The following is a 144,179-nucleotide window of genomic DNA, read 5'->3' as shown; positions in this document are numbered from 1 at the left end:
CTTGCCCTGAGTTGAACAACTAGCAAGTGAACCCAACTCTTCCTGACTCCAGGCCCAGGGCACTGTGCCACCAAGCTGCCAGTTTATTAGATCTCTAACAGGCCACATTCTAGACCTAGAATGTCTTGCTTCCAATTTCAGAGCTTGCCCCACAGGACAATGATGCCCTAGGCATGGGCTGGTAACAGCAGCAGAGAAGGCTGGGCCTCTGCTCCTAGATCTGATACTTCCAATCCAAGATGCATTTATTAAAGGCCAAGTGCTAGACACTCATACCAGAGAAAACCAAAACAGCTGATCCCTCTGTAGATCATGCTGAAAATCTTAGATAGCATCCAGGCTGGGGCACCCCCATCTATCCCACAGAATTTCCCTAGAGACTTTCCCCCCACCAACCCTCTATACTGCACCCAAAGTCCCTCAACTCCCAAATTCTCCCCAGTAGAAAGTACTTTACTTCAAGGCAGAGACTGTATCCCCTGGCACCTAGCACAGTGCCTGAGATATAGTATGTGGTCGATAAATGCTTGATGAAATGAATCCCCTTGTGTGTTCTCTTTAGTGGCCAGAATGGTAGACAAGCCCTCTGGCTCCCATATTACTTTACCCCTGTTATCACACCCACATCCCACACTCAAATCCAGCTGGATTCCCAATTTCTTCTCTTTCTAGCTATCCAAAACCCTGCTCACACTGGGAATTATTCCAGTAAGAATGGGTAGAAGCTAGGTCAGGGGCAGGAAGGTCAGTTACACTCAGTCTCATTACTTAAACAAGCTTGATTCAGATAAAAATCACTCTGTAGGCTGCTGGCATACTGTCGAATTTCCCTGTTACTTCCAGAACAGCCAGGTATACAAGGTCCTTTAGCCTTGACCCTCACCGGTGCCCATCTTCACCTGTAGATTCCAGGTTGCCATTAATACACTCTTGCTGTTGATGCTGATGTGTTTTTTTAATTCTGCCCTGGATTCCAGAACTGTAACCACAGCAGGACAAGGAAGCTTTTCCCTAGGGCGCTGATTATAGAGGGTGCATTTCAATGCAGGGCTGACCTCTTCACTCTATCTTACCCCTCCAAGACTGGGAAGCAGCCTCCCCAAAACTGGCCTCATGCTTATGTCTCTCCAGTGTCTGTGTCTTCCCCGGAATGCAAATGACAGTGTCCAACCTCGCACTCCAACTAAGAGTACCCTGCCAGGTGCTGTCCGAAGGTAGGTACAGAAATGCCTAGTTATAAATGACCCTGTTCCACCCCAGTCTTTTTCTCTACTCAGTTACTCTAAATCCTATCAAGTTTCTCTTCTCCAAATCCTTTCTCTTGGTCTGGGGACAATCTGCTTGCTAAGCAATTGCTTCCTGCTGTCCAGGAACATCATCGGCACTTACTTAATAAATGCTTTTAAACATTGACATGCATAAGTGTAAGCAATTAATAATTAACCAAGCTCACTGAGGATGGTGGTGACCAGGCACCTTCCCCTCTCCCCACTCACTATGCTTTTTCCTTATTAGCTGAGGCAACCCTCTGTTTGCCTCAATTTCCGTATCTGCAATATGGGGATAATAATAGCACCCACCTCAGAGGGTTTTGTGTGGACCAAATGAGCTAATTGAACATCTCTTAGTATGGGGCCCGGAGCATTGTAAGGACTATATAAACATTTGCCTTTTTTTTTTCTCCTGGGACCCACGCTATTGGCCATTTTTGTTCTTGACTCATCTTTGCTAAGGTATTAGCTGACAATTAAAGTATTGACTATGGATTGTTGAGAGTTAGGGATTGCTTTTAGGAACTGGTCCCCTAATTGCTTTATTTGCATGCTGTCTGTATTAGATTTTAAGTTCCTTGAGGGCAGGGACTGTCTTTTGGCTCTTTTTGTATCTCCAGGGCTCAGCACTCCACTTGGCCCTGAATAGGAGCTTAATGAATGTTTACTGAATTGAATGTTATGCCAAATTTAGAGCTTATCCTCCTCCTGATATTAGGGGAGAATATGCCCTGGAGGTATCTGGGGAAATGCTTTTAATTTGTTCTCCTTAACTCTTCTAAGTAATCTCTTTGTAAAAGCTATTGATAGGAAGGGGTTAAATGGAACGTGGGAACTAATTACAAGCCCCTAAGGAGGTGGGGGTTAGGAGGTGGGCAGCAGCTGGGGTTAGAGCCTCCAAGGTAAAGGAATCCCCCATTATTTGCAATTTACAATCTTGCAGTCACCTGGAGCCAGGAGAGTTCACATAGCTTGTTCTAGGGTCACACCAGTGTGTGTGACCCAGGGGATAATGTTGCCTTCCTGCAGTACACCTAGTAGGTACTCGGTCAACACTTACTAATAAAAGCAAGAAGATGGGGCCTGCTTCAACCCCAGCTTGTTTCCCTGGCACTGCCTTCTGTCTCTTCTGTGGGCTTTTTCTTTTCTTTTCTTCTTCTACTATGGAATCTACCCTTTCTTCAGATAGGAAAACTTGGCTCCAGCCACGTTCCCACGTTCAGATCTCCAGCGGTTTCCCAGGTCACGAAAGAGGAGGCAGCTTTCCAGGCAAAGCCTCTGAGTCCTGAGCCCCAGGCCGAGTTTTCTCAGTTTCTGCTAACACCATCTCTGGTTGCTGCTGGCTTAGGCAGCAGCCCACATCTTTCCCTGGAAATCTCTGGGCTGGGATTGGAGGATGTTAGTTCAGAGTTAGGTTTTGGGGGCTCTCCAGCAGCACCCAGATCCAGCCCCTGCTGTCATGGGGGTGGCAGTGGGGAGGGGGGTTTTGGAATGCATACCACACTTCAAGTGATAACAGCTTCTTGCTGGGGTGTTAAGAGTCTGACGTGGAAAGAATGACCTTGTTTTACGTGGCTCCTTTTTCCCTCTAGCCTGCTAGTTTTTTTCCAGGACAGGAAGTCTTTTGCTTATTCTCTCCCTTCCTCCCACTTTGGGATGCGGGAAGGATGGGGAGGAATGCAAAGAGGGAAAGCTTGTGTTTCCAGGTATGAGCAGAGCTTTGGAGAGGGGGGTGGAGGGAGGAAGAGAGAAGGGAAGGGCCAATGGGAATATTTCCCTGATCCTAATAGAAATGGCAAGAGATGGTGCCAGCTCTGTCCCTGATTGGTCCAGGTACCCCAAGCAAATTACTCAATCTCCTCTTGATAGAAGGCTCACTCCACATGCCACCTCCTTCAGGAAGTCTTTCTTGATTTCTCCCAGCTTTTATTATTCACCCAAGAAACCATTTTGTATATAAAATATATTAATACATGAACATAATATGTGCATATATGTTTGTGTGTATGTATTGATCTGAAAGTTGGCTAAAGGAGGCAGTCTAGATGATATACATTTATATCATTTATTCCCTTAAAGCTAGCATATACGTGCTGCACAGAGCCAAAACATAAGTTCTGACTGTCTGATACAAGAATGACAAAGTTTGTATTTTAGGACAGTCCCAGGATGTCTGGGTTCCTCAGACTGATGGTCTCCATATGCTTTTAGAAATGGAAGTTTCTTAGGTGAATAAGTTGTAAATACAAATTGACAAGACAATTGACAAACAGTGTCAGTTGGAAATTACGATTCCAGGATACCTGAACCTCCCCCACCCAGCACACACCTCTAGGAAAGATAAGAGAAGTCCCACTCTAAAGCCTTATCTGGTCTTTGAAGTTGCTGGCACTGGAAAGGGCATTTTTAGCGCAAAGCAAAACAGTCTGATTGATTAATTCAGGCTTTGGTTCTTATTGGGGTTCAAATATTGTCAGCATATATACATACACACACAAAAATACAGATCTATGTAATTTGGCCCCTAGACCCCTCCTATTTCCTCTTATCTTGGAAGCTGAGCAGGATCAGGCTTGTCCCCTGGGATTCCTTGGGAAATGCTGTTCTCTAAGCTTTAGCTTTCAGAGGCAAACTGACATAGAGTCTGGATAGCCATCCTGAAAGTCAGTAAGAACCATATTCAAGTCCTGTCTGTTGAATACTGTGTCACCTTAGGCAAGCACAAAGCCTATGAATATTCTAGACAATTTTCTAAGGCTATAAACTGCACAGACAGCACAACGTGCATTTGTAGAGTCAATTCCCTATACTGATGATATCATATGTCTTGTCCTACTATCCCTCCCTATTTGATTTGAATATATTATATACATTTTTTAAAAATTATATTTATCTCTGTACAAGTATCTCTCAGAGTGGTAGTGTGGTCCAGTGGATAGAGAACTAGTCTCTGATCCAGGAAGACCAGAGTTGGAGACCAGTCTCTGACACATACTGGTTGTGTAAACCCGGGGAAGCCACAAAACCTCTCACTTCTCCAAGTAACTCTCTCTAAGTTATAAATTGCTGAGAAAAATGCCAACCTTCATTACTAGAGTTTTCTGAGGGCTACCTATACCAGTGAAATAACAGATTCCATCCCCTATTCCTTATCTGCGTGCATATATCCTTCAGTAGACTATAAGCACCTGCCTTCCTTTTGTCTTTGTATACAAAGGACCGAGTAAGGCACCTGGCATGTAGTAGATATTCTTAAAAAACCTCTGTTCGATTGATCTCAGGGTCTCCATTCTCAATGGCCATTTGTTATGGTAAAAAAGAACATGGGGTTTGGAATCAGAAGAATTGAATTAGACTGTCTGAGACTCAAGTTTCCTTACTTATAAAATGAGCATAAACTAACACCAGTAGGAAGAATTAAATAAAGGTCGTGTGGAAGCCCTGGGAGAGACCTCTGACTTTGAGACACTACCCCAGGGTTGGGGGTGTGGAGGGAGGATAGAAATCCTTGTGACATTGGCCTCTTCATGGAGAATGAGACAATGCTGAGGTAAGACAGACTGGGGAGAGACCTCGCCTGGCCAGAAAGAAAGAGCCTACCGCCTGTAGCTGCCCATCTTAACTGACTATTCTTACTAATTAGGCGCTAAACTCAGGTGTTCTTACTTTAGTGGACACCCTCTAAATTCCTAAGAGCAAAGTTTTCACCTAGTTAAGGCTCTGTTGACAAAGCAGTTGATCGAAGGAAATCTTACAGGTGAAAGTGCTTTGTTACCATAAGCTATTATCTTTGCTGTGCTTGTGGGAGTTTCAGTTGTTCCTGAGAGTCCATTTGGGGTTTTCTTGGCAAAGATACTGGAGTGGTTTGCCATTTTCTTCTCCAGCGCATTTTAAAGATGAGGAAACTGAGTCAAACAGGATTAAGTGACTTCCCCAGGGTCATCCAGCTAGTAAGTGTCTGAGGTCAGATTTGAACTCGTGAAGATGAGTCTTCCTGACTCCAGGCCCAGTGTGTCCGTGTGTCCCTGTCCTACCTTACTACCCACAGAAAGAGAAGACTGTACTTGAAACTGGAGGTCTCTGTTATGCTCTCTCTCTCTCTCTTTTTTTTTAAGGGGTGAAGGTAAGGCAATTGGGGTTAAGTGACTTGCCCAAGATCACATGGCTAGTAAGTGTTAAGTGTCTGAGGTTGGATTTGAACTCAAGTCCTCCTGACTCCAGGGCTGGTGCTCTATTCACTGTGCCACCTAGCCACCCCCCTCTTATTCTCTCTTTCACAAGGACCTCCTTGCCTTCCTCTTCTGCGTTGTTATTTTTATGTTTTTTTTTAAAATAAAATACTTTACTTCTTTAAGACTTAAAAATCTATTTCATTAATGCCGAGGGTGTGTTCCTACTTGTGTAGATCAAAAGTTTGGATGGTTTTCATGAATTTCCATGAATAAAAATAAAATTATAATAAAAATTAAATGATGAAGCCAGCCTGTCTGGAGACAAGCCTCTCCAAAAGTGAGTAAGGCCATACCTCAGACTGAAGCCTGGCTAGACCCGTATTTGAAGACTTTCCCTCCTTGGTAAGACCCCATAGGGCTTATTCTCTCTCAGTCTATCAACCAACCTCACTTCCAGCTATGTTGAGGCATGAGGGAGGATTTTAGTGAAGAATTATCTTTATCTATCTTGAGAAATGAGCTTTCTCAAATTTGTCCATAGATCAGGTTGAGATGCTACCATTTCTGAGCCTTACTGATCTAAGGCTTCAAACAGTGGATGGAGAAATGCATGCTCTGGCCAACTAGGAAGCTGAAAGAAGTAGGGGCCTCTCCCTCGAGCTTAGGGATCTGGTTACTTCCATGCAAATATTCAAAAAAGAGGGGCGGCCAGGTGGCTCAGCGAGTAAGAGCACCGGCTCCAGTGTCGGGATGACCTGGATCAAATCCGGGCTCAGATACTCAGCACCACACCCAGAAATAACTGGCCGTGTAACCTTGAGCAAGTTACTTAACCCCGATTGCTTTAAAAAAAAAATGTTCAAAAAAGAATACATGAGTCTCCTCACCTCCAATCTCTCTGTTCAGCTGTCAAAGTACTCTTCCTAATGCACAGGTCTGACCATGTCACCCTTTATTCAATAAATTCCAGGGGCTCCCTCTTCTCTCAAGGAATAAATATACAATTTTCTGTCTGACTTTCAAAGTCTTTATAACCCAGCACTCTCCTGCCTTCACAATCATCTCACACCTTACACCCCGCTACATACTCTAAAATCCAGTAAAAATCCACTACATTCTTTTGTTTTGTTTTGTTTTGGTTTTGGAGGGGGGAAGGTAGGGCAATTGGGGCTAAGTGACTTGCCCAAGGTCACACGGCTAGTTTTTGCGTTGTGTCTGAGGTCAAATTTGAACTCAGGTCCTCCTGACTCCAAGGCCGGTGCTCTATTCACTACGACACCTAGCCGTGCCCACTAAATTCTTTCTATTCCTCCCACACAATATTCCACCTCCTGAGTCCATGCATTTTTGATGGCTATATCCCATGCCCTTCTGATTGTATTCTCTCCCAGGAGGGCAGGAGGAGCCAGAGAGCCCAGCACAGTCTTCTCCCCATTTCCCACCAACCATACTTGGAATGGATTTCTGCAGCACGCCCACTCTCTTCATGCCCTCTCCCCTCCTCTCCTACTTCTCAGCTTCCTTTTGTTTCATGTCCTCCCCTATTAGATTGCAAACTCCTCGAGGGCAAGGACTGTCTTTATTTTTATTTCTATTAGTAACCTCAGTGTTTATCACAATGCTTATTGACTATTGAATTCTCTTCCTCCTCATTTCCGCAAGTTAAAATCCTAGCTAAACTCCCACCTACTAGAGACTTTTTGCAATCCTTCTTAACTCTAGAGCCTTTCCTCTGGGGATTGTCTCCAATTTATCCTGTATACATTCTGCCTGTATACTGTCCCCCATTATACTATGAGCTCTGAGAGCAGGCACTGTCTTTTGTCTTTCTTTGTAATCCCTAGTGTTTAGCATAATGCCCCAAACATAGCAGGTACTCAATAAATGCTTATTGATGACCGAGATGAAGCTTCCGGGAACAAAGGGGGAAAAAAGTAGGAAAGATGAGTTTGGTTGGAGGTGAGGAGGAGAAACCGGCTTCAGTTTCCAGTCTTGCTCTCCATGTTCAGAGTAGGATTTCAATTCAATCACCAAAGACCAAATCAAATGTCAGGTTTGGGGCCTTCTCATTAAATCTTCCCTTATCCAGGAAAAGCTTCACTTTGCTTTGGTCTCCAGTGTGTTCCCATTCAAATCAATACAGTTTCTGAACACTATTTGGTCTTATAAGAGATCAGCTTGGCTGCCTCCTTCGTCCTCACACCAGATTTCTTTTTGATACATTTTTTTTCAAACATTCACTTCTTTCTTATCAAAAATGAATATTGATCACTAGATAGGCTAAAAAGTAATCATTTAAAAATTCTGTGCCTCTTGGTAGCTTGAACAGCCATTGCCATGTGGAGCCTTTCAGACTTGGCCCTAGGCGATCCACAGGCACCCTCCTTGCTTGCTGCTTGGAGGGACTGATCGACCCAGATTTCCCCAGGTCCTTTCGGTGCTTGTTTGGACTGGCAAAGAAGGGCTTGAGTATCTGTGTGCCATTCCTGCCCTCTGCTGGTCTCCACAGAAGGAAAAAAAGCAAGTATCTGAGAAATTCCCCTGGAGATTTTGTGAAAGGAAACTGACACTCAGCTCGGTAAATATTTGTTGAATGAACTGAACAGTGAGTGCTCAGAGCTGGATTTTCATGATCTAAAAGGGATGTGAAGACAGGGATGACTGTAGGAAAATGAGTAGAGGTAACAGTACCCATCTTCCCTTTCAGGGACCCTTCCCTGCCTCCTTCCTTCTCTCACCATCCTGAGTTCCATTCTCTCAAGGGCCTTGATCTCAGCCAGTGATCCTCCAATCTAAGTTATGTTAGTTAAGCCATAGGATAGATCAGCTATCCTCCAATCTAAGCTAAGATGTTAGTTAGCTTTTGCTGCTGCTGTTGCTAGAAAATGGTGAGAAGAACGAGATGATTAAAAGCACAGGTTACATAGGCTTTACCAGGTTTCATTTAGATGATCTCATTTGGTTTTCCTACCAGTCCTAGGAAGCAGGAAGGAAAAGTATTATCCTCCTTTGACAGAAGCCTATCTTAGAAAATAGTCATTCTTCATTTTCAAAGAGGCCCAGTGACATCACCGCCAATGTTATAACAAGAGTATGAACTGGATTTAAGTGAGGCAGACTGGCACAGTCATCAGCCTCACTCTCTCTTCCAGAGTCATCCAAGTCCAGGGGCAAGGCAAGAGTCAAGATGACTGGTGATACAGTGGATGACCTTGGCATCGTCCATGTCTGACCAAGCTCTGAGCTCTCCCCAGGGCCTGCTAGCAGACTTCATGGCCTTTGGAACAAACTGTTTTAGACTGCCCATTCTGCTGAGGGAAGTCTTCACCTGCTTGGGACTGACCTCCCCAAACTTTCCAACAGGTTTGAGACCTGTCAGCTACCCTCAACCTGAGTTAGCCCATCTCCCAGGATGGTTTTACCAGGGTATAGCTGCTTCATGTGCTATATAGCTTCCTAGAGTGACAGGCAAGAGTTGAGTAAAGGTAGACACCAAAGGTGGATAAAAAGCCCCGAATAGGGCTTGGCAAGCCTTCACACCAGAGGTGCAAGTTCAGAGTGCCAGGCCAGAGTCAGGAAGACTCATCTCTCTGAGTTCAAATCCAGGCTCAGACATTTACTAGCTGTGTGACCCTGATCAGGACACTTAACTTCTATTTGCCTCAGCTTCCTCCTCTGCAAAATGAGCTGGAGAAGGAAATGGCAACCCCCTCCAGTATCTTTGCCAAGAAAACCCCAAATGTGGCCCTGAAGAGCTGGATGTGACTTAACAACAACAACAACAGTTCAGCTAGTCAATTTTTTTAAAACACTGAGGCTCAAGGACAAGTGGTCTCTTGATTGACAAGTGGCAGCCCAGGGAGTTAAAATCAGGTGGTCTTCTTTTATTAAAAAAAAAAAATTATACATCAAAACAAATAGCTATACTTGCTTACTAACTATTTATACTTAAATTTATTATTACAGTGGAAAGATTACTGACTCATATCAATAGCACCTGTCATCAGGATTGTTGTGAAGTGGAAATAAAATAATGTACTAAAGTAGCTTGCAAGCTATAGATGCTGGCGGTTGTTATTATTAATAGTAAAATGAGACCCCTTGAAGGTCCCTTCCAGCTCCACATTTATGATGCCATTACCCCAGCTTTCAGGGCATGAGGTATCATAGTATTTTCTCAGGTCTTCTAGTTCCTTGACAAGATTCTTTGCACATACATTTTCAATCACATGTTACCAAAGGAAGAAACAACATGGCTTAGGGCAGGGGTGGGGAACCCCTCACTTTCATTCACCTCACATACCCAGTCAGCTGCTGAACCTCAGCATTTCCATCTCCACAGTATTCTTTGTATATGCCCCCCTCTCTCCACAAAGCTAACCCTCCAATTTAGTGCCTCATCACCGCTTGCTGAACTAATGCAATAGCCTCCAAATTAATCTCCTGTAGACAAGTCTCTCCCCCTTCCAACCCATCCTTTATATAGATGCCAAAGTAATTTTCCTAAAGTACAGATCTGACCATGTCACACCCCCAGCCTCCATCCCTCTCCAGTCAATAGGTTCCAATGGCTCCCTTTGGAGTCAAATATAAAGCTCTTTACAGGCTGACTCCTTTCCACCTTTCTAATCTTACACATTCTTCCCCTCCCCTCTCTGGTCCAGACTAGTCTAACTGCTATTCGTCATGCTGGATGTGCCAGTGCTTCAGCACTGACTGTCCCCCAAGCCTGGAGTGTGCTCGCTCTCTCTCTCTCTCTCTCTCTCTCTCTCTCTCTCTCTCTCTCTCTCTCTCTCTCTCTCTCTCTCTTTCTCTTCTTTCTCTGTCTCTCTGTCTCTTTCTCCCCCCCTCTCTCTTCCCTCCACCACTTGGAATCCCTGGCTTCCTACAAAGTTTAGCTCTAATTTTTCTTTCTACTCTATACCTTTCTGGTACCCCCAACTACTAGTGACTTCCCCTCTGAGGGTACCCTATATTTATTCAGTATGTATCCTGTATACAAATACCTGTGTCCACTTGTCCTTCAGCAAAATAAAAGCTTCATGATGTCGTATTTTCACGTTTATTTTTTTCCTTTTGGTATCCCTAGTGCTTAAACACAGTGTCTGGCCCAGAATAAGGCCTAAGAAATGCTTGTCACTTGTTCTGCTGTGTGGCCTTGGCTAGGTGACTTTATTTCTCTGGTCCTCAGTTTCCTCATCTGTAAAATGGAGGGGTTGGACTCTATTAACAATCTCCTTCACAAAGTTTTCCCTGCCCCTCTCCTCCTAATTACTAGGACTCCCCCTTCCCCACCAAAAATGCTATTCATTTTGTATATAGTATTGTAATCGTATGCCAGTTAACAAGGGCTCATGGGGGCATCGGGCTGACTTCTGGAAGTGTCTGATTACCTGGAATGGAAGAGTTCCTCCTTTCCACTTGAAAGCATCTGCAGGTATTTCACGACTTTCCCATCCAAGTCTGGTGGAGAAATGGATTTTTGATTGACTGATGAGCAAATCGAAGGCACTTCTCTGGTCACAAAGCCTGCTTCACATCTCAATGATAAGGAAAGTGAGCTTTTCTAATAACTCACTCTAATCCTTCGGGAGGCTCTATTTCTCAGGGGTTTTAGTGGGAAACTCAAAGTTTTGGAATCTTTATTTCCTCTTCCCTGGCAAGTATCCATAGCCAGGAGGTAAAATCCTGAAACACCAGGACAAAATAAAGGAAAGGGGGGAGAACACAGCAAGACTTGTTTCATTCCCAGATTCCTGACTATTTTCTTCTCACACTGTCTCTTCTTTGTAATTTCCTGGGCTCTTTCTATATTAACCCTCCCACTTCAATTTTTCTTCAGACTCCTTAGGCACCCTCTGGACTCAGGAGTGGTGCTGAGGACCAAATACTTGCAAGGACAAGAAGCAAGGCCTCTTCCTATTCTTTGTATCTCTCACTTGTCTTGCACAGGGCCTCTTCACATATAGTAGGCACTAAATATATGCCCAATTCAGGGGACAAGCAAATAGGCCATTTTTTTCTGGGATGTAGGAGAATAAGGTGTGATAAACCTGGAAAGAGAGGCTGTGAACAGATTATGGTCATTAAATCCCAAACTGAGTCGTTTTTATTTTGTCCTAGAAGACGGGTTCTTGGGGACTTTGTTTTTAAAGATATTTTGATAACTATATTTCAGCATAATTTTTCCTTCATAATCTTAGGTATTTAATTTTATACATCTAAAAACATTATTCTGTTTTGCCCAATTACATGCCAATAAATCTGATCATCTAAGCGAAATTGATGAATATTTCAAAAAATAACCACTATTATTCCAAGAAGGGACCCACAGATTCCCAAAGGGGTCCATGGGACACAAAAAAGTTAAGAATAACTGGCCCAGAGGCAAAAGAGAATCACTGCAGCCTTTTAAGCAGGAGAGTGACAAGGTTAGACAAATACTTTAGGAAGATTATACGAGAAACAGAGTTGGGATGGCTTTAAGAGAGATAGACTTGGGGGCTAGTGCCCAAATAGGAGGTGGTCACAATAGTCCAAGAAAAAGATGATGTAGTCCTGACTCTGAGTGTTTGATGGAGAGAAACGGACAGATGGGAAAGATGCAATGGAAACAGACCTGACAAGACTTCACAATTGATGAGATAAAGGAAGAGGAAGAAAAGCGGGAGCTGATTCTTGGGTCAGGAATCTGGGTGGATGGGAGGGTTGTGGGGCCCTTAGTGGAAACAGGGAGACTTGGAAGAGGGGTAAGTGTAGACTGGATGGGAGTCAGCTCCATTTTGACCATGTGGCATTTGAGTTACCCATCAGACCATATTCTATTGAAATCTGAACCAGAAACATAGGCTTTAGAGCTGGAAGGAACCTTAGAGACCCATCTAATTGAATTTTCTCATTTGCTAATTGGGTAAACTAAGGCCCAGCAGGGTGAAGTGACTCACCCATTGTTACTAGGCAGTAACTACTTCTGTGATCAAGTCTTTCCTGAGTACCTACTGGCCACCAGAAAGGAGTCTATAAAAAGACAAGTTCCAGATGCTATGAGCTCCCTTTCTATTTATGCCCCAGGTATAATAGAGCTATCCTTAGGTTTCAAACCCTCCAAGGACCAGAAAAATAGTTCTATCTTCCACATGGCTCCAGAAAGAACAAACTATAATTTATCTTCCTCCCTTGACAGTGGCCTAGATGCTTCCTCTCCAGGCAAAAATAATTTCTCATCATAATTATACTTGGCATTTATGTAACATTTTACTGTCACTAATTAGTTAAATCCACACTACACCCTAGTAAGGCAGGAAAGCATCCAAGAATGATCAGTTCTGTTCTATAAAGTAGCAGAGTTACAAAAGGATGAAGGACACAGCTGCAGGTCATCAGTGGGGTCCTGGATCTGGCACCTACTGTTTGTGTGACCTGGCTGTTGAACTTCTCTGGATTTAGAGAATTTCCCACTTGTCAATGGGTCTGAAGTCAGAAAGACTCATCTTCTTAAGTTCAAATCTGGCCTCAAATACTTACTAGCTGTGTGACCCTGGATAAGTCACTTAACCCTGTTTCCCTCAGTTTCCTCATTTGTAAAATGATGTGGAAAAGTAAATGGCAATCCATTCTAATATCTTTGCTAAGAAAAAGATTTGTTCTGTGAAGTTTGGATTCAGTCAAAGGACTGCACTTGAGGACCTAGCGGCCACATGTGGCCTTGAGGTCACAGGTTCCCCATCCCTGCCCAAGAATAAGTTATTTCATGGTACAGTGGAAAAGATCACTGGCTCAGTGATCAGAGAGCCTGTGTTCAAATTCCTTCAGTGATCTTTACTGCCTGTATGCTTGCCAAGTCACTTAACTACTGTAAAGTAAGGAGGTTTTAACTAGATGGCCTCTGAAGTCCCTTCTTGGACATTTTTGGGTTTGTTTCCTCTCCTATAAAATGAGGGAATTAGACAAGATGTTCTATGAGGTTTTTTTTTTAATAATTCTGATTCTAGGATCCTATGGTGGTTGAATGGTACCGCTAACAGAAAAAAAGAAAGCTGGGAAAATAAACTGGTTTTGGGGAAAAAATAGTAAACTCAGTTTCAGGCATAAAAGCAGGTTACTTTATTACAAAATGCTTTACATACTGTACACATTATTTCATGTAATGCTACCCACAAGATCTCCAAGGTAGTGCAGGTAAAATTACAGATGAGGGAACTGAAGCAAAGGGACTTCAAGGACCCTGTCCCAGACTTTCTGACTCACAGTTCGAAGTGCTTTTTCTGCTATGACAATGGACTTGCTGAGTTGGAGGCGACAGTGGGCTATTCAAGTGGAGATGTCCTGGAGGCAGCTGGATATGTTCCTCCCCAGGCAAAAATAATTTCTCTTCATCATTTTACTTGGCATTTATGTAAGATTTTATTGTCACTAATTAGGCAAGTCCACACTGTACCCCAGTGAGGCATGCAAACACCCAAGAATTACCTGGATTCTAGAGAACTGAAAGGTTAGGGTGTATGGGAATCATTTGCATAAAAGAAAAGCTGGAAAAAGTATGGTGGTGTCAGAGAAACCAAGTCAAGAACAAGTGGGCTGAATGAAGGGGGGAGGTCAAATATGACAATGACCAAAGCTGCTGAACTTGGCAAGAAGTTAATATTGAATCTCATTAGAACAAAATAAATTACAAGCTAGGTAATCACCAAATTTGCAAACTTTAAAGCCAACACTTACTAGTATTTAAATTCTATGACACTGTTCAATAAGTGGCACCGGTCTTCCAAGATTTACTGTTCCAGACAACCTCTCTAGCTTGGTTAATGCTCCTCAGCTAATCTTCACAGACCCCAGAAATGAGAAAACTTAAAAACCAGCATTTATTAGCACTTAAATTATATGACACCTCTTTAAGCTCATTTAATCAGTAGCCTCATTCTTCAAAGATTTACTATTGCAGAAGACCTCTCTAGCTTAGTTAATGTTAGCGAGCTTATCTTATCATTCCCCAGAGTTTATACTTCAGGCTCAATTATAGAGCACACATCACTATGGGATTCTATGACTACTCTATTAAAAGACAGAACCATTCACAATGTTGTCTGTTCATATGGCATGCTGTGATTGTCCCTTCTATTAAAAGATGGAACCACTGACAATGCTTCCATCTGTGAATAGAGGAGTGAGGCCACTGCAGACCTTCCCACTTGGCTTAACTATACCTTTCTAATGGGGATGGTTCCTTCTTGTGGAACCTAGTACTTGTGGCTCCATTGTTTGATCTTGAATACTGGGCCAAGGGGACATCAAGGGATCAGAGTATTATTTTTTTTGGCAAACTAAATTTCCCCTTCATGCTGCTGCCAACATTGGCAATAGCCTGTGGTGATAAAAAGTGTTCACAGAGAAGGAGTCTCAGATTCTATTGAATTCTGCCTTTCCTTCAAGAAATAATTCAACTTCTACCCTTCCATGACTAGACCAACCCAGGACCCCTTCCTTTTTAAAAATTCCTATAATACAAAAAAAAAATATCCTATAATACTTATTCTCCTATAGCTCTCATTTACCTATATCACATGGTGCATTATAGTGTTAGGTGTTATGTATGTATACATATGCACATACATATATATAGGCACACACATATATACACATGTATGTTTATATACATGTATGATATATGCATATATACTATATGTATATATATAGATAGATGGATGGATGGATAGATGGATGGATGGACAGAGACAGACAGGTAGATAGATAGATAGATAGATAGATAGATAGATAGATAGATAGATAGATAGATAGATTATAAGGCTTGCCTTCCCATTTAGTCTGTAAGACAATTGAACATGGAAACTGTCTCTGATTTCTTTGTTTTCCTTTTTACCGTGTTTTCCCGATAATAAGACCTATCCCGAAAATAAGCCCTCCCCTTACTGTGTAAGATTCCTCTAAAATAAGCCCTCCCCCGAAAATAAGCCCTATCGAGATTGCTACTGTAGTGAAGGTGATCCCCTGCGCTACACACTACATTACGGTACCCTCTGTATGCACCGTCCCCCCCCCCCCCGGGGTGAAACGCATGCTGCGCTCTGAGCAGCATCCAATCAGAACTGCAGCAGTGAGCGTGTCATCCTGTTCTTCCCCAGTGATTTGCTTATTGAATAAAGGTACATTTTTTTGTTCACATTTACCTGTTTATTAAAATCGCTGTCAATGTTCATTAAAATAAGCCCTCCCCTGAAAATAAGCCCTCTGGTGTTTTTCTGTCCAAAAAATTAATAAGACAGTATCTTATTATCGGGGAAACATGGTAGTTTGGTATCCTATTAAGCAAGTACTATACTTGGATCAGGCTTTAAAATGAATAACCCAGCAAGTAGAAGTAAAGGTTTGGAGTTTGTACTATGGATTTAAGAAAGGAGGCAACTGGTGACTCCATGGATCAAGCATGGAACCTGAAGTCTGGAAGACCTGAGTTCAGATTTACACTCATACATTTAATAGCTGTGTGACCCTCAGAATTTAACCCCTATTTGCCTTAATCCAGTAGAGAAGGAAATGGCAAGCCACTCCAAGTGGCCTTTGCCAAGAAAATCGCTCAGTCAATATTGGCATGATATGGGCAACAGGATCATGAAGAATCAGATTTGATTGAACGACAGACAACAATGGATTAAAGAAGAACTCTAAATTAAATTAATAATAATAGCTAACATTTATATGGCACTTACTTCATGCCCAATAAGCTGAAACTGACCTCTAATCTTCCTGACTCCTTTCTCCACAAGGCCACCAAGCTTCCAGATATATAATTGAATTGCTAATTCAATTCCAATCAGGAATTTTCTTTTAGTGCAAAGGGCCAAGAAAAACAATCTTTGGATCAATCAGGTTACATTCTGGGAGTGGAGAGCAGAATATAAATGGTAATTGTTTCAGTCCTGTCTGACTCTTCATGGCCCCATTTGGGGTTTTCTTGGCAGAGATACTAGAATGGTTTGCCATGCCTTTCTCCAGATCATTTTACAAATGAGGACACTGAGGCAAACAGGGTTACCCAGCTAGTAAGTATCCAAGGCTGATTTTGAAGATGAGTCTTCCTGATTCCAGGCCTAGAGCTCTATGCTCTGCATCACAAACAGATAAGCAAATAAAAATGAACAAGAGGAATGAACAAACAGTAATAATTTAGGGCATCAGGAAGGTTGAATGTAGGAAGTTTTACCTGAGCTGAGACTTGAAGGGAGCCGAGGATCCTACTAGGCCTAATTGAGGAGGGTGGGAGTTTCAGGCATTGGGAGACTGGCTCTGAAAAGACCTGGAAGCTGGAATTCACTTGCTAGGTTCAGGGAACAGCAGTTAGGCACAATTGGTTGGATTGGTGTGTATCAGGAGGTATGTGAAAGATAACAGAAAACAGGGACCAAGGTTAAACTGTGGAGAGCTGCATATGCGCAGCTGAGGTGTTTGGTTCCTAGAGGAAAAATCCTGGGGAGATCCTAGAGGTTTGGGAACTGGGCAGTATCATGGTAAGGCATTGGGGTGGGGGGAGATTATTTTGGCAGCATTGCTTAAGAGTGAAGTTGACGAGGGTCCTTAATTTTTATTTGGGAGTCTGTATGTCTTTTAACCCTTGATGCAAGTAGATGTTACAAAGCTTGTGATCAGAGTCTCTGTATTTGTACAATGCCAGGATTTCCTTTTGTTGACCCATCAGAGACTCAACTTTGCTTCACTAGAACAAGTTCCATTGGGTAGGTGGGAGACAGAGAAAGAAAGAAGGGAAATGTCTTCAAAGAGAGGCTAAGCCCCAGTCTTGTCGTTGAAGGAGAGCATTCCCTTCTCAGTCTTGCAGGGTGCATTCATGAAGAAGGCTTTTGGGATTAAGGAAGCAGGTGGCAGGCAACTAATTAGTGCTTGTCTCCTTGCTCTCTAGGACATTGATGTAGGGAGGCAGGGTCTGGGGCTCTCTTGCCCTGATGAGCCCTGTTTAGAAAACAGGTGATGGTTGAGAATTTCAGTGTTTGTCTTTGGTACTCTTCCTTTTCTGAGGTCTTCATCCCCCAGCTCCCTTATGCCACCCTATTACTGCCCAGGGCTTGACCTAACCCAAGCTCATCTTCCCAAAGTGTCCCATCAGGAAACCAACTCCTCCAGGGTTCTTTGATCTCAGGCATGAGTAGATATTTCAAGTCATGAAAACTTTAAAATAGAAAGAATTGTAAATATGGAAAGAATTTCAGGTGATTTGGGGACAGAGGACTCTTCCTCTCACCATGCCAGAGAAGCTTAGTTGCCTGAGTTTCCCAAGGATCATGAGGCTTTGTGAATGTTCCATGGGCCCTGGGAGGGTCCTCACAAGTTTCCTCCCTTGCCTTCCATATTGCCCATTCTGGAAGGTAGAAGGCCTACCTTTTGCTGACCTTCTGCTGCTCCCTCCCAAGGCCTTGAGCCCACCTGGTTCCACTGTTCATTCAGGCAAGGCAGGGACTCTACTGATTTTGGCTTCAGTTTCTCTTCTCCAAAGCTTAGCCTTACCCTGGATGAGGTCCATCTAATGAATAGGCTGCATTTTTTTTGAGAACTAGGCCATTACAGCTGATGCCTTTTCCAAGACTGAACTTAATGAAAAACTAACTGTAAATTCACTTCTCTTTAGCTTTCAAAAGTCTGTCACTCGCACGTAATGTTTTTATGTTACTTTAGTATTTTAATCATAAAAACTGTTAGATAATTAATATTACATTCCTGTCCTCTCCAAGGTTAATCCTACCTGCACCTTTGATTTTATTCTTTCCTCTTTTCTACAGGATTTTGCTTTCACAAAAATCCCTCTCATACACCTTCAATCTCTTCTTTTCTTCTTGCTTCTTCCCAATTATTCACAGACATGCTTAGGTCTTCACATTTCTAAACAAGCTCCCTTTGACCTTGCTACCCTATCAGTCCCTCCCTCTCCTCCCCTACATTGCTAAAAATTGCTAAAAGTTGCTTACTTCTTATGGCTGAACTTCCTTTCTATGATCAGCTCCTTCCAAGGGGATGTTTTCCCCACCCACTCTACTGAAACTACCTTCTCAAAGGCCACCAATGACCTCATAATCACCAAAAACTTTGGAAGGAGGGCAAATTCTTTTCTTTCTTAATTGTCCACAGCTTTTGACCCTATTGACCAGTTTTTTAATGGACATATTTTCCCTTAACTTCAGAAATATACACTCCTCTGCTTCTCCCTCTCTGTAATTATTCCTTCCTTAGTTCTTCCTACTTTTGCAGACCCCTTAGAAACAGTGCCTCTGGGACGGTTAGGTGGCACAGTGAATAGGGCACCAGCTGTGGAGTCAGGACCTAAGTTCAAATCCAGCCTCAGACACTTAACACTTTTACTAGCCATGGTGACCTTGGGCAGGTCACATAAACCCAAATTCTTCCTTCCCCCCTCCAAAAAAAAAAAAACAAGTAAAAAAAAGGAAACAGTGCCTCAAAGTTCCGTCTATGACCAGCTTTATCTTCTCTCTTTAATCTCTCCCTTGGCAATTAAAAAAAAAAGATTATTTATTTGATATCCCTGAGGCCATCAGGTGACTGGCTACAATTAAGGAATACAGATAATGGCCTCTTAGCAAAGATTTCCCTTGCATCTCTAGGAGGGAACACCTGTACCAACTACTTTTGCTCACCTGTATTGGCTGCCAAGGCATTTGTTTTTATCAACCTTTATTAATTCACCTGTTGAGTCAGAGGAACTTAACGAGTAGAGGTATGAATTCCAAATGGAATTCACTGCCCAGAATCACATCCATAGTCCCTTAGTCAACAAGCAATTATTCAGTACTTCCTATTTGATAGGCACTAAGCTAAACACCGGGGGCACACAGAAAGGCAAGAGAAACTTCCTGCTCTCAAGAAGTTTATGGTCTAATGGGTGAGATGACATGCAAGCAATTATATACATATAAGCCAGATACAGAAGAAACTGGAGATTATGAATGGAGGGAAGGCATTAAGGAGGATCAGAAATGGCTCTTGTAGAAGGTGATAGTTGAGCTGGGACTTGAAGGAAGCTGGGGAAGCCAGGGGTGGACACGAGGGTAATGGCACAGTTTTTGCCCTCTGCCCTGGGACTTCGAACTAAAATAAAAGGGGTCCCAGTTACCCTGTCAGAATAAGAAAAGCATTAATGGGTCAAAACCCTTTTCCCAGGAGGAGTTTAAATATCAGTTGGCCTCCAATTCCGCAGGAGTCTTTCCTTTTCTCTACCAGCTTGTCAGCACCTCAGATCCAGGGTCCTCACTCCTTTCCCCCAATAACAGGTACTGTTAGACCCAGTGTAGCAGCAAGCACCCCAAGCGTCCTCAGGGTTTGCTGCCGACACAGGTTCTTAGATCTGGTTTGTTAAAGGAAAGCAACTCAAAATGGGTTAGCAAGCTTACTTTAATCAGTCAAACATATATCGTTTACCTCGTTCAGGGGAAAAAGGTTAGCACCCTGAACTTCAAAGTATACAGGCAGAATTATCAAGACAGAAACAGATCAAATAGACAGCTTTCCAAACTGTCCAACCATTACATCCATACCAAATCAACATCTGGGTTTCAACATCTGGGTTTTTCAAAGCCGGGGTGCTCTGGATAATGGCTTCCCAGAATCCAGATCAAATCACAGAACACTTCTCAAAGTGAGCCCCAAAACAAAGCCTCACATCAGGGCTTATATAGCCTTCTCCTGGCTCAGAGAATGTAACAACCTTTTGGACCCACTGGCCAATCAAAAAGTATCTACTGAAAAACAAGCCTCCTACCCCAGGCTCCAGGTGCACTTTAGCCTAGGGGCAGGGAAGATCTTTAAATTTGCATATCCATTACACCCAGATAAGACCCTATAAAAACCCATCAGATTCCACTGGGATGTGGGCAGAGGGCATAGAATTAGGTGTCAAGTTCCACTTGGGGTACAATGAATCTGTTTCTATCATTCTCCTTGAAATAGTCCTTTGTTTTTGTGAGTATCTGCTCTCATTGTAGCTGGCTCATTTCACTCTCTTGTGAACTGCATGTTTTCTTGTTCTGGACTCTGGTATTGCCTAAAGCGTCTTGAGTCTGAATAACAACCTAAAAACTAAGAGTTCCTGAGCTCTTATTTTCTAGGGAGGAGATCTTTCCCTTTCAATCTACATGCTTATAATATGAAACATTCCTTCATGATTTCTATAACTTCTAAAATTTAAGGCAAAATTCTTAAAAGGGAACCCTTTATTATGTTAATAGTCTATGGGACAGTCTAAACCATTTCTATTTCTTCCCTGCATGAATATTGTACTCCATCCATTTATCATATTAAATTTCATTCTCTCACATTTCATTTGCTATGTCAAGGTTTCTGTTCCTTCTGCAGAATCTAACAGTTGAAAGGGACCTTAGAAAGTCTCAGGTAATTTTATTTGCTTGCTTTAATTTTGGATCCTTAATCTCTAAGGGGTCAGTTCTTGGAAACAACCATCATCTCCAGAAGGCAAATCTCACTATAAACACACTGTCATTTAGACAAGCAAATATTAAATGCTCATAAATGTTCATGCATAGATTATATAAGGAATTTATGATGACATGTTTCTAATAAGAAGCAATCCATTTTAATACAGTTCTTTCTTCGATATCTTTATTTTGTTTTGTTTTATCTCTTTAGGAAGTTTTTCCTTTTTAGGAAGTTTGGAACCAAAATGTGCATCTCTGAAGCTTTTGCTAATCTAACCCTTCTTCCACATGACAGTCATACAAATAGAACTATTATGTTTTCCATTCTTCCAACCTCCATAAGTCTTCCCTTCTCCAGGCTAAACATCTGCTCCTCCTTCAAATGATCCTTGTACAATTTCTTCCAATCCTCAAACCATTTTAGTTAGCTTTCTCTATATACATTTCAAGTTTTCAATATCTTCCCTAAAACACAGTGCCCAGAACTGTGTGAACACAACCTCAGTAGTGACAAGATGGAGTGAAGGCTGGTGATAATAAAGTGGAGAAAGTGCTGGATTTGGAGTCAGATAGTCCTGAGTTCTAATCCTGCCTCAGATACTTTGTAGTGGTAGAACTCTGAGCAAGTTCCTTAACCTTTCTCACCTTCAGTTTCCTCCTGTGTAAAATTCACATAGTAATAGCACCTACCTCACAGGGCTGTTATGAGGATCCAATGAGATGATATTAGTCAGGTGTGTTCTAAACATCAAAGTGCTATATACAATCAGGTTCCAGTTCATGCAAATAAGCAATTCTCCAAAGTGGTTGCATTATTTGAATTTGTACTATCTGAAATTATAATTGTATATAAAATATGGTCAGGGTGGCTAGGTGGCTGTATGGGTTATGGGATTTAAAGATCTCCCATGCCCCATGGACGTGCTGACATAGCAGAGCAAGAAAAAAAAAAAAAAGCCGAGCTAACGGTCCTGTGGTTGGCAGTTGGTGGCAGTTGCCTTTTTTTTTTTGAGTTAAGACTCCTGCTGAGGACTGCCAGAGGCCAGAGCTGCTGGGAGCGTGCTTCCAGGATGCTGGGTGGTTGCTGTGAGTGGGGAGAGGAGGACCTTTGCCTGAGGTAGCCTGTTCTGTTTTAAAGGCTTGAAAATGTGGGTGCTTTCTACTTTATCTACCTGTGCCAATGTCATAACTACTCTGATGGCTTTCACTTTCTGGTTTTGGGACTCAGTCTTTTGGTATCTTAATAAATTTTCTAGTTTATTTCCCCAAATGGCAAACCTGACGTATTTTGTGATGGATAATTATATCAGCATATTTGTAATCTCTATAGGCATTGTGAATATGGCATTGCTGATACAGTGGCACAGTGAAAAGAGCACCAGCCCTGGAGTCAGAAGGACCTGAGTTCAAATCTGCCTGAAGACACTTAACACTTAGTAGCTGTGTGACCTTGGGCAAGTCACTTAACCCCAATTACCCTGCCTTTCCCCTCCAAAAAAGCAACATATATATATATATATGAATATATATATATGTTATAAGGAGAGACTAACTTTGACAGACTTAACTCTTCTCAGTAATGCAAAGATTTAAGACAATTCCAAAAGACTCATGATGGAAAATGCTATACATATCCAGAGAAAGAACTATAGAGTCGGGGCGGCCAGGTAGCACAGCAAGTAAGAGCACCGGCTCCAGTGTTGAGAAGACCTGGAGATCGAATCCCGGGCTCAGACACTTAGCACCCACCCAGAAACACCTGGCTGTGTAACCTTGAGCAAGTTACTTAACCCCAATTGCTTAGGGGCGGCCAGGTGGCTCAGCGAGTAAGAGCACCGGCTCCAGTGTTGGGACGACCTGGAGATCGAATCCTAGACTCGGATACTCAGCACCACACCCAGAAATAACTGGCCGTGTAACCTTGAGCAAGCTACTTAACCCCAATTGCTTATATATAAAAAAAAAAGAACTATAGAGTCTAGACACTTAACACAAAAACTAGTGGTGTGACCTTGGGCAAGTCACTTAACCCCAAATGCCCTCCAAAAAGCAAAAAAAAAATTTTTTTTTTTAATTAAAAAAAATATGGCCATTGGTTTCAGGTCAATGCAAAATGGAATGAAAAAACTTCAGAATAAATTTTGATCTGTTAATTAGCATAACATGCAACAAATGATAAGAAAATGCTATCCTGATTCATTTATTACAAAATAATGATTTATGGAGAGCAAAAATTTTAAGAACCCTGAATATCTTACCTAAAGATAAACCTACACTGCGGATATAACCTTGTTATTGACATTTAAACTATTTTAGCATCAAAGACTGAACTGTCTTCTTTTTCCTTAAATCTTCATAACATCCACTGGGAGGAACAGAGAGCTTTATCTATATCTCAGAAAATTTCCATGTTCACATTCTCACACAATGTTTTCAAGGTAATATTGTTTCTTTGAAATATTTTTTCAATAGCTGGTCTAAAATAACTTGTTTATCAGTTTTCAAAAACAGCTCTAGTCACCCATGGTTTCCTTTTTGACCATCAAAGAACTGGAAGCAATTGATGGTTGTAGGCTCTGAGTTCCAGGGATTTTGAGACTAATAAACAAGCACTGATTTAATTGGGAGGTACATTGCCTCCCAATAACAGTATTAGGCAATGTTTAGGCATTTTAAATCCAGGTTGAGTTTTCTTTTTCTTAGAAACGTAAGTTTTGGAAGGCCTCTTTTTCTAGAACAAGCCTGTTTCAGCTACATTAAAAACCTTTTGATCGGTGTATCCACCTTCAATTATTTTCTTCAAAATAGCTGCTGTGTCCTCATCTGCACTGGCTGCCTCTGGTAATTTTAACATTATGCAACCGGACTCAATTTTTTAGAAGAATCAAAAATGCTTGCAATAAAGTTTATTCACTGCTTCCTTCACTTCAGGTTTTTGGGGTTTTTTTGTATTGCCCTAAGTAAACTTGAGGGTTTTGTCTCAACAACCACTCTGCTACTACTATGTGCTTTGGACTGGATCCTTCAGTCCCAGCAGTTGCTGAGAGAAAGCCTCCCTTTTCTCACTGTCTCACTTCTACTCTTTGTTGTCATGACATATTACACATAAATTTGTACATACATGTATAAATACACATACATACATACATATATACATATCTATATGCATATACACACATACACAAAGTAACATTTTTTAACATCCTGAATGTAGATTCAGGCATTTTGACTCGTTGCCCTAGTTTCACTGTGACCATGTTCACATCATTCAATTACATCAAATGCTTTTGTTTTTGTGCTACCGGTTTTTCCACCTGAAGCATTCTTCCTTGTGTCTATTTGGCAAGAGATTCACAGGTGAGGACAGGCCGTGTAGAACAACATGACTTCTCCTTCCTCTAGCCTGCACACCATCACATTCACTGATATTTGGCTCATTTTAAATGTGACCTAGTATCATTTTTAAAATCACATTAAGAAAATCTCAAATCATTTGAACTTGCATTAATCGTGGCCTAGCTATAAATACCCAGCTACAATAAGTATTCCGGATGTGGTCTGTCCTGACATGGACAAAATTCTTTTCAACTCTAAACCTACGATCTGAAGTAATTTTACCTTGTTATGCTTCAGTTTCCTCATCTGCAAAATAAGGGGGTTGGTCTAGATGGCCTCCTTCCTCTAAGTATATGTGCTTCTAGGTAGCACAAGAAGTTTTTAGAAAATGTTTTGCTAAGTGTACTGTGTCAACAGCATCCTTTTACCAATCTAGGTAGTTTTTCAGGGGGCAGGGGAGCAGATTTTTTATGTCATTTGCACAGGGAACTCCTCGTGTGGAAACTATCTCCCAAGATATTACAACAATGCCACGACCAATCATGACTTCCCAGAACCAGTTGTGAAGAATTTCTCCTGACTCTTAGTGGCCAGGTGATGGATAGACTAGGGATGTGAAGCATAACATTTTCAGGTACGGTCACTATGTTGACTTGTATAATCTTCTACAAGAGAGGGTTCTGTGAAGAGGGGAGGCAAAAAGTATGTGGAAAATAACAATTGTGTGTGTATGTGTACACCCATACCATCAATAAAATATTTTTAAAAGGAATACCTTTCCAACACTGTAAATAGGTAACTCACCTGTGAGTGCTTGTATCTGTAAGAGAGGTAGAACTTTAGCCTTGGTTGTCCAGACTCCTAGACAAGCTTTCCCTTTATGACCTACATACTATGATGCTTCTTCATAGTCTAGTTATCTTATTAAAAAAAAGAGAAATTAGCTTAGTCTACTCTGCTAGCTTTTAGTGATCATTGATTCCTTTCCTAATAACACTTTCCAGAATTTTGCCATGAATTAAAGTCAAGCCCACTGGTGTGACTAAAGCAGGAGTATCTTAGAAGTTATTTTTTGACCTGTACTTATTTCCTGGTTAAACTTAAGAGAGACACCAACCCCAGGGAAAAGGTGATCATTCTTCTTAGGCATGTAGTAAATAATAAGAAAGACCCTCAGCCTACTGCTGTCATCCCTCAATGTGATCCCTTTGGCTGCCTGATTATGTCTAAGAGGTGACAATGGACTCTTTTCCTGTGACGCAACATTATAACACAGACCACAAATAAATAGGTGGCCTTATAAAATATGCTCCAGTAGATCTGTGTTTTCACTGATATATTTCCTCCAGTACTGCAGACTGGAATCCATCCATGCCTGTCTGTCAAAAAATAAACATACCAGCTCTTAAATAACTTATTTGTTACTTTAGAGGCTGAATATATGCCTAGGAATAAAAGCATACTTTCTTTTTTAGCGAACAAAATATATACAATGTCAAGAGACTATTCAGTTTATGGAGTGAGATGAGGTATAAAATTTAATCTACTGCTATAGGTGGAAAAAGGTTTTTTTTCAAATCCCTGTATGAACTTCTTCTACATCTGTTGGGAAATCAAATGGCATACAGCTTCCTAGATAAATTTCACACTTCAATCATAACTGTCTTTATGTATATTGAAGATATTGTAATAATTTTTAAAATGTAGGAGTCTGGTGAGAAGGGAACTCACAGGGATTGGAAGCATGCTTTTTTATTATTACATATTTGTTATGTTCCATATGCATACTATTAAGAAAATTTTTATATTGCTTTCTATTGAAGTCAGAACTGAAGAACTGCCAGGAATAGTAGATCTAGAAGGAACCACAAAAGTTCAAACTGTTCATTTTCTAGTTGAGGAAAACTAAGGCACAGGGAAGTTAAGGGACTTGTGTGAGGTCATCTAAACGGTAAGCATCAGTCATTGGGCATTTATTAAGCACCTACTGTGTGCTAGGCACTATGGATACAAAGAGGCTCTCCAGGTACAAAGATTGCCTCAAGGAGTTCTTAGTCTAATTTGGGAGACAGCATGTAAACAACTTCGGTACAGACCTGATATAGCCAGGATAAACTGAAGTTAATCCCCGGAGGGAAGGCCTTCGAATTAAGGGGGATCAGGAAGGTTTTTGCAGAAGGGGATTTTAGCTGAGACTGGAAGGAAGCCAGGTAGGTAAGAGTCAGAGACAAGAAGGGGGAGAGTTCCAAGCATGAGGGGGATGGGGAGGTGGACGAGGAAAACGAGGTGAAGAAGGCCTGGAAGCCAGGGCTGCACCACTGTAGCTTCTTTCTTCATATGAGAGCATTTTCAGCCTACATGGTGGCAACTTTTTGCCAACACATGGCCTAGTATTTCCAGGAGTTTCTGCTGGGAGGTTGTGGTGCTGCTAGATTCAAGCTCCCAACTTTGGCCTTATAAAGGGACGTGTCAACTCTGTCTCTGTGTCTCAGAAAGTGTGTGTTTGTTTATATGTATGTATGTATGTATGTACATTGGATAGGTGGATAAAGAGCTGGGCCTGGAGTTGGGAAGACCTGAGTCCAAATAAGGCCTCAGATATTTATTTACTAGCTGTGTGACATTGAGCAAGTCACTTCACTTCTTTTTGCCTCAGTTTCCTCATTTGTAAAATGGGGATGATAATAGTACCACACCTACTTCCCAAGGCTGTTGTTAGGATCAAATGAGATGATATTTATAAAGCATTTAGCACAGTGCTTGGCACATAAAAGATACTTTACAAATGTCAGTTATTATATGTATATATACATATATATTATATATATAAATACACATATGTATGCACATATATACATATGTAGTATGGTGATTTTTTCATTCTATAGACATGAACTGAACATACTGATTTTTTACTTATATAGTAACTATACACAGATGCCCAGCAACATGATATCATATTTTGCTGGGTATCAGGTCCTCCACATATGTTTGCTGAAGGAAGGAATAAACATAAATGAAGTACAGCACATGTTTGATTTTATTCTTGGGGGCTGGTGTTACTTCATGCCCAGGCACGTGCTAAAAAAATCAAGACCACATATTTCACGAGGAGGAGAAACAGCTCATCTCGCCTCCTCTACTGAGAATGAGTTGACTTTCATCATTCTGTCTTGTTTTAAATGACGTATCTTGCACTATACTTTCTGCCCACTCTTTGCATTGGGCAGATACACCCTTGTTCCAAAAGTTTCAAGAACCTGGGAGCATGTGAAACCCTACTCTCTTCCCTTTGCCGTCTCGCCTTCCACCATTCCCCCTTTAAATGCTCTCCCCTCCAGCCTGGAGGATACTTAGAGAATACCTGCTTCCTTCTGAACACACCCCACCCTTCTTACTCCAGGGTTTTTATTCTCTTCAGCTGCCTCTGCTTAGCTTTAGAATGTTCTTTTCTTTTTTAAATTTTAAAATTTTTTTGAAGGGGAGAAGGCAAGTGAATCGCCCAAAGTCATACAGCTAGTGTTAAGTGTCTGAGGTCAAATTTGAACTCAGGTCCTCCTGACTTCAGGGCTGGTGCTCTATTCACTGCACCACCTACTGGACCCAGAATGTTTTTTTTTTACTCTTTCCTCCCATCCCAACTTCCTCCTCACTTTGTTTCTGCCTGTTGAAATTTTACCTATCCATAGTATCTAGCATTTTGCCTGCCATATAGTAGTTGTTTAATAAATGGTTATAAAAAGGAACTAAATTGAACTCTTCAAGGTCCATATAAGTCAGTCAATAAAAATTCATTAAGCATCTCTTATGTTCCAGGCACTGTGCTGAGTGTAAGGCATACAAAGAAAGCGATAGACAAGCCTTGTCAAGGAGCTCACATCTAATAAGGGAGACAAAATGCAAACATTATGTACAAACATGCTGTGTGTGTGTACACAACATATACATACACAGAGATATACATATATTTCCCAATTTGTCATATATATGTGTATTGTGTGTGTGTATGTATACATATATATACATATATATATATATGATAACTTGGAAACAATCAACAGAATGAACGAGTACAGGCTTAATGTAGAAGGTGAGATTTTGTCAAATACCAACTCCTTCATCCATTCAACAATAAGCATATATTGAGCGCCTATTATATACAAGGACGCCAGAAGTTCTGAAAAGACTGCTATGATTTAAAGGAATTTGAAGATCTTTTTGAGATCTGGAATTCTATGAGTTTATGAAAATTTTCCTTTATCCTCTGAGCTATAAGTAATTGCCCCCTACTGTGTCTGTAAACTCCCATAAGAAGTTGCATAAGAAATGGCTGGGACAAAGTAGGTATTTAATAAATGTTTGTTAAATGGATGGATATTACTTAAATGTATCTGTGATTTTATCAGTTTGGAAGTTTTGTGATTCAGGTTGCACCCCATTCATATCTCCCCATCCTGTGAGACTCCTATGTTCTCCCAAAAGTTTGCTACACAGAGGCCTTCCTCAATTTTCCCCAACATCACAATGGTACCAGTGTGACGCTCTATTTGGCCACCTGTCATGTCTTCTTGCCATATGACTAGCCCATCTCCTTTGGACATGTATAATTCCTTGATTTTGCTTCCATTCTGCTTTGGATGGAGTTTCTTACTGATTAAATGTGCAGTCTACTCACACCTACTATATACGTCTTCTTCACCTTGTGTGATGCTCATCTTTAATTAGTTAGAGATAATGGTATTCCAGGAATCACTATTATACAACAACATTGGTTAAATGTTAGTATTGAAAAGATGGGACTTTGCTTTAAAGGGAAACTTGGGGACCAGAAAAGCAGCTTTGCAATTTCCTAAACTTAATCCAGTCTACTCTCCTCCTTTTTCACCCTGGGACTAAGCCTACTGTCCATCTGTACTGTCTGTCCCAGATAAATATATTGTTGGATGTGGTCCATAGGGTATCCATCCAAATGCATGTTGAGGTCTGGCCAAAAGATATTCTTCATCCACTTGATATTTCCTGGGTGGGTGGACAAGACAACCTCCAGAGATTTCTTCCAGGAGGCTTTGTAAGGTCCTAGCGCCTGATGCAATAGCATGATGTCATCCACAAACAAGAAGGCCTGGAGGGCCTTACCATCCTCCTAAACCTGTGCTGGGTCTCTTCCATTACAGTGGTCAATAACTTGGTGAGCTTATAGCTCCCTGTTTTATGCTTTGCCTAATATTTTTGTTAATAGGGTCATTGAGTAAGGTTATTTCTGCTAAATCTTTTAAGCAATCTTGAATATTTTAATACATGTGTATGCAAGGTGATCTGTTTTACCAAGTCAAATACTTTTTTTCATGATCAACAACAATAAGCACAATTTTTAGCATCTCATACTGACTGAAAGTTATAAAGAATATAAGATGCCACAGTGCTTATTGTCCCTTCAGAACCAGATCCCCTCCACTATGAATCTTCTCCAGATGTACTTGATCCAGTCTAAGTTGTTCCCCCCATCCCCATCTTTATTCTCAGGGCCCTTTTTAGTTCCTCTGTGAATACCTAGAGGACCATGACATAGCTGGTATCACAGAAGATGGAGATCAAGGCTGGGAGTCAAGAAGACCAGAGTTTAAATCTGGTCTTAGACCCTGACTAGCTGTGAGACTCTGGGCAAGTCATTTAACCTCTGCCTGTCTCAGTTTCCTCATCTGTAGAATGGGGATAATAATAGTACTTATCTCACAGGATCAAATGAGATAATATTTGTAAAGTGCTTGGTACAGTGCCTGAAACATAGTAGGTACTTAATATTTATTGCCTTCCCTCCCCCCACCATGATGTTCCACTATTTTTTGATGGAGAAAACAATCTGATAAAATGGTTTTAAAAAATCTTTTCTATTTTTCTTTCCGTTTTAGTTCTTCCATTTTCATCCCTGAATGTCCTTGAGATGACTTTGCTCAGTGGGATATCTTACAGGGTTTTAAAAACCTGGCTTCACCTTCCACTGCTTCTCTCTGTATTGTAAGAGAACTGAACTCATAAGCATCCATCAATCCTCTTCTTAAGATTTTACAGACAAGTTTATATGACCTTGGGTTCTGGAAATCTATACCAGTGTAGTACAATGTCTGGCAGATTGTATCATGCTGGAAAGACTTCAAATCTAGTCCAAGCCTGTTTTATGAGGATTAAACTAGTTAATTATGGAGAGGTTCATTACTAGCAAGCTTGCCATGTGGTGATAATCTTTTTTTTTTTTTTTGGTCATGGCAACCCACGGATAAATATTAGCATTTAATATGCCAAGTGTTTTTTTCTTCTTTTCAGAGTGCTTTATGAACAAGGTGAATTATTAACATTAATGCTATTTTTAATCTTTTCTATTTACTAAAATGAGTTTAAAATGACAAACAGTTGAGTAATAAATGAAGCTTTTAAAGAATATGCTGTAGACTATTTTAGAAACTTAATGAAATTTTAGACAAACTCTTATTGAGTTACATAATGGAACTTTTTTTTTATTTGTCTATTTACAGATGGTCTCATAAATGGAGAAACTGAAATATGAAAAGCCAAATTAATATATAAGGTTAATTAGGTGAGCAGGCTTCTTGCAAAAGAATTCAATATTTACATGATAAATTATGAACAACAACTTTTCAGTAGCACACCTGTATAATAGCTAACGATTATAAAGCACTTTAAGGTTTGCAAAGTGTTTTACATATATTGCTTATTTTGATTTGATCCTCAACCCTGGGAGGTGGGGGCTATTATTATCCCCATTTTACAGAAGAGGAAACAATCTAGAAGAGATTAAGCAATTTGCCCAGGGGCCCACAGTTAATAAGTGTCCTTGGTTGTATTCAAATGCAGGTTTGCTTTTCCAATTCTGCAATTCTAGAGCTCTGCTTGGGATACTGAGCTGCTTTCCTTATTAATAAGATGCACGTCTGAATTGTTGGCAGGCATGTCCTGCCTGTTGTTCAGTCCAGTCTGAGTCTGACTCTTCGTGGCCCCATTTGGGGTTTTCTTGGCAAAGACTCTGGGGTGGTTTACCATTTCTTTCTTCAGTTCATTTGACAGATGATGAAACTGAGGAAAACAGGGGTAAGTGACTTGTCTGGGGGTCACCCAGCTAGTACGTGTCTGAGGTTGGATCTGAACTACGTTCTTCTGGACTCCAGGCCCACTGCTCTGTCAACTGTGCCACCTAGCTGCCCTATTCTGCCTCTAGGCACATCCTATATTTTATTGTATACTGAACTTATTATTTTTTTTAAAAGGTGCCAGAGTAGGGTACTTCATGAAGCATTCAGGCTTTTTATCTATTATCCCTTGCTCTAATTACATGCTCAGTGGTCTACCTTTTCCATTCATTTATCTCATGAATAATATCTTCAGTGGTCTTCACTAAGAGCCCACAATGATGCCTCCCCTCACTGTGGTGTGCTGGTGTCTCTACCAGCAGAATGTGAATGCTCTACTGAATTCTACATTCTACAGAATGGTGGGCTCTACTGAGATGGAAAGGTTTCTGCATCTGCAACCCTAATTGAATTTAGGACATCATGCTGGACAACTGCACCTGGATGTCTCGAAGGCATCCAAACTCAACATGCTCCCCACTATCCACTGAGGGCTATACATCTTTCCGGGCACCTCCTTCTTCTCTCCTCCCCCCCTTCCCCTCCAACAAATCCAGGCCCAAGTCTTGTTGATTCTGCTTTCTTAACGTCTTTTGTATTCATTTACATCTCTCTACTCACACAATTGCTACCCTAGCTAGGGATGTCATTACCTCTTGCCTGGACTATTGTAATAGCTTCCTGATTGGTGAAACAGCTGAAATACTCTTCCCAAGGCAAGAGTCACTTCCCCAAGCAAAAATCTTCTGGGGTTTCTTAACCCGTAAGATAAAACACAAACTACTCAGTTTGGCATTAAGAAAACTCCATAATCTGCCTCTAACCTAACTTTATAGTCTGATTTCATATTATCTTGCTTCATATAGTCAACATTCCAGACAAACCAACCTATCAGGTGCCTGTTTCTGAAGCAAGACTTTCTGACACCTCTCCTCCCCCCCCCCCCCCCCGCCCTTATTACCCCAGCCCTCATGAAATAACCTTCTATTTCCTTTTCTGTTGCCCATTACAACCCTCTCCCCATCCTCTCCTCCCTACTTGCACTTTAAAGTAAGCTCTTTAAAGGCTGGGAATGGCTTGGTTTTGTACCCTTAGGATGTAGTATAGTGTCTTGAACCCTACAGCTGTTCAGTGTTTATTGAGCTGATTTGAATTGGATGGGTCTGATCACCGTCCTTGTTCCCTTGTAACAAGTAAGTACTGTCAAAGAAAACAAACCAGCATATTACATTGTCCCTGTCTGAAAGCCTCCGTCCCTTGCTGTATTTTTAGTCCACAATCTCTCTGCCAAGATGTGGGATAAAAGGGGATGCTTCATCACCAATCTTCTGAAGTTATGATCTCCAGTCCTCTTTCCGACACTTTGTTGTCCATCCATTTCTCCTCCATCCTATCTTTCACAGTCATGTTTAAAAAACCAATTGAAATGTGCTATATGTAAAATGTAATATTTGTAGATCCTTCTTTCCATTCCAGATCAGCTACATGGTACAGTGGATAGATTGCTGGGCCTGTAGTCTGGAGGACCTGATCTCATACCCTGCCTCAGATACTTCCTAGCTGGATGACCCTGGACAAGTCACTTAACCTCTGTCTGTTTCAGTTGATTTTTGCTTCATCTGTAAAATGGGGGTTATCATAGCAGCTGCCTTACAGGATTATTGTGAGGATGAGCTGAGAAGATATGTGTAAAATGATTTGGGAAACCTCAAAGTGCTAGCTAGCTGTTCTAGACTACTGAGATCTTTTAACATCCTGTGCGCTATCAGTATGCTAGTAGATGGTAAATTTCATAGATGTAGGGTCTATCTTATCTAAATGTTATATTTTTTTCCTGGAACTATGTTTTGCATATAGTAATATATGCATATAGTAATATAGTAATATATGCATATAGTAATATAGTAATATATGCATATAGTAATATAGCATATAGGGTAGGCCCCTAAAGTGTCTTCTGAACTGATTTAAATTGAATCATTATCTTCATCCAAGTCACTGATAAAATAGTGAACAAAATAGGGTCAAGGACCGAGCCCTTCAACATAGTACTACAGTCTTGCCTCTTTTATTCAACAACTAGGAACTTTACTATCAGCTGTCCCATACCTCCAATTTGTCCAGAAGAATATTAGTTGTTTTTTTTTTAACATCACAAGGCCTTTTGACTGGTTAAGATTCAGATAATTTCATTTAATTCAAGTTAATGTACATTGATTCCAGGTCCATTATGTTCAAGGTGCTAGGTATACAAAGAAAAAAAAACAAAACAATTTCATTTCAAAAGAGCTTACTGGTTTATTACATTATGGTTAATTTAATTGGTTTATATCATTACCTTGGTCCAGTTTGATAACTGTTGGCATAAAAAAAAAAGGAATTAGGTTAACCTAGGCAAAATTTCTTAGTTTGTTTTATCTATCCATTCAACACCATATGCAAAGCATTAGGAGAGGTCTGAAGATAATTCAGTCAGGAGCCTTCCCCTTAAAGAGCCCAGGACCTAGGAGGGGGATGGTACACATCTACAAATATGCAATAACTACTATGGGACTGAATGTAAAAAATGATAGGAATATAATAAAAGCATAAGAAAAGTACTAAGTGTCACGAGAAACCCAGGGAAGACTTAATTTTTGACTGGTGAGATATTAGCTGAAATTTATAAATAATATTAGGGCTTGTTTGTGTGAAATCCCAGACCAGCAGTTAGACCTTAAGTCCTTGCTACATATATAATGCATTAAAGCTTCCAAAAATGCTTTTGATTTAAGCCTCCCAAATAATCTTATGTATTAGTCACCCCCATTTTAAAGATGAAAAAACTTAAGACTCAGAAGGAAAGTAATTTGTTTACCATCACATGTCTAATCGGTGTTGGAGATGGAATCTGACCCCACACTTTTTTCATCTGAAGCTTAGCACAATATATACTACCACATGCTAAGATTGGGTTAGACATCATCAAGGAAGCAGGATGTGAACCTGTGGGAAGGGCATATTGGATAAAATGGACTTTGTGAACAAGGGCATAGAGACAGGAAAGCACTAAGTGTGCAGGAAGAATGGAGGGGAGTTGAACTCTGGCTTCAGGACAGCACAGCAGGAAAAACTTAGGAAGCTAGAAAGGTGAGGTGGTGCCATTTATAATAAGGCTTCAGTAGAGGAATGACAGATGTATGAATAAGGAAGGTTCTATTGGAAAAAAAAAAAGCTCTTCACCTCCAAAGGGAAGGCTGATAAATTCTTAGTGTAGACTAAAGTGTATTTTTTCCACTTTTTTTCCTTGCAATCTGGCTAATGTGGAAATGTATTTTGCATGACTTCATATGTACGACAGGCATTGTATCTTTTGCCTTCTCAATGGGTGAGGGAAGGCATGGAGGAAGGGCGAGAATTTGGAACTGAAAATAAAAATATATTTTATAAACATATACTTATATTTGGCATTTATATATTTTGTAAATATATTTATAGATATTTAATAGAATTATATTTTTAAAATATATTTATATTTTACAAATATAAATTTACATGTTATATATTTTGTAAATGTATATATTTTTAAAAGTTCTGATAGCAATGGTTTGAAAGAGAGCCTAGAAGAAGAATCCTTTCTGGGCCTCAGTCTCCTTATCTGTGAGTTGAGGTTGATGGCTTCCAAAGTCCTGCTAATTCTGTATCTACAACTCCATAATTTAAGAGATATTTTTGGGGTTGAATTGGCAGGTCTTGGCCAATTCATGGAGGTAGCTGGTAGCACAGGGGACAGAGTATTGGTCCTGGAGTCTGGAAGACCTGAATTCAGATCCAGCTTCAGACACTCACTAGGTCTGTGACCCTAAGTCCCTTTACCTCTGTTTGCCTCAGTTTCTTCAACTTTAAAATGGGAATAATCTACTTCCCCAGATTATTGTGAGGATCAAATGAGATATTTGTAAGGTGCTTGGCACAGTGCCAGGCACATAGCAGGTGCTACATAAATGCTAGTTCCTGGATGTTAAAGGAAAGGCTGGGAAAAATAAAAATACAACAGTCAGGTTTTGGGTAAGGGTTACTGAGTATTGAATGATGATGCCATTGACAGAAATGGGCAAGCAATTGCTATTTTTCTAAGATCTAACAAACTATTCAGGGACCAATATCTGGTTGAAGAAGCTAACTCCTTTTTCCTCTTGAAAACTAGTACTTTTACCCATCTTCAGTTTTTTATCATTGCTTCTGTTTTTCATTAAAGATTAAACTAAATTTAATTAAAGTTTTAAAATTTTCATAAAAGATTCTCTAAATTATAACAGTACTTCATTGATCAACCATATCTTCGAGTCTTTCTGTGAATGACCAGGGCCACCAGTATTGAAATCCTCTCCATTTCCTTCTCGACTCCCCACTCCCAACAGCCTGGGCTTGGCCAAACCGTTTGCCTTTCCCACCCCCTCTCCTCTATCCCAGTTACTTTCAGGACCAAAGGGTCTCTCCTTGACTTACTGTTTTTGTGATCTCCCCTATTAGAATGTACCCTTTTGGCCTTTGTATTTCTATCCCCAAGGGCTTAGCACAGGGTTTGGCATGTAAGTGTTTAATAAATGTCTTTTCACTTATTCATTCTCCTTGTTATAACCTTTTTCAGTCTGTCTTCTTGCAGAGGTAGAAAAAAAATATGACAATCGGATAGGATAGTTCTGGCGTCTCTGCTCCATCCACGTGGGGTGTATGAGATGCTCAAGGACAAGCGCCTTAGGTATGCGACTTGCTGAGCCCTTTCCCGGCTGCTCACCACTCTTGGTGACTGCCTGACCCTCAGGTCTCAGCTCTCACCTGTGGCTCCAGCATGCACGGAGGCCACACCCTGGCAAACTGCCTTCAGACAAACTAAAGCAGGGAATGTCTGCCCCAGGCCCCTGAAGGCTCCCCTTCCCCCCCCCCCCCCCCCAAGGGGCGGGTGAGAACAATTTGTTCCAAGGCCAGGAAGGGGCCTGGAGCAGGTGCCGGGCAGCCTGGTGCCTGATGAGACCCGGGAGATACCAGGGTGACCCACTGTGGCCCAGGCCTGTCATTCTGGGTCTTGGTGCGGGGTGCAAGTGCCTCTGGAAGAGAGTGAGGCTGGTGCCCGTGCACCTCGACCTCACTGAAACCCAACCCATCACTCCGTCTTCTTGTAGAGGAAGGACTAACGACCCTGGCTCTAGAGCAACCCTCTCCTGCACCCTTTACTAATCGCTGGGGTGTTTTCCCTCCAGGGCCTCATGTAAGTAACCCCAGCATGGGGTCCCAACCTGACCAGCCCTGTGACCCCGGCCTCCGCAGCCCCGCAGGGGCTGGTGTCTTGCAACCTCAACTTAAACGCTGTTATAACAGTGCTGGCGACAATCATGGCTACTTCCAGTCCTGTGATAACTGACCCATATTTCATAACCAAGTGACTGGTCTCCTGGTCGGGTCCAGGTCTGGGCTGCCCAGCGCCTCCCCCAGGGCAAGGACGGGAGCGGCCTCCTGGGGCGCCCGCCCGTGGCACCCCTGCAGCACCAGGCCCGCAGAGCACCCGGGCGCGGGGGCCCAGTTTGAGGTGTCTCTGACCCACACCCGCCCCGGGCCGGCCGTGTCACACGTGCAGCAGGACTGTGCCCTCGCCTAAAGAACAGCCCGCACCGACGCTGTTCGGGCCCCAGGCTCCATCTGACCAATCTGAGCTGGGATTCGAACCCGAGCCGGGCTCATCTCCCAACACTGCAGGTGCTTCAATAGGTGAGGGACTCTCCAGGAAATCTGCCAGATTAACTTCAGCAGCCCTGGCAAGGCGCCCAACGCCTTTGCCTCAGTTTACTTCTCTGTAAAAAAAGAAAATTGGCACACAAACCCCTCCTCTGGCCGTGGTTACTTTGAGGATCAAACGAGATGAAAATGTGGACAGCTTTTTATAAATGCCAGTTGTTATTAATGATACACATTTGAATACGATTCTGGGTGTGACTGTCACTTCAACCCCCAGCCACAACAGTCCCGACGTCCGAGGCTCTCTTACTACTAGCTGAGGTCTGGCACACAGTGGGTGTCAGGCACGACTGCGGGCAAAAAGAGCTGGGGGTGGACCCCGCCCCTCCCTGCGGCGCCTGACGTGGGGTTCGGGCTTGGGCCGGCCAGTTTCCGTTGGGATTGCGGGGTTCAGGAAGCGACGTAAGGCGACCCTTCCCGCCCAGCCTGGGGGTGGAGTGAAGAGGCAATGCGGGAACCTGCCGCCGCAGAAAAATCGAGACCACCCGAACGTCCTACCCGCAAAACGCGCGGCGGGGGCGGAGCCGGGGCCAGTTCCCGCTGGAAGTGCCCGGACCTCTTGCGTCATCACGCACCCACGCACTCCAGTGTTCACCTTCAGTCGCCTCCTTCAGTCGTTGGGACTAGCCCTTTAAAGGGGGAGAAATTGAAGGGTTAAGAACTTGATTGACATGACTCGGAGCCTATCAGATTCTTTGCAGGTACCCAACCAGATTTAAATTCTCTATTCAGACACTGGACGAAATGAAGGAGGCGCGGGGGGGGGGGGGGATAGTTTCTCGCGAGATATTCGACTATTCCCTCGCCTAGAAAAAGTGCCCGAACTGATGGTGCCGCTTTCCAATTAGAAGCCAAGGGGAGGGGTTAAAGACCAATGAAAAATATGAAGCTGTGGGTTCACTATTCTGCCCGCGCGAGATGAACCGTTACAGGACGGGCCTATTAGCCAATCAAGCTCGCGAGGATTAGGGTCAGGTGATTCGACGGTGCGGCAGGGGCGGAACCACCGACTGGCGCGAGGAACCGTTAATACAGACAACGGCAACAACCAATGGGATCCTCTCGCTAGGATGTCAAGAATCCAATAAGAGAGGTTGGGCGGGATCCTTCACTTCGCGCAGGGAGCTGGGGAGACAGACAGAGGGAGCCCCCAATGACTTTGAGGAAGAGAGGCGTTCACTGACCAATGAGGGCGGTGGGGCGGGGTCCATTGCCGCGGCGGTGTCCAAGATGGCGGCGTGGGATTCCGCTGTGTGAAACCAGCGCGGGCAGGCGAGCTCCCCAGTTCCGAGGCGGCCCCACACAGTCCTCCGCGATGAAGGGGAAAGAGCGCTCTCCCGCGAAGGCCAAGCGCTCCCGCGGCGGCGGAGAGGAGTCGAGCACCCGCGGGGAGCGGAGCAAGAAGCTGGGCGGCTCCGGCGGCAGCAACGGCAGCAGTAGCGGTAAGGCGGAGAGCGGCGGCACCCGCCGGAGCCTGCACCTGGACAAGGGTAGCAGCCGGGGCGGCAGCCGTGAGTACGACGCGCCGGGCGGCGGCTCCAGCAGCCGCTTGCACAGCTACAGCTCCCCGAGCACCAAGAACTCGTCGGGCGGGGGCGAGTCGCGCAGCAGCTCCCGCGGGGGCGGGGAGGCCCGCGCGGCCGCCCCCAGCTCCACGGACGGCGGCGGTGGCGGCGAGTACAAGACGCTCAAGATCAGCGAGCTGGGCTCCCAGCTGAGCGACGAGGCGGTGGAGGACGGGCTGTTCCATGAGTTCAAGCGCTTCGGCGACGTGAGCGTCAAGATTAGTCGCCTGCCGGGGGGCTCGGGGGATGAGCGCGTGGCCTTCGTGAACTTCCGCCGGCCTGAGGACGCGCGGGCGGCCAAGCACGCCAGGGGCCGCCTGGTGCTCTATGACCGGCCCCTCAAGATCGAGGCCGTGTATGTGAACCGGCGCCGCAGCCGCTCCCCCCTGGACAAAGAGGCCTACGTGCCGGCGGCCGTGGTGGGCGCCGCCGTGGGCGGGCACCGGCACCCCCCGGGTGGCGGGCAGCGGGCGCTGTCCCCAGGTGGCGCGGCGCTGGGTTACCGAGACTATCGCCTGCAGCAGCTGGCCCTGGGCCGCCTGCCCCCGCCGCCCCCGCCGCCCCTGCCCCGAGAGCTGGAGCGGGAGCGCGACTACCCCTTCTACGAGCGCGTTCGCCCGGCCTACAGCCTGGAGCCCCGCGTGGGTGCCGGCGCCGCCCCATTCCGCGAAGTGGACGAGCTGTCCCCCGAGGACGGCCAGCGCGCCAACCGCACGCTTTTCCTGGGCAACCTGGACATTACGGTGACCGAGAGCGACCTACGCAGGGCCTTCGACCGCTTCGGGGTCATCACTGAGGTGGACATCAAGCGGCCTACGCGGGGCCAGGCCAGCACCTACGGCTTCCTAAAGTTCGAGAACCTGGACATGTCCCACCGCGCCAAGCTGGCCATGTCCGGCAAGGTAATCATCCGCAACCCCATCAAGATTGGCTACGGCAAGGCCACTCCCACCACACGCCTCTGGGTGGGTGGCCTGGGTCCCTGGGTGCCGCTGGCAGCCCTGGCCCGCGAGTTTGACCGCTTTGGCACCATCCGCACCATCGACTACCGCAAGGGCGACAGCTGGGCTTACATCCAGTATGAGAGCCTGGACGCGGCCCACGCAGCCTGGACCCACATGCGGGGCTTCCCGCTGGGGGGGCCCGACCGCAGGCTGCGTGTGGACTTCGCAGACACAGAGCATCGCTACCAGCAGCAGTACCTGCAGCCGCTTCCTCTGACCCACTATGAGCTGGTGGCCGATGCCTTTGGGCACCGAGCTCCCGACCCCCTGCGGGGGGCCCGGGACCGCTCTCCCCCCCTGCTGTACCGGGACAGGGACAGGGACCTCTACCCAGACACGGACTGGGTGCCGCCTCCCCCTCCTGTTCGGGAGCGCAGCACCAGGGCTGCCGCGGCTGCTGTGCCAGCCTACGATCCTCTTGACAGCCTGGAGCGCCGGCGGGATGGCTGGTCCTTGGAGAGGGACCGGGGAGAGAGAGACCTCCCCAGCAGCCGGGACCCTCCCCGGAAGAGAAGGCTGCCAGAGGACAGTGGGGGCCGGCATGTGGACAGATCTCCTGAGAGTGAGCGCTCCCGGAAAAGACACTGCCCCCCCACACCAGACCGCAGCCCGGACCTGGGCAGCAGCCGAGATCGCTACAACAGTGACCCTGACCGTTCTTCCCGCCTGCTCCTGCTTGAAAGGCCGTCCCCTGTGCGGGCAGACCGGAGAGGCAGCTTGGAGAGGGGTCAGGGCGACAAGAGAGACCGCAAAAACTCAGTGTCGGTGGAGCGGGAAAGAAAGCACCGGGCTCCTGCACCCTCAGAGGGCAAGAGCCCCCTGAAGAAGGAAGAGCGAGCAGAGGCTTCGGCACCGAGCACCAGTAGCGGGAACAAGCTGAAATCACCACCGAAGAAGCCCGAGGCTGCTGCGGCCTCCACCCCAGCGGCTGCCCCCAAGCTGTGCCTGGCTTGGCAGGGCATGCTTCTGCTCAAAAACAGCAACTTCCCATCCAACATGCATCTGCTGCAGGGCGATCTCCATGTGGCCAGCAGTCTTCTGGTGGAGGGCTCCACCGGGGGCAAGGTGGCCCAGCTCAAGATCACCCAGCGCCTGCGTCTGGACCAGCCCAAATTGGACGAAGTGACCCGGCGCATCAAGGTGGCTGGGCCCAACGGCTACGCCATTCTGCTCGCTGTGCCTGGCACCTCGGACAGCCGTTCCTCAACTGTGTCTGAGGCCACAACCTCGACTCAGAGGCCGCTTAGGAACCTGGTGTCCTACCTTAAGCAAAAGCAGGCAGCTGGAGTCATCAGCCTCCCTGTGGGGGGCAACAAAGACAAGGAGAACACCGGGGTTCTCCATGCCTTCCCACCCTGTGAGTTCTCCCAGCAGTTTCTGGATTCTCCTGCCAAGGCACTGGCCAAATCTGAAGAAGATTACCTGGTCATGGTCATTGTCCGTGGTGCGTCCTAAAAAGTCCATGTGTAGCTTGCATTTACTACTTGACATGGTTCCTAATGTGTGATGTGTTATGGGATACAGCATCAGACACACAACTTTATTATTTTTTTTAATTAGGTGTTTATTTGTAGCTATTTCCTCCTTACATTTCTATAAACCACTTTAAAGTAGAAGTCAGGAAAGTTTAGCTGTTGGCATACATAAGTGAAGGGGATCGCCCTGAAAGGAGCAGGCAGATAAACCTGTTTAATTAAAACTTCCCATCCTTTTATTTGTAACTTTTGTCGTTTATCCTCATTTTTGTAAACTTTAGTTTAAAAAAAATCCTCTAAGTTACATACCTATATGTTTGAAAAGTCAGAATTTGGAAAACAAGTTTAAAAAAAAACAACCAAGACTGGTAGGAGAAACCATATACACCTGAGAATGACTTGGCCTCTGTTGTACTTACTTATTAATCTGATTAAAAATAATTGTTAGGTTTGGTGTATATATAAATAATTCTTATGTCAGAATTATTTTGTTTTATTTTGACTAAAATTTGATCAGGGAGTGCAAATGTCAGGTGGTATACTGTACAGCAGTTTAATTCTTTTAATCAGGTGTTTGAGTATTTTATTTCACTTAATATACAAAATTAATTCCCAGAAAGTATGCCTTAACACACTCATTCTAGCATCTATTCACGAGTTCTACTGTATCCCATATATGCACTTTTGGTTTGTAGCTGTGACTGTTCAGTAAATATTGAGGACTATGTTACAAACCATTTATGTCTTGTGCTTACTCTAGTATGCAAGAAACAAGTAGGTGCTTTAAAAAGAAAAAAATCTAGTCAGTATAGGTGTTTGTTTTTACTGACTTTTCAAAGAAGTGTAAGAGGTACAATTCATACTTAGCAGTGCATACTCCAAAATTAAATGTTTGTCATTAAAGGTGGGTTTTAATTTTTGTGACCATTTAAGGTTCTGGCTTCAGTAATAGAAAGAAACAGTTGTCTACAGGCTTTTAAGGTATATCTTGGATCATTGGACATCAATCAGCTATATCTGAGTTGCAGAGGTTTTGGTTGTCGATCTTAAAAAATTGCCTTAGAAGGACCCTTTGTGGGTTTTTTTTGGGGGGGGTGAATCCCCAAATGATAGTGAAGGGACCTATTACATCATTGTAAATGTTAAATGTTGGTGATATTCATGTACAGTGGGCTTACCTGGTATCTGACAAAGTTTAAAAAGTTGGATAGATTCCAGAGCTATAAGGCCCATTTTTGTTTTTGTTTCCCTCCCCCTCCCCCAACAGCTTATTGTATATAGCTGGTCCCTAAATGTAAATTTAACATAGCTCTTAAAAAAAAGTTTACTCAATTGGATTTTGCATTTTCTCTCCCAGTTCACTTTTGTTGAGTTCTTTTAACTGAACATTATTTTTATTTCTGTTTTGTAAGCATATATTTTGCTGCTTGGGTATCTAGCAACTCATCAGTGTATTTATTTATTTTTGATATGTCAGATTATCCTTGACTGTAATTTACATTTTCCCCCTGATTGAAGTGGTGATGACCTCCATTAATGCCTGTAGTACATGTTAAGTTATGAATAGAAACCTTAGGAAGATCTGGAATACGGTTACTATTATCCATGAAAGTATTTTACTTGTTCGAAGCCTAGTAGAACTTGGCTGTTCTTTCTATTATCAGTGAGGATGCTGATACTTTGAAATAGCACCAATAATAACCCAAGGGAAACTTCATGTTAAATTCATCATTATTTAATTTTTAAAAGATTGTATTCATTGTTTTCCATTATGGCAGGTGTCTAATGCATGTCAGCATGACCCTCATCACTGCTGTAGTATATCATCCTTTTATTTTCTTTATACATTTGTAAGGTTTTTTTGGATTTGTTTTGTTTTTGAAACTGGAAAAAACTTCACACTTTTGATGATTATTGTGGAAAGAAAGTAAGTGCTGAACTTTGAATTCCAGGTCCTTGATACACCTTGGGGGAGAAAAAATATATTATCATTTAGCCTTTTGTGTTTAATGCCTTTGAAAAGCAGTGATTAGGACTCAAATATGCAATAGACACCTGTTTTAAAAACTGCTGCATGTATGGGGTCAAAGTACAGTTTATGCCTAGAAATACTTTATCAATTAGAAATTATCTCACTCAATTTTTGGAGTCCCTTTTGATAAAAATGAACTGGGAAAGCAGTTTTTGCGCTTTCAAAGAGTAAGCTCGTGGCATCTAGATCTCACTATGATCCAAGATGTTTTTTCAATCAGGTCTATTTGAAGGGTAACAGGAATAGGCAGCACTGTGCTTTTACTTCCTGTCTGAATGTTTAGTTGAAGTGATGGTTTTTGTTAGATCTGGTAATTTGTGCTTCCTGCTCTATTTGTGAAATAGGTTTAATATCATTCTTGAGTGTGTAAGGTAAAGTAATTTGATGATGTTTAGTACGGCAGTTATCTGAGTGCCATCAAATCACAATGCTGCCGTTTTATGTCTTGTCTATCCTGTTGTACAGGTGTGTAACCTCAGTAACTGTTCACTTCATTCAGAAATGGGAAATTCTGAAAGTCTAGAACCATCTCTGTGGTGCTAAACACTGTTAGCCAGAATTTTATAATCCCATTGTTGGATTTCCTATAACCAAATTTTCTTGATGCTGACTGTGTGCATGCAGTTGATGTTTCTAGAATTTATTAGTTCAAGTAAATTGAAAGAACATTTTTATGAAGCATTTAATGGCTTGGTACTCAAGAAAAGGAGACTATCTAGATGATTAAACCTTTTGTATCAAAATTCTAAACTTTTAAAGGTATAGTTGGTTCCCTAATTGTCTCAACTGCTGGTCAATAACTTTACCTGATCTCTTTTGTTGACTGAAACTGGAAGTTCCTCTGAGGGTTACTATAAAAATTCAGTTCCTCTTTTAAGTTAACTTACTTTGAAGCCCTTTGTTTCCTACCTGGTATAGCTGAAAGAACTACCTTTGCTTTCTAAGTGTAAGAAACATTCATCAGAAACTGCCAGCAGTAACAGAATGAAGAGACCACCTTAGGAGAGGGTCTGGATGACCTTTCATGGAAAGGACATTTTTGGTGTATGTAATGAGCAAATTTTCTGGGTCTATTCTTTCTCATTTCCATGACTGGTTTTGAGATAATATTTACAAAAGAGTCCACTGTGAAAATGAGAAGCAGCTGTTAGTAGATTTTATAGACTTGACTCCTATCCTCTTGATTATAGTGACATCCTTAAAAAGGAATATTATCATAGGTAACTGTAGTGAACTGTTAAGCTTGATGGAGAGTTTGTAAATAAGATTTGGAATAGTGTTGAAACCAAGGATCTTAAAGGGTTTTCTGGTCATTTAGCAATTCTTTATATTGAAACGGTTCATCTTGTCTTTTAAGTTGTAACATAGCCCATTAGATTTTAAGTGGCTGTGTACATTGACCCCTTTTTTATGACATTGGAGCACCTCGTTGCTGGAAAGCTTATTATAAACAAAATTACCACAGAGGTGAAAGTTTAACTGTGATTCATGTTTTCATTTTTTCACTTTTAAGTTGCCTTCAGGAAGAATCCCATTTAAAAAAAAACAATTATAAGCTTTCACTAGATTTTTTTGTGGAAATTTTTTGTTTCCCTCCCCTTCTCTCACACACTCAATTGAGTGTAAAGGATATTTTCAGTTCTATAACCCTAAGCTTAGCTTATTAAAAAAAAAAAAAAACCAAAACAAAAACCCAACCTGTTATACTTGTTATGTGTCTTCATGGAATGAATTCATTTCAAGGTTTGTGCCAGTGGGTATTATTGGTGCTTTTTGAAATCAAAGTGGACTATCCAGAAAGGCCTTGTAGCTTATGTTCATCTATGTATTGTAGGAAAAAAATATGTTGTAAACGTTTGTACTTAATAACCTTTTTTTCCCCTTCTGCAAGCAAAGCTGGTGGACAGCGGATGAAGATTTGGAATTCTAAGCTCTAATGGACCTTTTTGAAGAGAAGTTGTGGCTTATGTGGAATTTACATGGGCCTCTTGATTGGAAGAAAGCTTATCTGTTTAGTATTTGTGCATTTTACTAAAATGGCAGCTTAAAAAGTTGTGTATCTGCTATTGTGATGCCAATGCCCGTGTTTTAAGTGGAAAAAATGACCTCTTTGCTTTGTGCTGTGTACACAAGATTTCTGGAAAAGTAAAGGAAAACCCTTTTTATGGCTCACACAGCTTAAAAGTAGCTGTCACTCAAACGTGCGCTCACAGTTGAGCTGATTTTGTTTCATTCTAAATAAATTGTTTCTTTTGAGGAAAATGTTTTTCTGCTTGGAAGTGAATTGACAACAATCCTTTGACCCCTTTGTTTGCAGCGGAGGGGGTACTTGCTGCTGCTCAGATCTTTTATGTCCTGAGCAAGAAGCAGTTAAACCATCATTTCATGTTGACAAGCCTGGTGTGTCAAATCTGAAGGATCTCTAGTGAATGTGTTACTGGGGGTCATTTGCTGCTCAATCCTCATCCTTTGGAGGGAATGGTGCTGTTTGCTGGGATGCAAGAAGCAGGGAGAGCACCTTAAGCCTCAGAACATTGCAGAAGTCTGGGGCTTTGCTGGTTGGAAGAGCTGGAGTTGCTGAATTTTAAGTTTTGATTTATTTTGTTCACCCAACACGTTTGGCCTTAGTTTCATTTTTAATTTGAAGAAAAAGTTTGAAATTGCTTTGTCTTGCACTTAAAACGCTCGCACCAAATTGCCAAAAGAAAGAGAAATGCTCCGTTTGCTTTTAAATGTTAATGATGTTAATAAAGCCTTTGCTGACACATTGGAGGAGCTCCTCCGTCTCCAGGGGCTTCTCACCAGTTATGCAATCATGGGTTTAGTTCTGAATGGATGAAGAGTTCCTGAGAGCTAGCGTTTGTAATTAAAACCATTCATTGGTCTCAGTGCCTTATTTGACCTCTGGTTCCACAAGCCTCGGATGTGCATGCATCGTGATGGTTTCATAGGTACGAACGCACACTCAGTCCCTGTCACTCCGGTTGGTAGTACAGATTGTGAGGAAAAAAAGGCATTCCTAAGGCAAGAAAGGGTTTGCCTTAATTCCTGCGCTGTCCTGTGTGGGGGCTCCTGAGCTTTGGAAGGCTGCTCCCACTATAGGAGCACAACTCCCATGTTTGCCGCAGGAGACATCGTGGCACGGGGACTACGCCAGAGCCCAAGAGGAAGCTACCCTCGCTGCACCATTCTGGCTTCAGACACCTTTTGTTGTGGTTTGCCAATTGTAAAGTTAACTAGTTGCAGACGAAGACAACCTTGAAATGCAGGCTCGGATGGAAGAGCCCTTAGTGCTGTCGGTCTCCATGCAGGATGTTGATTGCTAGGCAACAGGTGATTACCAACAAAGGATGCCACGATTGTATTCTGCACAAGGTGGTGTTCCCTGGCAAACAGCTGTGTAAGCTTGTAAACAGGTAAGGGGGGTTTTCCAAAGTCAAAATGCATTGTGATATGTAGGGTGAGGGTTTTTGCTTTGATTCCCTGCTGGGTTTCTGCAGCTGGGAATAATCAGGTGCTTGTGATGCTCTGCTACTAACACCTTCCTCCTCATACTGCCAGTTTCCATAAGGGAGGTAGGATGAGAACTCCGTACTAATGCTTAGAGGAGCTTCTTAAAGAATGTTCACTTAGAAGACATTGGGATCTTAGATATCCAGCCTAGACTTATGCGTTAAAAATCCTGTGATTTAGTCCTCTCTACATTTTAAATATTACCTGAGCCCTAGTGTCCTCCTAGTCTGTGATACATCAGCCATTATGTACCTGTCCCCTGATCTTGGGAGCAGGATGTTGGGGGACAGGTTAGGAACTTGAACTTGGGATGAACTGCTTACTATTAGCAGAGAGTAGGATTTCTTGTTCTGTAGGGAAATTTACTGTCCATTGAATTCATATAGGAAATGTGAACATTGTTCACTTGGCCTGTTCTCGCAAGAGATACCTACTACTACAGAAAAAGCTTTGCTCTTATCCATAAGCATTGAATCTTACACCTAGATATCAATGGTATCACCAGCTTTCTCATACAAGAATAATAGACTTTAGGACCCTGGTTTAGAAGGGGTGACATTACAGTGCAGAATCCATAGACTAGATCAGATAGGTTTTCCTTCTCATTCCAGGAAGGGACATGAGTTAATTATAAAATTGAGTTAGATCTGCAACTTTCTGCTTGGGGAGCTCAAGAAGACCAGTTACTTTCAGTCCTTATTTTCTTTCCCCCAGACCCAAGTAGGAGGCTCATATCCCTTGTCCACAGCTATCATGTGGCATTCATTGTTCAAATCCTAATACTTCTTTCTCTTTAACTGAGGATGTGATTATTTTGGAGTTTTCCCTACCCCCAATACCTCATAGAACTTGGTGTCAGGTACAGGGCCGTTTAATTAGAGCTTAACTTTTATTTCTTCACAGGATTGGGTAGCCCCTTTGGATAATATTTTGTCCTGATAACTGTAGTTAACCATTACATAGCACTTATTATGTGCTAGTCACTGTGCCAAGCACTTTACAATTATTATCTCATTTGATCCTTGCAGCAACCCTGGGAGGTAGGTACTATTCTCATTTCACAAAGTAATGGAGGTAAACGGAGGTTATGTGACTTTTCCCCAGTCACAGCTAGTTCGTGTCTAAAGCCAACTTGAACTCTGGTCTTTTTTGACCTCAAACCCAGCGCTCTTACCTTCTTTGTCACCTAGGAGTTTGGTTTTGATTTCAGGGTATTCAGACTCTTAATTTTTGAACAAGAATACTTTAAAAAATGCACACAAAATAAATCTTGCACAAAAGATGGTTTTCATTGAAGGTTTTGCAAAGTGATTTCTCGTCCCAGTTTAAAAAAACATTTTTATTTGCCGTAGTTGCCATTTTACTATTTAGTAATAGCTAGTTAAATCGTAGGTCTCTCGTGTACTCAAATCTGTAAGTAAACGTGTAACTTGAGGAAATTCATGCTTTAGACTTTTATGAATTTTAAATGCATTTCCAGGGTGTGTCCTACAAAGGGAAATGAAAAAAAATATGCAAAAGGGGTTCATATATTTTATCTAGATAGGAGCAGTCAGATTGGCCTTACAGTGACCTTGAAGATTTAAGTCAGAGAAGAGTTTTGATCTGGATTAGTGGAGGGAGAAATCCTATGCCAGTGAAGTCATAGGTTATTAGAAGTATGAAGAACTGTTATGGGAAGAATACAGAAGATAAATTTTTTAAAGATTGTAATAGTGAAGCTCTTCTCCCCCCTTCCATCCCAACTTTTTTGGAGAGATTTGCCATTAACTGATTCAAAGGTTGTAGTATGAATCAGACCTCTGATTATAAAATGAAGACCCTTCATTTGAAGTAAATAGCCAACTTTCCAGATAATTTATCTTTATTATGATTTAGGTTTAAGTGCTGCTGTAAATAAAGGGCACTCTAAGGACTTGTACATCTCTAAACTGAACTAAGCTGCTTAAAAAACAAGTAAAAAGAGGGACTGCTTAGTGAAATGTCTAGATTTTTTTTCCCTTGCTTAGTGGTAGGTCTTGTATATCTATTTAATAAAATGACATTCTTGATAGGCAGTATATTTAAGGTTCTTAGCTTAAAATGGCACATAATCTTGGAGAGAAAGATGACCCACATCAGTCAGTCTGCCTAGAGGAACATTCCCCTATTCTTCTCTTCCCTCAATGCCTTTATGGGTGTTGAGGATGAAATCCTTGATTTCACCCATCGTGTTCACCTCTTGGTTTATAATTCTATTGGTCTAGTAACTAATCTAGTCCTAAATTTTTTGGTAGTTTCTACTTTAAGTAACACATTAGGATTTAGAGTAGACTTAGTAGGGCCTAACTCCTGATAACCAAGGTGTGAATCATCTGGCCTTGAGATAAAACAGCTCCTAGGCCATACAACTCAAAGTGACCGTATTTTTTTCCTCAGATGTCAAGAGTCTCAAAGCCAATTCAGATGGTTATTGAAAATCAGTTTTGTGTGAGGTCCAGTTTGGTGCTCTAGGAGATAAGAAGGACTTTGCCCTCAAGTTTACAGATCAGTTGGGGAGGTAGATGGCACATTAAATGAGAAAAACCAACATTGTCATTTCTTTTAAAAATAATACTGCAAACAAACAATAGAGCTGTCCTTGAGAACCATGTGATTACTATATGGACAATCATAAGATCAGGAGAGAGGTCATTTCTGACTGGGGAAATCAAGGAGGGCTGTAGACAGGGAGAGGGAATCAAGATTGGGAGACCAGTGATGAGTTGCCTTCAACAGAAAAAGAAAAGGTGGGGGCAGGAGAGAACTAGATTTCAGAGGGAAGGTGTTTTACAAATGAGGACTTGCTTAGTTTGAGGTGGAAGTCCAATTGGGAAAGGTGGGATTAGGGGCTCCAAAGAGGAGTCATCTGCATGGATAGTGGTGCTCTGAGTGTAGGGGAGAGGGGAAAACAGAGAGCCGAACGTACACCTTGGGGACCTTCTCCATTTGAGGGGCTGGCAGAAGAGATAGAAGGGCCACAGTCTACCAGGAGAAGTAGGAAATATCACAGAAGGAAAGGAGTAGTCTTCAGGTTTTAATGTTGGAGAAAGTTAACAAGAATGAAGACAGGAAAGACTATATTTGGGGATTTAGGAAGTCATTGTTAAATAGGCTAGGGATGGGGCATGGAGCAAATATTTTCTGGCTTAGAAAATTCTTAAAAAGTCAGTAGCTTCTCTACAAATTAGAGAATCGCCTAGAACTCTGAGTTTATAAATGACTTGAACAGGGTCACATAGCTAGCATGCGTTAGGTGGGATTTGAACCTGACTCTTGCAGGCTGAGGTCAGCTTTCTGGTATACCATGCTGTCTCTATTATTGGATAGATTATGTTATGTTATTGGATAGATTATGTATCACTTTTCTCCTGAAACTCAGTTTATCTCAGTTATCCTTGGTGAAGAAGAACCTGTATTTTAGAGAGAGGTAAACTGATCTCTGAAGATGTTGAGTTAACCAAGGATGCGCTCAGTTACTGAACTTGGGAGATATTCTGGAGTGTATATTAATCTCCACAGTGATAGGACTACAGTAAACTGAAATCTGTTGGCCAGTGTGTCTTGAACTGAGAATTGATTGTGCATCTGATTTTCCAGTTAGCTCTGATCCTAGCTAGGATGCTGAGAGTAGGGCTAATACTGAAGGATTGGAGCTGAAGGCGAGTATATGTGTGTTGACTAGTGTTCAAAAACTAAAAATAAAATTATTTTCTGTTTTGAGTGATTTGTGCTGCTGTGCACTATCAGTGCAGATAATCAAGAGTCAGTTCCTAGGACAGGTACAAATTTAATCCTGTAATCAGCAGTTATGTGCCTAGGCACGTTGTATCCCAATGCAAAAAAACGAGAATTGCCCATCTGAAAGAGTTTATATTCTATTGGGGAAGATAGCACATGCCTGGGGATAGGGAGTGGACTTTTGGTTTCACTGGTGTTTAGAGCTCTGAAGTGAGGACCTTCCTCTACCATACAGGTTGTTACCTGCCCTGCACCTTAGCCTCAGCAGCCTGGAGCAGTGAGGAGTTAGTGATTTGGTCTGTGTCAGTAGTGGGGCCTCAACCCAGGTGTTCTTCATGCCATGCTGCCTCCAGTATAAACATGGATGAGGTTAGATAGAATCAATACAGGGAAGTTAGGGAAGGCAGAAGCTGGGGTAGTCAGGAGAGCAGAGGCTTGAAAGGAGGAAAGGATTCCATGAGACAGAAGGTAGGAGAGAGCTCTTCCTGGGTATGGGGGATGGCCAGGGCGCAGGGGTGGAGATAGGAAAGGGTCTGCTGTGTGTAAGGAACACAGAGTAGGCTGCTTGGGCTGGACATTGGTGATTTGTAGAGATCAGCAGAGTGCTCTTTCCCCTGAATATAGTTTCTCTCCCCAATTGTTATCCGAAGTGAGGCTTTAAAGGCATCCTTTCCCCCATTGCTTCCTTCTTCAACTTTCTTCTGCTTATTCTAATTTCATCCTTAACCCCTTAGTTGAACTGCAGTCACCAGTGTGTTATGGCCTAACAAGCTGTAATACTTTTTCACATTTTATAACTTATTTAACTTAATGTCCTTAGACAATTGTCTTTTTCCTTGTTGACCTGACATAGGTTCCACTTGTTATTGTACATGAACCAAGTAAAGGGATTATGTGTGTGTGTGTGTGTGTGTGTGTGTGTGATTTTTAAGTACTGAGATTTTTTTTAACCCCATTCTTTTTGCTCATTGACAAACTTAAGACAACATTTTCTTTTGTCCTGAAAAAGAGTCTTCATGAAGTAATCATATAGAGAGTCATAGACTTTTGTAGCTGGAAGAACCCACGTGTCGTGCGACCAGAATGGAAATTAAATGCAAAAGTAACACATTTTGTACACATTCTCCAGCAGATATATTTAAAGCAGTTATTTACAAATCAGACCCTCTTATATTTGAATTTTATTTTATTTTTACCATGTTATAGGAAGTAACTATCACAGATCCTTTTTACTTTATACTTAAGGTAAGCAAATACCTGATAAATGGAAATGTATGAACACCAAAATAAAACTTCAGTTAATCAGAACCTAACTAATCTGAATCCTCACTCAATAAGTTTTGCTATAATTAATTTTTAATAGTGAGAAACTATAAGAAAATAAATTATATTTTATTTTGAGACATTTGCCCAGTCTTGGAGAACTGTAGCTGTAATAATGGCTAGTGAGAATTGATGTTCAAAATCTTTTTCCTTCAAATAGACAAAAGTATTCAATCAAAGAAATATTTTATTATATTTACTGTATTCTCAAGGCAGGGAAGTTTAGTGATATGTATGAGGCTTTTCAGCAAGCAAAAAGTTTTCTCACTCAAAACCTTAAACAGGGAGATTAACCAGAGTGCCTGAGCCTTTGTTTACTTCCTGGCTAATAACTTTGTAAAAAGTGATCACTTGGGGTAACTAGTGTATTTTTGCAGGTAAAGAAATCATTATTTTGCCCTTAATTTCTGTGTTTCCATAAACTTCTGTAGAGCTGAGATTAAAAATCCTTACCCTAATTCAGTATAAGCCTCTTCTTGATTTCATTTTGGCATCTCATTAGACTGTTGTGCCTCCATTTCCTAATCTGTAAAATTAGGGGTAATAACCAATGGGTTCTAGAAATCAGCACACATTCTATAGTATTAAGCAAGGGCCACTAAACTATAGTGAGGTCCTCCAGTCTCTTTTTTGTATAGCCCATGAGCTAAGAATGGTTTTTACATTTAGAAATACATGACACTATTTACAGGTATGAAAAACTGTTCTTAGCACTGCACAAAAACAGGCAGTGAACTTTATTTGGCTCTAGGCTTTAGTTTGCTGACCCCTAGTAGGGTGTCACAGTATTTAAATTCTTATGTTAAACTAAGGGAGCCAGTAGAAGAACAGTAGACTCTGTTCTGACTTAACTTGTTATCATTTTAAGTGATTCTGGGTGCCAGAAGGATGTATTTTGTACCTAAGGTTTTTTAGATTAGCTTGAAAAACACTTACTTTTTCCATTTTAAAAGTTAGGGTGTATACTTTTGTACTTTGGGAGTGGTGGTAGAGGGTAGCTATGGGAAATACAGGCTTTTCATCCCATGCATCCCCCTTTGCTGGTGCTCAGGTCTTGTCTACAGGTTTTCAATAGGAGTCAGAGAATCACTTTTTGCTGGTGAAAAGCATTGTTTGTAAGGATCGTTCTTCCTGGACACATACTTTAGAAATCAGATGGAAAATTTATTCTACAAGATCTCTATGGATCTTAATTTGGTGGTGGTGGTGGGGGGGGGAAGATAACATTATTTCGTTTGGAGTGTACATTTTAAAAAGATGATATTCATGTAGTGATGGTAGTTATAGTTATTTTGAACTCTGTCACCTTTTCTTTATACTCTGCCCTTCAAGGAGTATATAGCTTTGTTTCTGTAATCCCAGTAAATTAATTTGCTATTCTATTAAAAAAATATTTTTTAAAGCAGGTAGTATCAAAATGACTGGTTAAACATTTTTCTTTTTCCTCCTGGGTCTCTTTTTAGGTACTACTGACAATCAGAAAGGTATAACGGGCTTTGGAATCTGGTTGTATTAACCAACAGCTAAAAAGATGAGTTCTCATGGGCAGACTTCTGGCATGGACATTTGTCCTCCTGTTTCTGTAGAAAATAGAAACTAGGTTGGAAGTCAGAGCTGCACAAAGTAAGTTTCCTTTAAGTTCCATATTTAAAAACCCCCAACCTTTTTGATGGAGGCATAATGTCAGTTTGAACCCAGGAGTGCACAACAGCTTGAAACTTGAGTTGTTACTGAGGTACATTGCTGATTTTCACTGCAGTGGAAACTGACATCAGGTCCCTCAATGAAATGGAAGGGTTTAAATATGGAGGTGCTTTTCTAGGGACCCTGGCTCCCCATTTCTTGAGGAACAGGGTTAGAAGAGCTTGATAAGAAAATTACTTTCAGTTCTACCTACCCTCTGGGATGTCTAGATTTTGCCTATTGTACTTCTGTGATAAAAAGCAAAATGGGAAATAGAAAAATGAATATAAGGGGCAGCCAGGTGGTACACTGAGTAAGAGCGCCGGCCCTGGCATCGGGAGACCCTGGATCAGTTCTGGCCTCAGATACTCGGCATCCACACAAAATAACTGGCCATGTAACCTTGAGCCAACTGCTTAGAAAAAAGAAAATTGAACATATACGACAAAAAAGTTGTATAGATTGTACTTTGCTGGGCACAGGGAAATCAGATGCCTCTTTTTGCAAAATAACGAGCAATACAACTGGATGATAATTAGTGTCTTCTGTGTCGTAGCCTCGTAGGTTATAGTTTTCTGTTTGGGGACATAACATTTGATCTCCTTTAGGCAATTACTTCTTTTTTCATACAACCTAGGTACCCTGCCAGAGAGTGAGTTATTTCAGTGCGATGGTATTCGAGGGCTCTGTTCCAGAGCTGGGGCACCTTGTCCCAGAGTGTGAGGAAACCCCACTTTTACCACTCTTCTACACATAGTGTTGTAAATTGTTCCCAATCATCTTGAAACAGCTTGATGTTTGGGGCGCCTAGGTGGTACAGTGAATTAGAGTACTGGCCCTGGAGTCAGGAGGACTTGAATTCAAATGCGGCCTCAGACACTTAACACACACACACACACACACACACACACACCCCTAGCCGTGTGACCTTGGGCAAGTCACTTAACCCCAAATTGCCCTCCAAAAAGCCAAAAAAAAAGAAATGTAGAGACAGCTGATGTTCTCCTGCTAATTAATTACATTTTGACTTATTCTCATTTCAAAATTCTTGGTTTTTGTGATATCCCTGGTCATGATGTGTCAAGATTAAGATACAGACTCTTGCCTTCTCAGAGAATGTTATTGTCTATAGTTGTGAGCCAACTTGGGGAAAAAAAATTTTTTTTAGCAGTTCCAAATAAAACCATTCTTAGGAGCAGCATAAAGTGAAACAAGAAGTTATCCCACTCAGGCAGAAAACATAGTGAGTTTCTAATTTTGTCCCTTTGGGACATGATACATTTTAAAACTCTTTGCAAGTGAGATTTTGAGATCTTTTAGAGTTCTTTGATACTCTTTTTTATCACAAAGGGCAGACTTGTCTACAGGTTGGGCTGATCTTGAACTATCAGAATGGATTGGTCTGGTATGAAAGTGTCACTGTCCTGTTTTTTTTAATACCTTCACAGATTGTTCTCTTTGGCACTCAAAGCCTGGCAGAATTTGACTTTAGTCTCCCATGAATCCATCTTTACACAATCTACTGTCCAAAGTGTTTGGAGTGCTTACTTGCTCTCCTACAAACACAGCATTCCACCTCTGGCCTCCATGCCTGTGTGCAGGCTGTAGCCAAGCCGGGAGTACTCTTTTTCCTCGAACTCTTCTTAACCCCTTACAAGCCAGCTTCTGACCTCATCATCCCACAAAAATTGCTCTCTGCAAAGTTAACAGTGACCTGACTTGCTAAATGGACCTTTTCTCAGTCCTCATTCTCCTTGTCCTCTCTGCAGCCTTTGACACTGTCGATCACTCTCTCCTCTTGGATTTTCTCTCCTCTGAGTTTTCAGGATTCCACTTTCCTCCCTGTCTGATGGCACCTTCTCAGTTCCCTTTGTTGGTTTTCTTCCATGTCATAACTTCACCATAGCATCTCTCAGGGTCCTGTCCTGTGGGCCCTCTTCTCTCCTGTGCTACTTTACCTGGTGAATCTCATCAGCTCTGTACTGATGATCCTCAAATCTATCGATCTTTCCTGACCTCCCTGTCAACCTTCAATCTTGAATCTTCATTTGCCTTTCAGACATCACCAACTGAATGTCCAGTCTTTTGTCAAGGCCTGTCATTTTCACCTGTGAAGCATATCTTGAGTTTGGCCCCTTTTCTTGTCTGACAGTGTCCCCAATGTGGTTTGGATCTTTATTACCTCCCTTGGAACATAGGGCAGCAGTGGAAGCCACCGGATGGATATTTTAGTGTGTGTGTGTGTGTGTAATTAAAAATTACCAATTCAAAACTTTCACCAACAATACATTGCTGTGTTCATCTTTCCATAGCACCTCCAACATGAATGATTCCCATCTTTTGTCATTTCCCCATTTACTGGGTATGAGGTGGAAACTCATGGTTGTTTTGATTTGCATCTTTTATCAGTGATTTTTAGCATCCTTTTATATGATTTACTTTTGGTTTTATATGTTTCTTTTGGTTACCTATACTTAGATATCTATCCCTTATCAGAGATATTTTTAGTAATTTTTTTTACTTGACTATTAAAAAAAATATTTTAAAATAAGGTTTTTATTGATCTCTTTTGTTTTAATGTCCCCTAGATTTCCCTCTGTGTTCTTTCCCTACTTTTAGAGAGTTATCCTTTATAATAAAAGAGTTCTTAAAAAGAAGAAATAGAAAAAGAAAAGAAATTACCCAAAACTGATTGGAAAATATGACATGTGGTGTTTCATACTCATGGACCTTTCTTCCCCATCTCTCCAAAGGATTGACAGAGGTATCTTCTCATATATCTTCCTTGGGGCCATGCTTTCTTTGTCATTTTTCAATATTCATTTTCCTTCTTCATAAGTAACATTTTTATTTACAATTTTCATTTTTAAATTGACTGAATTTCTCCTGTATCCCTCTCTCCTTCCAGAGGACCATCCAATAAAACAAAAAAAAATTTTTTAATAAAAACAAGAAAATGAGCAAAGCCAGTTGATAGATGAAAAAATCTGAAAATATATATAATATTTGGACCCCATGAGTAGAGGAAGCAGGATATCTTCTTTGGAGCCATGATTGTTTTGTGGTTCTTTCCATTTACACATTTGTGTATCTTGTTTTTGCGGTTCTGTTTGTTTCTGCATCAGGTTGTTTACCTCTTTGCATGCTTCTCTGTACCATTATATTTGTCATCTTGTAGCTCGTTACATTCACGGACCACACTTGGTTTAGCTTTTTTACAGTCAATAAGCACCCATTCTTTCTCCAGTTCTTTCCACAAAAAGGGTTGCTGGTGTGTATGGAGCCTTTTTTTTTTTTGTCAGTGCCTTCTTATGGAAGGTACCTAGGAGGGGGACCTCCAAATCAAGGGGAGAAGCCTCCTTATTTGGATAATTCCAGATTGTCCTCCAGAAAGGCTGTGCTAATTCACAGCTTCAGAACAGGGCCAGTGTGTTTATCTTTCCACTCCAGCATTTCCTCTGTTTCCATCTCAGGCCTCTTTGCCAGTTTGAGACCTACGGGTTGTGCTGATGAACCTTCCTCTTACTGGTACTTTGGGATGTTTTTTCATTTGGTTGTTTGCAATTCTTTTGAGAGCTTTTATTTAATTTTTTCGACCGTTTCTATTTTGGGGAATGCCTTTTGTCTTTTCCATTTCTGTACATTGTCTAATGGGTAGGATGATAGGAGATGAATTCACAGGCAATTACAAAAGCTAACATAGATAATATTTATTACATGACATTGCACAAACAGAACTAATGTATCTAGGATTAGATGGGAAGAAGTTGACTAGGGCAGAAAAAAAAAAACTTTTACCAGATAAATCTGAAAAGGGTTTGGGGTGTGTGTATACACATACCTGTGTACACATATCACTTACCTTAGCCCATCTTGTATTAATTTTATTTATACAAAAGCTTTTAAAATTTAATTTAATTTTTAACCAGAGTTATTTGCTTTTTTTTTTTGTAAGTCTCTATCCTTTGGTCAAAAGAAAAAATTACTCCAGCAGCAGTAGCGATGAAAAATATTAGACCTGCCTTTTTTCTGTTTCTGTGAGTTCTAACTGCACTAAATTTTATTTCATTAGTTTTACTAAAAAGTTTCACCCTGTTGACATCCTTTTGCATCTTGGCACTAATCAATGCACATATTAGTAGCAGGTCATTTAAGTAATACTAGCTAAGCTCAAAGAATTTTGGTAAAATTAACATCAATCAGCTGCTATTAAGCTTCTACTGGGTGTCAGGCCTTGCGTTAAGCGCTAGGGATAAAAAAAAAAAAGATCCCTGCCCATGGGGAGCTCACATCTAATAAATGTATTGCACATGTAGGATGTATACAGTGTGAATGGAAGGCATCTCAGAGATCAGGCATTACTGGGGAAGGGGCCACTTGAAAACCATCCCTAGTACTTTAAACTTGATAGTTAGGGTATAGCAGATACTACAGGTCAGTGTAATACCTGAACAATTTGCAGATATGCATGTCAACATAGAAATGAATTAATGAGCCCTTACTGAATAGGGGTGTGTGTGTGTGTGTGTGGTGTATGCACACATACATACCTACATATGTATATACCTATATCCACACACACACACACAAAATGCTATGTACAGGATTAAGTAGGAAATCATTGAAAGAGGTATGGCACTTAGAATGAAGAGGAGTTAGCAAAGGTTTCCTGTAGGAATTAGGATTTTAGTTGAGTCACCAGGGAAGTGACTAGGTGAAGAGGAAGAGGGAGAGCATTCCAGGCATGGGGGACAGCCTGAGAAAATGCCCACATCCTAGAGATGCAGGGTGCCATTCATGGAACAGCCAGGAGGCCAGTGTCACTGGATCAGAGTATGTTTTGGGAGTAAGATATAAGAAGACTAGAAAGGTGGGAGGGGGCAAAGTTATGAAGATCTCTGAATGCCAAGTAGAACATTTTGTATTTGCTCCTGGGGGCAATACAGAGCCACTGGGCTTCTGAGTGGGGGTATGTGTGACATGGTTAGACCTATGTTTTAGGAGAATCACTGGTGGCTCAAGGGAGGAGGGATTGGAGTGGGGAGAGAATTGAGGCAGACAGACCACCACTCCCTCCTTGGCCCCAGATATGAGGTGATGAGGGTCTGCACCAGAGTGGGGGCTGTGTCAGAGGAGAAGGGAGTGAATTCGAGAGGTGTTGCAAAGGCAAAATTGAAGCCTTGGCAATATCTTGGATGTGGAGGGTGAGTGAGGATAAGAGTCCTGCCTGACTCCTAGGTTGTGAGCCTGAGGGATGGGAGAATGGTGTTGCCCTCCATAGTAATAGGGGAAGGGTTAGGGGGAAGGATCACTAGTTCTGTTTTGGACATGCTGGGTTTAAGATGTCTACTAGACGCAGTTTGAATGTCTAAATGGCAGTTGGAGATGCAAGATGGGAGGTAAGCTGAGAGATTAGGGCAGGAAAGGTAGATTTGAGAATAGTCAGGATAGATAAAAATGGTAATCAGATCCACGGGTGCTGCTGAAATCACCAAATGAAGCGGTATAGAAGGAGAAGAGAAGAGGGCCCAGGACAGAACCTGAGGTACACCCGTGATTAGAGAGTGTGATCTGGAGGAGGATCCAGTAAAGGAGACAGAGTGGTCAGATAGAGAGAAGGAGGACCTGAAAACCCAGAGAGAAGGGAGTATTGAGGAACAGAGGGTGAGCAGCAGTGCCAGAGCCCAGAGAAGAGTCAGAGAATGAGAACTGAGGGGGAAAAGCCCATTAGATGTGGCTACCAAGGTCACTGGTAACTTGGAAGGGGGTAGCTTTGGTGGAATGAGGAGGTCAGAAGCCAGATTGTAAGGAGTTAATGAGTGAGGAAGCACCCATTGTGCAGCCTTCCCAAGGAGTTTATCCACAAAGGGCAGAAGAGATGAGTTTGGAAGGAACAAGTGAGGGTTTTGGGAGGATGGGGGAGACACAGTTTGTAGACAGTAGGAAATGAGCCCGTAGACAGATTGAAGAGATAGAATGGAGAAGACAAGGGGCATTCTGCTGGGGGAGACAGGATAGAATGGGATCACTTGCAGGTAGAGGAGTTTGCTTTGGGAAAGAATAGAGCCACCTCTTTGTATGAAAGAGGGTGAGGGAGAAGAGAGTGTCAGAAGGCATTGGAGTGATAGGAGATGAGGAGGGAGCTCATGGATTTTTAGTTAGATATAAGGTGAGGTTCTCGACTGAGAGGGGAGGGGAAGAGAGAGCCCTGGGAGATTTGAAGAGGGATGACAGTTTGGAAGAGCCCCAGTGCAGGGTGGGCCTTGTGGATGAGGGGGGTGTAGTAGGATTGCCTAGCATCAGTGAGGGCCCAGTTGAGGCTGTGTAACATGAATTTGTAGTGGACCCAGTCCAAAGTTGTGTGATTTTTCTCCAACTTTGTTCAGCATGTGTGAAGGAGAGAAGATGGTGAATGGAATGGTGGGCGTGATGAGTGATCCAAGGCTACATGAGACTTGACTGTGGCCAATCAGTGCTATAAGGGGGCCAGGGTTTCAAGAGAAGAGGACAGTGTAGAGTTGAACTGGTTCACTGAAGGGTCAAGATGGGGAGAAGAGGAGAGAGTGGCTAGTGTAGGGGAGATGGCCTGGAGAGAATTGAGGGGTCATGATGTGAATAAAGAGTAGAGTTGCCTAAGGGAAGGCCTGGGGAGAGGTGAAAAGCCCATAGGTTGTGGTCAGATAAGGAGATTTCGGAATTCTTGAACTCAGAGACGATATATATGTGGGTGATAGTGCAATCTTCTTTGTGTATAACTAAGGTGGGGTGGAGGCATATGGGAAGTGGGCAGGTTGAGGAGCTGAGTGGTCCAGGTGTTTGAGAAAAGAGGGTGGGGCGGGGAAAGGAATAAGTGTTTTTTGCAGTCCCTGCTGTGTGCAGGGCTCTGTGCTAAGCACTTACAGATGAATCCTTGGATCCCCCCCAACAACCCTGTGAGGTAGGTACTGCTCTCAGTCACATTTTACAGTTGAGGAAACAGGCAAATTCACACAGCTGGTTAAATATCTGAGGCCAGATTTGAACAGAGGTCTCTGTGACTCCAGGTCCAGCCCTCTCTCTAAGAATCAGTAGGTATGCCGAAATGCCTCTGTATGAAGGGAGGAGTCAGGGAGGAGAAAGAATTGGAAATCCAGGGTATTTGTTGAGGAAGGAAGGGCAGTGACCAGTAGGTATGTAGACAGCAGCTGTCAGGATTTTGATCAGCTGTTAGGTACGGATTTTGTTTTACTGACTTTTTCTTCAAATAAGTCATTGCACAAAGGCAGCAAGGTGGTTCAGTAGATAGAGCATGGGGCTTGGAGTCAGGGTGACTCGAGTTCAAATTTGGCCACAGACGCTTGTGATCCTGGGCATGTCATTTACCTTTTGTTTGCTTCAGTTTCTTCCATGGGGATAATAGCACCTACCCTACCAGGGTTGTCAGGAGGATCAGATGTTGTCATAATTGTAGAAGGCTTAGCTTAGCTCCTGCGTAGTAAATGCTACAGAAATGTTGGCTATTATTATCGAAGCATAAGCAAAGAAAAATCCAGAATCAGGCTGGTTCTGAACCCAGGTCTTTCTGACTTGGAGGCCAACTCTCTCTCTACTAGATTTTGTGTCTCTGCTAATGAATAGTTATATTACTATTACTTAAAAGCCAGGAAAAAAAAAAGCTCACTCCTGTCTTGTCAGCATGATGCTGTTGCCAAGTTTTGGTATGTTTTCTTTGCATTAAGTTAAAATGTGCCCCTCCAGAGGGGTGCAGTGTTTAACTAGATTTTAATTTGCCATTTGTTTAAAGCCAGGAAAGCAAGGAAAAATGGTCTTAACCTTTCTGACCTTTCTTTAAACAAGAGAAAAAGCTTTATTATTCTTTCTGAAGAAAATACAGGTGACTGATATACTTGAAAAACATAGCATGTTTTAAAATCAAATTAAGAGAAAATAAATTGACTATTGTTCAAGGGAAGTATGTTTTATATGATCTATACATTGTAATACATAGGGCTATATTTTTGGTAAGCTCTAACCTAGATACTTCAGTATTAACTTTACATTTCTATCTAAATGGTGCTTTATTTGATCGGTTTAAATTATCTGACAAATCCTACAGACTCAGCTGTTGGAAAGTCTTCAGAAATTAATTATTTTAACTTGCCTGTTCTTCCCTTATAACAGGAACACGTTACACGGCATTTTTCTTGTGTAGTTTTTAGATGCATTATGGCCTCTGCTAACAGGGCTTAGAGTAGCTTAGAGGAGATGATGACTGTCTGCTCTCCCAGTAACTGGAGTGTCTCATTTTTACCATCTGTGAAACTGGCATATTTGTTCCTTTCTTACTTAATGAAATGTTCTAAGGAAAAAGGAGAACATAAAGAGGTATTTTGAGTTCTTAAGAAGAAAGCACACTAAAACTGACTGTAGTGGTTATTGTATTTATTAGGGCTGATTAGCTAAATTGAGATCTTATAAAATATACATATAAAGTAGCAAATGAATGAGAAAATGTCAACCACTATGGGGAATTATAGAAATCCTTAGTTTTTTATAAAAAAGTCCTAGTGCCTAGGCTCTTTGAATCTTTAAGTGACACAGATGATAAAGGTACTATCTTTATTTTCTAGAGAAGGATCAAGACCTTTATGTATTGCTTGGACTTGTAGAGTCTGTGCAAATTGAATTAAGAAGTCAATCATTCTCTAGCTAGCCCTGCTTCCAGGCACCCAGAAAAGTGCCTGTAAGTGAGGCTATCCTGACAAGACATCTCTAGGAGTGTTTGTCCCTTTAGGGAAGTTCACTTACTACTATAAGGCAAAAAGGGGTCTAAGGAAGAAGAGAAACAGTTCTGTTCAGCCACTAATGTGTGCACTGCTCTTTTGTGGCCCCTTGCTGAGGATGCTAGGCCCTCCTACTTTATTTCTCACTTGAAGGCAAGTAAAACCATCAGCAAATAGATTTGGTCAGCACACTTAAGTGATCCAGTGTGGTGAATGCTAGTAAGCTACACGAAATGGGGAGAAAGCATTTCAAGCTAGAATGTGTGTAACACAAAGAAATTAAACCACCATTCAGGTTCCAAAGAAACACACTGCTTTCAAGCTAGGGTAGTGGTTCTCTTGATTAGTTTTTTATGGGAAAATAATAGTCCTTTGCAGAAAGAAAAAAAGACACTTCAAGTGATTTGAAAACAAATATGTATTAAAATCTTTTTTGTAAATCAATGTATAAATAAAACTGGAAAAATCCAGGATCATAGATTGGACTGCTTCTGTCTAGATCTAGTTTACCATTTATTTGAACTATAGGACTATTAATTTTAGAACTGTCTGGTGGTGGCAAAATAGTCGTCCATAATGATAAGGTTAGATTAGACTACCGCAATTAAACTGTAATTTCGATAGAAAATCTAGGTGTAGCTTTGTTGGCTAAATAGAGATAACTTTTTCTCAATTCGAGCTTTAGTGATTATAGGCTTTACTTTGAATCTTTTGTTGCTACTTGGTTGGAGTTGTCCTCTCTTGCTCCATTCCTCTCCTTATCCATTTCTCAGCCAGGGGCACAAAGAACAGAGAAGCTGATGAAAGCAGGTAGGACGTCCCAGAAAAGAAAAAGGAATAGATATATGTCTGGGTGTTGTCATATAGCCAACCTGGAAAGAAAGAGAAATTTCTGTGAAGGAGATTGGCCTTTCCAATGATGAAGTAAAAGATTCTTTTTGACCAGAACCTACTTGAGATAGCTATGCTCTCCTTCAGTCATATACCATTAGGAACTTAGTTTTGTTAATTTGGAATCTCACAGACTTCATCAACTCGAGCAAGTCTTAAGCCAAAATTTGGAGATTTAAAAAAATGGGATTCAATTTTGAAAATGACATGCAGGGAACATAAACATCAGAGAATTCAGAGTATGGTACTTGAAACCATGAAGAACTATCCTGTATAGCCTCTGATAAATTCAGAGTTCTCTTGAATGGAAATATATTTAAGATAAACTCCATATACATTACAACTTAATTTTAAGAAATTTGAGGTTTACTTTGGTATATGATATGATAAAGTATCCAGAATTCACATTTTCAAAGTCTATGACAATGGGGTTCTACTCTCTACTGACATAGCAGATGACTAAGGGAGGAAGTGGGGATGATGAAAACCAGAAATGATCTGTTTCCTATTCCTACATAGCTTGATTCAGCTCTTAGACTCTATATCCCTGCATTTGGTCCAGGGTATGTGATGCGTAGACCGTTAAAATTCCTCCCACTCACCTCCTTGACATGCCTGTGGATGGGTTATCCCCTAAGCAGGAACTCATGTGTGTGTGTGTGTGTGTGTGTGTGTGTGTGTGTGTGTGTGTTGTAGCTTTGACTTGATACTATAGGCTATGCTTTTATTAAAAACAACTTATTGTTGATATTGTTTGTTTTTACGTCACCTACATTTCCCACTGTATCCTTGCAGTCCACACCAAGTTTGTCTCTTTTGTCTTGCTAAGCACATGACATTTTTTGGGGAAAGAGAATCTCCCTTTTTAGCCCAGAGTGCTCTGGTCCTCCCTCCACTACCTATTGGTTTCTTAATCCTTTTGGTGCCCCAGGTAACCCCAGGAGATTAACTGAAAGTTCCAGAGAAGTTTCTTGTTCTCATTGGTAGAAAGAGTTCATCCTCCTAAGAACAAAATCTGTTCTGGACCAAAAAGAAATGTTATAGGTGTGCATACTTAGGCTCTTTGGAATTGTTCTTTCCCTTTGATTTAGGGACTCATGAACTTCAGGAGAGTTGAGCTAAATAGAGCTTTACAGGATTTGTTGTGTTATAAGAACAGCTCTATGTCAATAAAATAGTTTACATTTTCCCTTTCTGCTGCTGCAGGGGACCGTAGGTGCCTTTTGGTGTCACCAAGGAGAAAAGATACTGCTGTAAGCCTTTGTCCTCCTTCCCCCTTCACCCATTTGAGCATCAGGGATAGTGGGTTTCAAAAGATGAAGAACATCAGACTGAAAGATTGAAAAGTTCAGCTAATTAGAAAAGTGATCAGTACCTAAAAGCAAGTCTCAAGTAACTGGTTAAGACTAGTGAAGCTGTGTGTGTGTGTGTGTGTGTGTGTGTGTGTGTGTGTGTGTGTGTTCGTGTTCGTGTGTGTGTTCATGTTCTTGTGTTTGGAGGAATGAGAGGGGTTAGAGGCTGAATTCACTGTTGACTAGACAAATTATTTAACCTTTGTGGACCAGTACTTTAAGAAAAAAAATCAATTTCTTATAGCAATTTCAAATCAAAATTCCACCCATCTTAAAGATAAGAAAATGGGGGGAGGAGCTCGAAGTAAGAAGCTTTCACCGTAAGATAGAGGGGCTAACACTTGTCAAATTGCAGAATTTCAGGGTTGGACAGGTCATTAGTGACTCTAGTCCAGACATGCCCCAAAAGAATTCCCTCTACAAAACATCTAACTTGTGGACAGCCAGCCTTTTGTTTCAACACTTTTAATGTGAGGGGGAAACTCAAGAACTCTTGTAACAGCAGATTCCTCGTGTATTGTAATTAATAATTCTTGATGTTTGAATGAACTGCAATTGGTAATTAGAACTTGTGGTAAATGCAGCCTATTGTTAAGTTGCTGTGTGCCTTCTGCATAAGGTTTGCTCAGGCTCAGATGTATGAGTGAATGTTTTTTTTTAAACAACAATATTTGGGAAGGGAAAAAATCTTTAAAAGATGAGGATACATATTAATCTAATTTTTGTGTAACAACATAACTTCATTGGGGGAAAACGACTTATTTTTGTACTTTATTGACAGGTAAGTTTTAATTCCAATCCTTGATGGGGCAATTTAACAAATTTGAGCTTTTAGCAGTTTGAGATTAGTCACATGCCATGGATGGAGCATGAAGAATTGCAGGTAAGTCATTTCCTTTTTTGCTTTGTATTTGTATTTAGGATTTGCTGACTGTTTGCTTCATAGCCTGCCCAAGTTTGTTAAAGGTGTTCTGTTTTCTTTCTGATTTACCTACATCAATAGAGACTCATTAGAGAAGTTAAATAATCAGACATTACAGAATGTTCTGACATATTTGAGCAATTGAGAGGTTAAAAAAATGATCCCAGGGTCACTTGGCCAGAGCCTGCCTGTGATATTGTCTGGGTCAAGGTGAAGGATATTTATTTTTGTGAAGGGTATTTGACTCAAGTCTCAAGGGCAGTCCTGGGATTAACCCAGGGTGGGTCTGGGAGGTCTGCTTCTGGCTGGGATCTTGCTGAGTGCGTTCTAAGTCAGAGCCAGACTGCTTGAAGATCTCCCTGTCGTATTCCTGAGACTTGACAGAGATCAAATTGATTTTAGGGGGTTGGAAAGAGTGGTGAGCAGTATCAGTTCATTTTTATGATCTACCTGTGGTGTTCTCTTTGGTGGTAGTCGTGCAGTATTCATGCATCAGTAAATTTCAGTTAAGTTCTCATTATGAATTTATCTATTCTTTGTTCTTACATCCACAGTTAAGAAATGGGTGGAATAATTTTTATAAGTCCTTGAAAGTATTTGTGGATATGCTTAGGCTTTAAAAGGGTATAAATGCAGTTATCCTATGTGTAAAATTTCTCAGGTTCTTTGTTGGCCCTCACTGAATTGAAACAAATAATAAAGAACTAACTTTTTTTCCTGTTTCACTTCCATACAGGAAGGGGAAAAATGAATTTTCTGGTAAGCTATTAACTAATGTTCTGACTGGGGATCCCTAGGGAAAGACAAAGTGAGAGACAAAGGGGCCTAGAAAGTCATAGTTGACTTAGACAGAAGTAACATGCACTAAAGCAGAAAATACCCATCTTTTACATTGTTTTTAGCATTTTGTCAACATAATTCTTAAGACAATGGAAATCTAACAAATCTTACAATGTTCAGTCTCTGTTGAAGAGTCGAGTCAGTTAAGGGTTTAATATTTCTCCTGCTACTTTACTACTTAACATTGAAGTACGGATGAGAGACACACAAAAAAAGACAGACAGACAGACTCTCTCTCCCTACCGCCCCCCCCCCCCCACTCAATTGTATAATGCTTGAGTTAAAAGACCAGGTTGATGCCTGAAGATTCTCCCTTCTCTGCTGCTTCTAATCAAGTCAGTTCTACAGTCAATGAGTGGTCACAGTAGAGAGAGAGTAGTTTAGCATAATTTGCTTTAGCTGCTGTTGTTAGAGTAAAATTAAATCTAACAACCCCCTTGACTTAAGGATCCTGATATAAACATTTGCTTTCTAGCAATAACCTTATCCCTTTCCTTGACTATAAGAAAAAATTAGAGTTTAAGATTTATGGGTTTCTAGTTTTTAGAAAAAAAAAATACGTCCATAGATTATGGCACAGAGTTTGGAAGTTAGAACGTTTCTTATGATTTCTCTGCTTACAATCTTTCTAAGTATTTTGTTATGCCATTCTCTTCGTTTTATAATTCTTTTCTTTTCTTCCTCTTACCCCTCAAGGCCTTCTTCTAGCTGTCTGGTTTGCTGAAATCTTTAAGTTTATTTTTAAAAGTTTAAACACATTAGAATTTCAGATCTTTGTGTTCTGCCTTTAGAATTATTAATGAAATTATATAATCTCTAGTTTATGTATTATTGAGGGACATTTCCTACCTTGTGCTCTTGGCCTGAAAGGACCAGCCTACTAGGCAATATTCATATTACAGAAGTGCAAACTGAATTTAGACTGTCATCAGTACTTGTTGGTATTGGCCTTGACTGTGGAAGCATTCGGCTAGGCACTTTCTGGTACTTGGCCTCCTCCCTCTGTTAATTGTAAAACTTAATTCTGATATTAGATCTTAAAATGCCAGTCTGCTTTCCACATATGAAATAAAGATAGTGTTTTGGCAAATAGCATTTGTCTTTGTATGTTAGAAGATGGAGTGTTCAGATCAAGGAGTCTGGCTGTATAAATTTCCCTTTTCTCCATTTCACTATATGCAAACTGGACTTTAAATATAGTCCTGTGCTTTTTTTCCTCTTCATATATAACTTTCTTTAAAGCAGCCCCCTAATTTGACTTCAGATGTAAAATAAATTTTCCATATAAATTCTTTTTTGATCTTTGTCCCTTATTGAGTCTTAAATTTACAGTGTCTGAAATCTGTCTCCCGTATTAAACTACCTAGGTAAAAAATGAGAGGTGCAAGATCAGATCCCGCCTTGTCTCTGATAGTGGTTGTGGCTGCAGGAAGCATAAAAGTGGCAGTATTTTTACCAGATGATTGGAAAGCATTACATTGATTGTCTAGCATTCAAACGTCTTCCCCTAGAAATTGTTCCTCACCCCCTCCAACTCTAGCTCTCAGTATGTTGACCTTGTTAAAGAACAAATATCCACACGAGGGTTTAAAAAAAGGTGAATTTCAGTTGGATTTTTAGCCTGGAGAAGCTAACTGAAAGGAGCATAGAGCTGCTGTCATTCTGCTCAGCTTTCCACATTTGTCAGGGCACACTCACATTTGCTAACACTTTTTCCAACAAGGCTTTCCTGTCATGTTTTGTTCTAATTTTATTAGTCTGGATGATGTTTTACCCACAATTTCTCATGAAAAGTCAAATGACTGATCTCCAGGCTGTTGTGGAATGAGAAGAATCTAGGGAGGCACCTTCACCATGGCCCTGCTGCTGAGGGAAGGAGGAGACTGGCGAGGAGGAAGCTGTTGGGAGGCTGTCTCAGTGATGGTCTGGCAGTTCCCATGAGATCCCAGCAAGCTGTGACCACAGAGTTGTGAGAAGCCCTGAACTTAGGGTAACAAGACCCAGATATCTGCCTGTAATAGCTGGGTCAAATTCTTTCCCTGATACCTGTTCCTTTGAGGAGAAGACTCAGTTCAACAAGCATTTATTGTGCATGTAGGCATGAGATATATGGGTATGGGGGCCCTGGGGCTATGAGGACGAAGGTGAAACATGACCCTTGGCCTCCCCTGTTTTGTAGGGGGTCTCACTTATACACAAAGGAGTGAAGAAAAGAATTTGAGGAGACAATGACCACTAACCTTTGGTGACTAGTAAAGGCTTCCCATGGGAAGTGGCCCTTGAGCTGACCTTTTGAAGGAAGCCAAGGCTTTTAAGAGGGGGAAATGAAGAGGAGAACATTGCAGGCAGACTGAATCTGTAGGAGCGCAGTGTCAGAAAGTGGAACTCCAGTTTGGAGAATAGCACATAGATCATTTGCGGGGGGGAGGGGGAGGGAACGGGGGGGGGACGAGATTAAGTCAGAAATTAAACAATTCCTTTTTGATAGATTGTTGATTGAAACTTAGGCATGTATTGATATTTTCTTGGCTGTTGATTTCACTCAGAAGGTAGATAATTTACCTGCTATAGGTGGTCCAGAAAGAACAGCCAGCCCAGCGAAAAAGGCAGCAAATCCCAAAAACTGGTTTAGTGCAGAATTCCCAGCAAAGTCAACCTGTTGGAATCAGAGAACCATTGTTGGAGTATGTAAAAACATAATTTCTTAAGAAATAAAAGTCTGTCATCCCAAGTTTTGTAAAAAAAAAAAGAATTTTACACTAGGAATTATGAAAATTTCAGAGATTCACAGCTCTGAGTGCTGAATGATCCTAATTTCACCAAATTTCTGGTGTGTTTCATCAAAAAACTGCAGCCTGGAAGTACTTGAAGGAAAGGCTTGCCTCCAAGGTGCCATATCACATTTCACAGAGTAAGTTGGTGGTCTTCCCTAACCATTGGTAAGTAGCCAACATGTGGAAGTTGAGATTTGAGCCTGAGCTAATTGGAGGATGCTGTAAATAACCTGTTTTCTTGTGCTTTTATTTGAGGTGTAGGCTTCTTAAACTACCTTGCACTCCTTAATTAGGAAGCTGTGGCCATGGATTTTTCGAGCCTCCAGGTGGTGGCAGTAAGGCCACCCTTGTGTTTGTGGGATTCTTTGTCCCGATTAGCAAGGCCAAAACTTAGCTAGAGAACCTTTTCCTATGGAGAAAAGCCCTTAATCACAGTACTCCTTGGGAAGCTCTAACCTGGTTCTGTATTGAATCCATGGCATATAGGCAGTGATATTCAGGCCTTCTTGCCTCAAGAACTGGAAAACTGGCACACAAGGTCAAGTAACACCCTCTACTAACTCCCAAACATAGCTCTTCAGCCATAGGGGAAGAGTGGACTCGAGGTGTCTCTGGGGATAAAAAACTGATTCGAGACTCCTCCTGAGTTTTCCGTACTCTCTTCAATTTCTTCCTTACCTTATATTAATGGAACAATTCTCTTCCTTTTATCTAATCTTTCCCAAGATGGATGACTGGACAGATCAGGGACTGGGGTCTGCTTCGCCATCATAGGCCCCAGAGCAGTTTTCTCTGGCCACCAGGTTAACTTCTAACTTCAGTCTTTTGAAGGAGATTGCAGCAAAACATTGTCTTTTCTAATGAGTGTGTCTACTCACCATTACAGGGAGCACCAGTGCCAAATAAGAGCCACAGAAAATGGCAAAGAAGATGGAGTAGGTCATGAGTAGAGGGAACGTGGTGGCTAAAGGACCGAGCAGGTTAGTGATGCCGCAGAGGAGGAGGTAAGACTTGTAGTAGTGATAGTTCTTGATCCAGTTTTGGTCAGCCACCCATCCAGACAGTAGCTGTGCGACTGTCTCTGTGATGCCTGGAGAGACATTGGAGAAGATTCACATGACAGCCCGAACCCAGTTTCCTCATCTCCCTGAAACGAGTGACTGACTGCACACCACATCTTTGCATATGTCATATGACTCAGTCTTTAGGCCAGGTGAGTGATGTGAGTGACAGCGCCCTGGGATGGGAGCCCAGGAGAACAAGTCAGTTTTATGTATCTAGCTTCCACTTATCTGTCCTGAGCACACCCAGCGAAATACCTTCAGAGGAAGGCTTTTCAGTCCTGTTTCTTGTGGTCATCTCTAAAGGAGCTTCAGGGGTGCCCTGCTAGAGAACACGAGCTGACAGACTCAGGGCACCCCTTAGCTCCCTTCTCCCTGGCTCTCCCACCTCAAAGGGATCCTCTCTGTAGAAGAGAATTCTCTCCTCCTGCCCAGGGAAGCAGGACTTCCTAGGGAATTCTCTTAGAACCTTCAAGTCAGTGTCCTCTTGGGCTCGGGTGGTTGTGAGATGGAAAGGTGGTTAGAGCATAATTAATAAAGTTTTTTTAAAAAGGAAAATTGGGACTCTTTCTTATGACCTAATGTAAAGTTTTGATACCCCATTACAGATCTCTGTGGGCTGCATGCAAGTTGCAAGTGCTTAACAGTAATGGATGATTCAAGCATGACCTTGGAAGGAGACCAGAAGTATGTTATCTTGCAGAACACTGACTCCTTCCCTAGGGTCTCCTATGAATTGACTGGGGGGCTGGAACATAAATCACATTTGTGACTTTTTTTTTTACAGAGTAGTCAAACCTTATAAGCTTTCTTCTTGAAATCCTTTATCCTCTTATGAGCTTATGTAAAATCAAGAGGTTCCTGGAGAGAAGTGAGTGGCACGTGGCTTTTTTTACTATAGACAGTATTTCTAGTTTGGATGTAATATAAATTGTCATTAAGACTTGCTTGCTTCATGAAAGATAGTTATTTAAAAGCCCCAAACCATACCCCCTTTTTGTTTGGCCCAGTTGTATAGAGAAAGCCCAAATGTAAATTTACAATATATATGAAAAGTCAATTCAGTAAGCAATTAAGTGTCTGCTCTGTGCAAAGTACTGTGCTAGGCACTAGGAATGCAAAGACAGCATGAAAAAATAGGCTCTTTCCCAAATAGCTTGCATTCTGCAGAGGAAATGGAACATTTGTATAGATTTATAATCCAAGGAGGGCCAGAGCAAGGAAAGGTTCCTTCTCGTGGGAGATAGAAAATGAGCTGAACCTTGAAGAAAGCTCAAGATACCGAGAGGCAGGGGAGGAAAGACTCCAGCAATGGGCAAAGTCTTGGAGCTCTAAGAGGTGAAACCCTGAGTGTAGGCAGCATCAGCTAGGTGAGTAAACCAGCTAGGTAGCCATGTTTTGTGGATTTTTTTTCTGTGTAAGTATGTTAATCTCATTTTGACTTTGAAATAGAACCATTATGATATAGGAGCAGCTGGCAGAGGGGAGGGTATGGATTCACAATATAAAATATCAATGTTTGAATACCCTGTGACTATAGCAATTATTAACAAATCAGCTTTGCAGATGGTTATTAGAATGATTGGTCCTGCATATTAACTAATGGATTCTGTCAGTCTATATTTCTGCATGCCATTCATGTTCTCATTGAAGGAGTGTAGTCATTTTGCTGGAGTAAAGTGAGTTCCAACACAAGTTTCTGTAAATGCTAATACAAAATGCAAATGGAAAAAAGGCATTAAGCTCTTACTAGGTGCCATCATCTGCTTACTGTTGGGGTTATAAGTCCAAAAGCTAGAAGAAGATGCCTTCAAGATGCTTACATTCTAATGGGGGAGAAAACACCTAGGGAAGTGGTAGCTAGGGAAGAGTGTTGTGGGCTGAGAATTCACAAGCCTAGTTGAGTGGCCCCATAGAGGAGTTGATTGGTATACCCTTCCAAAAGCAATGACAATATTGACTGGATTACAGTTCCCAGAGAGGGAGAAGTGGAAAAATTAGACATGAGTTAAAAATGATGTTTACTAAAATGTAATCATTCGTAAGAAATTAAAGTTTGCAGTGTTTTACATATAAACACTAGGTAGGTACTACACCCATTCTCCCCCTTTTACAGCTAAGCAAGTGGACTCAGAGAGGCTGTGCCTTGCCTCAGGATCATAAAGCTGGTATGTGATAGAAGGATTTGTCTTGGGCCAATAATAAAACAAATCTTTATTATGACTAGCGTAATTATCTTGGTTTAAGGAAAAGGGCACTGGACTGAATGTCATGAGATCTGGGTCTTGCTTGTCCCTTCTTTCACTCACTTGCCTTAGACAAGGCACTGAAACAATGGGATTTGTTTTCTCCTCTCCAGAATGAGACTCACCATCTCCAAAATTCCATAATTCTGTATAGGACTGTCATAATTCAGTGAGAAATTGTATAATGATTTAGGAAGGAAAATATTTACTTATGAAAATATTTACTTAGTAGGTAACTGTGCACATTAATATTGCTTGGCACATAATAAGCCCTAAATAAACAGTGGTTGACTTGACTAACTGGCACTCATCATTTAATAACATAATTTCTGGAGATCTGTATTTAGGGAAAACTCCTAAGTAGGACATTGAGAACTCTCTTCCAGGTCCTTCTTTATTCTTCTGTGGTCACCCCTTCCCCCCCTTTTTTTTGTTAGACTTTTTCTTAAGAAAATGACAGCTTGGTCTTTTGCAGAATTAGGCCCATCCTTCCTTTTTAGTTTATAAAGCTAACAGCCTGGAAAACCAGCATAAATTAAAGACTCAATTTTCTTACCAGTCATTGAAATTAAATAGGAGGCATCCATGGTGTCGATCCCCAGAGTTTTAGCTCTGGCTACCAGGTGGAAAGTAGGGATGAAATATGCCAGCTGGCTGAATAGAAAACAGCCAGTGAATATGTAAAATAAAGGGTTCTTAAACAGAGAGAAGTTGATGAGCTGCTTTTGACATTGAGGCTTGTTGCTAAAGACCTTTTCATCATCATCTTGGCATCCTGAGATGGCTGCTCCTTGGCCAGTTTGTTCATCCTTGCTGACTAGGCAGTGTCCAGTGAGAGGCCCCTGTCTATCAGCGCTGGCTGGAACTTCCAGTGACCTTACTTCATCTGGACTTCTGGTAGCCACATGCTCTTCCCTTTTGATGTTGATGGGTCGTAAGAGCATGCTGGAGGGCACCAAATTTAACGAGATCCCTCCAAATATTAGAAGGGTGCCTAAAGAAAAAATAGAGTTAATGTAACTCATTCTTTCCTTTTCATATTGGTTATAGGTTTGGTAGAGATTTCAGTGTTAAAAGTTTTGAGCTGAAATAGTCTTAGTCTTATCTTAGTTTTGTACAGTGGTTCCAGAGGTTCTGAGAACCAGTCATTATAAATGGGCTGTGTACTTTGTTACTGGTGTGTCCTGGATGTTAGACTGTCCTTTGGAGAATGATTACTGAATGTGGTCGCATCATGAATAAAGCTCTTGAAGAGCTGGTCCTCTGTGTGTTTCAGTTTGTTGGATACCTTCTTTTTTTATATCAGCAAAGTCCCCAGTAGTCTTTCCTTATAACAAAGAAAAACAGTTAAGCAAAACCAGAGTACACAGACCCTGCCTTGACAGTAGTGGTGACATCCTGTGCTGGTGATATCCCATTCCCCTCCCCCCCTCAAGAAAGGGGGACCTTATGAGCATGTGTGTCATAGTGTGTATATATCAGGAGTTGATTTTTATCCTCTTTTTCTTCCATTTCTGAAATTTGTTAGTAGTAACAGCTAAAATGTTTGCTTACTATCATTAAGTGTAGAATCCATTTTTCTTTTTCCTTTATTTGCCAATCTTAAAGGAAAAAAATGTTGCAAACTACTGAGATGTCCTTTTTCATTGGTTATTTTCCCTGTTGTATGTTTCCAGGTTACACAGGGTATTTCTCCCTGGTAGCTGGACCCTGCTAGTTAATAAGAGATTGGTATTCAGCTTTAAAAGCCTATATGATGCCTGCTGGTAAACGCTGCAGATATTTAGAGACCTATCCCACTAGTCTATCTCTAAGGAGTAGGAAATTAAAGATCTTCGTGTTTCTGCTCATTTCCCAGACTGGCTACCACAGCATCTGGCCATCCAGCCACCAAGGGAGAAAGGAACACATTTTAAAAATGAATTCCCAAGTCTAGCAAAGTTTAAAATGTCATCAGAGCCATTATCACATTATGACTCACCCGACCAGTCATATTCATCTATCAGGATTTTTGTGAGAGGTGCCAGCAGAAATGTCAGGCCCATCCCTGCACGGGCGATAGCCGTTGAAAGAGCCAGTCGTTTTTTGAAATATTTAGCAGTTATCACAGCAGCTGCTTGGTATAGGCAAGCAGAGCCCACCCCTAAAAAAAAGCAAAAGCAAAGACTTGGAATCACATTTGCTCCCATCGATAGATGTGGGAATTCAGTAAACATGGAAAAGATGATGTGTGAGAAGTAATCTAACTGAACCAGTGTACAACAAAAGTGAATAGCTAATGTCGGCAGATTAGAGAGATTTAGACTCACCTGGTAGAAGCCCCATAGATACACAGAGGAAGGAGATGCCTGTGGCCACGCTGCTGATCAGATATCCTGTGCAAATAAGAAGAGCCCCAAGAATGGATGTTGGCTTCTCTCCGAATTTTTCACAGAACGTGGCAGCCAGTGGAGCTGAGGAAAAAGGAATGAGATTTGAAAATGGAGAGGTTGTTCTTGAAATTTCGTGGCATAAATTAGGACAGAGAGTGCCTGGCACCATTATTTTGTGATTTCTAACATGAAGAGGGGATTGAAGGAAAGTTTAAGGGCTGTCGCTTTCAAAGTGCATACGTGCCCTATCAAATGATAGCTTGGAGACCAGAAGGAGGGCTGATCAAGAGCAAATGAATTTTGGAGCTCCATTTGGAGTACAGCTGAGGGGAGATGGGCTTTGTGAAGGTGTTAGGAGACACCAACAGCAGTGAGAAATGGGAGAAGTAATTGAATAAGGCAATGTGTAGGAGAGATTTGGCTGAAGTATTCTAACAGTTTGTTATACAGTGTTTATTAAAAAGCTCTAGTATTTAAGGGGAGGCAGAAGGGAGAGGGGACAATAGTTTGAAGGAAATGAAGATTCCAGAGGGTGAATGAGGGTTTTCTGGGTAAAGGAGAAGTTGAAGGTCTCATAATATTGGGGATAAAAGGTAAATTGCCAGTGGTCAGGAGCAAAAACCTAACCAGGTCAGCCCTTTAAACTGTCTTTTTATTAATAGTTAATAGCATTTTCTGTCTTGTCTCATACCATGTTAGATTCTAGTGAACTTGGGATGACTGGAGTAGTGAAAATTCAGTGTCAATGCTGTAGTTCTGCAAACAAGTTTGAGTGTTGTTCTGTGTTACAGCATCAGGTCCATCTCTTGGGATGGAGGTGGTGATGGATGGGGGGGAGGACAGTTGCATAGGCCTGTGTGTATATTAGAGAGGTAGACCTTGAATACTTGACCTGATAGTTGTTTGTCCCACTAAACCATGCTAATTCTACCTGATTTGCAAGTTTTGGAAAAGATACCTGTCACCCTGGGGCATAATCAGTAGTTCTGGAGGTTGGGTCTGCACTGAAATTGGGCACCCAGTGGCATGGGGATGAAGACTCAACTTGAAAGGATTAGATGTCAGTGTGGAGTTTGGTCAAGGTTTCCAAGGTTAAAGGCCCCTTTCCCAGTATCTTCCTTCAGCCTTGTCTGATTGGCATGGGGCACATACCTTTTGAAACAGGCCTGGAGTTGTCTACTTGTCTAATACCTGCAATGAAGCGGAGCGAGGATAATAAAGATCCAATCCATCCAGTCTGCTCTGAAGTGCCACCAAACTCTTCTTGAAAAACCACGAAGAAAATGGCGAAGGTTTTGGTCAGTCCCATGAGAAGCACGTTTACCTAAGTCAGAGCAGGCCAGATAGTTCAGGTCAGCGGGTGGGCTTTCACACAGTCCCCAGAGGAGGGCAACAGGTGACTCAAAACTGTGTCATGAGAGACAGGTGAAGGAGCTGGTGTGTTCTGTCCTGAAGAAAATGGAATATACGTCTGCAGGGTGGAAGCGGCATTCAGTCTTCAAGCTAAGCACTCTGGGTTTCAGTGTCCTCATGTGTGGAGTCAGGGATTACATTTAAATCTCAGATTTGTCTTCCAGCCACAGTGGCCTGGGACCCTGAGAGCCCAGGCTGTTCCCTCTAGAGGTTCTAGCTCCCAGTTTGTCCTTCATCATTAAATTGATTTTCTGCCTTTGTGAGAATCAGTACTGCTCAGGGATAGAGAGTAAGAGGGTCTGTCAATGACTAGCTTTGTGTCCTGGGGCAAAGGCCTCTTTGTGTGTCCCCTTACTTATCCGTAAAATGAGAGGGCTGCCTATGTGTTCTTGGAGATCCCTTCCAGCTCTGGATCTGGGGCATGTTGAGGACTAGTTCCTGCTTGTAAATTATATGGTGGGTTCTGTCCTGGGGCTCTGAGTTCTTTTAATTTTGTAAATTAACTTAGGCATTCATTTTTTATCTTGCTCAGTCCTAAGATAAGAGGATTCCCTTTTCAGTTATCTTTTAAGGAAGAATAGTATTTAGCCCAAAGGTGATGTTGATCCAAATTGTTACCTGGTGAAGGTTCAGCATTTCTTCCCTAGCAGACTTGTGTCTGCTGAGCTAATTAGGGACAGATAAACTCTCTAGCATTGTCAGCTGCTGAACACTGCCCAGACTGATTTCATTCTGGCTTTATCTCTGAATTCTTGGATAATCACTGAGCTCTGAGGGTGAGTAGGGAAGGGAATGTATCTTGTTAACCCATCATGTTACACAGCAACATTCACCTGTCTTCTGCACTGACTAGAGATTGACCATGATGGCATACATGTGATGGTTTCAGTCTCACTATGCATAAAGTTGGGTAGGGTTTCTTTCCCCTTCTTTTTTTCTGCACTTTGAGGGGTAAATTGCATTTGTTTATGTGTTAGACATGTCTGCACAAAGAATAGGCTAGAAAAATAACTACAAAAGGAAGCAAATCATCATTGCTCTAAATCTATGACAGTCTGGTTGCTGGTAACTGTAAGGACTGACATAAGAGACCGACAGTGCCTTTAGAAAACCTTCCACCCTTGGGTGAGTGATATATTCCCTTCTTGAAGGCCAAAAGACAACCTCTGTTCCCTCTGATCCAAGAATCCTTCAGCTGCTGGCAAGGTCGCCCTGCTAGCCTTGTATCCCTCATCTGTTTCCCCCAGAGTGTCTTTGAGAAGTACAGTACCACATGGAAAATTCTTGACATGGAGTAGAATATTGATCACCTCACTCTCATCTGACATTGTGCTCTTCACAAGAAGTGATTTTTTCCCTCTCCCCCTCTCCCTCCCCAAGTCACATTATGAATTACTTACAGTAGTCAGAGGCAACATTGTACAGGGTGTCCCTAAAATAAGATTTCATAGGAAGACATAGGAAATCTCATCAATTAAATTAATCTCATTAATATGGGAATTAGTACCCAATAGCTAATGAAAGCTTTTATTCCATATGAAATTGTCATGGCTAAAATTTATACTAATTAAATAAAATGTTGAAAATTTCATTCATTTTCCTCTGTGTCCAGACTTTAGGGACACCCTGTACCTGGTCAGGAAGGTATATTTAACTCCTGAAGCATTTATCAATATATAAAATTAGTAAAAAAAAAAAAAAGACAATGTGGAGTGCTTTACTTTTATCTTGTTTGGTCTTTACAATAGCCCTGTGAGAGAGGCACTATAGGTCTAATTCCTTTTACAAACGAGGTAGAAAACAGTTAAGTAATTTGCTTTTAGTCACAGAACTATCAGTGGTAGAGTATCTGAGATGAAACTGTTTTCTTGACTTCAAGTCTAGCAGTCTGTCCACTATGGTATCCTGCTCCTCTAAATGATACTTACACAGTTACCTCAGAGTTCTTATCAGGAAACCGTAAGGCAATATATGGAAATTATTTATTACAGGAGATGGATTCCCTCCCTCCCTGGTTCAGCCACATTCTCCATTGAGTGTTCCCTAAGCAGTGGCTGTATGCAAGGCCCTGCACCAGGCTCTAGGAGCGCAAAGATGAAAAACAGCATTGCCCATGTGCTCAGACGGCTTACAGGGGGCATAAGGAATATCCACTGGTAACAACGGAAAGCAAATGAATACAAAAAAGCACCAAAGCGCAGTAGGAATTTTGCAGAGGAAAGACCCCTTTGTGTTGGGAAATCAGGGAAGTATTCATTGAGGAGGCATATCTGAGTTGAGTCTTGGAAAGAAGTGGTTATGTAGTGATTTCATGGGTGAAGAGGTGATGGGAAGGGATGGCGTTAGGGCTTGAGGATGAACAGAACAGCCGCCCAGGGGAGTGTGATGGTTAGGAATTGCTCAGCCGCAGTGAGCACCTAGTTCAAGTTGGGTGGCACACTGTTTATGGACCTAGCCGTCTCAGTTTTCGTGGCTGTGCCCAGTAACATCTGGCCACTCCTTCCCTGAAGTGACTTCCTGTATTCAAACCATTCCCTCTCTCCTCAAAACCTCAAACTGCATACCTGTGCCTCACACTTACTTCAGATGATTTGGTCCCTGTCTTCTGGGTACATTTATAGAAGAGCACCTTGTTTAGGTACAAGTTGCATTAGGTGGCCTCTGAAGTAGCTTTGAACTCTGAGATTTTATGTTTGTCTAGAACAGAGGACTCTGATAAGAGTTTCCTGAACACCTTTATCAGTTCTGTTTTCCTTCCCTCCCAAATCAGAGGAAGAAGAATTTCCCTACCTGTAGTAAAGGATTCAATTTTGGGTGCCACATTTTGGGGAAGGACATTGATAAACTAGGTGCAAGGGCATGTGAGGAGTCTCAAAACTCCCCCCAAAATGGGCTGAATTACCTTATCTATGTCCTTGAACCCATTTTCTCTCCCTCTTAAGTCATGGCTCCAATAATTTCTCCATTGAATCTTTTCATCTGCCAATAAACATATTTAGATCTTCTCAAGCTGAATACCTTCCTTTCACCCTTCTACTCATTATAGCTAGCAACTAATCTTTCTTCCCCTTCACTGCCAATTTTTTTTAAAAGACCACACTTGATTGCCCATACTTCCTCACCATCTCTCTTGAAATATGGCTTCCATCACTATCACTTTATTGAAACAACTCTTAAGGGTCACGACCTCCTAATTGTCACATCTGATAGCCTTTTTTTTTTAGCCCCCAAACACCCCCCCCTTTTTTAAAAAATATTTTCACCTTTGGTTTCTAAGATGACTTGCACTCAGTTCAGCAGACCCTTTTTTAATACCTATTATTGTCCCTAGAAGATGAAAGCAAGTCTGTCCGCAAAGAACTCAGTGTTGTAATATTCAGGATGTGAACTGTGCATGGATAAAACTGATACAAACCAGAATGAAGATTGAGGTTATTTTGGCTGGAGTGGAATTATGAAAGACTCCATGGACAACATAGCAAGTAAACTGATCCTTGACAGTAACAGTAGATTGAATGAGAATCAAAATCAGCAACACAATTTGACTGAGATTCAAAATGTGAAAGTGAACAGGGTGACATGAGGTGGGGAAAGGAGTAAGTTGGAGCTACATGATGGAGACCTTGCAATGCCAGGTTAAGTTTATACTTAAAATTTTGGTAACTATCCTATGGGAAAGGACTTGACCACCTCCAAGTATGGTATTTTCTACCTCCAATTTACAATTATACCTCATTGGGGGGGGGGGAGGAAGGGGGAAAAGTAGGGCAATTGGGGTTGTGACTTGCCCAAGGTCACACGGCCAGCTTTTGTGTTAAGTGTCTGAGGCTGGATTTGAACTCAGATCCTGGCTGGTGCTCCATTCACTGTACCACCTAGCCTCGCCTTACTTCATCTTTTTTTTTTTTTTTTAAGCAATCAGGGTTAAGTAACTTGCTCAAGGTTACACGGCCAGTTATTTCTGGGTGTGGTGCTGAGTGTCTGAGCCCGGGATTTGATCTCCAGGTCATCCCAACACTGGAGCCGGTGCTCTTACTCGCTGAGCCACCTGGCCGCCCCTTACTTCATCTTTTAAAGTAGTCCTTCCCCACAGCTTTGGCCTCAGCTATCTTAGGAACAGGTGACTCAGATATAAAGGTCTAACACTGGCTTCTTTTTGAGCTTCAAGTCCATGAAGAACACCTTTTGGCCAGATCATAATATGCACTCTTGGATGGTTTTCACCTATAAAGCTGGGCTGTCTGTATGGCAGTTTTGGATAGACAGTACAGATGGATGAGCTAGGTCCAGAACTAGATTAAGAGGAAGGGAATGGGCCAGATCCAAAGATGCTCCGTGAACCAAAAGTCCCTCCTCACCAATACTAAGATGATGCCATATGTCTCATTTGGGCCCCCTTGTTCCCAAGATGCTTCCCTTCAGCTGTCAGCTTGCATTGAGTCCAGCTCTGAGGAAACCAGCGTCTCTGTACCCTCTTGCTCAGAGTTTTGGTCCAAGCATTTTGGCACCTGTTCATTTTGTTTTTTTTTTTTATAAGATAGTTAACTGAGCATCTCCCACACACTTCCAAGAGCCACTGTTGCTTGGCCCTAGCAGCTCTTTCTGAGGTGAGGATTTAATTTCATCCCAGCAGTCTTATAGCCTTGATTCTCAGTTTAACGTCCTTCCCCATTCTCTGGTGGTTCAGCTAGTGAGCACCAAGTGGAACAGCTGCCAAAGACAGTCCTTCCATTTTTGGAAGAACTCGTCGGGTTTTTATCAGTAAGCAACTTCTCTTCTACTGTTGGCAGCTGTGACACATTTCCTCGTTTCCAGTGGCACGGTCTGTGTTTTTTGACACATTGCTTCCCTGTGTGGTTCCCAAGCTGGAGAGGCCCCAATGGGCGTCCCTCTTATAATCTTGAGAGGTACCGCTAAGGCCTTCTTGGGAAATTGATGGTGTTAATCATCTGAAGATGAGGTCAGTGACCTCCTTAAAGACCGGGCAGTATGAAAGCCATTTTACTGCCACAAACAGTAACATGTCTTTGGAGAAGTTTTCATGGGAAGTATTTTTATTTTCCAAGTAGGCTAATTTTAAACCTTCCTTCAAGGTGGCAAGGGAAAGGGGGAAAACTCTTGATTTTTTTTTTTGTTGTTGTTAGAATCATGCAACTTACGAAGTTAAATTGTTGCATCTTATGTTGAAAAAAAAAATCTCTCCACCAGAGAGGAAAATGAGTGAAATCAGCTTTTGGGACATGGCTTCTTCTAAGGGCAATTTACATTTTGTTTCCCAAGCATCTTGTGAGGCTCCCAGACTATATAGCAAAGGCCTCTCAGTTGTTCCCCGAGCCCTTCCCGTCTCCAATGAGCCAGTTCTCCCTCCAGCTGCCAAAAGAAGTGCAGGTTTGACCCTGGCCCTCGCCTGCTTAGGACAAACGGTCCTTGGCAGTCTGGCTCCAGGCCGATTATAGGTTACTTTGCCTCATACACTGACCATATGTTCTAGCAGGGGTGGGGAACCTGCAGCCTCTGAGGGCCGTGGGGTGGCATTTTGACTTGAGTCCTAGTCCAAGTTTACAGAACAAATCCTGTTATTAAGGGGATTTGTTCTGTGAAGTTTGGATACAGTCAGGGTCACACTTGAGGACCTAGAGGGCCACACGTGGCCTTGCGGCTGCAGGTTCTAACCAGAGTGCTCTTACTGAGGCTTCTCACGGACAGCACCTCCAGCCCCCGTGCTTTTGCATAGCCCTGTGCCTCTACCGTTCCCCATCCTCTCTTTCCACCCCCAGCTTATAGTGTCCCTGCCCTCATCACTACATTATTTGTGAATCTCCTGGGTGTTTATTTTGTATGTCTCTACCCCGTCAGTGAATACTTATTTAGCATGTGCCCTGTGTTCTTGGACATGTTTCTTCTCAGTAGAATATAGGTATTGAAATTGGCTCTCTATAGTATTCCCAGGTGACATAGCACAATGCTAGCTCATAGAGTAGGTGCCTAATAAGTGCACATTGATTGAGGACCCCACCCAAGGAATACCTCTTCTACTTGCTGACTTCTGAGGACATTTCCCTCTGACCTTAGGAGAGATATATGATATCTAGCTGGTTATTACCTTGCATAGTAAAATTCTGGTATCCACCATGGATACTTTTTCATTTCTAGACACATTGTGGGCAACCAGGTGGTGCAGTGAGTAGAATACTGGGCTGGAATCAGGAAGACTCATCTCTCTGAGTTCAAATCTGGGCTCAGACCCTGATAGCTGTGCAACCCTGGACAAGTCACTTAACCTTATTTTCCTCAGTTTTTCCACCTATAAAACGAGCTAGAGAAGGAAATGGCAAACCACTCCAGTATCTTTGCCAAGAAAGCCCCAGATGGGATCATGAAGAGTCAGACACGACTGAACAAGAAGACACATGGTCTGCTCATTGGTGGGCTGGGCTGAGGGGATCAGTGTGAGGACCTGAGTATTATGTTCTGACTGTTTCCTAAAGCCAGATGGAGATCATCTGGAGCCTCCCTTAATTTTCCCATTACCAACACCATTACACAAATGGTGTACACAGTAAAGAGTGGCTGCCATTAAGAATGGCAGTAAAGCTCCACTTGTCTGGTTGTATCGACACAGTTTTGGGCTCTGCCACCATCCAGACAAGGTTCATGTCTGCCCCTCTCCACCGCTCCATGGGTCAACCTGCCCCTCCCCACCTTTTCTTCCCTTCACAAAGCTCCTTGAGGGAAAGGGAGTAGACTAATTGTAGAAATGAGAGAAGTCCAGTTACTTTTTAACAATGGTGGGGAAAGGTCAGTGTCCTAGTAGATTTTTATTTTTTTGTTAAGAAAGTTACAAATACTTGCATATTGATGATGAATCTTAATCTATCTCATTAAGCGAGAGAATTCAGCTACTCTGTGCCCCTTTCCATTCTGATGGGTGCTGCTATCTCGAATAGCTGGTCCATTGTCCTCGAAGAGGACCAAAATAACATCACTTATGTTGGGGTCAAGGTGCAGTGTATGGCTATGGCCAGCCAGACTACACAAAGCTTGGGAAGCTCTACCACAGGTTGGGCACAAATAGTTCATATGAACATTTGGAATGGAGATATCTCTAAATTTGCACATTTCACATTTCTTTTGAGTTACTGCAGTTTTGCTTTGCTCATAGAACACAGTGCCTTCTTTGATGTGGGCGTGTCCTGTGCTAGGGTCTCTCCTACTTGCATACATACTTGGGGAAGGGAGTCAGGAATGGGCATTTGCCACAGAAGTAATTTTTCTATCAATATCCTTGCCCCGTCCCTTAAAGGACCAACCCTACTTACTGTGTGATATGCCCATGTCCCAACTGCCAATAAAGTAGAGTAAAGCAGTTTATAGTGGTTTGGATATTCTGGTAGGAAGGAGAAAGAATAATCTCACAAACTTTTACCAAGAAGAAATGAAACACTATCATCCATCCCCATCCTCCATCAAGGGGTTCAGTATAAGGATGTGACTTTGTCCCCTTCAGCATGACAACTGAATCTTCCACTTCTCTCTCACTTGTAGGAGAATCCTGTAAGAAAGTGCCCATTTCCTAGTTAGTAGTTTAAGTCTCTCTTGGACTCAAGTGAGCTTTTAAATCCCATTCATTTTAGGGGTACTTTGCAGTCTACTAATTTAAAAAACCACTACCTTTCTAATTTGCTTGCTTCCTTTTATTTAGTGCTGTGACCTAAATCTAAGAAATCTTGCTCTGTCTACACTAACTTTACAGTTTTGAGAATTTTCTAGTCTTGTTTTATCTTTTTTTTTTTTTAAACAAAATTGACTATGTGTTGGTCCCTGAGAATCACACTAACCCCACTTATCTGACCTTCACAACTTTAAGGTGTGTTTGTGGGATAGAGATAGGGATCAATCAAGTTGTACAACTAAAAGTCTGACCAACTGGAAAGTCCTTGACCCATCAACTTAGGGCATTCTTGAAATTCTCACTTATTTGAGGGAGGGGTCCCTGATCAGTCCTCCCTTGGTTGAATGAAGAGAATAGTTTATTGACACGGTGGTCCTTTACACCCCATTCTCCCATGATCAGTCTGATCAAACCAATTCCCTCTTACTTTCTCATGATGTTAATAGTTTGGGAGATACTTTAATTCATTAAACCATTAGCACCTATTGTGTAGAAGTGCTTACAAAGATGAATTATAGGTTCCCTCTTCTCACTAATATCCTTAATAAAGTCTAATAGTTGGCCCTCTCCCAGCCTCCAAAAAGACCGAGGCACCTTAAAGGCATTTCCAGAAAGCCCCTCATCTTTTAAAGATGTTAGAATAGGGCCTAGTTAATGCATTGTATTGGCATGGATTCGATTATTAGTTCTCCACAGATCAGAATAGGTGGTGGTTGTCAGGTATGACAGTCCCAGTCCATTTGGCAACCCCAAATGCCTAAATTGGTGAACTGTGATGGGGGGGAATATCCCCACTATTAGTCAAATGAAGCACAAAATTTCATTTCCATCTTACCTTTCGATGTGAAATTCAGGAAAGAAAGCCTCATCAAGTAAGGCAGTTTAAGAAGAAAAACAAATTATACCATGTCTTGAATTTTTACTCTCCAGCAGCTTCTTGCGTCAGCTAGCTGTGAAACGTAGCAAAAGTGAGCATTTATAAGAGCCTGAAAAAAGAGCAGACTAAGCAAAAGCAGGCTTGGTTCCCAATGGACTTTACTTCCTGAAGGGAGGGGCAAGGTCTGTCATTTGATCCAAGCAAATATTCTTTCCCTAGTGGCCACTTAGCATTCATCCCTGCCTTCAGCTCAACCTATCCTGCCCTGGCCCCAGACCTTCGTGATCAAGCCCTATTCTATCGTAAACAACCACCCTTTCCTTCTTAATCTTAGAAACTTCCATCCTCTGGGTTTCTTCTGAAAGTCCCTTACTGTCTTTTCCAAAGATTCCGGGAACTCGTTCTCTCCTTCACTCCCTCCTCCCCTTCTTGGACCCGGGAAAGTAAGCGAACTTATTCTTCTCCCACTGCAGTGGGACTTGCCTCCTTTTAAATTCATGTCCTCTTCATCCTTACCTCCAGGCTAATCCCTTTCGTAATTTACTTGGAGCTTGTGGTTGAGTTTTTCTCTCTTTTTATCCTTGTTTTCATTCTTGGGACTTTCAGTATTGATACAGAAGGCCAAACACCCTAGCCTTTATATATCAGTTCTCCGGCCTGACCCCAGTTCTTATGACTTCCTAGCCAACTATTGAGTGATGATGAGGTTTAGAATGTGATCACTTCTAACTCTTGAATTTTACATTGCTTACTCCATGCTCTTATATTCTTTTCCCCTTGGCTTTTGTGACATTGCTTTCCTGGTTTTCCTCCAGTAACAGATCCCATTCCTTGGTAGGCTCATTTTCCTGTCAAGTCTTAAGTGTGGCCAACACCTACCACAGTGCCCTACCCATTGGGTTCAGTAAGTGCTTGTTGATTCTTTCCCATAATGTCTGGATTAGCTCTTCACAAGTAACTCCCCAACATACACACACACATACTCCAATTTAGCCCTCTATCTAATGTTTACCTATTGAACATCTCCATGGATGGCCTGCCTCAACCCTGATTATGTCCAAAACTTATCTTCATTAATGAACCTGCCTGCCATATTTCTGTTGATGGCACCACCATTCTCCCCATTACCCACCCTTAAAAGATTCATGTCAGGTTTGCCTCTTCCTTCCACTCTCCACAGTGAGTTGTCCAAGTGCAGCTGGTCCTTGCATCTGCCCCTGCTCTCCACTCACTCTGCCTCTACATATCTTACATGGAATGAAATAACCTAACTAGCATTTTTTACTCCAGGCGCCCCTCCCCAGCCATCCTTTTCACCAAGCTGTCAATCATTTTAAAACCAGGCTGTCTCCACCTGTCATACCAGCTTTCCTTTACCACCCCCCTGGATGGATTCTGTGCTCTTCTCAACGTAGTTCCAGATTTCCTTTCTCACCCCTGAACTTAGTCATCCTCTATATAGTTCATGCAACCCATCCATGCCCAAAATGTACTTTTTCCCTGTCAAAAACATAATTTCCAAGATTCAGTTAGGTGTCGCCTCCAAAAAATCCTTTCCTGATCAGTATTATCCCTCCCTTTTTCTGGATCTCTTCCTTGCCTCCTCCATACTGTACAATGGATCCTAATTACTTGACATTCTTTCCTTAGCAGGATTTATGATCCTCAAGGGCATGAATGGGCATTTTCTTTTGGCATCCCCAGTAAAGTAATACTTCAGTACCTTATCATGATGTGAAGGTGACCTTGAATTCTTGAAGATGCAGCTGGCTAAAATAAAAGTTCTGGCAAGAGCTAAAAAGGTTTAAAGATTGTGGGCCTAGTGTTATTTACCAACTGGGTATTATCCTGGTTTAAGTGTGGACAGGCTCATAATCAAATTGGTCCCAGGGTGATGGAAGCTTTGTGGTGGTTGGACTACAGTAGGATGTCGATGTCACTATTACCCACCCTGACAGAAGCCCAGATCCTCTGAAGTATCCAATTGCTTCTAACATAGTTGGCACACAAATGTTTAAATGATCTGAAGAACCATGTAAGGCATATTTCTTTAACACCTTAAAAAAATGTCCCTTATAACAACCCTTTGAAGTAGGTAATGCATGCAAGTTAAGTGTTTAAGATGGAACACTAACTCATGTTTCCTGACTCCATATTTTTTTTCACCACACTCCATGGTAAGACAATAGGCTTGAAATATCTCAATAAACTCAAATGATGGACTGAATAGAATATGCCGGCATTTGCTAATAATAAATGTGAAATCCTTCACCTAGATTAGAAAAACCTAACTACCATAGGACAAAATGGGAACAGGGCTAGAGAAAATAGCTCAGTGTTGATAAACAGGTGTGGCATTCCTGTCCCGTGTTATCCCAGGCTATGTTAGCAGTGTCTGTACTGTCTGGACCACACCAAGAACAAGGAGGTGACATTTGCTTCTGGGGGAGGGGGGGGGTCCCACAATTTAGGAGACACACTGACAAGAAATGAAGTGCTTCCAGAAGGCAAACTCGGTGAAGACTTAGAATGTTCTGAGGCATGCTTGGAGGACTTGGAACCATCTTCAAATGTCTGAAGATGTGTCTTACACAAATCATATCCAGAGGAAAGCCTTAGCATGGATGGATTGGAAAATGGAGAAGGCCAAATTATGGCTTGATATATGGAAGAACTTCCTAACAAATTGCAAACAGGCATTTAATAAATATTTATTGCCATGAAAGTATATTAGAAAAATATTTTCTCTTACTGTAAAGTTACAATTTCTTCCTAATATTGGTGATAGCTACTCTTAATGTAGGCCAACAAGGATTAAATTTCACTTGCATGAGATCAAGTATCTACTCTCCTGCTTATATACACGGTTATGTATTAAGTACAATATAACTTAGGACACATTCCTTACTTTCATTAAGTTACTATTTTAACAGAAAGCTAAAAATATTTTCCTCTTACCTCTAAGTGTCCTTAGCTAGTGAAATTAAGGTTAATTCACCATCATACCCCCACTACTGCACACCACTCTTGCGGAGAAGACAGGGCTTTAGGAAATTTTGGAAAGGTATATAGTTGGGATTATGAGTCTTTTAAAAGATAGAAAACTTTGGGGTGGCTAGGTGGCACAGTAAGTAGAACACTGGCCCTGGAGTCAGGAGGACCTGAGTTCAAATGTGGCTTCACACACACACACACACACACACACACACACACACACACACACACACACACACACACACACACTAGCTGTGTGACCTTGGGCAAGTCACAACCCCAACTGCCCTGCAAAAAAAAAAAAGGTTAAAAAGAAATAATGTGAAAACAAGGAAAAATATATATATTAAAAAAAGAAAACTTTGATCCTATGCTGGATAGGCAGTGTGAAATAGACATCTTATACAATCTAGGAAAAGCTCAGTGCTTTTCTCCAGCTATGTTTATTGACCATACCCAAAGTCCAGCAATACAGAACAACTTGATTTTGACAGGTGCCTTAAAACCTTATTACCCTTTCTCACTAAATGCTTATCAAAGGCAACTTTAAAATAATAAACAGGAAAGAAGCAAGTATTACATTTAATGGCTGACCTAAGTACTGGTACTTAAAAGTAGAGCAGGATAAGAGAAATGAGATGGAAAGATTGGTTTGAGTTCTACAATTGTTTGAAGACTAGGTCTGAGAGGTCAAGATGCCATTTTGTGCACTGCCACGGTGATGCCATCATGTTTCTGGATCATTATATTCCTGAAAGGCAAAGCAGAGGAAATTTGATAATGTTTATTCAAACAGGTGATGTCATAGGCTGGCTGGTCTCCAACTTAATGACCGTATAACCACTCTATCTGCTTCATTACTGGGAAACAGCAGTTCACAAGTACAGCTAAGATACTTGGGACTTCACATTTTAAAATAATTAGGTACACGTCACAGAGCAAAATGACATGTTTTAGGATAACTTTTTTTTTCCCCTCTGTGCTACTCATTTCTTGGCTCAAGGGAATATCAGGTCTACATTTAAACAATGTACTATCAAATCTATCTTTAGTCTCTATAACTTCTCTTAAGGTGTTAATGTAATGTGGAAACTGAGGCTCTGAGATTTGTTTAAAGTCATAATGGATTAACAAAACTAGTACTGGGCATAAGTAAAAGCTACCAATCCATTTGCTATATTTGTGGTTCTACAGCTGAAGCTGTTAATGTCCCAAGGGATCTGTAAATAGATTTTAGGAGGGTTGTGAATTTGGATGGGGAAAAAAAATTTCCATCTTTAAGTTTCACTAGGCTCCAAACTGACCACTTCCTTCAATTATGAATGTAGGAGGGAAAAAACAACCTTATTCTGAGAAGGGATCCATATCCATAGGCTCTACCAGGCAGCCCAACGGTGTTCATAAAACAAAAAGATTAAGAACCCTTGCTTTAAAACAGAAGTTCCCAAACTTATTTGGCCTACTGCCCTCCTTTAAAAATAAAACAAATTATTCAGCACCCCTCCCCATTAGGTTAAGTGAACCCTTATTTTTATTCAACAGCCCCCAAAGGGGTGGTATTGCCCACTTTGGGAAGCTATGCAAAGGAACACATAAATTCCCCTAAAAGACATAAGGAAAAGCATCTTTTCAATCAGCCCAATGATAGCACTGAAACATTCTCATCAACAGTGGGAAGGGAAGGTATTTTAAAACCTAACTGTAAATACTCACCCGTTGTCTGACTCTAGACAGACCACAGGAATATCTGTTGGGTCAGAGGTTAGTTTAGCTGCTTGCTGGGCTAGGACAGAGATCACCCCAGCATGTTCATCTGACAGGGTGCCACGGCCTGAAAGACACAGAAATGCTCCAAACTAAGCATCTGCTATTTGGGATGAGGATAATAACAGATACGTAGAGTTCCAATTCAATAAAGAACATTTTGACTTACTGCCGTCTATACTAACCACTGGCTATATCTGCACAATCAAGTTAGGTAACTGTCAGTCCTTAAACAAAGGGCCACTGGTAAGCTCTGCCCTAAAAAATTTCACTATCCATTCCATCAAGGGGATGAAAGCTGTATTTCAAATCATTCTGAAAGTCACACAGATTCAGTCATGCAAAGTCAACTGAAATAAGAGACTGATAAAACAAGTTAATTTCTTGAGGGAGATTTGACTTCATTTACTAAACTCAACCACATATGTCCCCTAAAGCCCTTTGTCTAGGATCATCAATAAGGCCACTCACCTTGATAATGTGTGTGCTCTGGAAGCACTTTATTTCTTGGTTAGAATAAACTGACTTTTTATTTCCTGAGTCCAAATCATCCTAAATTAACTAATGCTAGTAACATTGGGTTTTTATTGATGCCTTATTTCAGTCTTGGGATAATAGGTAAGCCTCAGGTCCTACAAACCAACGATAATAAAAAAAGTTTTCTTTGAAATATGTTAGCAGCTACAAGAAGCAAGGATATCCTAATTGTGTCTGAAACTAAGCCAGGTAATAGACATGTCACAACAACAGATTATGTGGATTTATTGCTGATGTGCTGCCTAAGACATAAACCAAAGGGACTATTGTTTTATAGGACTGGATAGAAGCCTCTTGGGGACACAAACTCAAGTTTCAGAATTTAGGCATCTGAATCCTAAATAAGTTTGGCAAATGAATCTAGAAAGTAACTTTAACCCTTTAACCCCCACCCCAAATCTGCATCAGTATCTTTTCCAAACACATTTTTCACACCGTACTCAAGCATGGGTTAAAGGTCTAGTCCTGACTGTGGTGTTATCTGGCCCTGTAGCCATGAACAAATAACAATCTCTCTCCATAGTCCCAGATTCTTCAGTTGTATAATGAATGGACGACTTCTAAAGTTCCTTACAGTGCTAACATTTATGGTACTACTGTTATTTTAATGGAAACAAATGGAATGTGCTGCCAAGGCCTTCACAATCTCAGTTTCTCAGAGACTACACAACCCTAGCAATGGTTCACCTTTTCTTTATAGGTGCCTTTACAAAAGTATTAACATTTTTTTGAACTTTTATATATCAAATAAAAGGAGCATTTCCATATAGAAAATAGAATAAAGAGGATTAAACATAAACCATAAATTGCATCTTAAGTACAGCTTGGTTTTCCTTAAGCTGTCCTGCTTGTCTGTTTTACCTTCTATGCATTTAAAAAAATGCTTCACTGATCCTCTTAAGCAGCCTGGCATAATTTTCCTTGATAGAGCCTCCTTCCATCAAAAAACAGCAAAATTCCCAACCTCACAAAAGTATTTTTCTTATCTTCCTATGAACACCTGCCTGAAAGTTTTCAAATTAGGGCTTGGTGAATATTTGCTGTAGTCTCAGCCAGTCTAACTCATTTGAGAGATCAAAAGGATATTTGGCTCCATTTTTTTTTAGCTGTGGCAAATCAATTAAACATTTATTAAGCACTTATTGTATGCAAGGCCTTATGCTAGGGATCCTAGAAAAAACAAAGTCCCTGCCCTCAAGGAGCTTACTTTGTGACAGGTACACAACTGTAATACATGGAACTGAAAGATGGAGGGTACACTAACATTAACATGGTGGGGAGATGGGACTCCTATTGAAGTAGGTATCAGAGGTGAACCACAGAAGAAGCAGCCACAAAAATTCTAAGAGGCATCAATGAGGAAGGAGTCTCTTAGCACTGGGGGTGGGCTGTGCAAAAGCATAGATGGGAAATGGCATACCAAGTTCTGGAAATAGATAATTGGCCAGAATGGCTGGAATATGGAGCGTATGAAGCAGAATATAATGAAACAAGGCAATAAAGATAAGCCAGGCTGAGACACAAAGATTCAGGGGACAGACACCTCTACACATTAACTGAATACAGGCAAGCCACTGAACTCTGAATTTCAGATTACTCATATATAAAATGGGAGTATAATAAGACCTGCAGGGTTTTCTTCACAAGGATGTTTTGGGGCCCAAACAAGGTGTCTATAAAGTAGTGTCAGTTATGGGAGGCTCAAGGCTAAGGAGTTTGTACTTTATGCTCTAGACAATGGGGAAACACAAGATTTTTGATGAGAGTGTCATGATCAGACCTGAATTAGAAAAGCAATTTTTGATAGCTGAGGAGAATGGAGCCTGGGGGCAGGGAGACTTAATTAGGAGACTTACAATTCACAAGTCTAAGCAAGATGCAATAAGATCTGAACTAGGGTGGGCCAGAGTGAAGAGAAGGGCTAACAGAATCAACAAGAGTTGGCAAGAGGCAGGACTGGTGAGGGGGAGAGACAAGGAAACACCAAGGATGAAGAATTTGGGGGGGAAGCAGTTTCATGATGAAGATAATAGTTCTGTTTTGAACAAGTAAAGTTTGCAATAAACCATCATACATCCAGGGGATGCCAGGCTGGCAACTGATAATGTAGAAACAGAGTTTAGGAAAAGATCAGAGTTGGAAACACAGGTGTGAAAGTCCTCAGTGCAGAGATACATTGAACCTACAGAACAGATGAAAGCAGGGAGAACATGTACATGGAAGAGAGATCAGAATAACACTGGAAGGAGGTAGGGGATGGATGGCATTTCAGCAAGGCAGACACTTCACAGGATGAGGACTGACAAGAACCAGGAGACAGCAATGCCAAGGAATCCAAATAAGGAGAATATAGTCAAGAAAGAACAATCATTAGTGTAAAAGCTTCAGAGAAATCAAGGTACAGAAGGACTGAGGAAAGGACACTAAATTCAGCAGGTAAAGAGATCCTTGGTAACCCTGGGGGAAGCCCAATTATATGTGGTCGAGAAATGACTGTTTGATAAAGAAAGGAGACCTAGAGTACAGAGAGTTTTCTCAAGGAGTTTGGCACTGAAAAAGGATGACAGCATGTAGGGAAGGCAGAGGCAAATAAACTTTTAAAAAGATGGGTCAGACAAGCTGGGGGTGGGGGAAGCAAAGAAGTCAGTAGATGGGGAATAGTTATCTCCAGTCCTAAGTAATCTCCCAAATAATCCCTAGTTACATAACCACCTAAGGCTAGAATTAGGGAATGACTGACCAAACCCACTCTTTGAAGACGAGTGGAAGGCTGTGTCTTCCTCCCAGACTGAAGCAAAGGAGGGCAGACAGGGTGGGTGGAGTTGTGGAAGAGTTAAAAGACTTCATCTAGGTTCCCCTAGAGATTATCTAACAATGAGTGGTGGGGTCAGGTACGTGGTTTGACTTCTTCCAGTGACAATTCTACAAAAATCCTCGGCCCTAGGTTGAAAAAAGGCCAGTGTTTCCTACAGTGAAACGAGTAGCTACACAACAAACCGCAGATTTTTTAAGTAGTGGAAATTTTAGTAACGAGGACAGCACAGGGAGACACCGTGGAGATGTAGGCCTCTCTCCCCGGATAAAGTGCAACAATGTCCACGTTCTGAGCACTATCTTCAACAGCAGTAACAGAACACACGCCAATCAGGGCATTTTGCCCCTCAGTACGTACACCCACCGTCTCCCTCCTTAAAGGGGGCCAGAGGTCCTCTAAAGCCCGGAGACTCGGCCTTCTGGCCATTCTCACTGGGACACCCCATCCCCCCACGAAGGCTTGGTCAGAGGTGGTCCCGGCCTGAAAGGCTCTTCCTCTCCGCGCCCCTCCCCTCCAGAAAGCCGTCTTCAGGGGGCTTTATCTGCCAGCCCTCCGAGGTGGAGCCTCGGCCGGGGTTTCCTTCCATTTAAACCGTTGGGGTTTTTTATCCGGTCGTTTGCACTTGGTCCTCCCTGGTCCGAGCTGGGCATCCTCGGGCTCCTTCCTGTCCCCAGCGCGCCCAGCACACGGAAGGCAAGTCACGGACGGCCGTGAAGCCGGACTCGTCTGTCCTCCCTTCTTCACCAGAATGGGGGCGACGGCCGTGAGTGCCCGTGACTCCCCCCGCCCCGAGGTCGGGGCACACGCTCCACCTCGAACGCGCTACTTACAGCCCAGGTTCAGCCCCTGCGAGTCCGTGCACAGGACGCCGACGATGGACGGGTTCTTCATCCTAACACAGACCAGACGCCGAGGTTATGGGAGCGAACCATGGAAACGGTGCCGCAGCCCCACCGGGGGCCGGGGCTGCGGGCACGGATACCCGCTGGCTGGAGCGGCTAAGCGCCGCCCCCCTTCCCTCCCTCCTGGGCCAGGCCTCGAGGAGGCCGCCTAAGTGCTCGGCCCGCCCGGGTCCACACTACCCACGTGTCCTCGAGGTGCTGCTCCAGGGTCGCCTCCATCTCGGGTCGGGACAGCTGATTCAGTTCAGGCCGCGGCCGGGGCGTCGCATCATGTGACTTCCCCCTTTCTGGCCCGTGATGCGATCACGTGGCTTCAGTGGGCCTGGCGCAACAGCCACGGAACGGCGCTCCCGACGGGACAAAAATCATCAACTAGCGTCCGAAATTAGAAAAACTTCTTTCGTCTGTTCCCGCCCCGCCCTCAGCCCCCCCCCCCCCGTCCTTTGGGCGTCCGTTGTGTCAGGAGTCTGGAGCCTGCGCAGACGCCGCCAAGCTGGGTACTGTATCCACCGGACCCTCACTAAGCAGGGTAGGGGACGCCACCTTCACGACTTCAGGTGGCGGAGGAGCGTCCTTTGGGCGTCAAGGCCTCGGGTTGTCATGGTTACCCTCGAGGCAGCGCCGAGAGTGGTGGGGGAGAGGAAGAGGGGGAGGGAGAGGAGGTGCGTTCGCGACCTCGAGGCCCCGCCCATTGGCCCCGGACTTCCCGCCCTCCCCCCACCCCACTGTGGCGGGCTCCGCCCCACCCTCCCTGGGTGGGGGGAGGAAGGGGGGGGGCGGAGGCAGAATGGGCCTCGGCCTGGATGGGTGGGGGTGGGAGTCCTGGGGGGGAAGTGTCCCGACTGAGGTTTGCCAGTGACCAGGTGACCCAGGGGCAATCACCTCCCCACCTGGGCCTCAGTTTCCTTCTCTCTGAAATGTCTAGAGATTTTTCAGGTGTTTTGGGCCCCACTGGCCTCTGGTAAAATCCACAGACCCCTTCCTAGAATCATGTTTTTAAATGTTTAAAATAAAATACACTGGGGTGGCTAGGCAGAGCACCAGCCTGGAGTCAGGAGGACCTGAGTTCAAATCCTTCCTCAGACACAACAGTAGCAGTGTTACCTTGGTCAAGTCACTTAACCCCAATTGCCCTACCTTCCCCCTCCAAAAAAAAAAAACCCAAATAAAATACACAGGACTGAAAAAGAAAATACTAAAAGGGATCTTCTCTGTATATATATACACATATATATGCATATATATGTATATATAGTATTAATATTTTAAAAATATAAATACATAAAGGAAATATAAAACTGGAATATATAAATGTATTTAATATATAATATGTAATCAACATTAAAATACACATATGTATATATACAAATATATATAAAACAAATACAAATAAATGGTTTTTACAGTTAGGGTTTATCATTTATATAGTTATAAACACACATTTTTAAAAAAAACCCACTTCATGGCCCTCAGACCAAGAACCTCAGAACTAAGCTCATGAAACCCTCCCCATTTACCTGATGTGAGTGTGAAGTCAGACATTTCTGTGGGGTTTTAAGATTCACAAAACATTTTTCTCAAAATAGCGTTTTCTTCAGTGAACTGCTGTGGCTCCCTATTACCTCCAGGATCAAATAGAGACGTTTGCTATTTGGCTTCCAGAGCCCTTCCTGACCTGGCCCCTGGCTCCCTTTCCAAGCATCCCACACCTGGCTTGGGCCCCACCTGTCTCTTTGAGCTGCCCCTGCTTGGCTATTCCTCCCCCACAACACTTCATCTCCAGACTGGGAGAGGGTATTTTCACTTTCTGCCTCTCACGCCTCTAAGTCTCCCCCTCCTCATCTCCACCTTCTGGCTTCCTTCCAGAATCAGCTAACATCCCACCTTGTGCAGGAAACCTTTCCCACAGTCCCCCATAATCTTAGTGCCTTCCCTCGGAGATGACCCCTGATTTATTCTGTATCCACCATATTATTCATGGTTATCATATCACATTAGACTGTGAGCTCCTTGAGAGCAAGGACAGATTTTTTGCCTTTATATCCCCAGCCCTTGCCTGGCACATAGTAGGCCCTTAATAAATGTTAGTTGATGAACTGAATGGACAAGACAGGTGTTTCACAAATGCCTCCATCCGTGCTCTCTATTCAATTTCTAATCATCTCTTGTCTTGAATGTATCCTCCATTGACTTCTACTCCAGAATTTATAAACATGCCCAGGTCTTCCCTATCCTTAAAAAACAAATAAAAACAAACCTTTAATTTGATTTTTCCATAAAAACTCCTATAAAAATTTGTCTGTACTGGTTAGTACACTTCCTCACTCAGTTTCTAAATCACTTGTAAACTAGCATTCAAATGAAATTGTTCCCTCCAAAGCAACCATTTTAAAATCGATATTTACTAATTTTTCCCCCCATATCACCTGGATTTCCCCTTGGATCTCTCCCCTCACCCTTCCCTTTAAGCATCTATCAGTATCTGTCATTTTAGAAATAAACACATCTTAATATTATTATGAAATAGTTTCTACTTCCTGAGAGGCGGTCTCCCAAAAAGGTCTCAGGGATTTGAGGGGTTCCCAGACCACTCTTTGAGGGAACCACTGAGCTACGCTTAGCATGGAGTATGGGGAAGGTAGAATTCAGTGAGCCTGGAAAGGTCAGCTGGGGCTAGACTGTGACAGGCTTTAAATGTTTTAAATTCAAAACACCAGCAGGTGGTTCATCCGAGAAGCTGATGGGAGCCCGCTAGAACTCCATTTGTGAGGCCTGTGCTGCAGGAGTGAATATCTCTTTGGCAGCTATGCCAAGGATGAGCTGGGCAGAGGAGTGACCAGGAGGCAATTGTAACAGCTTCCAGAGGCAGTGAGTAGAGAGAATGGGACTGCTCATGAGAGTTGTAGTACAAGTAGACTTGGCAACTGATTCAACATGGTAGGAGGAGAGGAGGGCAAGGGACGAATCAAAGATGAGTACCGATGTTGCAAGGATGGTGGTGGTGGTGGTGGTTTAGTCATTTCCATCATGTCTGACTCTTCCTGACCCTGTTTGGGGTTTTCTTGGCAAAGATGCTGAGTGGTTTTTCGTTTCCTTCTCCAGCTCATTTAATGGATGAGGAAACTGAGGCAAATGACTTGTCTAGGGTCACACAGCTAGTGTCCTGACTTCAGGCCAGGCACTCTAACCACTATGCTCTTCTAGCTGCCTTAAAGTTTTTACATCTCCAGCACTGAACACATTGTCTTGTGCATGTGATGAAGACCCCATGAATGCCAAGACAGAGTTGCCTGGAATGAATTCACGCACTCAAGTCTTCTCTTAGCCAAGTGGCAAAAATTTTACTGTAACACTTTAGCAAAAGTGGGCAAGGTTCTTAAGGAAAGCTGTAAAAGAGTTAGGATGGTGCTGGGGCTGATATGGAAAAGGGACAAGGGAAAGGATGCTGAGAATTCTAATTAGGTAATGCAAGGGGTGCAGTGTCTTTGGGAACTGTGGATGGGAAAGTGTAGGGAGTTTTACAGAGATAACTTTGTTGATAACAGACATTGAGGGAGCTGTAATGGACCTTGGGGATCTGGCAGGAGGTCCAGCCAGGGACAAAAATCCTCGGGCCAGGCCCCTCTGTCTGTTCTGATAAGAGAATGTGTTCTGCAACAAGAGAAAATTTTCTCACAGGACAGTGGCCTGCTGAGAAATTGGGAGGCTTCTAGAGACACGATCTTAGGGCTGGAGCCCAAGCACCCCATCATATGTGTGTTCAGTCATGTTCAACTCTTCATAACCCTGTTGGACCATATTGTCTATAGGTTTTTCTTAGCAAAGATACTGGAGTTTGCCATTTGCTTTTCTAGTGGATTAAGGTAAACAAATGTTAAGTGACTTGCCCAGGGTCGCAAAACTAGTAAGGTCAGATTTTTGAATTCTGGTCTTTCTGACTCTAGGCCAAGTGTTTTAACCTAGCTTCCCTCATTCCTCATCCTGTAGCATTGTCTTAATCGGCCCCACCCACTCCATTCAATCATTAGATTTATCAACAAGAGATTGCTGGTAGCTTCAGAGAGGACAGTTTCAGTTGAATGGTTGGGTCAGAAGCTAAGGAACCTTTAGAACCTTTCTAGATCTTTAACCATCCTTACCCTCTCACACTTCTTCTCTTCCCCATTCCTCTGAAGGCTGGAAGGATCCTGTACTAAATAAATACAAACGCAGGGCTAAGGACAGGAGAAATTCACAGAAGTCAAGTCTTGCTTATCCTTATTATGAAGTTAAGAAATGGGGGAAAAGCTAAGACTTCCTTACTTTTACCTTCTCTTTTTTTTTTCTCTTCCTTTCTTCTAAGTTTTGGCATGTTTTATTTTTTCACATTACAATAATTTTCCCATGTCTTTCCCTTGTAACAAAGAAAAACAGTGATGTAAAATGATCCCATCAGTCACCTATATCCATAGATTCCCTCTCACCCTCAACTCTTCTCCAGAAGGAAGACTGGTTATTACACTTAACTAGAATTCTTTCCTTTGTGTTGTTTTCATTTGTATCCTCACTATGAATCATTTATGACCAGTAGGGAAACTCAGAGTAAAAAGTATCAACATTTTCGTGATTATCTCACATAATTCCAAATAGTTTTCCAGAATGTTTAGACCAAGAGGTCAAATTCACAGAATTGACAAGAGACAACCACAGATTTGGATCTTGAAGGAACATTTCATCCAAGCCCCTTTTTACAGATGAAGGAACCAGGACCAGAGATATTAAATGACTTGGCAGTAGACATACAAGTCTGGTGTTTGAATCTAGGTCCTCAGACTCCAAACCCAATGCCACTGTGCCATACTGTAAGTATCAATTTTTCCAGGGCTATGTCCAATTATACTCCTGACCAGTTTATGAAAAGAGACGACCTTTGGGGACTTCATCACTTGGAGAGTCATGAGTGAATGCTCCATTTTCTCTTTGTTATATATAGATACTAAAGGGCATCTTCTGACTGGTGGAGGTCGATTACTATTTTAGAAGCTGAGATGTGCTTACAGTGGAGTGCTTCATAGGGAGGGAGGGAGGGGCGTGCGACCCACTGTGCCACCAGAGGGCACTAAGACCATAGCCAAAAGCAGTCCGGTGTGGCAAAAGGAGGCTGCTGGCTTGAGAGAATAGATAACCACCAGTGTTTCACAGAATCAGACGATGTTTGGGCTATAGGAAATCTTTGACATCATGTAATTAGTTCAGCCCTCCATTTTTACCTAAAAGAGGTGAAGTTACTTGGACAAGGTCACACACGAGGGCAGAGGGCACAACCAGTATTCTAACCATGTTTATCTTTTTTCCTTCAGCCCAATACTTTCAGGACATGTTGGGCTTGTAGTGGTTAAAAAATAATTTTAAGACTGTGGTTTCTATTCTCAAGGTGCTTACAATATAGTTGGGAATTCGGGGAAAATAAAGATAACAACATGCAACTGCCAAATGAATATTGAAGCCCCCCCTCACCCCATGCAACCCTCTTAAATTTGTATGCACTTAGTTAAAGGAACATAGCATGCATCAATTAAAAAATGTCACAGTTCCTCATGACTAAGCTGCACCAGTATAATAAAAACAATACTACCAAAATTAATATACACTTTTATTGCTATTCCATTTAAATTAGCAAGAAGGTACTTCACAGAGCTGGACAAAATAATGACAAAATTCATTCGGAAAAGCAAAAAATCTAGACTGTCAAGGGAAATTGATTAAGTAAGGCAAAAGGGGAATAGTATTTTTACATCTCTTTCTGTCTCTCCTTGTCTCTCTGTCTCTCTGTCTCTGTCTCTCTGTCTCTGTCTCTCTGTCTGTCTGTCTGTCTCTCTCTGTGTCTCTGTCTCTCTCTATACACACAAATATAAATGCTTTCTTCAAAACCATCTAGCATTGATGAAAAGTAGAGACAGATCATTGGAACAGATTAGACAAGTGAGATTCAGAAACAATAAAAGTGGAAAACACAGGTTCCCTAGGAGAAATTCCCCTATTTGATTAAAACTGCTAGAAAAACTGCAATGCAGTCTGGCAGAAATTAGGCTTAGACTAACCCCTTATACCACATTCTACAAGTAATTCTAAATGGATGTGTGACTTTAATATTAAAGATCATACTATAAAAATTCGAAGAGAAACAGTACCCCTCACAGCTATGTGTAAGAAAAGTATTCTTAATCAAGAGGGAGAGATAATTATAAAAGACAAAAATGATAAATGATTACTTGAAACGGAAAAGCTTCTGCATAGACAACTTTAAAGCATATAGGATAAGGGAAGGGGTTAAAGAAGAAAAAAACCTTTATATCAAATTTCTCTGATAAGGGTTTGGTGTCCAGCATATGTAAATAATCAGCATATATAAGACTAATATCCATTCTCCAAAAGAAAAATGGTTAAAGGATATAAATAAACTGTTACCAAAAGAACTATATAGTATTAACAACAACATGAAAAAATGCTCCAAATCACAAATAATAAGAGAAAGGCAAATCAGATGTACCTTGAGGTTTCATCTTATACCCTGCAAATTGGCAAAAAGTGACAAAAAATGGCAATTGTCAATGTTGGAGGGGCTGTTTGAAGACAGCTATACTGATATGTTATTGGTGGAGTTGTGAAATAATACAACCAATTTGGAAAGCAATTTGGAATTATGCAAATAAAGTAACTAAAACAACTTTACCATTTGAACTAGAAACCCTGTTACTAGATGTATACCCTAAGGAAATAATCTTTTTTTAAAAAAGTCACCATATTCTCCAAAATATTTATAGCAGCACTTTTTGTTATAACTAAGAACTGGAAACAAAGTATACATCTATTGACTGTGTAATGCTAAACAAAATGTACATGAATATAATGGAATATTATTATGCTACAAGAAATGATATGTGATGTCTACAGAGAAGCATGAAAAGATATATATGAACATCATGATGCAAAGTGAAGTAAGTAAAGTTTAAAAAATAATATATATAATAACTACAGCAATGTAAATGGAAGCAACAACACAAAAAAAGTCAAAAGCAAATGTGACAAAATTATAAAGAGCAAGTGGGAATCAGATTAAGAGATGCTAGAAGACACCTATAGCCTACCCCTTTGTGGAGGTGGGAGGTCTAGAGGTGTTACACATCGTGCATGTTTTTGGGCTTTCTCAATGTATGGATGAGTTGTGTTGACTTTTTTCCCTCTATCAAAAAATTATTGTCATATGGTTTGGCACTTGGGGAAGGGGATAGCAAGAGGGATACTAAAGTGATATAAGAAACAGAAAACCAAAAAGGTTTTTTTTTAAATCATAAGGAGCCCCCATTTACTTTTTTCTTTATCAGACCAAACAAGAGGATACATTTACTCAAAACAAGAAAAAATAATTAAACAGACTATTAAGATAAATAAGGGGGATGGCTAGGTGGCACAATGAATAGAACACTGGCCCTGGAGTCAGGAGGACCTGAGTTCAAATCCAGCCTCAGACACTTAACACAAAAACTAGCTGTGTGACCTTGGACAAGTCACTTAAACCCAACTGCCCTCCAAAAAGCAAAAAAAAAAAAAAAGGATAAATAAGGAAAGTATCCTCCCCTAATACACATAGGAGCACACTCTTCTACAAATTCCTGTAGGAAGAACAACACCCACGATAATAATATACGTAATAGGAACAATTTGCAGGACATACCTCTCGGATACACCCAGCTGAGATACCTGTCTTGGAAGCTGCTACTTATTGCTTCCCTGCAGAACTAAGACTGTTATGGGTCATGATCAGCTGAGATCCCCTCTGGGGATTCTTTGTCAGCTAAATTGTTATCCATTGGTTCTTCGTCAAGCTGCTACTGGTCTTTTTTTGCCCCTCCAAATTGGTTTCCATCTTGGAAATCAGATTACAGAGGGTTAAGGAGAGTGTAAGAGGTGAAGCGGAGGCCCCAAATGCTGATGGTTTTCTCAAGGAATGGCTGAGAAAAAAGAGGGAAAAAAATGGGACTAGAACTGATTAAAATGGTGGTCTTAATTTGGTTAGTTGTGTTGAGGAGTGAAGGAGGTAGGGACACTGTTGGAGAAGTCACAGGGAGGGTGGTAAGAGAAGAAACCTTGGAAAATTGCTGGAGTTGGTGGTGGCAGAAACCACTAGGGAGATTATGGGGATAGTGGTAGGTGTCAACAGAACCTCTTTGATACCACCAAGAAGGTGGGGGTGAAGGAGACTTGGGGATGCTGCTAGAAAGGCTGCCATAGTAGAGAGCCCATGAGTCAAGGAGATCCTAAGCTGGGTTGTTTCTATGCTGCTGATCTATAAGGTTGTCAGCATCCGTTATATTTGCGCACCTGAAGGCAAAGCCTCAACCACTCAAATTATGGCTCTGTTAATTAATAACTACTCAGATATCCTACTTGATAAATCTGGTGGCCTTTCATCAATCATCATTCTCTCTGGCCTCTTTGCAGTACTTAACCCTGTGGTCTGTCCCCCTCCTTCTGAATACTTCCTTCCCCCTTGCCCTTTGCCTTACTGTTCTCTAGTGGTACTCTGATTACTCCTGCCTCCTCTGTTGGTTTCTCTTCAACAAACATTTATCAGATACCTACTAGGTGCAGTATAGCATATGAGAAGCTCGAATACAAAGATGCAAAGGACCTCCTTTCAATGAGGTTATAATCTTCCTTAATGAGAGCACTCCCCAAAGTTCTATCCTCAAGACGGTTATAATCCTTTTTCTGTCCTCTAGTTATTCAGCCATCCACTCCCATGCCTTCAAGTATCACTCCTGTCACAAACATTTAGCACATCCACCTCCCTCCTAAACTCCAGACACACATAGCACAGAATTTTAGCATTGGAAGGGGCGGCATCAGTCATTTAGCACAATCTAGCTCCACTCTTAACAAATGCTATTTTGGCTGGCTGTCAGCCATGCCTAGAACACTAGCCGTCCTCATCTCTGCTTCTTAGTTCCTTTGCTTCTTTCAAGTTTAAGCTAACACCCCACCTTTCCCAGTTCTCCTTCATTTTAGTGCCTTCTGAGAGCACATCCAATGTCTCCTTTATACACCTTGTTTGCACATAGGTCTTTGTATGTTGTTTTCCTAGAGCTTCTCCAGAACAGGGAATGTCTTCTTTTTTCTTCCCTTTTTTTCTTTGTGTCCAGAGGGCTTAGCACAGTGCTTGACCTCCAGAAGGTCCTTGATCAGTGCTAGTCAATGAAATAACTGACTATTGTAATTTGCCTCAGCATGAAAATCTCCAGTAAGGAGGGACCCGTTTTCTTCTTAGGCAACCCATTCCACTTTTGGATGGTTCTAGTTGTTAGAAAGGTATTTCTCCTCGTAGACCTGACTCGTTGCAGCTCTCAGCCATTGCTACTTGTCTTATCCTCCGGGGACTAACAGGACAAGTCTGATCTATTTTCCACATGATTGTCCTTCAAATATTTGGAGACATAATTTATTCTCCAACTCTTTCCTTCTCTGGGCTAAACTTTGCCATTTCTTTCAAGTGATCTTCATATGACATGGACTCAGGCCATTCATCATCCAGTTTGCCATTCTCTCCAGCTGATATCCTTCTTGGTGGTGCTCAGAGCTGAACTCAATATTCTGTAATTATCTAAGCAGGAAGGAAGACAGAGGGTTATTCCTAGAAGACACACCTCCCTTAAAGTTGTCTAAGAATGCCTATGAGTTTTTTTTCTGATTCACATTGAGCATGCATTCTACCTAAACTCCCTGGTCATTTTCAGAAAAACTGCTGCCTAATGATTTCTCCCTTATCTCACACTTGTAGGATAATATTTTGAACATGGTAAGACTTTACAGGAGTTCGGTGGCATAGTAAATAGAGCACCAGGACTGGAGTTGGGAAGACCTGAGTTCAAATGGGGGTCCAGATACTACTAGCTGTGTGACCCTGAGCAAGTCACTTAACCCTGTTTGCCTCAGTTTCCTCATATGTAAAATAAACTGGAGAAGGAAATGGCAAAGTACTCTAGTATATTTTCCAAGAAAATGCCAAATGAGGTTCCAAAGAACTGGATGTGACTGAGCTACAACAACAACATAATTTTACATTTATCCCTATTAGTCACAACCCAATTTTCTAGCTTGTCAAGATCTTCCTGTATCCTATTTCATCATGCAGTGTGTTAGCTATCCCTCCTGCTTTTGTGTCAAATGTGAATTTGATAGGCATGTCATTTATGCCTTCATCTAAGTTATTGGGGAAAAATGTTACATAGTATAGGGCCAAACAGATCTTCGAGGTAATCTCCTGGAGGCCGCCTTCCAAGGTGACATTAACTGTTAGATTGTCCTTTGAATTTGACCACTTGTCCAGTCCTGAATTCATCTATATCACTAACTCACTTCTCTCCATTTTTCCCCACAAGAATATCTTAAGATACTCTACAAATGCTTTGCTAAATTAATAATAGCTAATATTTACCTATCATTTAACATTTTACAAATAAATATTTATCGAGCTCCTAGTTGTACCAGAGAATGCATTAAAAAACATAGCTAAAAGTAAAAAAGATGAAATTATCCCTGTTCATCTTAAAATCAATTTTTGAGATATTTTTATTCTTTTTACAGTACCAGAATTTTTCCTACTGTCTCTTCTCCCTCCCCCAGAAAGCCATCCTATAAGAAATAATACTTTTTAAAAAATATTTATTTTTAATTTTATTTTTTTAAATTTTGAATTCCAAATTCTCTCCCTCCTTTTCATCCCTCCCTAACCCACTAAGTAGATAAACAAAATTATATCAATTATACATATGAAATATATTTCCATATTCGCCATATTTTTTTTAAGTAAGAAAGTTATATTTCAGTTTACACTCAGTTCATCAGTTTTCTCTTTGGAGGTAGATGGCCGTTTTTCATCATGAATCCTTTGGAATTGTGTTAGATCATTGTATAGATCAGAGTAGCCAAGTCTTTGTGGTTGGTCTTCATTATAACACTGCTGTTACTGTGCACAATGATCTCCCATTTCATTTTGCATTCAGTTTGCATCAGTTCATATAGGTCTTCACATGTTTTCTTTTTTTCTGAGACCACCCCTCATCATTTCTTATAACACAGTAGAATTCCATTACAATCAAATGCCACAACTTGTTCAGTTATTTCCAGTTGACAGGCAGTATCAATTTCCAATTCTTTGGAATTGGAAAAAGAGCTGCCATATATATATTTTATAAATAGGTCCTTCTCCTTTTTCTTTGATCTCTTTGTGGGTATAGACCTTATAGTACTACTGCCAGGTGGAAGCATATGCACAGTTTTATAGTCCTTTGGGCATAGTTCCAAACTAATCTCTAGAATGATTGGACTAGTTCATAACTCCACCAACAATTTTTTTAGTGTTAGCTATTTTCCCTCAACCCTTCTAACATTTGTCATTTCTGATAGGTATCTCAGAGTTATTTTTATTTACATTTCTCTAATCAATGGTCATTTAGAACATTTTTTCATATAACTATAAATAGCTTTGATTTCTTCTTCTGAAGGTTCCCTGTTCATATCCTTTGACTATTTGTCAATTAGGGAATGGCTCTTATTTTTATAAATTTGACTCAGTTTTTAAAAATATTTGAGAAGTACAACTTTTATCAGAGAAACTTGTAAAAAATGTTCATATTTCTTCATTGTCTATGGTAGTTTTTAGGAAAATATAGTTTCCCTGATAATCTCTTTTAATTAGTTCTATTTCTGCTTTTGTTCTGAGATCATGACTGCTACCACTGCCTTTTTTACTTCAGCTAAAGCATTAAAAGCTCTTCAGCTCTGTGTGTCTCTCTGTTTCAAGTGTGTCTTCTAAACAATATAGTTAGATTCTGGTTTCTAATCCATTGTGCTATGTGTTTCTGTTTTGTGGGTGAGCTCATCCCATTCCCAGTTATGATGATTGTGTGTTTCCCCCCATCTCATTTTCTTCCATTTATCCTTCACTTTCTTTTCATCCTGTCTCTCCTCAAGGCTATTTTTCTTCTGATCACTGCCTTCCTTAATCCATCCTTCCTTCATTCCCCATCTCATCATCCCATCTCTTATCTCCTTCCACTCCTATTTCCCTATTGAGTCGATAAATCTCTATACCCAACTAAGTGTGCATTTATATTCTTCTTCCTTTGAACTAGTTTCAATGAGAGTAAGGTTCAAGCATTGCCTGCCTGTCCACCCCCTTCCCTCTAAATATAATCTGAGTTCTTTTTTTGATGGTGGTAGTCAAATAATTTTTAAATTTTCTCTCCTTGATCTATTTTCCAGATCAGTTGTGTTTCTGAAGAGATACTTAACATTTTCTTCTATTTTTTTCCCATTCTTTTGACTTCTAACTTTGCTTTATTGTTTCTTGATGGTCATGGAGTCAATGACGTCCTTTGCCTAATTTTGATTTTTAAGGAATTATTTCCTTTCATGATCTTTTGTACCTCTTTTTCCATTTAACAAATCCTGCTTCTTTAAGGAGCTCCTTTCTTCAGTGAATTTCTGGTCTTGGTGTGTAAGCCTAGTCAAAATCTATAGACATTTTAATCACTTTTTTTTTTTTACAAAACTTCAAATTGCTTTCTAAAATAGTCATAACTAATTTATACCTTCACTAATAATGCAAATGAGATTATATTCTAAGAGTTTTGCATAATATGTTATCTCATTTGATTCTCACAACCACTCTAAGAGGTAGAAGCTGTTACTAACCACCATTTTACAAATGAGGAAAATGAGGCCCATAGTAACTGACTGCCCAGGGTCATAGCTAGTAAGTGTCTGAGGCAGGATTTTAACTCATGTCTTCTTGAGTTCAAGTCCAGGTACCTAGCCACTATGCCACTTAGCAGTCTAAATCTAGTAAACTACATATACAGCATTTCCATGATCTACCAGTTAGTAACTGTTAAAAAAAAAAAAAGGAAAATAAGGTTAGTCTCACATGACTTCTTTCTATGAGATGTCTCTGCTTAGATATTTTAATAGTGCCTTAAATTCAGCATGTTCTAAACTCAACTCAACATCTTTCCTCCCAAACTTACTGTCTTGCAATTTCCCGAGGTCCAATAATTGATCCACCATTTTCTTAGTCATCTGGGCTGAATCCCTTGGAGTTATATGACCAACAAACTGGAGCAGGTACAGAGGACAGTGAGCAAGACAGTGAAAGGGACTGAAACTATGCCTATTAAGCATGATAATTGGCTGGAGGAAGTGGAGGTGTAAAGCCTGGAGAAAAAAAGACTTACTGGGGAAGGAGGAGAGAGTCCAGGGTAGATGTCTCTGGTTATTTGAAGAGATATCATGTGGAAGATAGCAAAGAGAACTAGAAAACAGGCAGAAGGATGAAAAGAGTGCTGAATTTGGACCCAGAGAATCCGACCACTTGCTCAGCCACTTGCAATCCCTCACCTTTGGCATGTCAACTCACCTCTCAAGGCATCCGCAAAAGGAGGGCCTTGGACTGGATATCCTCCAAGGCCCTTTACAATTCCAGGTGTATAATCCTGTGATGCTAAATGGCAGATGTATTGATTTCTGCTCAGGAAATGGAAGGTCCTCCTGACAATCAGAGTTGTGTAAAAATGAAACGGGCTGCTGTGGTAGAGTACATTCCCACATCACTAGAAATCTTCAAGTTCGATTGCCACATGCCTGGGGCATTGTATTAGAGGGGAGAATTGTTATTTAGATATAGACTAAGTGAGTGGTTCCTCTGTGGTTCCTTCCAATTTTGAAGATTCTGTAGTATTTGACTTGTCCCCCTCCCACAGTCCCAAGCCTTTCATAACCTAAGTCCCTTCTTACTTTTTGAGTTTTCTTACACCTTCTATAAGAAGCCTTTCCCAGTGCTAATGATTACCCTCAATTTATCCTGTGTATATCTTGTTTGTGCGTAACTGTTTGCTGCATGTGAGAGCAGGGACAGGGTTTTGGAGGTTTTTTTTTTTTTATATCCCCTGTGCTTAGCACAATGCCTGACATATAGTTGGTGTTTAATGAATGCTTATTGACTGACTGACCTCCATGTATAATCATTAGCCACATTCTGTCAATTCTACATCATCAGGGAAGGGTTAGAATATTATAGATTGTAGGCTTATAGGAATTAAAGCTGGGAAAGAATTTAGAGGTCACCTTCTTCAGCTTCCTCCTTTTATAGAAGAGGAAAGCTAGAAAGGCAGCCAGTTTTCCTAAGGTCATGAAGCTAACAAGGATGAGAAGTGGGGTTCTAAACCAAGCACTCTGACTCTAAACCTAGTACCCTTTCTACCACACCATAATCTCTTGTCTCCCATTTTCACTCTTGTTCAGACCTTTGTTACCATTTTTCCTAACTGTACAGTAACTTTTTAAGTGGTCTTCCTGACTGAAATTTTTCTCCCCTCCTAGCTGTACTGTATGCCAATGCCAAGTAATTTACTTTATGCACAGCTCTTGTGTCAATCTCCTTTGATGTCAATTTAAAAAAATCAACTTAGTGCTTTCCCCCACTACCTACCTAATGAAATCCACACACCTTGGAGGCATTGTGGGGTAGGGTTTGGTATCCAAAGACCTTGGTTCACATTCTGACTCTGTTACATGATGCTTTTATGATGTTGGGGATCATGGAACCTCTCTGCAACTGTCTCCTCTTCTGTAAAATGAAAGTTTGACCTAGAGGGCCCATAATATCCCTTCTAGTTTTAAATTCATCATCCTATGAGCCTTTCATAATGCTTTTGCACTGGCCATATCTCAAACCTGAAACATACTTCCCTTCTCTCCTTCAAATCCCTTGTTTCCTTCAAGACTCGGCTCTAGTACCAAAAGTACCTTCAGATACTGGTGCTTCCCCCATTTGCCTTGTATCTACTTTACATATTCCTATATATGAATATTTTATATCTCTAATAGAACATAAGCTCCTTGAGGGCAGGGACTGTTTCATTTTTATCTTTGTACTCCTATTGCCTAGCACAGTGACCATCACATTTATAATGGCTTGCATTTGATTGTCATCCCCTACTATCATCCAGAAGTGAGTCTTACTTTCTCTTGCCCCATAGCATTCTGTACTGAATTTTCTTGAACTATTTGATATTATCTTGACTTATGTCAATGCCATATTTCTTCTCCTGCTGAACCATAAGTTCACTGATGATATGGCAGGGACCACATTTTATTCACCTTGTCCTCACCTCTTAGGATAGTGTCTTAGATATAGTGATTGCTCAACACATTTTTGTTATAGTGAATTGAATGAATAAACTCTAGGCACCTTTCAACCCTATCAGTTTATACACTGAAGACTTTTCCTTCAACTGACTTTAGTAAATGGCAAAAGGGGCTTACCTCCTAAAAGCAAACATTCCATGCAGAGACTGCCACTTATATGGTGACTTCAGGAGTCTAGGATCACTTCTCTAACCTTTCTTAGGGCTGCAAGCTAGAAAATAGAAGTAGACTATACTTCAGATGATTCAGGGCAGGCCATGGACACTGGAACCCAGAAACCTATTTCCCAGCTGGTTTACTTATTTTTGAGATATTTTCCAGTCAAGCTCAGCATGTAAGCCTTCATTGGCTGTTCAGTTAATGTGGCAGTGATAAATCAGAATAAAGCCCTTATGAATAAAAAAAAGCTCAATTCCAGCATAAAAAAATCATTGACCAGAGAAAGGAAAATTGAGAAAGGCTGATAAAATACGCTATCCTTAATTAGAGTGTCTGCATCACATATCACATCAGCCGTAATGCCCAGATTTATTGGCCTTGGGAAGATGTAAATGAAATAAGCTAGAAAATGAATGGAAAATTCATTACCTGTATTAAAATTTATCTGGGACGTGGGTCTGGGCAATGATGCTTTCAGTCAATTACAGAATTTCAGCGATTTGGGAACCTTCATACCCCTCTCTGGACTGTTTTTTATTTTTGCCATATGCTTCTGTGTCACAATGTTTTCTCTTCCCCTAAACCCTCAATTATGTCTAGGTGTACAGACTCTCCTGTTTGAAAGCAATGTTCTAATGTCAAAGTCTATTCCAGTATCCTGGAAATCTTTTCTGGAATGTTTTCACCTCTATGCCTAAGTTTCTCCATCTGTGAAATTGGAACAACATCATCTGTTCTTAATTCACAAGAAGAAGGACCTCAACGCAAAGAAAAAATAAAAGCCCACATTTCTACATTTCAATGTTTCCAAAAATAAGCAAAATTATATCTGATTCTTTGAAAAGATTAGCAAAATCAATAAAACTTTAACTAACTTGTTTAAAAAGAAAAGGGAGCAAAATCAAATTAGCAAAAAAAAATATTGAACAAAGTGAAACCACAGCAAAGAAATGAAAAAGAATTGCCATAAATACAGTTATAGGGTCAGCAAATTTAACATTTAAAAGAAATGGAGGATTATCTACAGAAATATAAAATGCTCAAGTTAACAAAACACCAAAAGAGATTGTAAAGAATTCAATTTCAGGAAAAGTTAACTGAACTGGTTACTAAGCCAAGGGAGTAAGAAACCAAAAAAATCATTAATAGTAATACAGTAGTAACACAAGTGCAAATCAAAACAATTCTGAGGTTTTTCTTACATCCAACAAGCTGGCAAAAATGGCAAGGAAGTCTCTAGAAGGCTCAAAGGAGTCCTTTCCAGGATGGATGGATGCTCCTGGCCTTAAGAAGCAGCTTGTGGTTCTTGGCAGCCTGGGATGAGGGAGCACCATTCAGGTCTCCTCACTTCCTAACTTTATATCTGAATAGCCATGGTCATAACCCTTAGTGGACACTGATACTGTCTTTACAACCTAAACTCTTTGACTTTTGAGATCTGAGACATGGATGCAGACAGGGAACAGTTACAATCAGTCATCAGTATCTCAAGGATCATAAGATCACACTTCTAGAGCTTAAAGGAACCTTTGGAAGTCACCCAGTCCTCCATTTTACAGATGAAGAAAACTAAGTCCAGTTAAGTCAACTGACTTGTCCAACGTCATTTGGGTAGCAAGCATCAGAGACAGGATTTGAACCCAGTTTCCATGATATTGCATACGCCAGTGAGACATTACCCATTAAAGTCAAAGATTCAGGAAGAATGTGTTTTCTTTCTACTTTTGTCTTTGGCACCCATTTTCTTCCTGGGTCTCTGTTTCACTATTTGTTAAACTGGTCTAATTGAACTCAAGAATGGTTTATGGTTCTTTCTTTTTCAAACCCTTAGACTGGAGTTCTGGTGTCTCATTCCTTCCTCTCAAGGAAGTACTTGTTATCTCAACAGGATTAGTACCAGGGTCAGTTAGTATCATCTGGAACCCTGGAGTGTCTTCCCCAGGGCATGGTGCAAGATCTGTTGGGACTCAAAATAGCCTTGTTGACTCTTCCTGCCTCCTTTGTCTCCTCCATTTTAAAAATCAATTTGCTGGAATAATTGACTTTACATAGAGATTTGGTCATGACACTCCTCTCCTCAAAAGTCTCTGGTGGCTCCCTATTGCATTGAACAAATTTCATCCTCCATTCAAGGTCTTCTACAATCAACACCAGCCTGTCATTACAAATACCTCACATTACTTCGTAGCATGCATTTAATATTCCAATAAAGCTCAAATATGTGTTAACAGTCTGCTTTTTCACCTCCATGCCTTTGCTCCTATTCTTGTTTCTTTTGCCTGAAGGGCCCCACATCCCTCCTTGCCAGTTGAATCCTGGTCATCCTCTACAATTTGATTCAGCTGGGCCTGATGGCATACTCCTGTAATCCAGGGGTGTTAAAACATAGATAAGGATCCCCGAAGACAGCATATTGACTTAGAAAATCACAGATTAATATTATCTGTATTTTATTATATTTTTATTTTGTTAAATACTTGCCAATGACACTTTAATCTGAATCTGGCACATGGGAATATTGTGGGCTATAGGCTGAATGCTTAACGGTTCTCTCTAATCTCATCTAGACACTAGCATTATTTCTTAAGTTTGGCAACAGTAGTGAGCATGCCAATCAGGTGTCCCTGCTAAGTTTAGCATGAATATGGGGAGCACCCAAGAGTGGAGGACCCGAGGAGGGTCAAACTGGACTGGGCAGATCAAAATTCCTGTGCTAGGCAGTAAGGGGGTCAAGTGGGGAATAGCACTTGCACTTCCAGGCCTGGACCAATGAGATCAGTCTTAAAATGCAAAACAAAACACAAAAAACCCTTCACTTACGTTGTCACCTCCTCCATTATTAACCCTTTGCTGCTCAGTCCAGGCTGACCCAGTATTTCCCCTGGGGCTTCACAAAGCATATTGTCTCTAACTCCTCCGAGCTGCCTACCCTATATTGTTGTATATCATCTGGTCCATGGCCTTCCATGAAGTGAGAGGTAAAATAGATAAAGTAGATGTGGCCTAGATGCCACTCCATGTCCATAAAATATTTACCAGGGGAAGGCATTCAACATGTTGAGAGGATTTAAATCCCTACCCTGGTGAGACCATGGCGCCATTTAGTATATACTGAAGTGTGGTTATTTGTGTTTGTGACTTACTCTTCCCTAATAGTCAACAAATATTTATTAAGCATTACTGTGTGCCAGGCACTGTGCTAATCACTAGAGATACAGAGAAAGGCAAAGATAGCTCTTGCCTTTAAGGAGCTCACATTTAAAAATGGGGGGGGGACAACAAGTAAATAAATAGGAATATGCATGCACACACACTTATTATATGTGGTACACTCAGAATAGATGGAAGGGAGGAGATTGAGGGCCATATCTTAGCTAAATTTCTTATCTCTATCTCCCCAAGCACCTAGTGCAGTGATTTGGACACAGTAGGTGTTCAATAAATGTTTGTTCTGTTTACTGAATTGAATCAAATCAGCTGAGTCTCTGGGAGACATGACATCTAGTCTAAACTTTGTGAGACTACTAACTCGCTTTGTGACTTGTGGACAAATCAGTCTCTCTGGGCCTCAGTTTCCTCATCTATATAATAAATCAGGTAGGTAGAAGATCATTCAAGTTACCCTCAGGTCTAACCTTTTATAATTTTCTAGGTTTGGCTAGGTACAGGCCAGTGTAAGGCTACCTCTCTCCCCTTCCTTGCATGATGATTGAATGGAGTGTCCATGGTTCTATCAGGTACCATGCATTAAATCAAAAGCCACATTAATTCTGGACCATCAGCACTCTCCCCCACAAGAAAGTCAGAGGCGAGAAGACTAATGTCTCTCTTGATATTCTCCATTGCCAAAGGGGATATGAGAAGAATAGAATCCTATCTGTCAAAGGAGAGCAGGGTTGATCAGAAAGCAGGGTGAATTACTTTAAGGAGATAAGGTTTATCATTTTGTGGACACAGAGATATGAGATTAAGACTAACCTCCTTTATTATTCTGTAAAAGCATGGATCAGCAAAGAATGTGTCCAGGGATATCAGCAGAAAGTTCCCTGACAGTCAATCCCTATCACCACTTAGTGAAAGGTATTAGTCCAGGTCTGTAGGAGGACACACACACACACACACACACACACACACACACAGACACAGACACAGACACTCAGTCGACACTCAGACAACAACAGACCACCCTTCTCACTTTCCTATATAAAATCACTAGAATCTTGTAAACTCATCCTGGACATACTCTGGAGTATACATTATACCCCTTTAGTGATGCAGTAGAACAGGAGGGCAGAGAGCAGAATGAATACACTTGAGTTCTAATCCTGACTAGAACACTTCCTAGACATGAGATCCTGGGCGATCATTTAGTCATTTTTGTGCCTGTTTTCTCATATGTAAAATGAGTGTAATTATTTTTGCATTCTCTCTCAGATTTGTCTATGAGAAGCTAACAACATAAGCCCTTTCTTCTTTTTTCTCTTCCTTTTTTTCTCTTAAAAAATTCTTTGTTATAAGGGAAGGCTGGAGGGAGGACGAAGAATACAGAGGAGAAATTTACACTACACAAAGCAAGATATCAATAAAATGTATTTTAAAATGGCAAAACTGCTTTTAGCAACATTTAAACCATTCTGATTAATTCAGCTAAGGAAATTTCCTGTTCCTCAGGGAGAACATTCCTCCCATGTACAGGAATGGCACCTAGACTTGGCTTGGAATTCCTGAAGGCTCAGACTGAGGGTCTGCTGTCTCTGAATCAGGGTGACAATGAATACCACGACGGGAGGACATAAAGCCCCATTATGTTTCTCAGTGTTTCAGTCCACAAATGTGTATTCTTGGAACTGATGAGAGATGGCTCCCAATAGGTTCAGCAGGAACTCTGATCTTATCTAAGACCAGAACCTGCAATTCAATCTGGAAAGAATTCAGCTCAGGCTTACTTGGAGTCAGAATTGAAAAAGTTTATCATATGCCTTATGGAGGGCAAGGATCCTTAGGGGACCTGCAATCTTAAAGGGGTAGAATTAATGTTTATATAGAATCATCCATAGTAGAACCGGTGCCAATTATGCTAACTAGGTGATTAAGGGTGGGATTAGGGAGGAGGAGTTAAGGTAGGGACAGTGTAATGTAACTGCTCAGGCGTATTGCCCATGATTCACTGGGAAAAAACGGGGGTGGGGTGGGGGGGAGCGCTACCTGGAGGTGTGATTTTAGGCTTGAAACGTCACTAAGTCAGCAAGCAGTCAAGGGCTGATGGAGAAGTGTCCAGTCTGCCACCCATCAGTGTCATGCTTGACAGGATTGATGTCTGGGAACCAAGGTTAGGGAAAAATAATTGCTTAAGGAGTTAACCTAGAAAGGGAGTATTGAAGGATTCATGGGGGCAATGAGACACTGTGCAAGGGGGAGATAATAGTTGCTTAAGCTGGAATGTTTATAGATACTTTTGTGAAGGATTCATAAGAATAGTTTGTTAGTTCCAAGCTGAGATAGTTGTTGCTGGGCAACAGTTACTGCTCTGAAGCTAGGGGGCGGGCGGAGAAGGGACAAAGTTAATGCTCTGGGGGGGGGGGGGGTGATTTTACAAACTGGTTTTACAAATTGATGTTACAAAGTTTTACAGACTGATGTTACAAAGTTTTACAAATTGAGTTTACAAATATAGATCCCAAGCATCCCACCATTACTGATATTACAAATTGGTATTACAAACTGATATTACAAATTGATTTTACAAACATAGATCCCAAGCACCCCATCAGAACAATCTTGAGCTCTGATGTTCATGAATTATTTGTTGGTTGGAGAGAGGCAAAATTAAGGGCAGTCTTTACTCCACTCAGAATCTGAGGACTGCACTGCTGCTCTGAAGCTTCTGTTGCTGCCTAACAAGACTGAAAAACCACAGTGGCTACATTGGTTGGGAAGGACTTGGGCAAGTCACTTTCTTTGGTTGGACCTCAGTTTCCTCAATTGAAAATGAATGGGTTGGACTGGACAGCCTTTAAGGATTCTTCCAGCTCTGTATCTATCCTCTGAAATCTCCTGAGAGAAAAGAGATTCTGGTTTCAGCAAAGGAGACAGTCTATGAAACTAAAGGGGGAAAAAAAGGGTGAAGCTCTCAAGGCCTGCATTTTGCTCAAGTCTGATGCTGACCCTCTGGCTGAAGGCGGGGAAGGTGCCCAAGAGTGGGTGGCACTCATTCAACCAGCCCCATGAGAAAGCAAACACTGCCAAAGCAGAGTGGCATTCTAATACTCATTAGCAGAAAACTAGTCTCCCAATTAATAAATACTGCTTTGGAAGTGATAGAGATGACTGTTCTGGCTCTGGGACCATTTGCAGTTTGTCCCCATGATTGACACTGGTAGCATTTAGTGTTTGTCAGGGAGATATTTCAATCTTGCTAGAAAACCAAGGAAGCCAGAAAATGTAATTCCCTAGCTGGGGCTTCCTGCTTGTAGAACAGGGAATGAATCAAAAAGTTGATGGATTTGGCCAGTCCAGGGCCATCTCATCTTCCAAGCTCCTGACTTTAGAGGGCTTTGGGATAAAGGGAACTAGTGTGGGTCAAGCTGCTGCTGACCAGAGGCATACATAACTAGCAAGTCTTGTATGCCAGGAGGCAGTGTGAAATGCTGGGAAAATTAATTCTTACTATGATCTCAAATTAACTTTTTTTAAAAAGCAAATTCAGTGGAAAAGATGGTCCTCTCTATTCAGATACCACATCAGAGACCCTGAACAACCCAAGGCTTCTGCTCCGTAATGGGGTGGGGTAGAGAAGGAGATTAGGGTGGAAGAAGTCCAGGAATGAGTTCAATTCAGAGCTAGCTGCCAGGGGGAGGAAGCCGGGCATCTGGTACCTTTCTATTTTGACTAATAATTCTTGTTAATAAGGTGCTAAGTTCAGTTTTTTTCTGCACTGATTGAAAGTGCTATCAGCTCTCTCTGAAATTTGGTATTCTGAAGACAAAAGCCCAATTTCTCAATCCTAGTTACAGCCCCTATGCTGGATCCATGAGCAAGGCCCTTCCTGATGGCTTTCAGAAAGTGTTAGACTGTGGAAAGCTGCTTGGGGGTTTTCCTAGGAATCGTATTGGAGCCGTTCTTCATTATGAATTTGAGTGAGATAGATTTGAGGGAGAGTCAATAAAAGAAAGGGCAAAGGGGAGTCAGTATGGTATGAATGGACTGATAAGGCTTTGGGGACAGGCTCTCAAGTCTGCCTCTAAATAGCTGAGTGACCTTGGACAAATGGGTTTATCTCCTCCATTAAACCATAAGGGCCTTGAAGGCAGGTATTGTCTCCTGTCTCCTTTTACCACCTCCCTCAGCCTCCTCTCCCCTCTCCCAGTATCTTAATGGAGTGCTTGGCACATAGTAGGTACTTAATAAATGTGTTTTGATTGAAATTACTTCACCACAGTGGGCTTTTCAGTTTTCTCAGTCTGTCAAATAACAGGGCTGGGGTAAAATGGTCTCTAAGACTCCTGCCAAGGCCAATACTCTATAATGATACTAATTGACTCTAGTCATTAAAATTCACTAACAATGACTTAAGTTCACAGAAATAAGTCAACGGAAGATTCTAGTACATGCAACGAATGCCCCAATATGCCTCAGATCCTCTTGGCTCACGGCCATTCATGGAGCAGTTGACAGGAATGTCTAATGGTTATGAACTGTTGTTAGAGAAAGAAAAGTCATTTAGTTAACTTTTCTGATGCAAGGACACCTAGGAAGTAACATAACCTTTCTAGATTTCATGTCTGTCCTCTGACCATCTTCCCCCCCACCCCTCCCCCCATTTGGCTTATTTTGTCATAAAGCTGAGAAAAAATTCACTCCAAGGGTATCTCTGAGAAAGGAGTGTACACATTCACAAGCAGCTCACTCTTGTTTAGGGTTAATTTCTTATCAAAGTTTGGATGTTCTATCCCCATGCCACTTTGCATCTGGCTGCTCTGCCTGGTTTCATTTCCATGGACCAGGCTGCCCCTTCCAGGATCACTTCTAAACTTGCTGCCATGCTGCTAACTCCAGCCTTGATTGATACTACCTCCCTCAGCCTCCTCTCCTCTCTGTTTGGAGGACTGGAGGGCAGAGCACCAAATCCCTTCCCCCAGAAACTGGGATCTCACCCCACTCATTACCCTTGGTCTTCTTCACCCCTACTTCCTGCCTACTTGTATGTGTTGGCTTCCTTCATTAGACTGGAAGCTCCTTGAGGGTGGGGTCTGTCTTTTTTTTTATTACTTGTATCCCCAGTGCCTGGCACACAGTAGGTGGTTAATAAATACTGATTGAATTGGAAGGGGGAGGGAGGTGCCATTCCGTCTAAAATCGTCATATGACATATCATCTATGGCTGGGGAGTTTTTGTCTAAATGAACACGAGATTTACACAGCAGGTTTGAAGTAGGGATGCCTGGTTCTGCAGGCTTCTTATCCATCCCTTCTGTAGAAATTCACGGTTTCCTAGGATGCTTGCTTCGACATTGCCAGGGGTCTCTGGTGAAGGGAGTTGTTCTCCTCCCTTACCTCCTCATCACTCAGTCATCCCAGAGAGGCCTGAGTTAGTCTCTGATGGTTGCTTCACTTCTTCCACTTTTCTGTTGTTCTCAGGAATAATGGTTAAGAAGGGTGAAATGCTGAGGATACAAAGGCAAAAACACTGCTGCCAATGAGCTTCCATACTAATGGGAGAGATGCCGGACAAGCTTCTTTGCTGAAGGGAGTGTTTGAAATGGAATTTGAAGGGTGCAGGAAAGTTAGGCGGGGAGGGATAGAGAGGAAGCAGTGTAGGCATGGAGACAACTGGAGAAAAGGCACAGAGTAGGGAGAAAAGAGTCCTATATAAGGGACAGAAGGAAGACCAGTGCTACAGAATGTGAGAGTATGTGATGGGGAGGAAGGGGCCAAGGCTGTGAAGGGTACGATGCTAGAAAAAAGAGGTCAGGTCCACATTAGGCCAGTCCACCCTTCATGGATCCTAGAGACTCATAATTGGTTCCTAAAGCCAAAGGACATCAAAGATTCGTGGAATACACAAATGTGAAGGATGTTAGAGGTCACAGACAGCAAGGAGCACATTGGGTAAACAGTCATGTGAGAGCTGGATTCGAGTCCTGGCCCCAATCCTTACTAGCTTTGGGACCATGATTAAAGTGCTTAACCTCTCTAAGCTTCGATTTCCTCTGTTAAATGGAGATGGTGGTATTTTACTGTAGTGGAGACTATGGCATGAGCCCAAGGGGTGTCTGATCAACCAGGTGGAGGGTGTGGAGTCGGGTGGAATCCTACCCTCTCCATGATAGTCAAATGTAGGGTTTACCTGCTGGAGGTAGAGTGCCTGGCCTGGAGTCAGCAAGACCTGAGTTCAAATTCAGCCTCACATACTTCCTAGCTGTATGATCCTGGGCAAGTCATTTAACCTGTTTGCCTCAGTTTCCCCAGTTGTAAAATGGGAATAATAATAATATTAGCATGGAATTAAATTGGGAATAACAACAATAACAACATCTACCTTAAAGGACAAGAGATTGTTGTGAGGATCAGGTGAGATAAAATTTTGTAGAGCGTTTAGCACAGTGAGTGGCAAACATCGTCACTGATAAAATGCTTATTCCCTTCACTGAATCAGAGGCACACATGTGCCTCGTCTATTGTCCCCCAGCACTCCCCTACTTTGCCCCCTCCCATTGCCGTAGAAGGTCTCATTTGTTTCTCAGTCATGTCTGACTCTTGGTGATCCCATTTGGCAGAGACACCGGGGTGGTTTGTCATTTCCTTCTCCATTGGTTACCTGGATTCCTTCTGTAGTTTCCTATTTAGCCGCTCCACCTCAATCCATCCTCATAAAAAGGGGCTTGTCAAAAAGAGAGAGAAGATGAAAAGGGAAAGGCCCGTGCCAGTGAAGATGAGAGCAATCCTGGAAGAAAATGAAGATGACCAAACAGCCCATACACAGAAAACTGAAGATTTTGGAGATGTCAAAGGAATTGTTGATTTTTAAGAACTCTGTGACTATACTCTAAAATAATTATTTTAATCAAGTTTTATAAAAAGGGTGGAATTTCAGAGGCCAAAATGATTTTCCTAAAGCACAGATCTGACCATGTCACTTGCCTACTCAATAAATTCTAGTGGATTCCCTACTGACTCTAGGATCAAATATAAAATCTTTTGTTTGGTATTTAACACCATTCACAATCTGACCCCTTCCTACTTTTGTGGTCTTGATGAACATCGCTGCCTTTCCTGCACTCAGCTGTCCAGCCAAACTTGTCATCTTTCTGTTCCTTAATCAGTTAGCAAGCATTTATTAAACACTGACTATGTCAGGAACTGTGCTAAGCACTAAGGACAAAAGGAAAGGTACTCATGCAAAAACATAATTAAAATATGAATAGGGAATTAAGGTATAATGCTATCAATTCAACAATCATATCAAGAAAGAGAAATGAATTTATGCTAAAAACTTTTTGTTTGATTGGAATTGGAGACGACTCACTTTTGCTGTTTTTTTGCACTGTTTACTGTGAATATCTACACACAGAGATACATGACTCCTGCTGTTAGAACTTACTGGTTTGTTGTATTGTATATGTTTCAATAAAAGAAAAACCTTACATTTTTTTTTACCTGTTTTACTAACCACACTGAATTCCTCCCAGACTTTCTTTATGATGACCCAGGAGCCGCTTCACCTACCAGGCCTATACACCCTGGGACTCTACACATTAAAGGTGCCAAACCCAGAACCTGCAGGCTTTCCCTCCAGCTAGTTCCTTCTCAAACCTCCATCTTAAGGATGCCCAAGTCTGTCAAGTCTTCATTCCTTTCTTCCTCTCCCCTCCTTTTCAGTTGCCTATTATGTGTTTTCTCCCCCTATTAGAATATAAGCTCCTTAAATGTTGGAAAGCAATGTGGGAAAATTGAGACACTAATGCATTGTTGGTGGAGTTGTTAACTGATTCAACCATTCTGGAGAACAATTTTTAAGGGCTATAAAACTGTGCATATCCTTTGACCCAGCAACACGACTACTAGATCTGTATCCCAAAGAGGTGTTTTTTTTTTTTAAAGGAAAAGAACCTATGTGATGTATAAAAAAAATTTATAGCAGCTCTTTTAGTGGTGGCAAAGAATTTGAAATTGAGAAGATGCTCATCATTTGGGGAATGGCTGAACAAGTTGTGGTATATAATTGTGATGGAATACTATAGCGCTATAAAAAATAATGGGCAGGATGCTCTCAGAAAAACCTGGAAAGACTTACATGATTTGAAGCAGAGTAAAGAGAGCAGAACTAGAACATTGTACACAGTAACAGCAATATTGTATGATGATGGATTATGAATGACTTAGCTATTTTCAGCAATACAATGATCCAAGATAATTTGTAAGGACTCATGATGAAAAATGTTGTCCATCTCCAGAGAGACAACTGATGGATTCTGAATGCAGATAGAAACATACTTTTGTAAAAATTATTTTAAGTTTTCTTTTTTTCTGTATTTTTTTTTACAACATGAGTAATATAGAAATGTTTTGCATGACTGAGCATGTATAACCTATATCGAATTGCTTGTCTTCTCAATGAGGGAGGGAGAGAATTTGGAACTCACATTTGAAAAAAATGAATGTTAAAATTGTTTTTACATGTTATTGGGGATAAAAACAATCTCTAAGGGACGTCCAGGTAGCACAGTGAGTAAGAGCACCGGCTCCAGTGTCAGGATGACCTGGAGATCGAATCCCAGGCTCAGACACTTAGCACCCACCCAGAAACGCCTGGCCGTGTAACCTTGAGCAAGTTACTTAACCCCGATTGCTTTAAAAAAAAAATCTCTAAAAAAGAGTTAAACAAAAAGAATACAAACTCCTTAAGGGCAGGGATTACCTTTCTTTCTGCTTGTATTTATATTTCCATTGCTTAATAAAAGCTCATTAATTTGACATCAACTAGAATGAATAATTAATTACTAATAAATAATTATTCAAACATTAGCCCTATCCTCCATGACATTTTTCTTTGAAAATAAAGATCCCTATTCAAATTGTTCTCACAAAATGTATTCTAAATATTTTAGTTATTGCTAATACAAAACCCTTCTGCTCTCAGTAAAATATTAATATTTTTTCCTGATTAAAATACTAATATTTTCAAATACAGTAGCATTTTAGTGAGAACAAAAGTCATTAATAAACAAAATTAAAAATGTTTAAGTATCACATATAATATTTTATTGAGAGCAGTGTTTGAATATGCTTCATTATTTAAGAGGAAAAAAGCCTCTGTGCATGTCCTGGAAGAGAGGATAGACTTGCAAATAATTATTTATTAGTAACTAATTGTACATATTATCTTATAATTAATAACGTATTTATAAATAGTTTAGTGTGACCAAAACATTTTTTTTACCTCTAAAATAAAAGTATTTGAAATATTATTTCATCTATCTCCTTTAAAATTTTTTCTACTTTTTGGTATGTTTTACAATGTACATAATATTAATACATTAGTCCAAATATTAATAGGATCATATTTGTAAACTATACATAATTTATAAATAAATATTCATATATTGGGGGTAAAGGTTACATTTTTTTTACTGATGAGGACACATGATCACAAAAGTTTGGAGACTTTACTACCTTCCTCAAAGCAATGTCAAAAGAAAAATGTTCTGTAAATGTGCAAGCCCTGTTTTATTTTTTTTAAATGGGACTTGTGATTTCATTGTTATTGGGAACTCTTTCTTCCAGTTCACCAATTCCTCTAGAATTTTACAGTCAAAAGTACATTGGGGTACCTGAGGTACCTGAGAGGTTAAGGGACTTGCCCAGGGTCACATAGTATGAGTCAGAGATGAGGTCAGAGCCCAGATCTTCCCAGATGCAAAAGTCAGCCCTCTAGCTAAGATATCTCTGTCTAGGGGCTACATGAAAGAGTTATCACCTAGTTTATTATACCTCTTTTAGTAGGGTGTCTGACATTAACAAAGACTTCAGTTGTACAGATGAGGTTTAGGGGGTGAAACAATTTCCTCAAAGCTCCATGATCAGTAGTTTGATCAGAGATTGGTCTGGAATATAGGTGTCCTGATTCCTGGTCCAAGGGCTCTTTGGGCAACATCACACTACTCATCAGCTACAGAGGTGATATCCAAATGAACTATGCTCAAAGGATTATAGGCAACCTCTTAATGTGAGAGTGTTGAATACTGAGGTGAAAAGTGGGGGGAAACATTTGGGGGAAGACATTAACTGCAGGAAAATGAAAAGGAGCTTTCACTGTTTTGGGAAAACTGTTTGAACTTAAGAAGTCTTTTCATGATCAGTAAATAAAATGTATATCTTCCAAAGGGTCTTTGCTTGGCATGGCCAGTGTGGGAGGGGATGTTTTTCCTTAGTCTAGAATGCCAGGATGAGTTTTTTTTTTAAACAAACTTTGTTAATATTTTTATTTTTTTACAACACTAAAATTTCTTCTAGCAACCTACCCAGAGAGCCATTTCATATCACAAGTTTTCTTAAGGAAAAAATATAAGCAAAATCAAGTAATGTATCAAAAGCCTGAGAATATATGCATTGTACCATATCTGTGGACCTCTTATTTCTGACAAGGAGTAAATGAGAATGTTTTCTTATCTTTTCTTTGGGGCCATGATTATTCTTTTACATTTTGAACATTCTTTTGTAATAAATAAGTAAAACTGAGCAAAACAAGTTGGAACCTTGACCATGTCTGAGAATGGGTGCACTTCATTCCTACTTCCCTTTATCTCTGGGAGTCATGTTTCACAATTAAGGCCCTTGATGTCGTAACTGGTCATCAATTGATCAATTCTGAATCCTTCAGTGTTTTCCTTTACACTATAGTGTGAATTACTGCCCTGGTTCTGCTTACTTCTCATCAGTTCAGACAAGGCTCACCAAGTTTCTCTGAATTCTTTCATATTCATCATTTCTCATGGCACAATAATATTTAATCATATTAATATACCACAATTTGTTCAGGCATTCCTCAAATGATGGGCACTCATTTCATTTCTAGTTCTTGGCTATAACAAAAAATGCTGCTGTACATATTTTTGTTTATATACACATCTAAATATATAAGGGGGCTAGGTACACAGTGCATAGGGCCTATAGTCAGGAAGAATCTGAGTTCAAATGTAGCCTCAGACACTACACTGCCCTAATGGGTGGGGATGAGGCAAGATGAGAGGAAGGGAAAAGCAGTTGGCTCCACAGGCCACCAGAGAAGGGGAAGACAATAGCAATTTAAAAACAAAACAAAAAACCCCCTATAGAGGCAGGTCTGCAAGTTGATGAATTAGCCATTAATTGAATTGCTGAGAGGCATCTCTGGGAGCTCAGAGGCATGAACAAAGCTGGGAGTTCTCTAGAGCTGAATTTCCTCTGGTCCTGAGCGTATGGTTATTGTCCCACTGACATTTCCCACTATAAAAGGGAACGTTTTTTTTAATAGACTTGCCCCAGTTTGGCTGAGTGTATGTGGTTCTTCTCCTCCAGCTACATTCCAAGCTCCTAGTAGCTAGAGGCTGTAATACATACTGCTCAAGTGTACATTTGGGGGCTTCTACTTAAATTTAAGAGAGAGGGGTAGGCAGGAAATGGCTGAGCTGGAAGCCAGGAGGAGGAAGTGGGGGACCAAGGACAGAAGTGGCATAATAAGAAAGGTCAAAGCTTTCCCAAATGCAGCTTGGCCTGTCCCACCTCCAATGATGCCTTGCTTGTGGCCCTAGGAAGAGTCCCTGGGTAATGGGCAGTGGTGAGGATGAAAGAAGATAGTTTCCCCTTAATGAAACAAGGCCAATCCAATGGAAAGGGCCAGAGACAGGATTCCTGGTGCCACTGTGGCTCATTAACATACTCCCAGCAGAGATGGATGGGGAGCTGGAGGAGGGAAGGGGAGTCATAAGGCTGCTTCACCCTGGAAAACCTTCCAGTGTTCAGAAGCCTCTGGGAGAAGCTCCCTCCTGCCTTAGTTCCTATACCTCAAACAAAGACAAATTTGGTTATAAATCTTGTGGGCAGAAAAGGGAGAAGAAAAGAACAAATTTAAGAACTTGAATGAAGTTTCCCATCTGCCTCCTAGAGAATTATGCTTTAATGAAGAATAGACTACTCCCAAGCCTGACCTAGGCCTCTCTAAACAGACTCGGGTGAATTAAGAGGGAGGATGGTCTCTAAGGCCCCTTCTGGGTCTAAATCTATGATCCTGTTTTAGCAGCAAGTTGGCCAGCACAGATTTATCACCCAATAAGAGGCCGAGGGATGACCGTATTCCCTTAAGCAGCTTCTGTTTATTGCCTAGTTAAATCAACCCCAGATAGAAAAAATACCCTCTTCATCTCTGCAGGTCCCTTGGCTGTCTGCATGGTACAGGTTGTATGGGGAGGTAGAGATTTTCTGCTTTGGCTTTTGATAGACGAGGTATGTAAACTGTCATTTTAAAAAAAGTGTTTGTGCAATTTTCTTACAGGAATGATTAAGAGGCATAGTTATTCTGTGGCCCTTTCCCAAGGAAGGCCCAGGAACTTTATAGAAACTCACAGTCCATGATGCCCCCAGCAAATCTTTTGGTTCTACCACAGCAAAGTTAGTTAGTAGGATGGCAATGTCAGGCAAGCCCAGCCACAGTTTATCTTTACTTGTTGGCAAATGACTTTAGGCTCCTAGTTTGAAGCCAGGAAAGTAGCTTGTATATTGCTATTGGTGGACAGAAAGGAGCAGATTCCTTTTTGGGGGTAAGGAATAATATAGAGAGTAGCTCAAACTCCACCCATCAACATAAAATGGCAACTCTGTTAGCTAGCCCAGTGGGATATTAATTTCAGTATTTATTATATGGATATGCATAACAGATCAGCATGGGTTGTGGGGATGCCAAGACAGCGACAGTAACTGGTATTTACATAGTGCTTGAAGGTTTGCAAAGTACTCCTCATACATCATCTCATTACTCTGTCACAACACCTGTGAGGTATGTACAAAAGATGCTTTGCAGATGAAGAAACCCAGGCCCAGATAGTTCAAGACTGGTCCATGACTGAAGGGACAGTGAATGTCATAAGTGAAACCTGAGCCCAGGTCTTCAAGACTCAGCACTCTATGAAGACTAGAAATAACTTGGAACAGAGGGATTGAGCAAGTGCACAGATAACTGAGAGAGAGAGAGACAGAGAGGCAGAGAGAGACACACACACACACACAGACAGAGAGAGAGGCAGAGACAGACAGACAGTGAGAGAAAGAGAGACAGACAGAGAGAGATAGAGGCAAAGAGAGAGAGACACACACACACAGAGACAGACAGAGAGAGAGGCAGAGAGAGAGAGAGAGAGAGAGAGAGAGAGAGAGAGAGAGAGGTTTGAGAAGTTTGAGTAGAGGCATCATTTTCAGGGAAGGCTTTGACCTGAGTCGCTTCCTACTTGTATAATCTTGGGCAAGTCACAGTCTTTCTGGCTCTCAGTCTCTGAATTCCATAATTTAAAGAAGCAGTATCTTACATTCACATAGTGTTTTATATTTTTCAAGATATTCTCACATCACAGAATCAGTAATGGATTTAGGATCAGCCTTTTAGGGGCCACCTAGAGCAACTTCCTCATTTTATAGATGTGTAAACAGAAGCCCCAAGAGATGAAACTGACTTTTTTCAAGGTCACACAGGCAGTGAATATCAGAGTCAGGATTTGGGCTCAGCACCTCTCACTCTACTGCCATCTGACCCTATGGGCCATGAAGCAAGGGAAGGATTTCAAAGGGCAAAGATGCTTGTAATTTATTCCGTAGGCAAATGGGGAGTTATTGATAGGTGTTGAGCAGGCAGTGATTTGATCAGGCTTGTTCATCTGAAGATTCCTAGTAAGGTGCTGCTGAAGAAAAACTAACACTCTTCTGCAAACAGGAAAGCCAAGAAGTAGCCAAATGAAGCTTTGCTAAAATTATTGCACTCATCCCTCAGAGACACCACACTTAGCGCTTCTCAGAGTTTTGCCTCTTTCCTAAGTTCTGGTCTGGTGTCAGTCACCACAACTGTTAATCAAAACCCACTCAAGGGTTGATCTGGCACTTCAAAGTCATTGGGTCCTAACCAGAACTCATCATCTTCCTTCTCAGACTGGACCTTTCTCTGTTTTTGTTGAGGGCACTACCATTGTCCCAAATGGTCAATCTCAAGACTTCCATTATCTTTAACTCTTCTCTTTCCTTCACTCTACAAATCAAAGCATCACCTACCTGGAGGAGATATTTTATAACTATCTCTTCTTCTCTACCCAAATTACCATCATCTTAATCAGTTTAGTTCCTTATTACCTCTTGTTTGGGCTTTTGAAATGGTCTCTTAACAGTCTTCTCTGATTCCACAGTCTCCTCCCTCTGAAACCTATTCTTCACAGTTTCCAAAATAATTTGACTAATAATGTATGGATGTGACCATGCTACTTACTTATAATGACTCAACTTGACCTTAAAGGTTTGAGAAAATTCGATTCTCTTCTTTCATATGGAAGACTATGGGTAGAGAACATTGAATATATTGCATTGCTGGACAATTCAAGGACCTTCTAACTTGAAATCTGCTCCTATGATCCAAGTTTGGTTGAGCTGTGTTTTTCTTTTCATTTTCTAAATCTTGGTTACAATGAATGTCAATCATCAAAAACCCTTCTGTGGTTCCCTACTACTTATACTTCAAACTATTAACTCCTTAACCTGGTGTTTAAGACTTTCCACAATCTAGATCCAACTGGCCTCTCTACTTTTTTCCACATTTCTTTTCGTGCATCCTGTGGTCTAGCCCAGTTGAACTCCTGTCTATTGGCAGATCTTATACTATTGTCTCCTGTTTCCCATCTTTTAACTGTTGAAACTTCTCTCTTTCCTCAAGGGTCAATTTAGGTGCTACCTCTTTTCATGATTTTCTTTTTTTGATGTTTAGAAAGATCAATTATTTTTATGGCTTTATCTCACAGTCTGTTATTTTGACAAAGCCATTTATTATCTCAACTTCTTTTCTTTGTAGTTAAATCTCTTTGATCCTAGCTTTCTAAACAAATCACATTTTATTTCCATTAAAAAATTTTTAATCTTTTCCCCATTACGTGTAAAAATTATTTTAGCATTCATAATGTCATAAGCATTCACTTATAACAAAAAATTCATTTTGAGTTCGAAATTCTTCCCTTCTTCTTCCCCCTTATTGAGAAAGCAAGCAGTTTGATATAGGTTATATATGTTCAGTCACGTGAAACATATAAATCACCATATATTTTCCAATAGATTCTTTAACATCTCCTTGCCTACATTTATTCTTTAGTAACTTTCCCCTTCTTTTTTTAAAAAAGGTTGTATTTTGTTTTTATATCACACTGATTTCTTATGATATCCGACCCCTGCCCTACCCTGAGCCATTCCTTGTAACCAAGATTAAAAAACAAAAAGAAAAACACAGTTCAGCAAAACTTGGATCATAAGAGCAGATTTAGAGCTAGAAGGTCCTTGGATTGTCTAACAGTGAAATGCATGCAATGCTCTCTACTCATAAGTCTCCCATCAGAAGGGAGAGAATTGCATTTTCTCAAACCTCTAGAGATGCCAAGTTTAGTTATTATAATTATGCGGCATTTAGTTTCTACTTTTGTTCCTTCACTCTATATTACTATTATTTATATGTCACTCTGCTTCTATTTATTTCACTCTGTTTCTCTTCATATACATCTTCCAGGTTTCTCTGAATTTTTCACCTTTATTGTTGCTTATGGTACAGTAATAATTACCATTACCTTTTTAGCACCCCTTGCCCTCCCCCAACCCCTTTTTCCCAGCTCTGCACACTCAGTGGATTGGGTTCTAAGGAAACAGGACAGGGTTCTCTGGTAGTGAGGCACACCGCTAGGCAATCTCTATGACCAAGAAAACTCTCACTGTTGCTACTACTAGGTGGCTCAGTGGATAGAACGTTGGGCATGGAGTCAACAAGGCCTCAGTTCAAATCTGGTCTCAGATACTTTCTGGCTGTGTGACCCTGGGCAAGTCATCTAAGCAGCCTGCCTCAGTTTCCTCAACTGCAAAATGGGGATAATAACAGTATCTACCTCATAGAGTTGTCTTGAGAATCAAATGAGTTATTTGTAAAAAGTGCTTAGCATGCTATCTGGAATATAATAGGTGCTACGTAAATGCTGATTCCCGTCCTTTCCTTTCCCCTACTACAAGCTCTGATGCCTTTTTCCTTCTTACAGTGTTCATGTTGATCCTCGATGCTCCTCGATCTCTGTTACCAGAGGCCTCACTCCTGGAGCCTGCTTCCTGCTTGGGCTCTGTGGATTGATTTCAGGCCTGATAGGCTTAGTTTTTTTACAGGCCACTGGGGCATGGCCAACCTCCAACCATCCAATAGCAAGCTGCCCCTCTAATTCCATTAAGGAAGCCTTCAGGGATTGTAAAGGGGCCAAAGGGTTTAGGATCATTTTTTTTTGTACCTGGTTTAACATATTAACACCTCATCTATTTCTGTTATCTGACCTTTAATTTCTGTGATTATATCAATGAGTTTGCAGGAAATCAATGGATCCAGAAACCGTCCTCCCAAGAATACACATTTATGCACCATAAGTTGAGTTGGAAGGCACATGGTCATACCCTATGGCCAGATAGGCCTTGAGGGAGAAAACAGGCTCAAGACCAGTTTAGTGACTTGTTCAGATAAGTAACGAAAGTGGGACTGGCTCCCAGGTTTCCTGGCTCTCAAGTTCAGGGCCTTTCCTCCTCCACCACTTCTCCCCTGAGAATGCACAGTAGGCATTCCTACTGGAGCTGCACAGGAAGAACCTCCGAGGGCTCTCCCCAACTTCATTCTCTGCTCTTTCCAATCCTGCCATCTCACCATGACCAAAATGGGTCATTTTATGGGCAAGTCCTCCTGGCAGGGGGCCTCTTGTCTTCTGGGAGTCAATGCTATGACATCTTCCTCCTGGGAGCCAGAACCCAAATTGGACCTCCCAAACTCAGAAGGTAACCAAAACGTCTAGTCCACTTTGCAGGATTGTAAGTTGCTAACTTGTGTTCAGAAAAGGGAACAAAGAAAGAATGACAACCAGCGACTCAGGCTCTACTTCTGGGTCCATCTTGAAGAGGACTCACCTTCCAGAAACAAATGCTTGTGCTATGAACCACCACTATGGCCAAAGGGAGAAGGGGAGAGAGATCATCTCTCCCTCAGCCTCTCCCTTCCCCTTCAATGTTCTTGCTAGAAGTCCAAGGGGAAAAAGCACCAGGAAAGCATCCCCCTCCAGGAGAGGCTCTTAATGGATTTTTTCTTACTGTTATTGCTAGTATTTCTAAAACTGTCAAATAGTAATGGTGAGAGTGTTTACTTTACTTCTGATTGAGAATTTTTCAAGTAAATACCTTTTTTTTTATCATGTTATAACATGATATTAACTTCTCTAGACCTCAGTTTCCTCATCTGTAAAATGATAGGGTTGGATTAGATGAATTCTTCAGGTTTTTCCAGTTCCAAATCTATGATTGCATGAAACTAAGGAAGAATTCTTAAGTTTCTATGTTTTTCAGGATTTTATATATGTAATTATCGTAACAATAATAGCCAATGCTCACCGTGTGCCAGGTACAGTGCTACGTGCTTACAAACGCAATCTCATTTGATCCTTACAACAACCCTAGAAGGTGGATGCTATTATTATACCCATTTTACAGATGAGGAAACTGAGGCAAACAGGTGAAGTGACTTGCTCAAAGTCCTATAGCTAGTGTCTGAGGCCAGATTTGAAAATGAATATGAATATGACATAGGAATGTGATTTTTATAGTTTTGCTTTGATGAGAGAAATGTGGCATTGTGGAATTGGAGAACAAGATTTCAGTTCAGACTGGTCTCTGTTTTAGTCCTTGTTATTTATTCCATGACTTCAGTTTTTTTTTTGTTGTTGTTGTTGTTTTTTTCTTTTTGTAGGGGGGAAGGTAGGACAATTGGGGTTAAGTGACTTGCCCAAGGTCACATGGCTAGATTGTATGTACGTGTGTTAAGTGTCTGAGGCTAGATTTGAACTCAGATCCTCCTGACTCCAGGGCCGGTGCTCTATTCACTGAGCCGCCTTTATTCCATGACTTGGACAAAGTTGCTTAAAATGTTCTTTGGCACAGTGCCTGACACACAGTAGGTGCTCTATAAATGTGCATTTCTTGACCTTCCCCTCTTGGTTTCCTCATCTTTAAGTGACAGGGTTGTACTAAATGAACTTCAACAACACTTCCAGTTCTTGAGATAGGAATCACCAAGAAGTTCTCCCCACCCCCCACAGTTAGAAAGTGTTCTCTCTTCTGGCTCAGAATTGGCATGAGCTCTCTGGCTGGCTCCTGCCTTTCCTTAACACTCTTACCTTGGATCATCTGGTCCTTGTCTGTGCGTCACCTTCAGGAGACTGTAAGCTCCCTAGGGTCAGGAGCTAGATCCCTTTCCATCGTTGTGCCCCTTGAGACTAGCATATGCCTTGCACATGGCACACTATGAATTCATGTTTTCTGAACTAAAGTGAATTTGACAGCAACCCCCAACCCCACCCTTAGGCAAAGTCCACGTGTCCCTAACCTGGACCAAGTTCTGACTTCTTTTAGAGCAGGAGTTCTTAAACTGGGGTCCACAGACTCTTTCTCCCAAGGTGTATGCAGATAAATTTGGAGGGGATCTGTGAACTTGGATGGGAAAAAAATCTTTATTTTTGCTAACCTCTAATTGAAATCTAGCATTTCCTTCAATTATGAATTAAAAAACAAAAACCAAAAACATTATTCTAAGAAGAGGTCTATGGTTCTCACCAAACTTTAAAGGGTTTCGTGATATTAAAAGGTTAAGAATTCTGGTCTTACATATTCTATTTCTAGCATAAACCCACCATACATTTTTTTTTTCTGGTCCTGAAGCGTTTACTTTAAAGGAAATTATATTTAAGTCGCAAACAATCCAACCAGTGTGACCCTTCCTGCCACCTACAAGTCTTCACAAAGATTGATTCATATTTAACAGGAAGGGCACGGCCTAAAAATTTCCCACCTGATGCCACAGTGATTATAACTTGTTTGCAACTTTTTGGAAGTTGTTTGGAGATATTATACAGTGTGGAGGATTCAATTGGGAGTATGGCAGAGTTCTATATTATATATTAAAAAAATTATCAATAAAAAACGTTTAAACACACAGCTTTTTGCCATAAAGAAGCCAGTTTAGGGCTTTAGCCCCCTGACCACACCTGAAGCAGGACAGAGCTTTGGGATCCCATATACCTGATTTGTGGTGCTGATACATGAACCTTTTAGACTTTCCTTTCTTCTTCCCATAAGGGGAAGGGATTAGATTCCATCAGAGATGTTAGAAACAGGGCCGCTAAACAGTACATAAGGATCCCTGTAGCAACCACATATTATGTTCCATTGTATTTTTTTATTTATTTTCTTAAATATTTCCCAGTTACATTTTAATGTGGCTCTGGGGCTACATGTTGGACACCTCTGGATAAATGGCTTATGAAATGAGCCTCTTCTAGCTCTAAGACCCAATGATATTCTCATCTCATTTAGGGTTTTCTGCAAGGTGCTGAGTCTGAAAGCATCAACAACGCTGGCTCCTCTCTCAGCCAAGATTATTCAGATCTTACAACTGAAGAGGGACAAATTTTCCCAGTGTTTGCCTGGATTTCTCTTATGATATACTGTAGATAGTATCTATCTGGCGGGGTCCCCTTCCCACCAGGAACAGACACATTTCAGGAGCATGTTGACTTGGGGGTCTATGTTTTTGAGATGCTCTCAACTCTTCCAGACCAGGGATAATTAGGAAAGAAGCAGTGACAACTTAAAGGTTCACACTCCAAGATGTGACAGTCTTAAGCAGGTAAAGTCTTAGGAGTAAGACCATGGGGAATGAGAAACTCTCTCCCACTACTGGGCAGTCATAAATAATGCTTTATACTTTATAAAACATTCCTCAACATTTACATAGCATAGACATCTTGGGAGGAAACAGAAATTCAGAGAAATGAAATTATTTGTGCAGTTACACATTCAATGGTACAGGTAAGTCTTGAACTGAGATCTTCCAAGTCCAAGCCAGGTGCTTTTTCCAATGCTCTAGGTGGGAAATTGTGACAGGACTGCATCTTCCTGACTACACCAGGGTAGGGCACAGAGCCTAGCTCTTAAAGGAGTCTGGAACAAGTAATCCTCCAACTTTCCCTCCACCAAGGTCTGTGCTACGGTTTGTCATTTATGCCAGCTCTTTCCCTTACAGTGAATGAGGAAGGATAGGAATGGAAAGCTAATATACTGGTTCAACAATTGTTTGCTCATGATTAATACTTGCAGACACTGTGCTGTATTTTTTTTATAACCTTACAAATCATTTTTATGATTATGTTGATCTTTGGTGAACCAATTAGATTATTAGCCTCCTAAAAAATAGATTTGACCATGTCATTAGATGTTCAAAAACCTTTAGTGACTCTCCAATGCTTATAAGAGAAAATGCCAGTTCCTTAGGATGGCATTTAAAGCACCCTTCACCTCCTTATCCAGCCGTATTTTATAATATTCTCCTTCAAAAACTACAATCCAGCAAAAATCAACCACTGGCCGATAGAATAGTGATGCCCACAACAGAAAGAAACAAGTAGCATAGAAGGGAAGGTTTTGGGGAAAAGATTCTGAGCTTTGTTGTGGAAATACTGAATTTGAGATGTCTTTGGGACATCCCATTTAAAATGTCCAGCAGGCAATTGTTGACATAGGACTGGAGATCAGAAAAGAGACTCAAGCTGGATATGGAACCCATGGGAACTGAGGAAGTCACAAAAAGAAGAAATGAGGAGAGGGTGATGACTGTTGTAATTTCCACAATTTATTTTCCATTATCAATAACATTTAAATAGGTCACAACTGAGTTGTTTTAATTTGGCAGTACATCTTTTCCTCATTATTATTCTTTCTTCTAGCATTATACTAGTTTTGGTCTTTGTTCTAACAAGTTAGTGGTCTAACTGTATATAAATGGCGGATTCAAGAATGACTCCCATATCAGCAAGGAGGCTTTTTATCTTCAAAAAATCAATTTCGTGTTTTTGTGATGTAATTCAACATTTATCATGGCCACTGTTTACTGGATCAAACACAACGATATGTAAAGCCCTTTGCCAACCTTAAAGTACTATGTGAATACTAGCTATTAACATTGTTTTGTTACTGATTCTTTTTTCTAATTGATTTATCTATGAAGCAGAGGCATAAGGCTACTGGGAGTTTCTACAAGTCTTTGGCCTCCCTTTATCTTTGACCTGTGTTCTCCAATATGTTTCTTACCATTGTTACCCATTCCCTGAGTGTCAAAGTATATATTGATTTAATTTGGAAGATCTATTGAGTTTCTTAAAGAGTTTCTCTACAGCTTTGTCCTCTGCAACCAATGTCAGCACATAAACTACCATTATTTTCATGGTGTACTTTTTTTTGCCACTACTTATCATGATGACTACATTAAGAGATAACTAAATATCCCATGAAATGATGTTTCTTGCTGCCTTTGGGTGTATGATAAAACCACCTCTTCTGATTCCTTTCTCAGCCTCTTTAAGGGATAGCAGTGAGCTATCCTTTCATTTGACTGTAATTCTTTGCTTCCAGCATGGGTTATAGTTAGAATGTCAATATTGATTCTGCTCAAAACCTGCCCTCTACAAGAAGCCTTATCTGCCCTCCCCTAGCCCTTCTCTCCAAGTGCTTCCCTCTTTACCACCTTCCACTTATATCATATATATATATATAATGTATATATATATATATGTAGGTGTATGTATATAGTTATTTGCATGATGTTTCCCCATTAGAGTGTGCACTCCTTGAGGGCAGGGACCATCCTTTTGGCGTTTGTCTCCACAGTACTTAGCACAATTCCTGGCATGCAGTAAGTGCTTAATAATTGCTTGTGGATCTTTCATTTTCTGTAGTATGTGGACTTATTGGTCACTGAACAAGAATCTTACGTATAGAATACCAACAGCCAAAGGAAAGTTTATAGATGATCTAAAAACTGACTCAACTTTCTCTGCCCTGACTTCTGATATTCTGCTTCTATTAACATAGATGTGGAAGGTGGCAACATAGGACCGAGGGCTAGTCTACATTTTAATTTGTTTCATAGGTTGATATGACCACAGAATTCATTGCCAAGTGACCAGCCTCCTGGGGACTGGTCCCCCCACATGGTCCCCACAGGGAAGCTGATTTGGTGTGTAGCCATGACAACACTCAAAACTTTTCTAGCACAGCAGAATCTGTTGGAATTTAGGTGCCACTTGAACAGCCTTAGAGAACCCAGGGTTCACCTACATGCCACAATGAGGTATCAAAGCAGGATACTGTGGAGGTCAAAAATAACGTCAATGGTAGATAATTTTTTTTTTAAAGAAGGGGAAAAAATAAATAAGATGCTGCTAATGTTACAAATGACTCAAGTTCCAGTTACAAATTAAGTGTTCTAGTCTATGAGGATTGAACACTGAGCAGGCTGCCAATGTGTCTTGGCTTGTCAGATCCCAAAATTAAAATGTTATTGATGGAAATAGCTTTCAGTGGGGTGCTGGAAAGGGACTATCCATCAGAGATAAGCTAGCAAATTCCTTTCGGACCCAATGACTCATCCCTTGAGTCTTTAGGCTCCCTTCAGGCAGATAGGGGGATGGTCTCATTCCATCCTATTTCTAATCTTCACTTCCACTCACAATTTGAACTCTGTAAGAAATAGTCCCTCAACCCACTAAATAAAGAAGGCCAAGGGAAGCTCAATCACCCTGTCAAAGTAAGACCAGCAGTAATGGCCCAAAGCCCCATTTCCCACTGGCAGGGTCTCTAAATACCAACTAACCACCAGTTCTCCAGGAATTTTTTCTTCCCCTACTAGCATCTGTCCCTAGGTCCAGGCTGCTGGCTCCCTTCCCCCAGTAGATCGCCTTGCTAGACCCAAGAACCCTATAAAAACCCACCAGAATAGGTCCCCATCAAGGTGCCCAATTTGACCTGGGTTCTTAACAGACCTGTTTGCATAATTCCTCTTGACTGCTCTGGATTTTAGATCTCCTTTCAATAAAACTAGACATTTATTGTCTTTATTGTCTTTTTGTGAGCCCCATGTTTCCTTATACAGGGCCTTTTTTTGTATTCTGAACCTCCATGAGTCTGTATTAAGACAAGTACCCACTTTCCAGGGGTACAGGAAGAAATTGCTTCTCTTTGCACTTGGCAACCCCAACTCAATGCCCACCATTACAGTGTAGGAATTTTGGTTTCTTGACAGTTAGGGAGAATCTCACCCACCAAATGTTTGCAAGACTAGGGATCTAAAAGGAAGTACCTAAACTGAAATGAAAAGAAATTTATTAGTGTACTAAGAAAGACTATTGCCTGGTAGCAGCTACATCTTCTTACGGTGGAGATTGGGTTTTTATAGATTTTTAGGTTTACTTAGAGAACAGAGATGGTCAGGGGCATTCCCTGACAGAGAGGAAATCAGGGAAGTAAGTAAGCCTCGGAGTCACAGAAATTGCTAAAGTTTTTTTTTCTGTGAGAAATGCATTTCTCTGTGGTTAGTCTTATTAGAATTCCTTCTAGTGGCAGGAAATCTCTAAGATTTGAAATAGAATCACTTTTGTTCATTCTGTTGAAGGTAAGTACAAACCCCACAGATCTGTCTGCTTGACCTCAGAGTTTACTTTATCTGGAAAGAAGATGTTTGCCCCAAACTCGCAGTACTTGGTTTCATATACTTCCTTTACATTTATATAATGCCCTGGGATCCCAAAGCACTCTGAAATATTCTTTTATAAGCCCAGGAACTTTTAAAATGTCCCATTAAAATAAATGGAACTTGCTAATAGTTTTCATCGTTAAGGATTATGTTGTTAGAATTTGGGAGGAAACAGGTTGGTTATTGTGTTGATCAACATTCTAAAAGTCTTTTGAAGTTGTCTTTGCAATATTGTTATTACATAAATTATACTTTTTTTTCTCCTTCTAAGTTCTGTGTCTTACTGTTTTTAGAGTTTGTTTGGGATATTTAAGTTGTTAGCTTCTCTTTCGGAATCGTTTCTGTTGGTAATGGGAAGGAGAATTAAAGGGTGATGGATACTTGATTGTAGAACAAGAAACCGAGAAGAGCTCAGCTAGATATCACCCCTACACTACACCTAACCGAGGCCAGCATAAGGCTCAGGTTCCAGCACTGTCCAGGGCTTTTATTGACCTACTGAGAGGCCTTTATTATGCTCCTGGTAAGATACAAAGTCCAGCCCCATAGGTCTTTGTTCTGATCTTGATATTCATCTATGAAAAATACAAAAGTCCTGTTGTTCCCTCAATGAAAATTTTGTTCTGGGGTGAGTTGTATTTTCTTAATAAAAGGACGAAATTCATCTGAGATGGTTAAGTCCTTGTGAATTTCTTGCCTGTCCTGGGTACATGTTGTCTTAGCGACATCACAGCGGTGCTGACTTCTTGATTCCTGGAGAGTTTATTTTTGGTGGTTTAGCAGTTTTTCAGTTGTGTCCCACTCTTGGTGACCCCATTTGGGGTTTTCTTATCAAAGATGCTGTAGTGGACTCAACTATACATTTCTTAGACTTGGCCTTTTCGTTGCCCCTCACTCCTCCCCACCAAAAAAAAGAAAGATTCTCAACTTGTAGCCCCTGACGAACAAGCACTGAGGGGCCTCACTCCCACCTTGCCTATTCCAGGAACCATTGCCACAAAGCAGGAAGCCTTTGTATTGTGGTTGGAGCAAATGACTCTCAACCCATGTGGCCTTTTCCCCATTTTCCTTATGTAACAACCCCTGGCAAAGGGCTGGCTAGCCACAAAGCCCCTGGGATTTGTAGTTCTTCCCACTTTGGGAAGAGAAGAAACTAATTCAAGATCAGCCCTGGGAAGGAGGGGGAAAAGGAGCTGTAAGTTTTTTTTTCACATGCATGTGGTGTGAGTTTGGTGGTGGTGGTGAAGACTTTTGAGAAGAACAAGGAGAGGAAACAGTGATCATCTCAGAGCAGCAGCATGAGACCCGAGCAAGAGCTGTCGATTTACACATCTGCAGTTCCCTTCAGGGACCACAAGAAACAATCATCCGAATGGACAAACAGAGAGGTACATCTGCTTGTGTCTTTGAGCTGGGGACTCACTTGCCCAAGAGCAGGAACAAGGGGACAAACAAGGCCTACCCTGCTGTCCAGATGTTCTTCCTTTTGCATTTTCTTACATTTTCTAATTAGAGTTCCCATGTCTTTCAAAATTAATGTCTTTACATTATTGTATACATTGTTCTGGTTCTGCTCACTTCATTTTGTATCAGTTCATAGAAGTCTTCTCAAGTTTCTCTGAAACCATGCCCTTTGTCATTTCTTACAGCACAATAGTAGTCCATCACATTTATATATAGCATATTTAGTGTTTCCCCAATCAATAGGTTTCCCCTCGGTTTCCATTTCTTTTCCACAACAAAAAGAACCATTATAGATAATTTTGTACAAATGGGTCCTATTCCTCTGTTTGATTTGCATAGCTCATTTTATTGTGCTTTGCTGATTTTTTTAAACATATAGAAAGTTTGTGGGAACCCTGTGTCTATTGGTGCCGTTTTCCCAATAAGACATGCTCGCATTGTGGCTCTGTGTTATGTTTTGGTAATTCTTACAGTATTTTAAACTTTTGTATTATTATTATATCTCTTACGGTGACCTGTGATCTTTGATATTACTAACTCTAGTTGTTCTGAGGTGCCACAAACACCATCCATATATGACAGTGAACTTGATCCATAAATGTTGTGTGGGTTCTGACTGCTCCACCAACCAGCCATTCCCTGTCTCTCTCACTCTTCTCAGGCCTTCCTATTTCCTGAGACACAACAAAACTGAAATTAGACCACTTAATAGCCTTACAATGTCCTCTAAGCGTTCAAGTGAAAGGAAGAGTCAATCGATGTGGCAAACTTCATTGTTGTCTTATTTTAAGAAATTGTCATAGCCACCCCAGCCTTCAGCAGCCATCACCCTGATCAGTCAGCAGCCATCAATATTGAGGTCAGACCCTCTACCAGCAAAAAGATTATGACTTGCTGAAGGCGCAGATGATGGTTAGCATTTTTAGCAATATTTTTAAATTGAGATATGTACATTTTTTAGACACAATCCTATTGCACACTTAATAGACTACAATATAGTGCAAACAACTTTTATTTGCACTAGGAAACCGAAAAATTAGTGTGAGTCACTTGATTGCTGCAGTTTGAAACTGAACCCACAGTATCTCAGAGGTATGTCTATAGGGGGTCAAAGGGTATGCACAATTTAATAACGTTTGGGGCATAGCTTAAAATATCCTTCCAGAAAGGCTGGACCAGTTCACAACCCCACCAACAGTGCAGTAATGTACCTGTCTTGCCACATGATTTTTCATTAACTCGGCCAATCTGATGATGGTACCTTACAGTTTTTAAATTTGCATTTCTTTAATTATTAGTGATTTAGTGTATTTTTTTCTTATGGCTATTGATAGCTTGAAGTGCAAAAGCCTGAATGAGTTGAGATCAACAAATAAATGCTAAGGAAAACAAAAAAAATGTTGAGAGCTAAGTTTGGTGGCAAGAGAAGGGTGGAAGGAACAACAGGAGGACTGCTTATTGAAGATGGAGCGGTGATAAGGTCCAATGTCCAGTGGGCATTGAGGGTATTGGGCTGAGGCTCAAGGGAGAGGAGGAGGCTGGATATAGAGGAGTCATGTGAAGAAGGATGATAGGAAAACCCATGGGAGATGATGAGATTATGGGGGTAGGAGGGAGGGAGGGAAGGAGGGAAAGAGAGAGAGAGAGAGAGAGAGACAGAGAGAGAGAGACAGAGAGAGACAGAGAGAGAGAGAGAGAGACAGAGACAGAGAGAGAGACAGAAAGTGAGACAGAGACAGAGAGAGACAGAGACAGAGAGTCAGAGAGAGAGAGAGACAGAGACAGAGAGACAGAGTATAAAGGGAGAAGAGAAAATAGTTTAGGACAAACCCTTGGGAAGGAATGTTAGGAGCCATGATACTGATGATGAGGAAGTAAAGAGGACTGATCAAGAATGGCAGGATAGATAGGAGGTGAATTAGAGGAGAGTCATGTCAGGAAAATCCAGGGAGGAAAAAAATATCAAATAGGAGAAGGTGATCAGTAGTGTCAGATGTACCAGATAGCCTGAAAAGGATTAGGATTGAAAAAAGGCTACTGGATTTGACAATTAGATGGCACAATGAATAGAATGCTGGGCCTGGAGTCAGGAAGACTCTTCTTTTCGAATTCAAATCTAGCCTATGACACTTACTAGCTGTGTGACCCTGGGCAAATCACTTAACTCTGTCTCAGTTTCCCCATCTGTAAAATGAACTGGAGAAGGAAATGGCAAACCTCTCAAGTGCATACCTGGCAGACAGTAGGGGCTTAATACTTGTTAAATGTCTGATTGATCCACAATGACCAAAGGCAGAAGAGTCTAGGATGAGTTCAAGGAACAGCTTATTAATGTAGCCTGCCTGGAACATGGAGTGCATGAAGAACAATAATGTGAAATAAGGATGAAAACTCTGCCTTTGGATTGGCATTCTGAGAATCTTCCCGGCTTGCTCTGGGGAGAAAGCCTTACCCTGGCTTGGTATCAGATCCCCCTATTTCCAGGCTGTGGCTTGCATCTCATCATTTACCATGGCCATCTCATGCTCATCCTCCTGGCTAGGAGGAGTGTAGCCAGGCTAAGTGTCTGATAGCTCCCCAAACTTAACCAAGGTGCCAGAGCTGCCATTTAAAAGGCACTGCTGAACTCCCCTAGAGGAAGCCACTTCCTCCGATTTACAGGGTAAGCAAATAAACTAATTCACCATATAGGTTTCTGGCATATTGAGGATCCTTTTCTAATTAGAAAAAAAATCTATACTAGATAGGAATGTCCAGTAAATTCTTGGAAACAGGGAGAGCAACAGAAGGAACAATCTGACCTCTCTTTTCTTTTGTATAAAACTTCATAAATGAAGACGCAGTAGTGAAAGGCTTTTCTTCCTTCAGGTCTTAAGTCTTTTTTTTGTTTTTGTTTTTGGAGGGCAATTGGGGTTAAGTGACTTGCTCAAGGTCACACAGCTAGTTTTTGTGTTAAGTGTCTGAGGTCAGATTTGAACTCAGGTCCTCCTGACTCCAGGGCTGGTGCTCTACTCACTGTGCCACCTAGTTGCCCCTCAGGTCCTAAGTCTTAACTTTGTGTCTCATGGACCTTTGGCAGTCTGGTGAGGCCCATGGGCTTCTTCTCAGAATAATGTTTTTAAATGCATAAAATAAAATACATAGTATTATAAAGGAAACCAGTCCTAGAGTAGTGTAGTACTTTACAAAAGTCAAGTTCATAGATCCCAAGTTAAGAACCCCTGTAGCAGAAGAAAGTGATTTATAGGCAGGGGCCAAAGGATTGAACTCAAGCTCACAAACACTGAAGGGGCTTGTATTCATCTAATCCATCTTCCCTCTAGCATGGTCTGTGCTACAACATTCTTACCAGATGGTCATCCAGGCTCTGATCCAACATTTACCATCCACCTGGGGTGGGGTGGGAGGGGGGTTATGTCACTTACTGGACAAGTCTAATCGTTAGAAAGTTCTTCCTTCACCAACCATTATTCTCAGAAAATGCCCTGTTTCCTCCTTGGAGACAATGGCGTTGTTAATGATGCTTAAATAGAGACCATCCCAAAGTTAGAGACACTACTTACAAGAGTATCCCTCACATTAAAAACACCATTTTTATATAGCCCCCGCCTAAATCCTCAACAGGGAACAACCACAGGTGGTGTTATTTATTCAAATTGTCATGTTCTTGTTGCGGTGTTTCAGTCACACCCAACTTTCCATGACCCCACTGTCATGACCAAAGGGGTTCGGACAGATAAGGTGATCTGCTCATGGTCATATAAAGTAAGAGAGGCCAGCCTCAAAGCCAGGTCTCCTAATTCCTGGAGGCTGTTTTGTTAATTAACCAAATCTTACACTGTTACTTTTGTCCTGTGTGCAGCAATTTGTCTTCTCAATGAGACTCCAAAGCTTCTCGAGGTCCAGAACTCTACTACTTTATAATTCTGTTGTAGCCCTCATAGCAGCTGGTAAGTGCTTGAAAAGCAATAGCTATTGAATGAAGTTAAGGGAGAAAAAAGATTGTTGTGTTGTAAAACAGTGCAGGAATGGATAAATGAAATTATTGTGATATTGTTTTATTTGAATTACCTGACCCTCTTTTCCCCGAAGATAGATGAGATGATGGAGCCCCAAGGGAAAAAGATAAGAGGTGAGTGAAATATGCCTAAGTGACTCAATCACTGAGTTCTTGGGTGAGTTAGAGTAACTGTCAAAGCCCTTAATTTATTCATTTTTATTGGTTTTGATGGTTATTTGATGTCATTAGGGATGCAGGTCTCATCTGCCTGCTCTGAGATCATTTGAATAGCATCAGTGATGGAGACTGAAAGAGTAGCGACGTTACATATGCAGGCAGGACTGGACCTGATCTTATAAAGTGTAGCAGAAGAGAGGGCTCAGGGGGTTCCAGACTTCATTGGCTAGAGAAGGGAAGAGAGAGGGAGAGAGAGACAGACAGACAGAGAGAGACAGAGAGAAATACTTTGGAAGACGAGATTGCTGGCTTTCTAAGTGACCATGAAAATTGCCATCCAAGTCTCCCTTATACTTCTTTTGGTAACTATTTCTGAATGTGCAGTGATCACTGGGGTAAGTATATCTAACATTTTCCTAGCCATGAGGGTTGGGAGGATCAGAGATGTTCTGCTAGCGATATAATTTTACTACCAAGTACCAAGAAGTTAGCTTTGTTGGTTTCATGCATCACAGGAAAACCAAATAAATAAATAATGGAATTTGGAATTTGCATGGCACTTCAGAAATATTCAACAGAATCCTTCTGGGCTTCAGAATATTGTTCAATTGGTCATTCTGATATGCTTCATTATGATATATATGTATATGTGTGTGTGTTCCTGAAACATGTGGGTAAATTGAACCTTAAACATAGTAATAGAATTTGCTATTTAAAGAAATCCTTTAAAAGACTACAGAATTATTATGAAAGTGAGTAATATTATCTGATTTATTTCGGTTGCAAATTTAGGTATTTTATATAGAATGCTAGGATTACTTAAAGCGGGGAGTAAATTTAAGTTGGTCTTTTCCCCCTCTTCTTAAGAAAATTAAATCTGAAAATCTTGTCCTTTTCAGTTCCTACTAATATATTCTCTTTCTCTGGATAAGTCTAATAAGATTGGGGGAACTGAAACTGGTTCTAAGTACACAAAAACAAAAATACTAATGAAAAGGGAAAAAAAATCAGTTAAAATTTTTTTTCCATGATGCTGAATACTAGGTTTTGCTTTAGTTTTCATGTTAATGTCCACTGAGCATTCTATGGAAAGCCTGACAGGAAAATTCCATTATTTTGTGAACATGATTTATTGATGTAGCTGTGTTTTTTTTTAATAGAAAAGAATATTTAACCTCAGGGTTGTCCAGATAAAAGACAAAGGTCCAAAAAGGAAATTAATTTTATTGGCATCTCAACACATTACAGAAGGGATGGAAAAATATGGAGAAATTCTGAACAATTCCTGTAAGTGGATTAGTTATAATACCCATGAAGAAAAGACAATTTCTAAATAAATTCAAAAGAATAAAAGTATGTAAAAATTAAGCAGATGCTTTTGAAGTCTAAATCATAAATGAAGCCTTTAAAAAGAGAATTATAGTTGATAGAGTTATGCAGTGGAGGGTTTCTCATTTTCTTGTTTAGCATTAAATCCTGGTAGGGTAGAAGGCAGAGAAAAACCATGTTCACTACCAGCCCTCTGTGAAAACACAGGCAGTAAAATTAATGTCCCTATTCAACATAAATGCTAAAGTTCTTGTCATTGCCTTTTCTGTATGGATCTTACAACATTTGAAACAGCACGTCACTTAATATCAGCAGATGCAGAAAGGAAAAAAAATGTGAAGGCTTTTCTTGATGGGAGAGGAACCAATGCAATTTTTTAATTCATCTTTTAGAAAGGGCAAAGAGATTTTTTAAAAAATCAAGGAAAGAAGATAAGGAAGGAATGACTTACCGATTAGTACCTGAGAGAGATTGGGGAAACAGGAAGGGGGTTCTCAGCTTCATCCCCAAGTCCCCTGGTCCTTTCCTCCCTGTTCCTGTTTCTTTTTCACACCTACTGGCATATAGTTGTGACAATGAGCTTTGCAAAGTCGTTTACTGTACAGTGTTCTCCCGGGAGAAGAGCAGAAATGAAGCCTTTCACCTCAACAATCTAACTGTATGTAGTGTTTTTGAACCATTTTACAAAGCCTGTGCCTGTGCAGGGAAGGTAAGTAGAGGACTGAGGTAGTATCCAAAGAGCCTTATTATTGTTTCCACCATTGGCATCTTCTGGATATATCTCAATTCTCTCCTTTACATTCAGTGTATAGATATATCCATGATGTCTTGTGAAGGAAAAAACCCTATTTAAATGGAGACTGGGTTTTCTCAAGTACTCTTACAAGAACAAGCAAGTGAAGACCACCTTCTTCTGTAATGTTTCAGGAACTGGTGGTGGGAGAGAATGTTTAATTCTAAGTGGTCCCTGTGCCATCTAATCTTGCCCATCATTCAGAGACACAGGAAGACAGCTCTGGTGATACAAAATGATAATAATTACCATAGCTAGCATTTACATATGCTTCAAGATTTGCAAGGTATTTTCCCTACATTATCTCATTTGATCTTCGCAACAAGCCTGTGAGCCGGTGTAAAGTGAGAAGGGTAGGGAGAGGAGCTAAAAATGTTGTGTTTGCTCTATTTAAGTTTCCTAGTCGTTGTGGGGACTGTTCCTCTACCTGAGGGAACATG

General features: G+C 41.4%; 4 protein-coding genes across 5 annotated transcripts in view; 2 read left to right on the top strand and 2 right to left on the bottom strand.

Annotated features, from left to right (window-relative positions):
- Window positions 1-38,346: 38,346 nt before the first annotated feature.
- RBM15 (RNA binding motif protein 15) lies at window positions 38,347-45,501 on the top strand. Its single transcript, XM_069090403.1, has one exon. The coding sequence runs from the start codon at window positions 38,347-38,349 to the stop codon at window positions 41,182-41,184; it is 2,838 nt and encodes a 945-aa protein (XP_068946504.1). The 3' UTR covers window positions 41,185-45,501.
- Window positions 45,502-48,112: 2,611 nt separating this feature from the next.
- On the bottom strand, window positions 48,113-87,953 carry SLC16A4 (solute carrier family 16 member 4). 2 transcript variants are annotated; one of them, XM_069090405.1, is made up of 9 exons: window positions 84,655-87,953; window positions 83,574-83,699; window positions 75,887-76,058; window positions 74,672-74,815; window positions 74,344-74,505; window positions 72,919-73,356; window positions 69,934-70,145; window positions 68,844-68,937; window positions 48,113-48,237 (listed from the first exon to the last, which is right to left on the bottom strand). In XM_069090405.1, the coding sequence occupies exons 2-9, from the start codon at window positions 83,655-83,657 to the stop codon at window positions 48,197-48,199; spliced, it is 1,347 nt and encodes a 448-aa protein (XP_068946506.1). In that variant the 5' UTR covers window positions 83,658-83,699; window positions 84,655-87,953; the 3' UTR covers window positions 48,113-48,196. The 2 variants fall into 2 exon arrangements, with proteins under 2 accessions (XP_068946506.1, XP_068946505.1); XM_069090404.1 differs by lacking the exon at window positions 48,113-48,237 and adding an exon at window positions 62,935-63,148 and having other exon boundaries at window positions 75,926-76,058; window positions 84,655-85,843.
- A 137-nt stretch (window positions 87,954-88,090) lies between these two features.
- On the bottom strand, window positions 88,091-94,049 carry LAMTOR5 (late endosomal/lysosomal adaptor, MAPK and MTOR activator 5). The gene is made up of 4 exons (XM_069090406.1): window positions 93,893-94,049; window positions 93,637-93,698; window positions 89,404-89,521; window positions 88,091-88,441 (listed from the first exon to the last, which is right to left on the bottom strand). The coding sequence occupies exons 1-4, from the start codon at window positions 93,925-93,927 to the stop codon at window positions 88,381-88,383; spliced, it is 276 nt and encodes a 91-aa protein (XP_068946507.1). The 5' UTR covers window positions 93,928-94,049; the 3' UTR covers window positions 88,091-88,380.
- Window positions 94,050-141,940: 47,891 nt separating this feature from the next.
- PROK1 (prokineticin 1) overlaps window positions 141,941-144,179 on the top strand; it is a 4,713-nt gene continuing 2,474 nt past the window's right edge. The window contains exon 1 of the mRNA XM_069089236.1: window positions 141,941-142,012. Coding sequence (XP_068945337.1) covers window positions 141,941-142,012 — 72 coding nt within the window. The remainder of the gene's footprint in view (window positions 142,013-144,179) is intronic.

Source organism: Petaurus breviceps, unplaced genomic scaffold (assembly GCF_028583685.1).
Source record: "Petaurus breviceps papuanus isolate PSGF00001 unplaced genomic scaffold, PetGlider_PUasm1.0 186, whole genome shotgun sequence".
NCBI lineage: Eukaryota > Metazoa > Chordata > Mammalia > Diprotodontia > Petauridae > Petaurus > Petaurus breviceps.
Note: the sequence above shows the minus strand (reverse complement) of the source record. Positions and strands in the feature narration are given on the sequence as shown.

Bases quoted from the DNA above. Each gene is read 5' to 3' on its own strand.
- LAMTOR5 (XM_069090406.1), bottom strand. From the start codon at position 93,927: ATGGAGGCGACCCTGGAGCAGCACCTCGAGGACAC. The intron at 93,699-93,892 runs GTGGGTAGTGTG...GGTCTGTGTTAG, and splicing joins GAGCAGCACCTCGAGGACAC to GATGAAGAACCCGTCCATCG. The intron at 89,522-93,636 runs GTAAGTAGCGCG...TGTGTCTTTCAG, and splicing joins GCAGGGGCTGAACCTGGGCT to GCCGTGGCACCCTGTCAGAT.
- RBM15 (XM_069090403.1), top strand. From the start codon at position 38,347: ATGAGGGCGGTGGGGCGGGGTCCATTGCCGCGGCGGTGTCCAAGATGG.
- SLC16A4 (XM_069090404.1), bottom strand. From the start codon at position 83,657: ATGCTGAAGGGGACAAAGTCACATCCTTATACTGAACCCCTTGATGGA. The intron at 73,357-74,343 runs GTGAGTCATAAT...TTTTTTCTTTAG, and splicing joins AGATGAATATGACTGGTCGG to GCACCCTTCTAATATTTGGA. The intron at 70,146-72,918 runs GTAAGAAAATTG...ATGTCTCTCCAG, and splicing joins CTATTTAATTTCAATGACTG to GCATCACAGAGACAGTCGCA.